General features: G+C 39.5%; 6 protein-coding genes and 1 long non-coding RNA gene across 16 annotated transcripts; 3 read left to right on the top strand and 4 right to left on the bottom strand.

Annotated features, from left to right (window-relative positions):
• Window positions 1–27,529: 27,529 nt before the first annotated feature.
• dnajc19 (DnaJ (Hsp40) homolog, subfamily C, member 19) lies at window positions 27,530–30,486 on the top strand. The gene is made up of 6 exons (XM_042483698.1): window positions 27,530–27,640; window positions 28,033–28,084; window positions 28,784–28,857; window positions 28,994–29,073; window positions 29,979–30,049; window positions 30,281–30,486. The coding sequence occupies exons 1-6, from the start codon at window positions 27,638–27,640 to the stop codon at window positions 30,355–30,357; spliced, it is 357 nt and encodes a 118-aa protein (XP_042339632.1). The 5' UTR covers window positions 27,530–27,637; the 3' UTR covers window positions 30,358–30,486.
• Window positions 30,487–31,718: 1,232 nt separating this feature from the next.
• fxr1 (fragile X mental retardation, autosomal homolog 1) lies at window positions 31,719–43,895 on the bottom strand. 7 transcript variants are annotated; one of them, XM_042514149.1, is made up of 19 exons: window positions 43,790–43,895; window positions 41,933–41,985; window positions 41,717–41,810; window positions 41,555–41,626; window positions 41,093–41,241; window positions 40,742–40,835; window positions 40,409–40,525; window positions 39,496–39,666; window positions 39,152–39,230; window positions 38,861–38,970; window positions 38,618–38,713; window positions 37,587–37,718; window positions 37,210–37,426; window positions 36,427–36,523; window positions 36,168–36,289; window positions 35,846–36,055; window positions 35,496–35,573; window positions 34,634–34,719; window positions 31,719–33,617 (listed from the first exon to the last, which is right to left on the bottom strand). In XM_042514149.1, the coding sequence occupies exons 1-19, from the start codon at window positions 43,838–43,840 to the stop codon at window positions 33,453–33,455; spliced, it is 2,193 nt and encodes a 730-aa protein (XP_042370083.1). In that variant the 5' UTR covers window positions 43,841–43,895; the 3' UTR covers window positions 31,719–33,452. The 7 variants fall into 7 exon arrangements, with proteins under 7 accessions (XP_042370083.1, XP_042370090.1, XP_042370099.1 ...); XM_042514156.1 differs by having other exon boundaries at window positions 38,618–38,710; XM_042514165.1 differs by having other exon boundaries at window positions 38,618–38,704.
• A 23,618-nt stretch (window positions 43,896–67,513) lies between these two features.
• ttc14 (tetratricopeptide repeat domain 14) lies at window positions 67,514–81,589 on the bottom strand. Of its 2 annotated transcripts, none has more exons than XM_042514128.1 (12): window positions 80,987–81,589; window positions 80,468–80,595; window positions 78,990–79,189; window positions 78,482–78,566; window positions 77,847–77,976; window positions 76,618–76,773; window positions 76,046–76,117; window positions 75,735–75,854; window positions 74,219–74,341; window positions 72,448–72,565; window positions 69,409–69,515; window positions 67,514–69,285 (listed from the first exon to the last, which is right to left on the bottom strand). In XM_042514128.1, the coding sequence occupies exons 1-12, from the start codon at window positions 81,118–81,120 to the stop codon at window positions 68,250–68,252; spliced, it is 2,409 nt and encodes an 802-aa protein (XP_042370062.1). In that variant the 5' UTR covers window positions 81,121–81,589; the 3' UTR covers window positions 67,514–68,249. The 2 variants fall into 2 exon arrangements, with proteins under 2 accessions (XP_042370062.1, XP_042370068.1); XM_042514134.1 differs by having other exon boundaries at window positions 80,468–80,592.
• Window positions 81,590–94,649: 13,060 nt separating this feature from the next.
• On the top strand, window positions 94,650–101,772 carry LOC121963021 (integumentary mucin C.1-like; the record flags this gene model as incomplete). Its single annotated transcript, XM_042513386.1, has 7 exons — window positions 94,650–94,742; window positions 96,955–97,541; window positions 97,630–98,151; window positions 98,821–99,152; window positions 99,733–100,048; window positions 101,303–101,344; window positions 101,725–101,772. Coding segments are annotated over exons 1-7 (1,905 nt in total), but the record flags the coding sequence as incomplete, so codon positions are not given.
• A 905-nt stretch (window positions 101,773–102,677) lies between these two features.
• LOC121941256 lies at window positions 102,678–104,669 on the top strand. The gene is made up of 3 exons (XR_006105734.1): window positions 102,678–102,792; window positions 103,234–103,319; window positions 103,467–104,669. It is a non-coding gene; the product is annotated as an uncharacterized LOC121941256 (long non-coding RNA).
• Window positions 104,670–105,109: 440 nt separating this feature from the next.
• On the bottom strand, window positions 105,110–117,631 carry LOC121963864 (G2/M phase-specific E3 ubiquitin-protein ligase-like). Its single transcript, XM_042514107.1, has 15 exons — window positions 117,204–117,631; window positions 115,990–116,160; window positions 115,622–115,696; window positions 114,782–114,900; window positions 113,370–113,544; window positions 112,740–112,865; window positions 112,118–112,161; window positions 110,293–110,386; window positions 109,924–110,138; window positions 109,015–109,195; window positions 108,560–108,643; window positions 107,794–107,939; window positions 106,982–107,223; window positions 106,726–106,835; window positions 105,110–105,451 (listed from the first exon to the last, which is right to left on the bottom strand). The coding sequence occupies exons 1-15, from the start codon at window positions 117,333–117,335 to the stop codon at window positions 105,254–105,256; spliced, it is 2,112 nt and encodes a 703-aa protein (XP_042370041.1). The 5' UTR covers window positions 117,336–117,631; the 3' UTR covers window positions 105,110–105,253.
• Window positions 117,632–118,323: 692 nt separating this feature from the next.
• hps3 (HPS3 biogenesis of lysosomal organelles complex 2 subunit 1) lies at window positions 118,324–136,642 on the bottom strand. Of its 3 annotated transcripts, none has more exons than XM_042514084.1 (25): window positions 136,558–136,642; window positions 135,639–135,839; window positions 135,451–135,522; window positions 134,662–134,755; window positions 134,411–134,484; window positions 133,881–134,093; window positions 133,343–133,412; window positions 133,063–133,145; window positions 132,464–132,584; window positions 132,180–132,336; window positions 132,013–132,095; window positions 130,777–130,951; window positions 130,589–130,670; window positions 130,336–130,493; window positions 130,022–130,123; window positions 127,019–127,127; window positions 126,490–126,752; window positions 125,494–125,671; window positions 124,874–125,107; window positions 124,129–124,326; window positions 123,014–123,217; window positions 122,765–122,869; window positions 121,195–121,401; window positions 120,976–121,063; window positions 118,324–120,229 (listed from the first exon to the last, which is right to left on the bottom strand). In XM_042514084.1, exons 2-25 carry the CDS (start codon window positions 135,687–135,689, stop codon window positions 120,102–120,104), a joined length of 3,249 nt encoding a protein of 1,082 aa, XP_042370018.1. In that variant the 5' UTR covers window positions 135,690–135,839; window positions 136,558–136,642; the 3' UTR covers window positions 118,324–120,101. The 3 variants fall into 3 exon arrangements, with proteins under 3 accessions (XP_042370018.1, XP_042370026.1, XP_042370032.1); XM_042514092.1 differs by having other exon boundaries at window positions 132,180–132,333; XM_042514098.1 differs by lacking the exon at window positions 130,022–130,123.
• Window positions 136,643–144,179: the final 7,537 nt, after the last annotated feature.

Here is a 144,179-nt window from a genome sequence, read left to right as displayed (position 1 = left end):
ATAAGAGTTCACAGGTTAAGTACAGAAGCTGTCCAAATCAGTAGGTCAGCTGGCAGACAGAGGAAATGACAGGCTTAATGACTGGCTGCTGCTGCTGCTAATGACTGGCTATGCACAGCTAGAAGAGGAGCCTGACTGACAGATGCACACACACACACACACACACAGGTGCAGTCTCACACACGCTTACAGATGAAATCAGCCCTCGGCCTCTCCTGTTCGATGAGCTGTAATTGGTGGTGAGACTCGACCATGTAGTCCTGAGAGGCAGGGGCCCGCTCACTACTTTAACGGCCCATTAGGGGTTATTAGAGGGTCCTCAGGGAGCTGTGCGGGTCACAACACATTGTTAAACTAGCAGAGATTAATAACCCGCGAGATTTAATAGAGAGGATGTCACTGCGGTCAGATTTAAAATATTATGTGACAGTTAAGAGGGTGAGAGTATGACAAGAAGCATCTGGAATTTAATATTAAATATTTATTTTGCTTCCAGTCATACTTGATGTTAAGTTGTGCCATCACTGCATTGATGTCTGTCTGTCTTTGATATCTGTGCTGTTAAGGTATTCATGTTGCACTTTTTACTCAAGACATGTATTGCAAATTGTCTCTGATGTATAAGGATAAATGGTCTGTTGATGTTTGGTACCGGATGTTAACCTCTAGCAAAATGTTTCCCCATTACAACAATATTTGCGGTGGCTTATTGTAAATCTGTGCGGGCTTGTGGGAACTTGTGTGCAATACATAACTATCGAAAAGTACATCAAACTAATGTTTTTTCACAGACCAAGTTCATGTTCTGATTCAATAAATTACCTAAATGCAAGCACAGTGTGTTGGAATTTTGCTTCTTATTTTATAGAGTACAGGCAAAATAGTGCAATGCCAATACATGTACTTATATATATATATATACTGATACTTTATACTTTTATTCATATGTATTAGCATAATCTAAGTATTATTTTTGTTTCTTTTTATTTTACCTATTTTATTTATGTTTTACTTAATTTATTTCCTTTTATTTGAGGTCTTATTGCGTTTGTTGTTTTTGGGCTATTTGTTCGTATTATTTTATATTGACATTTTGTATCCTGCATCTTGCCTTTTTTGTCCTCTTGTTTTAATGTTAGCCTAACACTACCCTAGTTTCATCCTGCTTGTGTTTATGGCTTTCTGTTGCTCCATGTAATCCCATTTCTTCTTTTGCTTTGTTTGTCAAAGCACTTTGTAAACAATTTTTTTTTAAAGTTCTACATAAATAAAGTTAGTATTATTAATAGCAGTATTATATAACGTTGGATTAAATTAGAATGCAGTAGTTTTAATTGAAGAGATATAAGACTAGAGATTTTCATTTGATGATGTGTAAACTGTCCTTTAATTTTGCTTAACTAAAACTACAAGATTTTTGGTAAAATATTAAACAGTTAAAATACTATGAGGTCTGAAATACGATGGCATGTGATTGCAATTTGAAGAAACAAGAAAGTGAAAAGTCAGTGTATTCCTATCTTCACCCCTCTCCCACACACATGCACACACGCACGCGCGCGCACACACACACACACACACACACACACACACACACACACACACACACACACACACACTGGCTATGCACAGCTAGAACACGCACGCACGCACGCACGCACACACGCACACACACACACACACACACACACACACACACACACACACACACACCTGGGCTGGGGAGCGAGGGGTTGAGCAGTTTGTTGGTAACAATCAAAGCAGCGAAGCATGCCGTGTGACTAAGTGACTGTTACCCTCCAGGCGGACTGGGACTCTGCCTGTCAGTGTGTGGCAACACCAAGATAGCTCATTAGCCATTCTGTTCCAATTGAATTTTAACCAGCGTATTTGTTTCAGTGCAAATTCTGACATTTCAATATGCCAACAGAGAAATCAGCTTATTTCAGTGTGCCGTGTTTGTTTATTGTTCCCTGAAGAACAAACGCGGGGGAAGGAGGAAAAGTGTGAAACTTTACTGACAGGGTAACTGAGTCGCGTCGGGCAAAGCAAGATCGACTTTAACACGGTTTCTGCAGTGTTCACCAAATTAAATTAAAAACTTTAAAAGACCCTTTTACACACTACATAGAATCACATTTAGCACTGTTTTCACATAGTGGTCAAAGACAGCAAACCCTAAAATTATATAAGAAGGACGTGATTTTGACATTAATGATACATTTATGTTAGAACTTCCCAGCTGTATATTACAATAATTCATACTACTAGAAACAATGAGATCACACCAGACACTCTACAACAATCTGCGACTTAAAACAAATGAGTACCAGGGGCATAAAGTGCGGTGGCAACAGCCCCTTCAAAACTTAAACCCAACTTCAGGCCCCCTTGCTTGGATTATACCCAGTCTTAAACTCAGCCTTTGTTTTGATCTTAACTACACAGCTATGATGTTTCATGACTGCATCTTGCACAGCTGTGCTGCAATCATATAAACACCCAGGAAATTATTCATAACCGCTTCTGTCATAGTTTCTACTGCAGTAGGTGTCACCAGGACCACATTTTTGCCATGAGGAAACACACACAAATACACACACTAATGACAAAGTGAAAACCATACCAGCCGTCACAACGTTGTGGCTGGTAAACATAACTAATCATTTAATACAACATGGACGCAAAAAAATGGCAGAAGTTTGGTGAATGCATCAACAAATTAAAAAATAATTTCAGGTCTTGCCAAAATTGAAATTATGGGTAGTTAAAGCATTAGCTACAGGTTAAATGGCACTATCAGTACTTGATACTTTTATCTCTTATCTCTTATTCTCCCACATTCTTACCTGCATCTTGTTTGATCTGTATATCTTTGATTTTTTTCTGGTATATCTTTGATTTTTGTATTTAAAACCTGTACATTTTTTCTTCTTCTTTGATACATGCCTATTTGTGCACTTTTGTATATTTTATATTTTGTATATATTGATATTTTATATATTTTTTCTGTACACACGGCTGCTGTGACAAGTTAATTTCCCACAAGTGGGACAAATAAACGTGTCTAAGTCTAAGTCTAAGTCTAAAACCTGAGCAAATTGGTTTGGCTTTTTTCAAAAACATGGGTAGAAAGTAGAGAGCAACTCACAAAACAAGGCCCAAAAATTAGCAGGAAATTAGTTTGTTTTTGTTTGTTTGTTTGTTTTTTTAAAGTAAAAGGAAAATTGCCTGAAAAATAAGCAAAAATACAAAGTAAATAAAAAAACAAACAAAAAACAAACATGAAAATTAACCAAAAATAATCTTAAAGTGAGAAAAAAAAGTTAAGTTTTTTTCTGTAACATAATTTTAAATATATGGTGATAATAATTATACATATAGTTTTCCCTAAAAATTTTACAAATTTTCCTCTTTCTTTTAAACTTATTTTCAGGTCATTTTTTGTCACCTTTTACTAATTTGTGTCCCAACACAACAAGAAAACTGATGGTGATCAAGGTTTCAAGGGGATAAGGGGTAAAAAGGGGGAAAAAAAATATTTGTATTGTTCTGTTCACAGCCAATTACAGCAAGTGTTCTTTGATTTAATACAACATGTGATGGCCTACTACCCTAGCAACTGCAGTCTGTGGTGTGCTGAAGTTGAGCACGAGTTGACAGTTTAGCATGCTGGGATGCTGCCCAAACTTTCAAAAGTATGGGGGCAGTTAACACAACTGAATGCTTCCATTCATGTGATGAGTATGGAATAAAGTAGGGAAAAAAATGGTATAAAAATAAGTACTTCATTGGTAGGGGTATCACTTAAGCAGTTGTTTTAAGTCACCTGAAGTTAAGTTGAAGTTCAGTTACTTTAAGTAATTGTGTAGCATTAAGATGAAGATCTGTTGCCATGGTTACCCACTGTATAATACTGTATATCTTGCACACTGATGTAATGTGGTTGAACTGTTCACCAGTACTGTGTCCATCACTCTTCCTTGTCCACACATTCAGTACTCCTCATATTACACACACTCCTTAGTTTACTCTATAGTGTGCAAGACGTGACTAATTTTTGGAGCAATCAAAAGCGTTGCACTGCGTTGCAGGACTGTAAGCTAAAACATAGCGTCCATGCCACAGATGCCCATTGTGCATCCCACTTACAATTTGTACAGCTCACATCTCACCTTGTGCACTGGAACCAGCTAAACAACACAGAAGAATACTGTAGTGATTACATCACCTAAAGAGAAATCCTGAATGTCCTCCATATGTACATAATGGAATAAAAGGCTTGAAAAGTAAGCAGTAGTGCTACTCAGTACCCAGATCTTTAAGTTATGCCAAAGTAGCCACTAGGGCTGATCAAACATAAAGAAACAATAATCAAACATTATTCATTTTACATCATCTTTGATTGTTCTTATTCTAAGCAAAAGAAACTTAAAATTAAAATAAACTTGGCAATATCTTTTTGACTCCTACTTGGTCTCATCTAACATCTGTTAGCAGCAGTCCAGCACAACTGACCACATTTGATACACTAGCAAGATTTTGAAAAAAATAGACTGGCATCTGGAACAGTTTTAAAGTTTGTCACATATGTTAAAGGGAACTGGCCTACATCAAAAATCTTGTTTCTGCAACCAGCATGTTTAAAAAGTGGCGAACTGTCACATTATTTTAGGCGCAACCATAGCAAATCAATGTTTCAATAAAGTCTGTTTTATGTACTCATCTTATATTGCCTAGTATTATTGCATAGTATATGCATGCAGTTACTTTTCACGTTGAAAGTTAAAGGCTGCCCATAAGAAGAATGCTAACTTAAACAACAGTTTCAAATATTGCGTTAACTCCAGTGGATGGGGAAGTCCACACCACAACTATAACAATGGCAAATGACATTGTTGGGATCCGTTTCAGAGCAATTTTATGAGTGACAGCAACTCATCAACATTCAGTTTCCTAAGCTGCTGACACAGCTGGAACAGGCAGCAAGTGCTTGGTGTCACTATTTAACATATCACTCAGTTTGGAAGCTCGTTGTTGTCACCTTATACTTGTGAAGTGGGCACATTTCCTGATAAACATCTCGAAATCTTACATTCACAATAAAATTCAATTACACATAATATCTCAAATAATAAACCCTCTATACGCCTATAGATTCATTTCACTGTTGACAGGCCTGTTCACCATCAAATCGTTCTGAAAGTTAACTTGTGTTACATATTATCTGTAACAATGATATTATTTGAGACAAAGTACAAGGATTTGAAGCAGTGTCACGATAAACAATGTACTTTTGTCAACAGCAACGATAAAAAAACAAAAAACTCAGTTTTGATGGACAAAAGGTAGACACAGGAGGATTAATTTTGTGATAAAATGTTGTCATTTACTTTTTGGATGTGCCTACGTGATGTTATCTATACCTACTTAAGTTATAGATTTACTGCTGTTTTCAACAACCCCAGTAGGAAGTGCCTGCTGTATTTGAACTGGCTGCACTGAGCTACTGTGTGCTAAGATAATTGTTTGGCCATCACAGTTCACTGCAGCTTCACGGATAATGTGTCAAAGCGGTATTAAATTGTTTACGTTACGATTAAAAAAAAGACTTCAAACTAAAATTCAGCCAAGAAATAAAAAGAAAAACACTTCTATACCTGTCTAATGTATCACTGTTTATAGTCATGTAAATTCTAGACTCAATCCAAAGATACATATGAGGAGTAAGATGGTAAAACATATAGCAAGTTTTCACCTCTACTGTATAATGTTTTTTTTTCCTTCCTTCCTTACTTTGCCAATGACTTCATCCTAACAACAACATTACAGTCTGTCATGAGCTGCTTTCATCTGACAACTTTTAAGATACTTTTTTTTTATGTCACTTTGAATTGTCTAACAAATGTCAGAAAACATGCGGCAAAGTAAAACCTATACTGTAATTTCACTCCGTTTCATCACGCGTGCATATTGCACATGGAGTCACAATAAGTTTGTTTTCATCTATTTCACGACTATTTTAAAACAGAGAATATAAAAAGATATGCGATGCAATCAACACTGAAACAGCATGATGTGGCATCTTTGCCAAGTCTGAACTAAATATACTGCATTTGGTTGTTTAACTTGGGTAAAACAAGATTTCCACCTCCAGCTGTAACTATCAAATACAATCTCACAGACAATAGTTCTCCTGTTGCACCAAAATCTCTGAATTTAAGAAAAACAAAACAAGCTATATACAAAAAGACAGGTATGAAGAGGTTTTCTTGCAATGCAGAATAGGTTTTAAGTTAAACACTACCAAGCGAGAAGAGCATAATAACTATGAACTCACATACAAGACAACAAACTTAATTAATTTCAATCACACTACCAGCTATAAAAACAAGAGTGCAGGCAACAACGCAGCTTTAATTCAGGCACTTCAGATGGCACACGTGTCAAGAGACACACAATAAGTCAGGAGGAAAGAAGCAATGGCTGCGTTAGAGTTACACACAAAAACAACTGAGGAAAGGTGGAACAGACACACAGATAGTGAGAAAGAGGTAAAGATGGAGAAGAAGAACGAAGCATTATCTGTCATAGAAATTACTCACCAGCCTTTGCAGCGCAGGTAAGAGCCCATTCACTGTAAACCAGGAACTAATCTGTAGGCCAGAGACAGCGGACATTTCAGTGCCACTTTAATGACATGCAATTATGAACAATTTCATCATTTTAACTTCAAGATGGAGTTCTACTAATAACGACACTCTGCCACTTTAGCATGTAAGCAATTATGATGGCTTTGACTCCATCTCAGGTGTGCTGGGTAAATGTTTTTACAGGCGTCATGCAGCATCTGTTTAGTATGTTTTATAAGTTCAAATTAAGTTCAGTTTGCACAAATAGAGATTTACTGGTATTCCACATGGTCAGACCTGTAATAATCCACGACAGCAGCCTGCCCAGGTGTCACTCAGGTAATAATCCAGCAGATCCATGCAGGTAAAGCGTCCCTCAGCAGTCAGGTGCTCCACTCCAAGACGTCCACGCGGAGGGACGGAGGATGAAAACAGTCCGCGTCCTGCCCCCTCGTAATCCTTCAGCACAATGATCCCCCGGCAGGATGTTTCATGTCCTCCTCTGCATCTTCATCTCCCCTGCACGGAGGTGTTGCGCCACTTGAGCGTAGGGCTGGCCGGACGCACCTGCAACAGGACAACAGGTAAGAGGGGATCAGCAGCCGTCGGTGGCGGTGAGACCATTCTTTCATCCCTCTTCTCTCCTCAGCATCGACAACTCTGTCTGTTCCTCGGAGTGTCTCTGCCAAGAGTAGCCGGGCACAGCCGTCCTGTTTTGCCGCTCTTTGCCAAACACACAAACACACACACATACACAGAGGAGAGTGTTGTGGTTTTTTTTTTTTCTTTTTTTCAGCAGCCGAGCTAACCCTGAGCCGGGGCCCGGTCTGCCTTTGAGATGCTCTCTAGCCCACAAACACAAGACGGCTTTCATTATCTTGCCCGTCGCAGCGCAAGGCCTAGCTTCTAAAAGCTACTGATTTCTTTCTTCCCTTAGCCCCCTGCACAAAGGGAGGGCATTTTGTAAATTACTTGCTCGTTTCAGACCAACAAAAGGTACTTTCATTGAACCCCCCACCCCCCCTACTGCTCTCCCTCTATCCTCCCGCCATTTGATTTTGCTCAAATTTGATTACAAGGCTTGAAAAAGGAGGGGAAGAAAAGAGAAGAGGAAATAAGAAAGCCCCACAGATGGCGTGTTCATTCAGTGCTGTGAATGGCTTTATATGGGCTGCCTTTATACATGTGGCAATCCAAAGACGCTTCAGCCGCTCCGCTAAAAAAAGAACTTGACAAAATTATTGGTTTGGCGGCTTTCTTACACGAATGACATGGGGAACTCTGAGAAGAAAAAAAAAAAGCCAGCCTTCTCTTTCTCTTTCTTTCTTCCGCTCTCCTTGTCTCTGCACCTCACTCTCTCGCTGGGTCGTACACCTTAATCAAAACAAACTAAATGAGGTGTTTGACTGTGAGAGAAAGTGTGTGTTTGCCTGCACGTATGTGTGTGTTGTCATATTAATAACTACCTGCCCCGGCCCTATGCTAGGCCACATTCCCAAGAAAACAAAGTCACATATTCAGCACAACAGATGGAAAGGAACGGAATAAAATGAGACACACTGATATCCAGATTTGATGACACACACACACACAGACACAGACACACACACACACACACACATTTACACACATACGCACATCCAGCTCAAATCAAACGGCCCAGCTCAACTTGAAAACATAAGCCAACACAAAGCGCAGAGCGTTCTGTTCTCTCACAGGCTATAATCCTGTTTCCACAATGGACCACTCACTCTGCACTTGTTTTGCTCAGGAGGATAATTATAGGTCTGTAGTCACACACACACACACACACACACACACACACACACACACACACAGCTTTAGAGCTCTCTCGCTTTCTCACTAACACACACTCACACACATTTGGAGCAGAGGCGTAGCCAGTGCAGAGTGAACTATGACTTGTTATCCCATTACCAGATCATCACACTCTACAGAATGTAGGATGAAGTGATGGTCTGATGGTCAGGGACCTTGCAGGGTCACTTGGGGTCAGGGAGACTAATAGACGGGAGTCAGTTAATACCTGGGTCCACCGACCCGCCAACAGAGTCCAGGTTGCAGGCTGTGTCATTCCATCAGCGTGATGATAACACCTCAGTATCCATCACTGAGGTCAAGCGTCCAAAATGTCTTTTATAGGTAGAAGCCCTTAAAAATTGTACTGAAGGCTTCTCTTTGTTTTTCCTTCTTTTTGATATTAAAGATGATTCACATCTACATAACTGATCTATGACTCTGGAATAAACAGCTGGGACTATACAAACAAGCCACTGTTAAAGAACTGGATTTTAAAGGTGAATGTGTAGTATTTTGTGGGATTCGATGGTGTCTTGCAGTAAATTGCAACCATCTAAGACTTCTCTTGGTCAGAATTCTGTCAGTTTTAATTATTCGGGAGGTTTTAATCGAGACCTGAATTATCTACAGAGGTCTCTTCTCTCTAAAACAAAAAACCAAAGTGTTTAAAAGAGCTATATACACAGAATAAAGCGGTTTCACGTTACAAATCAGTGAATCTCTAGTGCAGTTTGGCATCTCAGTGACGAGCTGCTAATCCACATTACATTCAGGACGTTTTTTAACTGTGAACAGAATTATCCGTAGAGGTCTCTGTCTTTCCAAAACAAACAGACCCGGAGATTAAAACCGCTCAAAAAACTAATAAAGCAGTTTCACCTTAAAAATTCCTGTAATTCCAATGCAGTTTGGCATGTTATTGCAAGCAGCTAGCTAGTCCAACACATGGTATGTGAAGTCACCTTTTTCCTCCCATAACTTTAACAAACAGACATTCAGGACGTTTTCTCCAGAAGCCGGATTATCCACAAAGGTTGCTTTTCTCTCCAAAACAAACATATGTGGTGACTGATGCTAGAGACACTGAATACAGCACTTTGATGTGAAAAAAAGAAAAGAAAAAAAACAGTGCCAATATGTTTTTAACTGAAACACAGCCACAAATCTTCAATCTATTCAATGTATGACTGGATTTTTAAAATAATTATCTGTATAATTATATTGTGATGAACATGTTTTTTGAAATAAGCACAATCTCGGAAAGTCTACAGTATCAGCCGCCAAGACGCTCCACTTCTGAAACGCCCAAGATGCTCCCAGTGGAATATAGAGCTGTGTGAAGAATGGAGCAAAACAGTGTCACAGACGTAATGTCATCGACACGCTGCTGGTGGAATCAAGGGGAAAGTTATAGGATCCATTCCCTGGGTGCCATTAATGTCCGTACAAAATTTGGTCTAAATAAATCCAGTAGTTGTCCAAAGAATTTAGTCTGGACCAAAGGGGTGGACACAAAACAGACAGACCAACCAAGATTGCCAACATAGGACCAAAGCATGGCTAAAAATTTAAAGTATGTTGTAAAAATGCAAAGTGGTCCCAAGGTGCAAACTGCACTCAGATTGTGTCACAACAGAGTGGAATATCTCCAACAACTTTCAGACTTGGGTGAGCAGTTTTCAGTTGTCCCTTATTTTGAAAAAACTGCAGTTAGAAGCAATGCCTGAAATCACATGGGGTCATGGTGAAGTATTTAAGCACGTCATTTAAAAGCATCCAAAACTGACAGCAGAGACAGGAAACTAAAAGGAAGTGCAGAGGTCCATCACTGTTCTTCTACTTGAGCTTAAAGGATAATACTGACAGCACTCCAGCACTATCACAAAGTTGGGGATGTCATGAAAGACAGTTTAAAGAAAAAGTGGCCCAACTGAAGCAGCAACAACATATTCAACACTTTTATTATGCAGCTTGATAGCCTTTTCCATGTTGGACAGTTACTACACGTGATTCACACGGCACACCTCCATTTTATAAGGCTCTCAATTATGTAAGCGTAATCTGTAAATTCAACCTATACACCCAAATAACATTATCAGATTTCATTTTCAAGACTTGAAGCTCTCTCAAGGTATTATGTCTCATGAGGAGTTAACTTGATGTGTAAAATCAGTGCAACCGCTCCCTGTGCAGAGACCAAAACCAACAAAAAATGTATCCCAACTTGATAACTACTGTCTGTGTAGCTACAACCTAAAATGAAGTGTGTGTATGTGTGTGTGTGTGTGCGCGCACACGCTTCAATTGATGTCCAAAAATAATTTAACCTTTTGAAAATCGGATCATCACTTTTCTCATGCTGCCTTCAGGTGCCGTCACAAGTATTTTAATTTTCAAAATCTTTGCAAATTGATGCAATTTCTCTTGAAAACACGGGGAAGTAGGAAATGAGCAACTTGGCGAGAAAGTGTTTCACAAATTGCAAGAAATTACTAGATTTTGAGATTTTTTTTTTAAAAAATTGAAAAAGCAAGAGAAGAATGTCCCCAAGACTAAGTTTGTAAGTATAACAATAATAATAATTATTATTGTTATTATTATTATTATTATTATTAAGTACTTTTTAAGTCTGTTTTTTTTTTTTTGTTTTTTTTTAATTTTAGGACATTTTCTTGTACTTTTAACTTTTTACTTTTTTGCTAAGTTTTGGGTCATTTCCTCTTAAAATGCTTATTGCCTTTTCCCTGTGTTTTTGAAAGAAATCAAGCGCATTATGTTTATTACTATGTTTCAAAGGGTTAAAAATCTTGTATTTGCTTGACAAAGAATCGTATTACAGTGACCATATGACAGAGCATAATGCATCATTCAATTGACAAGACTTAGTCAGGGCATCTGGTATTCTTGCTCTTAAAAGTATTCATCCCCATTAAAGTTTACCAACATAATTTGATGCAAGAAAATTCATTCAGCATATATTCCTCTGATAACTTTGACCAAAATCTCCAGAAATGGCTCTCTTTCAGTCCAAATGTACTGACAATACCCCCCCCCCCCCCTTCTTTTTCTACAAACCCCTTCAAAATAAAATAAATAAATAAACACATGTGAAATTGTTTCTATATATTTCACACCGGAAATGTCCAAAAATCGCATGTGCCAACCAAGTAAGTTTTTAGTATGAAACTTCTATGGAAGGGTGTAATTTAAGAGTGAGGGATTCAGATAACTCACAATTATATATTTCAAAAACAGAAACACCTGAAGTTACTGTACTTATTGAAATTTAACCCTTTAACACCTGGATCAACATCAGTTTTCTTGTGCTGCACTCTGACTCCTTTCACAAGCATTTAAACCCTTTGAAACTTAAGCATGTTGGCTTGATTTTTTTCAAAAACATGGGAAGAAGGCAAAGAGCAATAAAAAAAAAAAGAAACTGACCAAAAATATTAAGTAAATTTTTTTTTTTTTTTTTTTTTTTTTTTTAAGGAAATAGCTCAGGGATCACCTGAACTCCTCTTGGGGTAAAAACAGTTTGGAGAATTGAAATAATCCAGTAGGGAATATTGTTTTAATACAACGAAACCATAGACTGCACATACACCAACCTAACCCCCCCCCCCCCCCCCCCCACACACACACACACACACACACACACACACACACACACACACACACACACACACACACACACACACACACACACACACACACACACACACACACACACACACACACACACACACACACACACACACACACAGCGCTTCAGAGGGCAGAGATATAAAGCTGTAAAACGCTGACAGGACAGAACAGCAGCTCTCACAGCTTCCATATCTACCACTTTAGAGATATTAGCACAACCAGCCGTCGTCACCGGTCGACCCACATTACATTTCCCCTCCAACCTGCCTGACGGAGGCTCACCACAGCAGTGCGGACACATTCTCCCCGAGATGCTGTTTTTTTTTTTTTTTAATAAAATGAGGACAGTTTGATTCAGTTATTACTGATGAGGTCAGAGATTCCCTCAGTGGTCAGAGAACATTCATAATCAGCAGTTAGGTCTCCATCCGCAAACCTGAAGTAATTATTGTCTCAAGATAAAAACGGAAAGCAGGGGTGATTTTTTTTTAAAGGAGAAAATAAACTAGAGATAGAAATGACCTTAATATTATTTCTCTCTCTGGATATTTCCAATAAGAGTATTCCATCGGAGGGTTTGATAAAAGGATTATGCTGCAAGCTTTATGCGGCTGAAGTCAAATCTGGATATGGAAGGAGAGCTGTTTGATTGAATAATTCTTGTTTCCTTTCTGCCAGGCCAGCAGTCCTCTTTGGGAAAAGTAAAAAATCAGCATTATGCCAGATTTATACATGTGCTCTGACTGTAGAAGTCAGTCTGCCTCTGCTGCACGTCTCCCTGTCTGTCTGCATGTTTGACTGTCTGCATGCCTGTCTGGGAGGGTGTAAAAACCCACTCTTGTGCCAAACTGAATAAACATATTCATTCTGTGTTTTCTGGTTGCTGCCAACATTTTTAACAAGCTTTGTTACATAATATCACACTGAACAGTGCCCAAAATGTTGAGATCCTCACATTGTTGGAAAACGACTGCGGTCTTCATTCTCACCACCGGCATGTAAGTTTAAGAGAGCATGCATCTGAGAGCCCAAAATGATACATTATTGCTTTAACTCTTTGAAACCTGAGCAACTTGGCTTGATTTCTCTCAAAAAAACATGGAAAGCAAGCAATGAGCAACTTAACAAGAAATGACCCAAAAATCTGCAAGAAAATCACCTGAAAAAGTGCTAAAATAACAATAATAATAATAATAATAATAATAAATAATAAATAATATTTAATGTAACAAAATATAAAATATATAATAATTATTTAGTCATATAGTTTTCTTGATATTTCTTCTGACTTGTTTGCCATTTTTTTAATGATTCTTTCTCTCTCTTAGCTAATTTTCAAGTCATTTTCTTGTCACCTTTTACCAATTTCTTTCATTTTTTTGACAAGTTGCTGATTGCCTTTTTATCCCATGTGTTTACAAATTTAAAAAAAAAAAAAACCAATTTGCTTGTGTTTCAGACTTTTTAAATGCTTGTGAAAGACGTCTGGACACAGGACAAGAAAACTACAATGCCTATCCAGGTTTTAAAGGGTTAACTTATAACATACAGAGTCTTTTATCTTATAGGCACAAGATTTTTTTAAAAAAAGTAATGATTTCCCACTGAAACCAGAATGGCAGAGAAAACTGCAACGTTGATATGAAACACAGATCTTGAGCAATAAAAATGAGTCTCGGCTTCTAGAATGTTTATTTGAGCTGTTTACTTCACCCAGATGTCACTCTACAGTCAGCAGAACTTTAAGAATATTCCAAACTTTATGTAAGCTTTCACTTACACGAGGGCGTTGAGTTTCAAACTTTATCCAAGTTGTTTTAATTCAATCCAAATCGATCTCTCTCAAAATGACCTGCTTGAAAGCCTGTGTGACTGTAAAGTTATAATAACCTTGAACAGTTTCCTGCAAAATGTGGCACTTGAAGTAGCATTTGATGAGGTTGCTGTATGGGCATCATTCTTGCGTTTTTTCGGGTTGGATCTACATGATTGAATGCACTCATTGTAAGTCGCTTTGGATGAAAGTATCAGCGAAATAAATGGCATGTCATGTAAAGAAATAAATGCAAAAAAACTGCCAAGAATCTGAGCTTTCACTTAAGTTCTATTTGTAAATGCAGAGAAACAGGTGAAAGTACTTTGTAGCTTTTATCTTCTTGTTTTTTTCTCACTAATTTTGGGCCTAATTATAATTTGTAAGCATGTAACATGTTACTCTTTATACTAAACAATATATGCATTAAAACATACACATAATTATTGTTTTGAAATATTATTTTTGGTAGAAGTAAAATATAAAATGTATAAATATATATTAAAACCACTACCACTACAAGTTAACTCTTTAAAATGTGAGCAAAATGGCTTGATTTCAGTCAAAACCATGAAAAAAGGTGACGAGAAACTGAATGAACAAGAGATTATTAAAAAATGACAAGGAAAAAAACTGAAAATAAGAAAAAAAAAAGTATAAAACAAACAAAAAGAAGAAAACAAGAAAATGACCCCAAGAAAGTGCTAAAAAAAAATCTAAATGCATTTTTTTGTTGTTTTTTGTGTAAAATACATTTTAACTATATATTAAGAGAATTGTGAAAATAGTTTCCTGAAGATTTTGATTTTTCTTTTATGTAATAATAGCTAATTTCAAGAGCATTTTTTTCTGGCCAAATTGGTCATTATGTTTTATTCACATATTTTTAAAACCACTTTTTCAGGTTTCAGGGGTTTAAATGTTAGTAAAAAGAGTCTGAATGCAGCACAAGAGAACTGATGTCGAACTAAAAATCAACCGAACGTCTTCAAATTAATTGCAAGATGAAGGCGAAATAACCCTAAAAAATTCCTATTTTTGGTCAGTCATTTTGGCTTGGTGTCTGGTATGGAAAACTGAGCAAAAATCTAGTTCCATTAATGGATGAATTTTGATTTAATGTGTTTAAATAACAAAGCAATGTTCATCTGCTGTTATCAGGCAGCATCAGCAGGCAGAGCACGCTGCCGTTTAGGCGTTTGACCTCAGAGTTTAGTTATCATAACAGGGTGGTGACCTCACGACCTGCAGTCATTACTGCTGCCTCCTCCAATCAGCCCTCCACAGCTCTGATAAAGCCCTCTGGGAAAAAACAGGCAGCGGGAATAGAGGTGACATTAGATTTATGTATGCACGCGTGTGTGTGTGTGTGTGTGTGTGTGTGTGTGTGTGTGTGTGTGTGTGTGTGTGTGGATGTGTGTGTGTGTGTGTGTGTGTGTGTTCTGTCATGTTTCTATACTTATGAAGACCAAGACATTGCCACAGTGATAGAAAAAAATGAGGAAAAAAACACTAAAGTGAGGCTATGTTGATGCCGCTCACCTCTTGAAGGGCTTAGTTTAGGATTAGCACTTTGCTTTAGGGTTGAGATTAGAATTAAGATGAAGCACAGGTGGAGAATTGAGTCAAAAATCAACATAGTTCAGTGTCTGAACTTGGGTTTAGGTTAAACGGTTGCTGGAGTAGCTGACAGACAGGCGTGTAAGGGTTTGGGATTGACAGTTTGGGGGTTAAAGCAGTACACATCTTTATATTCTAATGGATTTAATGTCAAAACAAGATATATTCTCTTTGTCACTCTAACAGGCTCAAAATGTCACTGAAATAAATTTCAATGAATCTCAAGGCACGACATAAATCAGTTAGGAATTTAAATAAGCTACTTTTGGGGCTTTTTTTTGCCTTTAATGGAAAATATCTGGTAGTGTTGACAGAAAAGGAGGGGAGGGTGCATGGGGGGGCGACATGAAACAAACGTTCTTCTCTGGTTTCAAAGGGATTTTGACTATAATATGCATCTAACATTCAAGGGGGTGGAGTTTTTTATGCAGTATAAATATGTGTAGAGATAGGTATGTTGCATAACTCAGTGCCATTCAACATAGCATTCAGAGCTAACTTGCAAGATCCTTTAAAAGACATGAAACTCAGCAAAAGATAACCAAGAAACTGCAAAAAATAACAACAACACACTACTCAACTAAAAATATGTACAATAAATACCTACAAATCTGGACCACATGGCCATATTGTTGTATTATTGGTCTTTCCAAAATGGGATTTGATGATTTGACTATCTAAATCCTATGCAGACCAAAGAAACTTGAACAATTCGTGTCAGGATTTTGTGGTTATTTATATTATGCAAATCTCAGCTGAAAGACAAGATACCAAATGGTGAATGACATGAAGTTTTCCATTTTTAGTTTTTTTTTTTTTGTTAGTTCCAAAAACAAAAAATATCAAATTATTGAGGGCTACTTTAAAAAAAAACACACAAATAGTATAATTGTTTTGTATACAGTCAAGGAAAAAGGCATTATATCACTATTTTTGTCCAGCTTCTTCAGTGTTCATTTTTTTTTTTTATTTCCTTTCATTTTAAATGGGTCAGATTCACACATTTTGCCAAAAACCTCCCTCACAGTGTCCAACTTGCAAAAGAAATGCATCTTCACACACATTCATACATAACTAATAACTGAAGTGGCTCTTTTAAAGGGAGATGAGTGTTCAGGACACATTGTCATGTCTGTGTGAGAACAGAGCACCTCTCCTCTATCAGCACACACAGGTGTAAGATCAAACACCACTTGAACTAGAAACTGCTTCAAGCTCTGTTTTCTTTAATTTTTTAAGTAACAGTAATATTTTAAGGATGGGGCTCTAACATTTGGCTGAATCAAATAAAGTCAAGAGAGAGAGAGTGAGTACTGACAGGGCTTGATTACATTCAGCTCAAATAAGACAATAGTTGTGCAACGCTATCCCTGACTGTAGCTTTAACTAAAGGACTCCAGTTCCCTCAGGCTGTAATCTTAAAGAAACTCTGACGTACTTAAATACAAATTAGACGTTCTTGTTCTTTACTGGAGTGTTTCTGTTTTATGGGGGACTACTTTACTTTCTACTCCACAGCAATTCAGAGGCTACCCCTGTATTTTTTACTCCTGTACAGTTATTTTACACCTTTGGTTACTAGTTAATTTGCAGATTAAGATTTTACATGCAAAGCATATTAAGATCTTAAAAATATAAATGGGATGCACTGTTGCAGATTAAACTACCCAACAGTACATAAAATTAATACTACCACTGATGTCAATACAATCATGTAATACAAAATCATATATACATACATATATATATATATATTATATATATAATATTGAGCTCATTATGTTTGCTCTTACCACTTTCTGCAAAAAATATGTACATATAAAAAAAAAAATTAATAAAAAATATTTTCAATGCAGCAGATGTACTTCTAATGCAGTATTTTTAAAGTGTTGTATTGTTACTTTTACACAAGTAAAGGATCTAAATATTTCCATATTTCATTTTAAAGTCAATATCTCCTGATACTGATGACATACCGATATTATCGTACATCCCTTTTGTAATTAAAATGCCAATATGACCTGGTCCCAGTCTGATCTGGTGTGTTTAATTCTACAGCATGTTCTGAAGTAATATTTAGGCTCTGGCAAAAATGAATGTGCAGTGGAACTATGAATTGCAGTATTTACTTCTTGTTCAAAACTGTTGCACTCAAAGAAAATGAGGGAAGAATACCTCTCAATAAAACTCAGCACCAAGGCGAAAGAAGAAAAAAAATGTCTTTTTGAGACCCTGATGGTGAAAACAGAATAAGTGGCAGAGTTTAAATGAAGTAAAGCTGAAGGGTAACCAGCAAACACTTGTTTGAATGACAGATTGAAAAATAACGTGCTGATTTAATTCATTTAACTATGAATGACATGTATATTTCCCTCCTTTTTATCATTTTTTTGTATTGCAGGTTCAATAATACTTTACTTTTTCAGAAAAAGGTTCTAACACATATTTACCAATACATTTTCAAAACATTTCTCTAATATTTTACCCCATTTAAGTGACTTTAAGTAATTTAAAATAGGCTGCCAGGACAGCTCTCTGACAACAAGCAATTTGAAGAGTGTGGAGAGGTATAGACACCATCTCCTTCAAATACATTTGGACACTATTCCACTGCATGTGCACCAAAACATTGGACATTTTGGTGCAGAGTCTCCAAACAATGTAGGCAATCACATGATTAGAGCTGTACCCAACACAGAATTATTCCAGTCAAATCAGATTCTGCCACTGAATACGAATATTTGACAATTAAGTTTTGGACATTCAATGTGACAGCGCCATTCATGTAATATAGTCAACAAGTTAACGATGCTAATGAGGCGATTGGCAGTGCACAAAAACATTTTTTGCAGACACCAGATAGTCTATCAAACAAAACCCACAGACTGTGTCATACTGAGTTGCTGTGAGCTGTAAATTCACCACTTCTAAGCCGAAGAGAGAAGATCATATTCGATCAGAGTGTTACAATGCATAGTCTCTCCCTCTATGCAGCTACATCGCGTCTATGTGGCCTCTACCAAAGAGTAGCGTGACACCCAAGAGCACTCACTCCGCAGCAAAGTCGGAGAACCAAAATGTCACCAGAACTACACTTCACAGCACACTGCCATGCAAAAAAACACAAACACTTCCACCACCACCAACACCACCAACAACAACAACGACAACAGAGACTGCTTGACCTATAGCAATCTCCATGAACTGAAGGGTCTCCGACTGATGATTCAAATCCCTGACTTTCAAGGAGCAGCCCTATATGTGATGACAACAACCTTTCAGCAATCACGTGGTGCAAAACTAGATTCTAAATGAGTAATACAAGCAATGTATTTTGTGTGAAATTTGACATATTCTAGGATTATTATGAACATATTTTAGAAAGTATATTAGAAACTTTTCCAAAACATTCCAGTAATTCCAAACAATTTCCAGGCCTGGAAAACAGTTTTTGTAATTCCATAGCTTTTCCAGGAATTCCATGACCGTCCGAAACCCCGTTTGAGGACCATCATTAATCCAGATATCAAGACAGACTGAATAATGGCAAGTGAAGTGATTGATTTTCTTAAAGGGCCTGTTGGACCCATCATGGGTACAACATAAAATGAAAAGATGCATCCATAGATGATATTGCACTTCACAGATATACTGCATGCTTTCAAATAAAAAAAAAAAAAAAACCTATAACAGCTAAACTTGAAATAAGAAATCCCAATCAGATTTGTAAAATTTTTGTGAGGGTTATTAAAATGAAACTACAATCGTATGAATTTATAGTTAAGTATTCTGTGTGAGGTGTAAGCAGGCAATGATGCAGATGCTTTCCTTTTGTTTTGTTGCATTACATTTTTAACCCTTTGAAACCTGAGCAGATTGGCTTGATGATGTGTCGGTCTTGTCTACATTGTCAAATGCAAAGTCTAAAGATGAGTAACTTGCACATATACAAGAGGAACAGATTTGAATAAGGTGACTGACATTGGTGTCAGCAATTTTGAGGAGGCTGGGAAAACAAACAAAAGAAAGAATTTTGAATTGTTTATCCTTTTGCATTTCTGTAAAGGGGTAAAAGACAATTTCAGTTCTTACTAATAATAATGCTTTTCACCTTTTACCTTTAATTTCCACCTTTTTAGGAAATCTGAACAATTAGTGTCCAATTTTCGGGACTTATTCTTAAAATACCACGAATGGCTCGCCAGTCAGTGATCTCTTGTATATGAATGCGTCTGAACATTGCTTGAACATGTTAGATACTGCATATCAAAGTACACTGCATTTGTTACAAATTGTAAAGTTCGCACTCATCACTATACACTTTATTCCAGGGCTGGATGGCCATCTTTGAACTTTCGAAGGCTTAGTCAACTGGTATTTGTTCATTTACAAAGCTTCATTGGGTAAACTCCCCTCTGACATTTGCAACTTGATTGAACAGAGATCAGACTGTAGTTATAGTCTCAGATCTCAAGAGTTAGTCTTGTTGTGCGTTCCTTGTGCACAGACTGAGCTGGAAACAAAAGCTTTTATTGCTTTCTGTTCCCCTCACTTTAACCAGCATCCAAAAGGATTTGAAACTAAGAGACTGCTTTTTCTGACTGATTTTAAAGCTCTCATAACAACAAGGGTGAATGAATCTGTTGGTACTTGTCATTGTTCGTAGGTGATTTTAATATTTCTACATGTCACTGTATATCTTTTATGTTTTCAGTGTGGTTAGCGTTTGTAACTTTTTCTTCTGCTGCTGTCTTGGCCAGGTCTCCCTTGAAGACGATTGTTTATCTCAATGGGATATGGTTAAATATGGGTTGAATAAAATAAATAAAAATATAAATCAACCTTTCCAAATTTTAGAAAAAGTGTGTCATTTTAGCCAAACTGACAGCAGCCAAGAAAATGATTGCAACTAGCTAGAAACCGCGTCATTCTCATGCTATCAGAGCTTGGACCCTTTCCGTTTTGGATGTCATGTACATTAAGCTCTCATCAGCTTGAATTAATGGTGCTAAAACATATAATGTGTGGTGCAGTACTGCTGAGTCTTTTGAAGACGTGTTATAAGGTTAATTTATTGCCTTTAGCTCCACTGACTTAGTGTCCTCTTTTGTCTGGTTTCCTCTGTCTTTTCTATGTGTCTGATGTACACACGAATGTGTTTTTGTGTTACACATGTATGCATTTTTATAATAAACCATTTGTTTTTTCATTGATGTTGATGTTCTTGGTCTATGTCAAGTTCTTAGGTTTTAACTGGGCCCAGTGCAGGTATGCTTATTATAACAATACTATCTCTGTATATGTAACTTTACAACAAAGTCATGGCATAACTATACTAAAACATATACTAAAACATATGATTGCAAAAAAATAAAAACGTAAAACTGTTTCCTGTGATAATTATTAATATAAAAAGGTACTGAGAGTTTTGTCTGAAAACTCATCCTTACTGATTTTGAAATGTATCAAAATACTACTTGATGAAACCTAGTCTTTAATAGGTCAACATAAATTGTTAGACATTTTGAACGAGAGACTTAAATGCTAGACTTATGTCACCACATCTATGAACATCTTGAGGATCCAGATCATTTTAAACAAGCAAAAATGTTGTTATTGATGAAAATGTGACTTATTAAATCATGAAAAAAACAGCATAAACAGGTTCCAGTATGAAAGTAATCCTCTGGTTAATATGTTGAAGGCGGTACATATAGTATGTGTCACACATGTTTGAACGTATCGTGTCAAAAAGCCAGCAGGAGCACCATGCCTATTGGCAGAAATGACTTGTTCTCATGAAGTCACTCCAGACAATGATTGGTCAGGAAAACAAGGTCACAGCATCAGCCATCAAAAACCTGATGGGAGCAAACTGGCACCCAGTTCAAACTAAACCAGCAGGAAAGAGTAAAAGGCTTTGTTCACTTGTTTTCTTTGATTAAAGGGTTATTAAGAGAGAGCGTTGAAAATGAGCGTCACCAAACTGCACACATCGACCATCTCTAAAACTTCTCATCGACTAATGACAAAACTTTTCACATAAATGTTCCCATAAGGGATAAAGACAAAGGTGCAAAGCTCACTGTCATATCAAAGCATGCAGGTCACCTCGGTCCATTTCAGTCTCCTCGGCGCAAGAATGCAAAGTCCAACTGCAACTCACAAAACACAATCAAATGCAGCCCTGCATGCATCAAAACTTCATATCATCCCTCTTCATCTCCTCCAGGCAGCCTCAGTCTACCTCCCGAGTGGAGACAAGAAAAAAACCCTTTCTGTCCCTAAAGTATCTTATTGTCATTCCTAATCACTCCTCAGAATCACAAACAATCTCACAACTTTTTCCTCTTATTCAAGCCGCTCTCTGTTTATGCAGTTCCCAGAAGGCATTGCCTTTTAGACTCTCCCACTCCGGCGGCAGAGATGTCAGGAAAACAAATAACGGCGGGGAAACAAAACAAAACAAAGTCTCCTGAAATACCTTGCGGATGCCCAGAGGAAGGCGCTGGACAGACAGATGAGCAGATAGGTTTCCTCTGTCCTCCTCTCTCAGGCTGCCTCCTCTCTCGGCGTGCTGTGGAGAGTGACTGCTCACAGCCCGCCTGGCATATCTAATTAGAGCCAGGCTGTTGCCACTATCGGGCAGAGGATCTACCTCTCCAATCTCTCCTGACTCAATCTTCCCCATCTCTGATTTTCTTTTATATTTATGCTGGAATATTTAATTGTAGACAAAAGGTTACTCTGGGCTCTATTCATCGCACACAGGCAGAATAATCTCCTTTAAAAGGCTTGACATTTCAGGCTTTTCAAAGGGGGCTGAAAAAATTATATCCCCGCTTTTGTTAATCAATGAAGTAGAACTCCCCCGAACAAAAGAATTAAATTGCTTGGTTGGGTTAATAAAACACACAGAAATAGCTGCTTCCTGTGGGCTTTTGTGCTTGCCACTGGCTCCCCCCATATGCAACCAGCACTGTAATTCCATATGATTTGGGGGGCAAAACTCTCATTTCTCCACACAGTTGGCTTTTTAAATCCTATTGAATGAGCAGTCTGTGAGGCTGGCTGATTGGGACCTCTTGCCTGAGCCTGGCTGCCTGGCTAGCAGAACAGGCTCTCTCCATTCAAATATGACTTCCACTAAGGAGAGACAGCGGGTCCACTACAATTTACAATTTCTATACTGCCCCTGCCTCAGAAAAACATTGTAATTATGCAAATGATAGGGGTAATAATTAGGCCCTTCACTGTCCCATTGTGTTAGCTGCTGTCGTGTTTCAGTCCAATGGTACGAGAGACGCAGCAGGGCACGTTCGGGCTTAAATTGCTCCTTACAGACAGCCTGCAGATGTTCACAGCATCTTCTGTCCTATAACTAGCCATCACCCCGAGCCAGGGAAGCCTCCATATATATACACGACACAGAAGCAGCAGACTCTGGTTTAGCTATGGAGGAGCTGCCTGTGAGCTGGATGTCACCACAGCATACAGCCGTTGTCTTATCTAGAGGCCTGCTGGTGCTGATTACGCCACTGTAATCTTAAAACTGTTTTACCTGCTACCTGTAGGCTTTATAATGACTACTACGTAAGCAGCTCAATTTGCCAGACTGTGCTGGAGGTGTTGTATTGTAAATGTAAAGAGGAAGCAAATTTGCTTTTTCAGTCATTCATCGGGCAAAAAAATTCAAACATTCAATGGTTCAAGCTTCTCAAAACAGCACGGTTTGCTGTTTTTCTCTGTTTGACATCACTACATGCCTGGCTTCGATTTTTGGTTAGAGAAACAAGCCACCTTAAAGAGACAGTTCACCCCAAATTTAACCCTTTGAATCTTAGACTGACATCAGTTTATTTGTGCTGCATTCAAACTCATTTCACAAGCTATTTGACCCTTTTGAAACCTAAGCAAAGTGTTTTGATTTCTGTAAAAAAAAACGGAGGAAAAAAAGCATCGACCAACTGGGCAAGAAATGTCACACAAATTGTGAGGAGGGAGGATTATTAAAAATAAAATGAAAAAAAAAAGTCCAGAAAATGATATTCATAATTACTATAATTATATATTTAAATTATGTTATATGTTATAGAACAAAAAAGTATACATATATATTTTTGTTAAATTTTCACCACTTTTTTCAGTACCTGAATCTTAAATGATTTTTTTCAGGTTATTGTCTCTCTACTTTTTTATTTTCAGGGAACTTTCTTGTAACTTTTTACTAATTTCTTGCTTATTTTTGAGCCATGTCCTGTTAAGTTGCTCATTGTCCTTTCCTTGTGTTTTTGAGAGAAATCAAACTTATTTGCTCAGGTTCCAAAGAGTTAAAAACACATATTTATCGTCATTACTATTGCGCTATTTATCAGTCTAAAAGGTTTTGGTGTGAGTGGCAGGCTGTGCTGTAACCATAGGTGGTGCCTAGTCATTCCAATAGAGTTGCTCACCTGGTGCACGCAGCAAAAACGTTTTCTAGCTTCTGGGATTCGTCTCGTGGGACGACGCCCGCTGAATATGCGCAGTAGTGTTCTCTTGCTGACCTCGCCCACGAGTTCCTGCTCGCCTCATAAACTTTACTTTGTGATGATGTCACATGTTTTCTTTTCTCCACGTTTTGCAGATATAACACCTCAATGGCTTAAAAAACGCAGAATGGAAAGATTCATAATTGACCTTGTTTGCAGTTCGAGGCATACTGTTAATAGTTTTACAGACGTCTCTTTTACATTGGTGGCCTACAGAGTGCCCCAAGGATGATGTTTTTCTGTATTTATTCATTGTAAATCTGCATCCTTTATTATGTTTTTATATTTTATTGCTCTGTGAAGCACTTTGAATTGCCCTGTTGTATGAAAGGTGCTATGCAAATAAAACTGCCTTGTCATGCCTAGACCAAGCCAGAAGTTGACATCGCCCTGGTTCCCTTGTCAAAAAGCCAATGGGATTTTTTGCAGAAAACAAGCTCTGTGGTAAACAAACATTTCTGATAGTGATATGTGTTTTTCAAAAAGACAATCTTCGCAAAGAAATTCCACTTTCAGGTTTTCGAAGTCTAGATGTATTCAACAGAAGTAAACAGCTATTGTTAAGCTTAAACAAACTACACTACAGTCGCATCGTCATCACTACATTGCTGTAAAGTCGTGTTCAGCGCAGTTTGATGTGATGACATTCTATAGACTCATTAAGCCACTTGTTAGCAATGGCCTTTATGAGACACATAAAAAAGCATCAAAGTTTGCCAGTGGGGTACTTACAGACATGTTTTATGTTGCAGAACAAAATGTGAAGGTCTCTTCAGCTTGTGTCAACCACAGACCTTATTTCAGGCCTGTAACCAAAAACCTGTGAAAAAAAACAAAACAAAAAAAAAACACATTGACCATGAGACAAGGGATCAGGAGGTGCTGAAATACCAATTCATTTCAAGGTTTTAGGACTCATTACTGGGGTTCTCTATGGGGAACATGCTCTCTGGAATTTTTTTTTTCTTCAAAACCGCAAGTGGCCACGGAGAAGAATTTGCTGCAAGGCTGAGTGGCTCTCCTGGCTGCGAAATCAACTTAATATCCCTGGCTTTGACTTTAGGAAAAGAAAAACAAGCCAACATAAAGGCTCTGTGCAGCCAAAAATCAAAAACACATATTTGCCCCCTCAACTGTAGTGCTATTTACCATTCTACATTGTTTTGGTGTGAGTTGCAGAGCATTGGAGATGTCGGCTATAAACATGTATGCCTTCTCTCCAATTTAACGAAACTAGGAATGTGGTGCTCAAAGAAAAAATACATTTGAAAAACTCAATAATGTTTCTTTCCAGAAATCATGACCTGGTTTCTCAAAATAATCCACAGACCCTGTTGTGAGTAGTTTCATGTACAAACTATTTTCTTTTGACTGAACATTACATGCCAACTGTGTCACTGTGCAGAAGGAAGCATGCTTTTACTGCTGGCTCACCTAAACACCACTGAGCTAGTTAATGTTACAACTCAGCCGAGGAGGGCGCCATTAATGTTACATCTCGCGCTTTTACATGCACGAGCCTTTCATAGATGCATGTTCCATACATGAAGCATATGAGTGGGATTATATAGATCATCAGTGCCTGAAAAAACACAGGCTAGCATTTGCTAAATCAAAAAAAACTGAATCTAATCTGGCTAAAAAGCAGTCCCAAGCTTTATATATAGTAAGCAGACAAACACTGACTCCTGTTCAAAAACTCATCGGACCTACCCGAATCTCAAATGATCTATTTCGAATTCAAACCTGTGACTGACGTTTGCACCCCTTAATATAGGACAGGTAACTTCCAAGGAGGTTAATTTTCCCTGAACTGCTGATTAAACAGATGCTAGACAATGTGGGAATTTGACTTGTCCAGCCGCAGAGATCACTGACAAGAATTAACATCATGCTGCAGCTGACACACTTTCAGAGTTAATTATATCACCATTATAAAAAAGAAAATTAAGAAAGTCAAGAAAATTATCTTGTAATAAAAAAGAGACAAACATAAAAAAAACAAGGAAATTACCTGGGAAAAGTGCTTAAACATGTATCATAATTCTGTCACATAATTTCAGATATGTAATTATAATTATTTTGAATATACTTTTCCCCCAGCTTTCTCCCTTCACCATTTTCCCCTTGATATTTTCCCCTAACTTTTTGAAAATAATTTTCTAAATCTACTAATTTCTGGCATTTGTGGAAACTACAAGGTAATACGATAATACGAGGTAATTTAGGACATTTTATGTTAGATAACCAAGAAAACCACCAAAAACTCTACCAACTATTTTGCGTGTTACTCTTGTAAGTTGTTATGGTTCCCTGCTATATTTATATGAAGAAATTATGATGTTACGTAAAACATACTTTGGAAGCTTTGGACCTTCAAACATGTCGAGAACCCCTACCTCACTCCAAAAGCATGTGCAGGTAAGCAGCAGGTAAGGTAAAATGAGACAATTATGTTTTGTTTGTTTGTTTATTTGTTTGTTTGTTTTGTTGTTTTTTCAGTGGTTAGGCTTGAATCCATGTATCAGTTTAGTCATTAATTCTTTAAATCTTAGTGTAGCCTAACCTGTGGCTATTCATTAAAAACGTATGTAGTGCATTCCCTGTTCTCTCGCTGCCTGTGTCCTTAGTGTTACTTTTTCTACACAGGACATGCATGTGTTTGTAACAGTTATGGGTAATTCTGGACTATTGTTGCTGACATGAACTCACATATTCATATTTAAGTAGCAAAAATACTTAAAATGTCTGAAATGTGACAGGGTGGCAGACGAACAGCATAACTGATTTTATGGCACCTGGTAGTCTAAAAACATGCTGTTGTCAATGCAGAGAAATGTCAAATTTTACCTCAATGCATGACAGACTCACTGAAAACCCTTTTCCATAAAAATAAAGTGTAGTATGAAAAAAAGTTTAATTTGGAGTAAAACAACTATTTTTGTTGTTATACCTTTATTGTTTTAGCTGCAGGACTCGTGATAACAAAATGAGAAAACCAACATGCTACATGGCTTTCCTGGCTTTCCTTGATCTGTCCATACTGAGTATCAGACCAATAAAAATGATTGTTTCATGTAAAATATATTTGTAGCAACAACTCAAGGACATATTTGGTGACTGGCTGCTAATGTTAAGAAAGCACATGAAGCAAAACCTTGCTTGTACCACTTTATGTGATGTCCCATTTTACCTGATGTCCCACTTTACCTGAATTCAGCCTGTTTGCACAGATTAGCTTTGAGCGTTTAGTTTAGTGAACAGTCTTTCAGGGCAAACACGTTGAAACATTGGAATTAAAAACCGTTTTAATTACCGTAAAAAGTGAATATCAGCGTCAAACTTCGACTAGCATCCACGAGGAGGAGGTTCAAACCGCGAGACAACAGGTGTAGGGGTTAAATCGTCTCGTAGGGGGTGTGTGCGCAGAGAGGGAACAGCGGATGTTACCGCTTTACGACAACTCTCCGCCATTTCCGGCATAAACACATGCATGGTCCAAGCTACGAAAACATGAGAGGTCAAAAGTTATGATCCCAATCTACAGCAGAACCGGAACGTAACACACAAACATGGTAAGTCCGACTTGTTATTTACTGACTGTCATAACAATGTGACAAAGGCTGCATGGTCAGCAGTCCGCCGAAAAGTCCTCCCAAACGTACATTTTAAACGGCTAAGCTAATGTTAGCTTTATGACCCAACACGACGTGCCAGACGGAGCTAATGTTTGATTTACCGCTTTGATTAGCCAGTTTACCAAAGTTAGCATGTCAATAGATCATTAATATTGATTTAAATTACGTAGCTAACGTTAGATTTCGCAGTATGTCATAGCTTGGTCAAGCATCAGTTGTTTTCATTGCAGCTATTGGAGGATAGCTTGTTAGCAGGAGTTAGAGACTTTGTGTGTGTCCTCACAGTGACTGTCTGATGTGTCTCTGTCTTTGTTTGTGTCTGGCTCCAGGCCAGTTCCATGGTGGCAGTGGGACTGGCTCTGGCTGCAGCTGGATTTGCAGGTGAGGAACTGAAAGCTGAGGAGCTGGCACACTGATAAATAAGTTACTAAGCCTGAGAGTCAATGTGGAAAAGTAAGACAGAACATCAAGCACTTTGACACGACTACTATTTTAAATTTGAGTCTCCTGTAGACAGAAAATTTCTGAATTCTTCATGGAGAAAATAAGTTCTAAAACAAGTAAAACGGTAACGGTTAATCGTAACAAGTATTATATACAAAAGAGAAACAATAAAAGCGTGAAATGCAAAAAGTAGAAGAAGTACCAGAGATGCAGTTTTGCATGATAACTGGCACTCTTTTTTTTCACCTTTACTTCACCTCTCAGAGACGTTTTTTCATACAATACCTGCAGCAATTTTTTGAAACTGTTAAAAAAAGACATGGCAGTGAGTCAGTATTATCATGTAGGCTATTAATATCTGTAGAATAGTATTGTTATAATCATATTATCATCATTACACATTTCTTATGTTGAAAATAAATTGTAATTCAAAACAAAGAAAATGTAGCATCAGTTGAACTATTTTTTGCATACATTAGCCATATCATGATATTGATATGGGAAAAATAAACATCTCTCCCAACCTCATAACTAAAAATACAGTAAGTATCAGTGTCTCAATTTTTTTTTAAAAAAAAGGTAGAGAAGTTCTAAAATTATGCTGCATGTTTGCTCCCCCTCTTCTTTGTCTCCCAGGTCGATATGCCATGCAGGCTATTAAGCAGATGGAGCCTCAGATGAAACAGGCCCTTCAGAGCTTCCCCTCAACGGTAAGAAAGAAAACATGCACACTGGATCCATCTTGATCTCTCATATTACTTGTAAGAAGTTGTTTTTCTTAACAGCAATGATCATTTAGAAGGGACGGCATGGTGAACTGTTCACTGACTGTATATGTTGTTGCAGGCTTTCGGGGGAGGGTACTATAAAGGTGGATTTGATCCAAAGATGTCCAAGAGAGAAGCTTCCCTGGTTTTAGGTGTCAGGTATGTGGACACTCTTTCCATCACCCAGCACTGGGCCTCAGTTGGAGGATAACTTTGGACCCAATTTTTCCACGTGTTTTCATGTCAAAATGACAAATTGAAACAACTATTTTTCTGCAGCGGGCAGCAGCAAAGTAGGCGGTAATGTAACCTGTGTAGGCAGGCATTAATGATTCTCAAATAAAGTCCACTAAAAGTGCTTGTTTTTGCCACTGACAGGCTCAAATTATTATCCTGACAAAATTATGGGAAGGATCCCTACAGAGATAGACCTTTTTTTAAAGAATAAGATTCTTTTTGTTTAACCAGGAACAGCCCCTAAATCGGTATCACAAAACCCACCAGACTCCATATAAATAAACAGTAATCTTATCATCATAAAACACACTTCATTTAAAGACAACAGAAACAAAATAAAACTCTTATTCTATCACTATTACACCAATCACTGGCTCATAGCGAGCTCAGGGCTTTTTTCTGGTTACACAAAAAGAATCTTATTCTTCGACAAAAAGGCCCTTCTCTGTATGAATCCTTTCTGAAATGTTTTCAGACACTAAGAATGACAAATGAGCCTGTCTGTGGCAAAAACAAGCACTTTTAGTGGTCGTGCATTAAGGGTGCAGTCTGTTTCGCTGCTGTCAGCTGCAGCCCTCAAATTTAAAAGATATCTCTTTCCATTAATCACACAAAAACATGGGGAAACAGAGGCCAGGGTGAAACATACAGAGATTAACTTAAAGGCCACCAGTTACATGTTGCTGTACATTCAAGTCACACATTAAGGGATTAAGTCTGTGCTGCGTGTTAACCTGTCTCTCTCTGTCAATTTGCTAATCACCACTTCTCACACTGATTATTATCACATTAATAACAGACTTTTGTGCTGCTGTTCTGTCCTTCAGTCCCACAGCCAACAGGAATAAGATCAGGGAGGCACATAGAAAACTGATGATTCTCAACCATCCTGACAGAGGTACGTGGTGCTGTGAAACTTCACCATAAGATTTCTGGTAGACACACAAACTAACTAATAAACATTATATCAACAGTACTGCTTAAATCAACTTTGAATCTGTTCTAAAGGGGAAAGTGATGCATGCAGCATGATTGCAAAGATGATAAGATTTTAAATTCAATTTTTTTTTTTGAGTTCAGCAAAAAATAATCCTGAAATGTAACCATGAACATTGTGTGTTTGTCACAGGTGGATCTCCCTACTTAGCAGCGAAGATAAACGAAGCAAAGGATTTACTGGAAGGCCAGACAAAGAAACAAATGTGAAGGTGCAGGGGATGACCCAGACTTGATTTCACACTGCTCCTCTCCATGCTGTTGCACTGCACTTGACTTGAGCCATTACCAGACTTTTCTAATTGTTCTCAAATAAAATCACGCTGTATAACTTGTTAACGGAATTCTCCCTCCTTATTTTGTTTTAGAATGATATTCACATTTTTTTAGTCTTTCCTAAAATGTTACACTTAATCTCATATGCGCATTGAAATAGTTTTTGTTTGCATTTAATATTTTCAGACTGGACAATTACAGCAAACAAAACTTAATACACACATCACATATAGTAGATGGAGAAATAATTCTCTGGCAGTGAAGCAGCAGCGTTTGCAGCTTTGTCACTGGGTAAAAGAGCAAACCGTAAAGAGCTATGCCGATATCAATATGATTAAATTGTACTGGATTACACGCATGCATTGTATTCCTGTGAATCTCTCATGTATAGGTATGACACACGACAACCAATAAAAACATACAGAGCAATAACCAATGTTTTTACACTGATTGGTTATTACAGAAAAAAGCCACAGCATACCAAAAGTAGGATCTGATCTACTTAAAATCCTCAGTAAATGACCATTGGAGGTCCATGAAGCTATGTAATCCTTTTAGCGGCAATCACTGATGTCATGCCAATCCTTTCATTAATTTTTAGCTCAATGATCTGATGTGTAAACTGGAAAATGACTGTAATGTGTACAGAGACTGAAAATGCTCCTTTTTACTAACATGACATCACTGTGACCTGTTTGTCACCAACATGAAATGTGCTCCATTGTGATTGCACACACTTAGTGCAATTAGACCAAAGATGACATGCTTCGAAACCCCAAAAGTTTTTATGTGAAACAAAATAGCAGGTTTTCCTTGACCTTGAGTGCAGCAGGCGTGTCATATGCTAACGGTTGGAAAGAGGATGGAAAAGGCAAAAATTGAGACAATACGTGAAGAAACAAAAGGGGAAAAAAGAGCATGCAGTTATCATATACACAGTCCATGATTGCCTTTGAATAGAACATCTGTTAAAAAAGTTTGCAAGAAATTAATGCAAATGCCATCTTGCAAGTCCAACATCCTCCACTGACGACGCGCACCTAAATACAATGGTTCTGCTCAAAAAGCATGGCTATGCTGCTGCTTCGCTAGATAGCACCAAGGTTCCAAGAGTCCTAAGCAGAAGCGGGTTGAGAACCAGAGCTAATTTGATGAAAAAGGAGTATCTAAGAATTCAATTTGGAGAACCCACACTCTCAGGTGTAAAAAAAAAAAAAAGCAATAGAGCACCACCTTGCATCGTATATGAACCACTTCAGTCGCATTATGTTTCGTAAGAGAGTCAGACAGGTGAGTTTTAGATCTACATGGAAGATCAAGTTTATTTAAGAACTAACTGCATACAAAACATATTGCACATCAACCAACCAGAATGATCCTTAAAAAAAAAAAAAAAAAAAACATACTGTAGTTGACCCAACAAAAACACTTGGGATGTCACAACTCTCAGTAGTCCAAATTGTCATTTGTCTCGAAAGGAAACTCTAGGTTACACATGTTTTTAGTGTCAAGAAAAAGAAGAGCTTCTCTTGTTTTTGCTTTTTTTTTTTTTTTTTTTTTAAATACTGTACATTTTTTAAATAAATAAACCAAATAAATCTCCTTCCTCAGTGGAACAGTCATGACCAGTTTCCAGCCAGCCAGTCTGTGGAAGAACCATGAAAATGACATCATTGTCACCTGGGCTTGGTTTTCCAGAAACATCTTCAACACCAGGGTACTTAAAACAGGACTTTTGCTTTAGTGGGCACGTAGAAGTGGATATTAACGTCCAAGATACCGCAAACTGGCTTTTTGATTTGGATTTTGGGAGAAAACAACACTCATCTGTCTTGTCATACATTTGCAGAAAGTACCCGATGTTTGGCAATGTTTCCAGGAAACCCAGCGCTGATGGCTACATCTCTGTCCAGCACTTAACAGTAAACAGGCCAGTTTCCAGACTTAACTACAATCAACTTTTTAACAGAAAAAAGGTTATGTTTCAGTGCAAAGAAAACCTCTATTGTTTGTTTCTTTTCCAGACGATGCTGTAATAACATTTCTTGTATGACCAAAGTGGTTGCATATTGAAAAACAGAAAGCAGCTAATGTCAAACTCCTCAACAGATATATATATATATATATATAAATGATAACTGGACTCATTTCCCCACAAACATTAAGAATAGACACACCTGATTTTAAAAAGAGATGCCTCTGAAATCCTTTCAGGGTCTTTCAGTGTTTGCCTCCGTCTGCCTACAGTGCCATAAGGGTACATATAGCACAAGAAGACAACTCATGTGGTTCGACTGTGGCAGGCGAGGGTGACCGAGTAACAGAGACGAGTGAAAAGATTTCAGATGGTGTGCAGAGCCAGGCAACAACATGTTGAATCTACTCTCAAGGCACAACAGATGATCACGTGTATGTCAAACATACTTGGGTTTCCAACAAACCTATCTGCACTGTGGTACTGCTCATGCAGAATATTTAATTTACAAACTACAGATGCACAGAACATCCTGAAATATGTCGTGGAAGCATCTTTCGGAGTCGGACGTGTTGCTTTTCTAAAATCCTGCTTTGATATTATTTTGACTGATAAAAAAAGGAATTGCTGCATTGATACCATAGTATGGGTTTGAGTGGAATCCCTGTCTGCATTTTATAAATACTGCATCAGTCCGACCTCTCCCTGAGCTTCCGACGAAGAGTGGACTGAAAAGTACAGTTTAAGTACATCTGTAAGTGTGTGTTTGACTATCTTTGGCAAGCTCATACAGGAAGAACTATTGTAAAAAAAAACTGTTTTAAAATGAATAAGTGGACAGAACGTGTATGTAAAGGGGAGGCTGAGGTTCAGAACTCTAAACTTGCACCGTGGAACAGGTTTCAAATACTTGTCAGGTAAAAAAAAAAACCAAAACAACAGTGCTTGTGTTTGAATGTTTCATTTTAAAGGCTGCCCCAAAGACTCAGAGATTAAATTATGTGCAGCCAAAGAATTTCAAATATTTGAAACCATTTCCTTTGCTCAAGTCCGACTAAGAGAGTCCGTTTACCACTGGTTGCGGGTTAGAGTCCCCCTGGTAGGAGACTTTGGCGACATCTCCGGTGGCGTTGCTGCCCTCACTGGCAGCATCTTTAGAACCATTGGTGGTTGCCGGGGCAGACGGTGGGCTGTCCTCTGCAATGGCATCCACCTGACCCTGAACACAAAGGTTTGGCAGACAAATAATGCACCTCTAATGAATTCAAACAAATTCACCATGAAGAAGCCAATGAAAAAATCATAAAGCTGTATCTACATTCAGAAAAAAAAAACGTTCAAGAGATTTTATGAAAGATGTTCGAATGACAGAAAAAGAAGTTCTGGGATGAGAAAATTCACATGAATGCCCCCAGAGGTCACAACAAAAACTCAAAGTCTGCAAATTTTTTTTTCACAAATTGCCATACTATGCAGAAACATGGCTCATGAAAGTAAATGTGGGGTTGATGTTAAGAAACTTTTTATCAATTTACTGGTTGCATATCAATGTTCAGTAATTTGTAATATTGTATTAGGGTGTTAAGATTAGATGCTGTCCAAGTAGAGTGACCTAGACTAGTAAGAATAGTTATTTATGGCATTAAGCCTTATAACAAATCAGGTAAAGCCATACTATAGTGGTTTTTGGGAATTAGGGTTCCCACAGCTTAAGTCAGGTTAGATATACGACTTTAAGATGTTTTAATGCCACTTGCAATAAAATTCTAATCATATAACCAAAATTTGGGGAAAAAGACTTTTAAAATGCAATGTCAGAAAAAAATTATCATAAAATCCAACTTCCCATGTCTTAGCATTTTTATGAGTTTTGAAAGATTTAGACATTTTAATACCAACCAGGGCCTTATGTTTAGATTCGTGAATTAAATGCATTTTAAGACTTTTTAAGGATCAACAGGGTCCCTGGGAATGTAGCAGCACGTCTGGAACAAAATCATTAATAGAAAGCTTCAAATTATCAAATTATTATCAATCTTCATTATACTTGGATATAAACATGATTCTGCACTGAGTCGCTAGTTACAGCCAACCTATCACCCAGACGCTTCCACACTACGACTTAAAGCCCACGAACACACCAAAGTCAGAATAATGAATTCCCAACATGGGAAATGGGACCATCTGAGGAGTACTTTAAAGCACCACTACTACTAGTGTCATTTCAGTACTAACCACATCCTTGTTTTTCTTGTTGTCCTTGGTGGCGGTCATCTGTCTGCTCTGAGATTCAGCCCGGGATATGTAGTCAGCCACCGTCACTGCACGTGGAAAACAACAGAGAAAAGAAATGTCATGACACCGTCTATTTATAGAAGCCAAAATGCTCTCTTAGTGCTGAGAAGCACAGCGTATCTGTTCCAAACATTCAGAACTTATCCACAATATTGATTTCACACTTCACATCCACTGTAGTTTGCTAATAAACATGGACAGTGGCAGGAGTTGCAAATGAGGAAATGTGGAGAAAATCCTTTTTCACATTCGCCTCATTGTTGGTCAACTGCCGTGGAGAGCAAGCATGTTGGACAGTTTCGACATCATTACAGTAGATCCCGTCTGGCAGTCTGAAAGGAGCTTTTTAGCACTCTTAGACTCTCCAAAAAGCACTTCTTCTTGTAGAATACACTAGCTTTACTGGAGGCCACATATACACATCACAGAAAAGGAAGTAAGAGGTCAGCTATGACACACCACACAAACCAAAAGTGCTGCTGATAGCCTGACAACATGTAAAAGCAAACACGCTGTAGCCTGGCTGTTAGTGGACAAGTGAAAAAAGTAGATGCATACTTTCAATTTGCACAACAAACCAGTGTGGACAGTGAGTAAGCCAATCATGTCATCATTTAGCAAAAAGCAAGCAAAAACTCAGTTACCATGTGATCAAAATGATAGATCAATTTAATTAACTTTCGGGTTTAGTTTTTTGTTGGTGTCACATAAAAAAAAAGGCCTTGTGCGCAACCTTTTTAGTCAAGCAATTAGGAGCTCTTTACAGGATGGGGGGGTGGATACTCGCAGTTGCCATGGTTACCTGGCTGCCTCTCCTCAGGCAGGCGGACACGGCGACGCCGACTACGGTTACGGCGCTGAGGTTTAGCTTCTGAGTCATCTAAGGGTGTTAAGTCATCACAAAGAGAGGGATTTGGGCTTAAAATGCCTTTAAACCAGAGGCCTGTCTTTGAACTGCACAGCTCCGACAGCTAAAAACACCAGTTAGCTGAAAAAATGTATGACTGGCTTTTTTTTTTTTTAACAATATATTCTGCAAAAACTCTGACTGCTTTGTGACTATTGTACTCGGACAACATTTTACGTGTATGTGTTGTTTGTTCAGGGAGAAGTCTTGTAAAATGATCTTTCTAATTATAGTGACTTTCCTACCTATTCCATTTTCACTCATTGAAGCGTTGTCTGACTCGCTCATGCCATCCATCAGTGTGGTGTCCTCGTCTGTCCTGCGCCGCCGAGATCTTCTGCGGCGGTTTGCAGGCAAGTTGGACTCGCTGGCATCTGTATCAGCTGTCTGGTCAGTCTCAGTGTTTGTCTCTGCGGCTCCGTAGCCATGATTATCCTCATGGTACTGATGCCCTGCTGCAGAGTCAGATTCAAAGAAAACAGGTCGCACCTTGAGTCAAACCACCAAATGACAAAGTTTTGTAATTGTGTGTGTCCCACTCTAATATCCTCTTAGAGGGAATTTTACCAGAGCTGTTGCTGTATCCTCCTCTTCCTCCTCTCCCACGTCCTCCAGGCCCTCCTCTGCCTCGACCAGGTCCAGGCCTCCTACGGCCATCTCTTTGTGGTCTGGAGCCTCTCTCCCTCTCCCTGCAAATCAATATCAGTATTGACTGTCAGTCAACAATTCAATCAGTGACTAATATGTGCATCTTCCACTAAAGACAGCTTGAAATTTTGTGCGTCTTTAGGTTTGATTTTTATCTGTTTTATTTTCTTTAACTCACCTGTTGTCCTGGTCCTCTGCAGCAAGAGACCAGTCACTGAGCTCATCCCTGCGCTCTGAATCAGTCTCAGAGGCGTTGGACTGCTCTGAGTTGGTGCCTGAAAAATCAAGCACACACCAGGGTTCCCACACATATTCATGGAAGAAAATCTCAAACCTTTGCCATGACTTTTCAAGGACCCATAATATTTTGATTTTACTGCCCTCGCTTGGTCTTTTTCAAACATATCTGGGTCCAACTTTATTTAACACAATTTCAGCTTGCTGGCATAAGAAGAGGTACAATGTCGGGAGAAACTGTCTGTGATGGTTAGCAAGACATTGCCACACATCAACGCATATTAGAGCTATGTTACATCAGTAACTACAGACAAAAAAATGTGCATTATGCTGCATTACATGTAAAGTAGCCATGGAAGATTACTGGGATAATTTCATACACACAACAAAATTCTATAACTTTTCCAAAACTTCTACTATTAAAATGTGATAATGACATTGCATGGCTTTTTCAGATTATCCATGACCATGGGAACCCAGAAACACACAAGTGACAGGCCCGGACACAGATGGGCTAGGACAGATGTTAAAATGCTGGGACAGAGTTAAATTGTTTGTTTTTTTGTTTGTTTGTATGTTTGTTTGTTTTGGGTTTTTTTTTGGTCCAGACATTTTAAATTCAGCACCGTTATCTTTCCAATTTCTTGCAAAAATGGCACATTCTTTCACAATTTGTAACACCACTTTATCTTGCGGCGAATGAGTGGATTTGCTGGATTCTTACCATATCCAGTGCTGTAGCCGTGGCCTCTGCGCCCACGCCCTCGACCGTTGTAGGAGCGACTGCCGTGTAAAGAAGACGAGGAAGCATTGGCACTGCCATCTGCATTATACCCTCCTCCTCTTTCCCCTCTCTCTCTGTCACCCGGGCGGTGGCCCTGGGTGATCTGACGTAACTGCTCATCAATCTGCATCCTCTCCAGACGAAGCTGCTCAACCTCCTAGAGAAAACCAAATGGAAAATAGCAAGAAAAAATGATGAAAATAAGACAAAGAAAAGCAAGAAACAGATGTTTCTGATTGCAATTTTTTTTGTGACTTTGAATTGTATTTCTGAAGACAGATCATCACTGGATACAAAAGCACAATCATCATACACACATCTCCATCACAGCCAGTGTGCTTTGTGTTGCATATTCTGAATCTTGCTAGGCTGCTTCCCTGTGTATAATCCACAATCTGCCTCAGCTCTTCCTCTAGCTGCTGGCCCTCTGCAAGAAGCTCCACCATGTCCTACACACACACACACACCGTGCAAAACAAACACACACACACACACAGCACCAACACAAACCGAAACATGCACAAAACGAGACACACATATACACACGTACAAAGTGCAAAACATACACACGGTGAAATTCACACAGCAAAACAAAGTGATGATCTGTGAAGATTATCATACATCTGTATGGCATTTACTATTAACACTTTAGACTGAAAATGTCAAAATAATAATAATAATCAGCCAGCAAATTGTTTAGAGGGTTAGATTTGTCCTGCTGGTCAATATTTAAATATCTTGAGTAAATGTCCAGCTGATTGTTATCAAACTTCAAACTAACTTGAGCTCCTTGCACTCCTCTGCTTGTGCAGTCAGTTTTTTTCCCTGTTAAGCTGTTATCCTCAAAGTAAAATAAACTCAAAAAGATTTGTTTTCCTGATGCTGCAACACACTTCTTTGATTTATTTTCCACAAAACCTACAATGTGATCAATTAATCACTGTCAGCTGGTGAGCTGACGTTGACAAATCCTGATGCTCTTCATCTTGTGTTTAATCTAGTGACAGCTGAAAAAAAGTAACCGCCCATAAAATATATGGCTTCTATATATTAAACTATATATAGTTTAATATTTTATATCATGAAAAGTGTGTAAAATCTTTATGATGTTAGCAAAGGCAGTTTTGTATGGAAATGATTCCAACATGTGTCCATTGAGCCACTTCGTGCTGCCAATAGAATGAAACACTGGTTGGCCAGGAGAGGCAGCCCGAAATTGCTGAAAAATTGTAGCTGAGGCAGTGACTGAAAGCAAAGAAAATTGGCAAAAACAGACACAAACATGCATCAAAACAAGCCTTTTCCATATTCAGCACACATAAACACACAGGTACATAGAAATCCTTACATTGAGGTAAGAGATGTGGTACTCCAGCAACACCTGAACATTGCCAATACTCTCCTTAGTACCGACAAAGGTAAATGGGACCATTCCCTGTGTCAACAAAACAAAAAAACACAACACACATGTTAGTATGGGACTGAGTGAGTGAAGAAGAAAGAGCGTGTCCACATTATTTGTATAGATAACACAAAATGATGCTCTACAAGCAGTTTCATCAGTAGCGGTAAAGACGAGTAGCAGGCTTACTTCCTGTCGGGGCTGCTTGTTGTCATTGTCTCCTTCTATCCTGACCCTCACCACACCAGACTTGTCCACAATCTCCTGGATGACCTTACCATTCTTACCAATCACTTTGCCTGGGGACACAGAGACACACACAAAGATACTGTAATGATTAGATGACTGTTGTACAATGTTTAACACATAATTGTCTGTAATGTGGCACCACTATCACGACCAATTTATAGATGCATGATTTCCCCTAGTAAAGTTTTGGGGATTTCCAGACTCCTGCAGTATTTGTGTGTGTCTACATACCAACAAGGTTCCTGGGCACCTGGACAGAGTCCTCCAGAAACTCCAGGTAGTTCCTGGCCTTCTTCACTGCCTCTGCTGTCTGATAGACAACACAGGTTTATTTCATCTGTTATAAATTCAACTAACACACAAGCACAGTCAACAGCAAGCATCTATAAATTCTACATACCAAATGTAGTAACTTAATCATGACAAGAGATGAAAATATCTACAACTACAGTAAAATAATTAATGCATCAAGTAGACTCTCCCACATACGTATGTAGACGTATGTATATTTAGTCCTTTTCCCTATTTTTGAAACACTGATGTCTCCATCAGCACTAAGGCACACAACACCCTACCTCTCCATAAATCCTGAAAGTGCCAGTCTCCTCATCCAGGTCAATGGCAGAGACACCTGGAACTTTCCGTGCTTGCTGGATGTTGCTGCCATGACTGCCGATGGCCAGGCCCATCAGATCCGTTCTCACAGTGAACTCCTCCTGGAAGGACGACACCAGCTGCCTGGAGCTCTGCAAACACAAACACACACACACACACACACACACACACACACACACACACACACACAAAAGGGCAAAGTTCGATTGGTTACTGGTTCATCTTTTAAAGTCAGTTTTTTGTTTTTAATGAATTCATAATCATTGAACCTAACCGTTATAGCCAAAACTGACAAAACAAAAGTCATCAAAAACTTTTCTCTAACAAATTTTGAAAATGCTATTCATCTCAAACAGATAAACAGAATTTTCTGACAAGATGAAGAGTAACATATCGCACATTGTTTCTTTTCCATTTAACTCTTTATTATCAAAACTATTAGCTGTTTCTGTGAAACTGGCCAAAACAAAGTCAATTTAGCCAATTTAGATACTCTGTACAACTAACTCTATTACCAATACTGTTTTCTCCCTTAATCTGAGGTCTGAGCATTAAACAATATAACTTCAGGGAGTATTTTGGGGATAACATGAATTCAAAATATTAAAATTTATTGGTACTCCAAAACATTTTGACTATCACAGGCTACTTCTAAGCAAAATCACAAATGCTCCTATAAAAAGTAAAAAAAAAAAAAAAAAAACTTCAAAACTCCATATGTTATGGTCATATTTTTAACTGTCCTTTATGTCACCATGGTGACTTACTGACTTTCAAATCAGGAGGTTAAGGTTGCCAATAATACCCCATCTTCGAAGAGTACTAAGCTGCTTGTGTGATGTTCAGATCACCACAGTGAATAACCCCACTGACCTCCAGGTGTTTTGTGGCCTCATGGTTGCGTGACATTAAGAGCAGCTTGGTCCTGATGCTGCGCAGGTGCATGTCACTCAGCAAGGACACACGCTTCACTGTCGACTCATTGGTGGACTACATGCACACACATACACACACACACACACACACAAACACAGAGGAAACACATGAAAGACTTAACATACGCTGAACTGTTCTCTTATCGATGACAACTAGAAAGACATCATCCAATATACAAACATCAGCAGGACAAAGTTGAAAAATATCATGTAGATGCTGTTTTCATATATATTTCAAAATATCCCCACAAGATTATAGCAAAGCAGTTACCACAATCAGTAGTTGGCTGGTCTCAGGGCAGTATGAGATGCGACAGGCTCCAACAGCTTTCTTAAAGTCCTTATGGGCATTCTCATTCTGGCACCTGAAATGTGACAAAAATGTAATACTTAAAATTTTCCAATTTCTGATGTAACAACCCCTACATCTGACCTAGAGCTGACGGGGGATTGGGATCAGAGAAATATTGAGAGAAATGCAAAGTACAGACAATATATAACACCTACAACAAAAGATATCTACTGTATAAATGCATGCTCTCATTAATTTTGAAGAGAAAAAGTGTGTGAATTTAATATTTGTCCCTCCCTTCAGTTGTTACTGTAAAGCGGCGGTACATACGCTTCTTGTAGATCCTGAGGAACAGGGACAGTGCACTTGTGAAAGGAGTTCTTGGTGATGGCCTTGTTAGGGTTGACAGGACGCAGACGCTCAAAGGTCACTATCTCATTGTAGGTAGCGTCGCAGGCTGCATACTCTATCACATAGAACTGAAAAGATAGACAGGCTCAGTGTGTAAAATAAAACCTACAGACGCCAGCATGACTGAGTTTGGTTGATTTATATTGTTACAATAATAAAGAGCCTATTTTAAACCACAAAAGCACTATTTAAGCTAGGTTAGCATTGTCCACTCAACATTCTGCTAGTTACAGGGTATTTGATGGCTGCAATATTGGTTTAATGAATTATCATACTACTACAAAAGAAAATTAGTTAGCGCTTAATACTGCTGGATTTTATTTTAATGTAAACAATGAGTGTTCCGTATGAAAACACATCTTCATAAGGAACAATACTCACAGATCCCTTCATCATGCGGACTTTAGCCAGCCACCAACCACAAGGCTCCTGCTCATTAGCTCTGGAGAGGATCTGACAGGAGATTAACACCAAAACACAGTGAGGGATAAGGAGGGAAACAAGGAAAGGAAAAAAAAAAGAATATATGCGTGCCTTCCTCACCTCCACCTCATCGCCCTCTCCCATCTCCTTCTTGGCGTCAGCGGGCGGTGGCAACCTGACATCACTAAAGGGCACCTGGCGCTCTGGCTGCCAACTGTAAAATTCAAGATAATTTCTTAGCGTGTAAAAACATAGTAGTGCACTTTGTTTCTCTTAAAATTTAACCCCAAAATGTTTTATGAAAACAGCTGGAATATGGGGTAATGATAAACTCACTTGTTCTCAAAGGCAATGGTGAGAGAGTCATCGTGGATATCTTTGACAAAGCCCTGCAGAACAGACACAAACAGGGACAAGAGAATATAACAACCGACTGAAATAAAGTGCCACCTATTTAACTTCCACTGACAGAACAGGATGCAGAAAGAGTTCAATTTTAATTCTTCAAGGAGCCTTTTCTTTGTGATACATATAAAGATATTAAGAGGCGTGCAGTATGTGGTTAAATTTACAGTACTGCTATATAAAGGGCACAAAAATACGTACATTTAGTCGGTAATCTAACTTGTTTAACAAAGCGCCTTAAAAACCTATAGTGGTCTTGGCCCTGGACAACAGTTCCCATCTACAACTTTTCCAAGCAAGTTCTGCTGAATATAGTAACAGAGACATGCTTTAGTCAAGTTTTCATGTCATCTTTCAAAGCTTTTGGATATCGAAAACAAAACTCCATTCAAACCAATTGTTCTTGGTTGTCAGCATGAGTCTTAGCAGCTTGAAATCTGCGCAAACAAAACTGAGGGGCTGAAATTATTTGTTACTATTTTGGTATTCAGTTCAGTAAAACACAAGCTGGAATGATTTAAGAATTTGGAATGCTGATATTATTCTAAATCATCACTGATAGATACATCCCTAGTTGAATATGTGTTTTTTTTTCCACTGTGTTTTGCATGTCTCAATATAGCTCAAGACCAGCTGTAAGGAAGCTTATTGACCAGCCATAAACAAACACAGAACTGAATATGTCCCAAGTATTCAGGAGCTTAAAATTGTGAAATGTAAGCCACCTTCTCGTCCTGTTTGATTGTGGGGTGTCAGTTACATTGTATTTTAATAGAAACATAGAATCATAGCCATAACACTCAAAAGATTTCAGCCTTGGCAAATGACAAGCGAGCAAGTGGACAAAATGAGTCATGAAACCAGGGTTGGGTCGCTGGGTACACAGGGCAAAATATTGAGGACAGTATCAAATAGTAGCACAGGAGTCATGTGAGAAGCTGAGTCGAGGCCAGGGAGGAAAATGAAAGAAGGAAAGAAGTCCATGTAGCAGAGGAGACGAGGGGAGGAGAGAGGAAACACACCGAGGAGGAGATGGGAGGAAAAGAGACGGGACTGTTGCAGACAGCAGGTCTAGAAATAGCTTTTAAGTCTACGGTATCAGTGACCCTCTCCTGGCATGCCAGCTGGTCAGGATTGACAAGGAACAGCTGGCTCACACATACAAAAAATAGCTTCGGCGTGATGAGGTATCAAATAATAGACAGCCGCTTAGTAAATGCAGTTAAACAGAGCTCAAAATCACTGTAATAACTAGCCAAGACATCACACACGTTAATAAGATGTATAATTATCGACTATAATAACTAATAAAGTCTGTAGTATCCGAATAAATCATACACGGTCACATTTGGCAGCACATATTTTACAGCGCAGCGTCTCAACGGAATTTAACATTACTCAAGCCACATCTTTTGACGTCAACAGTTAGGCAACTAGCAAGTTGGCTAACTTTTAGCTCAAAGAAGCTGCAGCAAAACGCCAAGCACTATTAATAAAAGCATTTCTCGGTTATTCGTTCACATAATCGGAGATAACATCTCGTTTCGTCCATTCTGAGTGTAAAGAAAGGTCGCTTAAAAAAGTGACAGTAGGCGAAGACGAGCGAGCGATGCTAAAGCTTAGCCGGCTAATTTCGGCTAGCGTTGCTAGTGGAGGCTAATGGCAGGCAGCTAGTGGCGTCAGAGCACGTCGGAAATAGTTGCTCTGTTCCGTAAGATTTTAGCTCAAATATTGCATCGTGTATGGTGGCTAGCGGGTTTGACGCTGAGCTGATAAGCAGGTATTTACCTTATAATAAGCCCCGTTGGAGCCACGGACCTCCACCGCCAGTTCTTCCATATTGGAAACGCAAAGGATGTTGGGACGACAGGTGCTCCTTGAAGCATCGGGGGAGAAGTTTGAAGGCTGCAGAGGTAGCTGCTCTGTGGCTGTGCTATGTTTAGTGTTTGCTGTTGTATAAATATAACTCACCGAAAAAGCTCGATTGCGTCTCTTTACGCCAATAATCCAACAAATTAAAGCCTCATTTGCGATCTGCCTGCTCTATTTTGGTTGTCGTGGCCCTTTAAGAGAGTGTAATGAAGTCAGTGATGGAAAGTAACCAAGTATATTTACTCGAGTACTGTGCATAAGATAATATACAGTTTGAGGTAGGCTACTTGTACTTTACTTGAGTATTTCCATTTCATGCTACTTCAATCAATCAATCAATCAGACTTCATTTGTATATTGTATTTCATATGTTAAAAAAAACATGAATCCCTCAGTGTTTAAGAAATGATTTTACAAAAATTGCACAGAGAGGTGCATCAGTGTTTCTGTTACACATTATGAGCATAGAACTGTGTTATTGTGCATTACAAACAAATAGCAGATAGAACTGGAGTTATGGGCATGGATTTAGTTTGAGGTTCATGGTAACATTATTATACACAATAAATGTCAGTGTCAGCAGTTGAACAAAGCTGCACAGACGGTTTGCCACTGGGAAGAAAAATCTCCTGTGGAAAGGTGATATCACGTTGCTTCTGGGGGGAGGTTAGGAGGTACAATTGTCCATAAAATACTGTAAACATGTAAATGTATCTTAGGGGAAATGATAGCAACATTATAATATACCTGGGGTCATTTTGGGTCATTTTTGTGTATGATGTTTGAAGTAAAAAAAATGCTCATAATAATACTGTTATGGTTTAGTTCAGTGAAAGAATGAATGAGTATTTTTACTATATATATATATATATATATATATATATATATATATATATATATATATATATATATATATATATGGTCATAATAGCAGAATTATTATTTTTGCTATAACAACAGTTGTTTTGAACTCCTTTAAATCAAATGTAGCTGCCTCACATCCACACATCCCCAATACCCATACTTTAAAAATGTCATTCTTTCATTTTTTTCCCCTTAATTTTAAAGCACATTTGTCCCAATACAACCTTAGGTTTTCCATATGTATTACTTATTTGATATAAATAATTTGCTGTATATTTTTGGATCACGTTCAGACTTGTCTGTGGTCTATCCCCAGTCTAAAAACGTACTATTACATTCTAAAATGACACTTTGCAGGTACTACAGTAAAAAAAAATAGTGAGCAGTAGAGAAAAGTTAGAGAATAGTTTGAGGAATCATCCCTTATCCTAAGTAAATTTCCCATTGTGCTTGCATCAAGATGGAAAGAAGATAGACACAGCACCTGAGACCTTATTTCACAACTAAAGAGTTATGAGTATGATTATAGTTACTTTATTTTACAGGTGTGGATTAGATCCAGTGAATCTCTGCTATGTTAAAACCAGAAACATCCACAGCTCTTTCTGAAAGTTTCACACTTAGAGCAACAAGAGTCTAAGTTTAACTATTTTTTTTTTCATTTAGTTATGCAGAAGAATTACCAACAATTTTAGCTGATCCTCAGTGTAAATGCAGTTGTAATGTAATTTGCTGCATTGCTGTTCTGTGATGAGCCAGTTGAGCCTTTTTACTGTCAAATTTCTGAAGTCAGAGTTATCATAATCATTTTAGAAGATACTCATACAGAGGAAGTGATGCAATACTATGTAAAAGTTGTGGAATAAAAAGCATCTATCTTCAAGGCTCAAATATGCCAAAAAAAAAAAAACGTTTTTTTTTTAAGTTATATTTACTCTTGCTGATGTGATTTGAACATCTGAGACTTTATTCATTCAGCTCATATATAGTTGGAGATAATTGGAGGGTTTTGTTTTTTTGTTTTTTTTGGCTGGATATATGTTTTATTCACATTCACAGATTCTTGGACAGGGCTGACAAACACACATTAGACTGTACACTGACTGTAGCAGTTAGTCAAACAGAGAGAAGACAGTCTTTTTGAAACAACCACTGTGACACCTAGTGGCCAATAGATAACCTCCTCTGGACTGTTACTCCTCTACATCAGATATTAATTCTGTTTTGGCACCAGCATGACACTGCACCAGAGATACACTGCAAAGCTCAGTGGTGAAATAAACTGCAATGACAGTCAAATCAAGTCAAACGGAAACAATACATGTTATTAGAAATGTATTTAAGGAAATAAATTGAGACATATTGGTCAGTGTTGGGCTCACAAAACAATCAAGTTGTGTTAGGTGATCAATTTTAAGATGTCAGCATGTTGGAAAAATCACTGCTGCATTGTCACAAAATTAAAATGATCACTCACAACAAAATGCTGGACATGATCCTAAAATAAATTCAGCTGAGAGAAGGTAAAAAAAAAAAAGTGGTCACCAACACCAAAATTCAAGAAGCAGCTACCACAAATACACATATAAATGCAGGACGATGAAAAAATCTGCCATAATATATGTTTGCTGATGCTATGAAAGGTTTTTGCAAATCAGAATATGCCTTTATTTTCTGTTATGATCAAAAAAAAAACACACAGGCTTACTTATTTTTCATCTATAGTCAAAATCTCTCCAGTAATATATATGGCCAAAAACTACAAAGAAGTTTTATAATTTACTGACCGTGCTACATTCAACAGGTTCATTTGTAGATAAGGTTGTTTTTTTTGTCTCGTACTTCAGTTCTTTTTGTTAATGATGACCAAAATAATAATTTTTTTAAAGGGGAGGCACATGACAACCCCAATGGAAAATATTTAAATAATTTTTTATTTTATCATTTACAACATAAAGACCAAAAATTTACAAAAAAAACCCTGATCTTATAATACTAATACTAGACTTGTCTTTATCCCACAATGACCCCATGAGGAGCTACACAGACATACAATAGTCGAATATGTAGAAAAACAAAAGAAACTGATACAAAGAAAGTCAACATTAACGACTTATCGCCTATAAGTGAAATCAAACTGGGCAAATGTAATCAAATAAAGAAAAATAAATCTAAAAACACTGTTAATTAAATAAAGACAGATGCACATGAGCAAATAAAAGCTTCCTAAAAGTAACTGTTATGAACACATAATGCAATATGTATAGTTATACCAAAAGCATATGACAAAATAGCTTTAAATGACACTGTGTAGCATCAAATCATGGAGATGATCAGATGCAGTGTGATTTAAGTTTGAGAGGAAACTGCTGATATGTAATCACATGTAAAAAAAAAAATGTTTGATTTATTGCAGTGGCTACAGATCACTCTTTATCATTTAAGAACAAGACATAGTGATTACTCTTTATTAAGTATTAATGCATGCAAAAGGCTAAAAACAAGCAGAGAAAACTGTTCAATGAAAAAAAAAGATGAAAAAATAAAATGAAAATAAATAAATAAACATCTTTAGATGTGTTTCAAGGTATCTTTCGATGCATTCTGACCACGTGATGAGGCAGAGATGAAGACAGTGTGTTCCCGTGGTGTTTGGGTGTAATGCAGTGTGTATGCGCGGCTCTGTGGTAAAAATATTCTGCTCGGTCTGAAGACATTACCACAGACCCTCACAGTCTGCCTGATAGGCTGTTCTCACGTTCTGATTTAAACCAGTTTACCAATTCCATTATGCTAAGCCCGAACACTGGTTGGAAAATGATGAACGATTATGTGAAACACATAATCTCCCTGCTGCACCATCATTGCAATATGACAGCCAAATTTCATTCATCCTATCCAATTTCTTCCTTATTTAAGGAAAGAAAATTACTGGTCCCAGTAATCAGATATGTAGTGAGGCTGTGTGCAAGAGTTAAGCCCACTCCCATTAGGCTTTCTGCCTTGCTGCTGCTGTAGTCAAATACACACACACACACACACACACACACAGGAAGACAGATACACATGTTCCACATGTCTGACCCTCCTCAGTTCTCACATCCCCTTTCACCCGTTTCAAGGACTATTATTTGGCCTTGATATATTCTCTACAACATCATCCGTTAGTGATGCCAGTTTGAAACACAGTGTCCCTTAAGTGGTTTAGAGAGCTGCAGACAGGCGCTTCTCCCACACACACACACTTGAAACTCTCTCCTCCTTGTCTCGCATTTCGGAAAAAAAAAAAAAAAAAGCAAACAATGTTCCTTTTCCAAACAAAAACATCATTTTTTAGAGGGGAATTAGGGCTAAATTAGATAAGAATGCAATTTTGTCTTTTTTGGCTTTGATTATCCTCTGACAAAAATCAAACGTAATGAGGCGGCATTATTTGGCACCAATATTCATTCCCCTTCTCTATGGCCGTGGAGTAAAATCACCAGCGAATGCTATATTAAACACCATGTAATTTATTGCTAATACACTACGGATATCATAGGCTCTTAGGAAGCTCGCAAACAGAGAGGGTGTATTGAGCCTATGGCTGTTTGTTCTCCACACATGTCCAATTTCTCTTTCCAATCGGGAATGCATTATAGGTGTAATTGAAAATTAGTAGTACATCTTTTCTGTGTTTTTTTTTTTTTTTTTTCTGTGGGGTAATTTATCAGGCTTCATTGTTCCTGTGTGACACCTCCAGGGCCTGTTTCTAACAAGGAGCCTGGAGCACCGAGAGGCTTTCTGCTTGCCCAGGCCCCACAGCGCTTTCTCTGCTTTGTCACTAATTGTGGCCTCCTCTCCACTGAATTGTGATTCGGTTAAAAGAGCTTGTTGGCTCGATGCAATGAAGCTGCCGGTGACGCTCTCACCATTATCAAAGATACTCTTGATCTTTTCAAAAGCAGGAAATAGATTTTTTTCCCAAGCCCCTGTTCAATCACACAGGGGGAGGTGGAGGGGGGGGAGGAAAAAAGTAATTTGCAATGCGTCCATTAGTTCTTCATTAAAGCAAGATTAAATTGCACCTCAAATCACATCTGCCTTTTCTAGAGTAAAGGGTGACAGTTTTAGGGCCAAAACTAATTACTAGTGCCAATGAATGAGAGAGGAAAACAGGGCTGTTTTTACATGAGATAGTGTGGCCTGTCATTATATTCAGACTAATTCCACTCTGCCTGCTCTCTTAATGAGACCAGAACGTCCTCACATCTCTCTCTCTCTCTGTATCTGTATCTGCGCTCGCTCCAAATGTATAATTTTGATAGCACTTGGAGTTTGCATTAATTAATTTTTCTGCGAGACCTACTACAAGTGCCAAATCTGTGATGTTCTGAATTATCATTTAGAGAGAAAGAAAAAGACAGACAGACAGAGACAGACACTAGGACAGACAGACGGGCAGAGATAGACAGACAGTTGTTGAAACAGTGACAGAGGAGAATAAAACTGGGAGAAACTGTAAATGTTAACTTTAATTCAAGTTTAGTTCTTCTTTTTCCGCTGGTTATGAGACATTGTGTCACTGTGAATCCCTTAAACTAAAAAGTGAGTCAATTATTTAACATTTAATGTCTGAAACTTTGTGGCTGACACAGAAAACAAAAAGTAAATGGAGGAAATTAAGTGCACATGCACTTATCATTTTACCATATGACTGTAGTTTACTGTGGCATAAAGTCAAACTCTAGCCTCTAATATACTTACTGAACAAAATTAAAATGATTATTTCTCGACATCTTTTGCACACTAGAGGTAGTGACAGCAAACTTCGGAGTGTATCATTTTGTGCTGAGAATTTTGCAACTCTGTCACGAAAAAACGAAGCCAAAGCGATCATAAAATACTGTCATATAGATAGGGGGAAAACAACGAGTCAATTAATCAATTTGTCAAATTACGTTACGTTACGTTACATAACGTTACGTTACGTTACGTTACGTTACGTAGGGTTAGGGTTAGGTAAACTTAACCTAGGTAAACTTAACCTAAGTTTACCTAGGTAAACTTAACCTAAGTTTACCTAACCCTAACCATCATGATTTCCCAGCATGTTGGCTGCACACTCACTCTGGAGCAACTTTTCTGTGTTGCTGCAGTCTATCTAGTCAATTATCTGCAAGACACACCTGAGTTACCATCTAGTACTGAAAACTCTCATCAATTTACTCCAGCTCCATGAACATTTGACATTCCTGTTCACAGTTTGCCCCATGTCACAAAGAGACAGCATTATTTCAAATTTTACCAAATCACAATCTGCCTCCGAGGGCTTTACAACTATAAGCATCCCTCTGACCTTGGATCCTCACAGCAGATAAGGTAAAACTCCACCCAAAAATCTCCATTAACCACACCTCAATACCAATACAAATTTACATCTGCTTCTTGCATGCTGCTGTCAGATCAGATGCTGAGGCGCAAACTACCTTTGCACTTTTCAGTTGAAAACTACCCTGTTTTCTTAACCTGATTGGCATAATGTAGAGTAACGTATACGGCCCAGCGCCCTGGATCCTTTCTTGCACTCCTCTCCCCTCTCAGCTCGGATCGACAGACGCTCTTCTCCGGTGCTCGAGGTTGAGGGTGGTTAGATTAGAGCTAAGAGCTGAGAGCAGTCGAGTCTCACAAACAGGATTTATCATGTTGTCTCACAGTGGCAGCCCTGCCTGGGATCACATGGTACTGATGAGCCCTGGGGCATAACATGCTTATGGCAGATACACTGCGATTTAGAGAGACAGGAGAAGTGCAGAGTACACCAACTTAACATGTGTGCATTTGTTAACAGTGCACAAAGTTGAGATGTTGGCATCTTTAAATGAGTCAACAATGTTGCGAGGCTTTACCTCTGCGCTGTGTATAAATCTCTTAATGCACATTACAGGCTTTTCAGAGTTGCCAGCTGATTAGCCCTCTCAAGACGATTTTTGCCATCCTTAAATTTTTTTTTTTTTTTTTTACATACAGAGCATTTTTCTCCTTGCAAGGTACCAAACCTCCTTTCCTTGCAAAAAAATATATATGCACTAGCACTAATTTTTTAAGCAGAGGAATCACCCCACTGGTTTCTGCTGAAGTGAGATTTGGCTGCAGAGACTGCGCTGGTTCCAGAAATTCAAACCTCATACCATTCCAGGCTGGGCTTATCCTAAGCTTGTTAGTATGTGTGATGCCGGGACCGATAGGGACCTCTACATTACCATAACGCTGCTGAATTAACTATGATCTTCCACTGCACCGGGAGAAAAACTGGCCCACAGAAGTTTTGCAATATGCTGTGCAGGATATTATGATAACATGCTATAATAAATGTTTATAATCTACTTAGTGGAGGAGCAGGGTTCAAATATGTTTCTATATTAGGCTTATTAATGCTCCCACAGATTTTCCTGTTCCACCGACACAGTGGGCGAGTGAAATATGCACACTTAACCAGAAATGGAAAAATAAAAGGTCTCAGAGTGATGATTAATTGAAGTGGAGATTGTGCAGTGATACATCAGCCGACAGAGAAGCACTGCTGTTAAAATGTGTACCAAACACAACGACTGAGGACACTAAGGATATATCCTCTGTAGTGTGTCTGAGAATGAGGGTACTTAAACTACCTGAAGAGTTTATATTCTACTATTTTACAAAAATTAAACATGATGATTTTCCATAGCTTGTATTTGGAGTCAGTATTTATACTTGCATTTTTTTAGGTAAAAAAATAAATAAAATTGAAGTATTTTTTTTTTTTTACATATTTCTGCACCATGATTTGCCTATATCCTGGCACTGTGAAGAGAGCTTAAAAAAGCACTGGACCATTATGTCGAATGATCAAATTTACTGAAAATAGAATTTAAAATTTAAATAAAGAATACACAGTACTTTTAAGTAGCTTTTCAAAAATGTTGTGAATTTCTGGCTGCACCATTACACCAAACGGTAATATTCTAGCTGATTTGAGCTTCATTTTATACACATTCCCCCAAAATTCAGCCTGACACTTTTGATATTTCTGGAAAGTTTGGGATCTCTTCAAGAATATAAAATAAAGTTTTGCATGTTGGCTGCACAGAATGAGTTTTTGAAGGTCAATCCATCAGTGGGTCAGTGAGTTTTACAGGAATTGTTGTGTATTTGCTTTCTCATTGAGAGTTAGATGAAAAGAATGATACCACAGTCGGGACACCAAATTTGCTATCTTAAGGTTCTGTATGCGACATTAAGAGCATTAATATTGCATTAATATCAATATTGCAGCAAACCACTATTTGCTATATAAAGATATAGTGGGGTGATGGCGTCCTGAGCAGAGACTGAAGTTACTGTGTGTTGTAATCTGACTTTTCTGTGGTTTGTTGTGGTAAGATGGTCTGGCCACGCATATGTGTATCCACTAATTTGCTCATTGCCACTGCTTTGCATTGTGCTCATATAAGCGGTTACTGATGATATTGGGAACATGCCCTTAAGAAGTGCACCAGACGTTGAAGCTAATTTCACATAGTGGCCAAAATGTGTAATTACAACTTCTGGATCAACACGTGATGTCCTTGAGCCCACACATCTTCCCATAGACTTATACATTTGTATATCTGTAAATCTAAGGATAGGTCTACATTTTTTCAGTGTCACAACCCACACAAAATGACTTGTTTCACTATTGGGTTTCGAAAGTCTAGAAGAGCTGCAAGATTACATCACTGTATCCCTATTCAAGTTAGCGGAGGGTTAACATGGAGGTAGCTGACTTGGCTGGCGGATGTTAGCCAAGTAACCAGTGCACTTGCTCTATGGGCCCAATGATGCAAAAGATCTGTGTAATTTTACACCCTAGAGGGTTAACTGTTTTGGCTTCTTGCACCACTGAGCAACTTTCAAGGGAATGAGTAGTGCTCTGCCTCAAACACTATATTCGGTTTTCTTTGTAGCCTACATCCATGATTGAGATGGTGTCATCGCAGAAACCTAGCACCCATTCCCACAGTTACCTCCCAGTTATCTCCCTGTTAACACCAACTATGTCAGCACCATTGGTATTGTTTATCACTATTTATGGAGTTAGCACCATTAGCTGCTAACCACAGGCTCAGCCACCTCCATGTTGAGAACCGTGTCCAAACTGCTCATACACTCTAGATTTTGCAGAGTCCCCTTTAGAATGGTAATTCTGTTTTGTTTAATCCATACTAAAATCGGAAAATGATATCTATAGGTTATTTGAGGGTTTCTTGGCTAGAGAGAGGTCTTCAGATAGGGCCAGGCCAGCTGTTTACTCCTGTTTCCACTCACCCCAGCTAGCAGGGAACGTGTCCACAACACTGGCTAACATTACCTACAAAGTGCAATCACGTTTTTAAGAAATCATTTTAATCTGATGTTTAAAGAACATTTTGAGGATGTTTATCATTTCAAATAATGTCTCTATGAGCTGAAATGCTGACTAAAACGTAATGTTTTAACTGCAACATTTTGAGGATGTTTTGTTGATAAGAGGCGACAGATCATAGAATGTTCTTTTATAAAACGTTCCCACAATGTTACATGAGAGCAAAGGAGGAACATTTTCAAAGCTACATTCAGAACATGTTTTGAGGCCTGAGATTACAGTTGATTTTTTTTTTTTTTTTAAATGAAATTGTAATGTAATGTGATATAGTAACAAAAAACAAACAGTGTTTTTTGATGTTTATAGAAAATGTTACCCTAACTTAAAGAGGAATGTTCTGGGAACTAAAGGAAAAAAATTGCAGCTGAAAACGTTACTTAAACATTGCATTAGTTGCATTGTACCATTCTCAGAATGTTCTTGGGATTATGCTAAAATCAGCGGCTTATCACTGTAGCTCCATATTCACTGTATGAACATTAGCCAGATATCAGTCTTCTCATCTAACACTCAGCAAGAAAGCAAAAATTTACCAAAATGTCAAATATATTAAGAATTTTTTTTTTTTTACCTCATTTTAATGATGCGATACATATTTTATTGCAAAAGACTATACCAGAGCTTACTGCTCTGGCAGTATATAAATTCATAATCAATCGTTGCAACAGCCTAAAGTCCTCCTCTGACCTGTTCTGTTAATCTGACTGCTGGGTAAATGTTGGCATAGAAATACCATAAGGCCTCTACACATTCAAGACGCATTAGGCGACACACTCCTAAAGTATCCTTATTATACTGCTCGTCTTATTTTGATAAACAGTAATTTGGTGTCATGGAGGACAGTGCGGAGTGAATGGGACTTGTCTGTCTATCTGCCTCTCTGCCATTCACACCATTTGTCTGCTGGGTTAAGACTCCCCTCTCTCTCCCTCTCTCCTCTCTTTTTCTGTGTTGACACATATACATATCACACACCAGGATTAGCATGACGGTGACTGTAACAAACCTCTCTTTTGAAAAAAAAAAAAGAAAGGGGGGAAAAAGCACCCTATTCTATAGTGGAGGTGCCCAGCCAGAAAATAGCATACTTAGACAACAATGGCGTGGTAAGTACCTTAGCAAGGATCAGCGCTGGCAGAGTGAAACACATTACAAAACAATGGCTGACTGCCTGCCTGCTTGGCTGCTTGGATGGCTGTCAGGAGCCGTGGGGCTGCCATGAGCTGCCATGCTGTTATTTGTCAGGGGAGAGAAAAGGAGACAGAGACACACATCATCATCTCACTCCTCATCGCCCGTAACGGCGAGTTTAATCCCGCCTGCAGACGGATCTCCCATGATCCCCCTCTGCAAGTGTGGCGTGTGATGTTGTTCCACTACATGACAACAACACAGACGTGGATGCAGAGATGACAGTGAGGGATATAAAAATGTCAGTTCGATGTGGTTTGATCTTTGCATTTAGTTTAAGGGTGGTTTGAATAAAAAAAAAAAGATTAAAAAAATTAGATAACATTCACAAAAAAACAAGAAAAATAGATAAAAAATATTAGCATTGCCCTAATATAATGAAGTAAAAAAAAAGTTTACACTTCACTTAGTGTCCAGGTTGCCTTGTAATTTTAAACTGACTGATATTGAGAAGACATTTTGACGGAATTTTGTTATGATTCAGCTTGATTTCTCAAATTTTGTCAACCTAAAATTTTTCACAAAGCTAGTTCCAGCTTCTGAAAAGTGATGATTTGCCGCTTTTCTTTGTTGTGAATAACTTCAAACTAAATATTTTTGGGTTTTGGACTCTAGGTCAGACAAAACAAGACATTTAAAAACAACACCTTGCTCTGGAATCATGTCATGGACATTTTTTCACTATTATCTAACATTTTAGAGAACAAAAAAACAAATCAGTCAGTTAGTGAATTAGCAAGATATAAAGTTACTGAGTACTGAGTATATATATATATATATATATATATATATATATATATATATATATATATAAAATGACAGCAACAGTAAGACTAACAACATATTTTAGGAGGTTTTGAAGACAGAATTGGATAAACGAGGAACAGCTCAAAAAAAAAAAAAAAGATTAGCAATCCAAAACAAATTAAAAAGCACAATCCTAATTTTAAAAAATGCCAAATAATCCTGCCACTGAATTATGCTAAAATAACACAAAGGGATACCCGGCAATTATTAACCTTCATATCATGCGTTCAAAATTACACATTTACATTCCAATATTTTGATAGGATCTAAATCAGGAAGTCAAATATATTCCAGTTTTATTATTGGGCCAATAATGAGCAGAGATTGTTTAATGCCAGTTAAAAGAGGAAAAGGGCTTCTGTAAGTAGGGGGGGGGGGGGGGGGGGGGGGTGGGGGGGGGGGGGGGGGGGGGGGGGGGGGGGGGGGGGGGGGGGGGGGGGGGGGGGGGGGGGGGGGGGGGGGGGGGGGGGGGGGGGGGGGCGTTACTAATGATATAAGAGCGAATGTTGGAGCATCTCCTGGAAATCTGGCAGAAATCCTAATGTCGCTCCTGTCCCCCCTTTTAATGCAAACCAAATGAGCCTGCACTGTAATAAGAAGCTTCCCAGAATTAGTTTCCGTTTGCAGAAAATTGCGAGAAAAAAACCTTAGTACTTTTATCTATGAATTTCACTCCAGCATAAGCAAAAAAAAAAAAAAAAAAAAAGGCAGACCCTCCTCCGACATTATTTGGATGACGTTCCATCAGTAGCAGCAGCAAGAAATAACATTGTGCAAATTCTATGCATGTTAATGATAAATAGGAATCCACCTGCTCACAGATAAAATGAGTTTAATTTCCCCCCACCCACGCCCATGTGCCTGCCTGGCCTTTTAGAAATTACTTATGCACAGCTATTATTAAAATAGGGCCAGAGCAAATGAGAAAGAAGCGCTATCTCTGGAGAAAGTGGCTGGGTTTAGACTGCTGCTGCTGCTGCTGCTGCCAGGACTCTCTGCTTCACACAGTCAGCGTTTCTTCCTCACACACACAGACACACACACACACACACATACACGCACACACACACACACACACAGACTGAAGCTTGTGCACACACACCTCACCTCCTCTCAGCTCTTGTGGCAGCTCTGACCCTGTGTTTACTAAATTAACCCAAATCCTTTTTTGGTGGATGAATTTTTGAAGTGTAATGGAATTTGCAAGCTTTGTGAGAACATCTATTTGTGTGTGTGTGTGTGTGTCTATCTCGCGTGTATGCTAATGTGTACCACTGGGAGTACGCATGTGTGTGCTCCTTCCGGCGGACATTTGTATACTTGAGCGTGCGCGCTTGTTTTGTATCCGAGTGTAATTTTGTTTGTTGGGAGGAAATTTCCTTTGGGTGTACAATATGCTTGTCCCTGCATCTTCAGGGGAGCTGGGGATGTAACAATTAAATGCTGAAGGCTTGGAAAATATCAGTCATAAGTGGTGACTGGAATATATATCTATGCATGGACAGAAAGGGAGGGAAAAAAGCAGAATCAGGAGAGGAGGGGAGAGAAGGTAGGCCAGGTGTAAAAAGGGTAAAAAAGAAAAAAAAAAGAGGTCAGGGCAGGAGTGTTTTTGTACACAGGGTGCTGTATATTCTCCGCCACCTCTGCTCCATTAGCAAATCAACAGATTCCTCTCATCTCTCACTTTGGCCTTGAACACTTCCAGAACATTCATCTTTTTTATCCACGCAAGCTGAAGGATGTTCTGATGGCTGGCTTCCCTCTCCAACCTGAACTCCTGCCTCTTCACCGCTCTGATTCAACAATGAGCAGTGGAAAAAAAAAAAGAAAAACCATCCAAACTGGAACTCATTAGGTGAAAAAAAAAAATCTAAATTGGAACTGAATTGAACACTCGAAGGTGACATCCTGACATTGTGCGAAATTAAAAACTGCCTGGCTGCTAGCAAAGACAGAAGAGAGTGTTCACCTGCTGACAATGGTGCTGTCAAAACTGTACGGCGAAAAACAATGTTTTAAGCTTTGCGCATTTCATATTAAAAACACAGTCAGGATGGTTCATACATAGTAAAGAATGTTGCCTCTGAATGGAGGAAATAAAACATTATGCCATTAGGGCTGTGAGGAATAACTCAGAGAGTACACAGAACAATGACATGCAGACTTGTTTGCATTTTGTCTTGGGGACTTCCTGCTGTGTGTGTGCTTTCGAATGACTGCTCGCTGGGAGGAAAGCGGCCTCTGGGGGATGTTAAGACTCTAATAAATGAGGTTCACTCTCCACTTCGTGCACTCTCGGGGCAGCAATTATGTCAAAACAGTGTTTATAGTTGTAACAGTAAAGAATATTTCTCTCCTGTGCTTGACAGGTTTTCTTTAAGCGTGATGGCTGAAGTTGAAATTACTATGGCCATTTGCGATGATGTCACTGCAAAATGTTTCTAAATGATATACTGCAGTTTACAAATACTATGGTTGTTGTTATTATAGAGCACGAGGACTGAACAAAAAACGTGGAGACATGTAATTGTGTTGACACCCTTCACCATTTTGACGCCTGCAGCGTATAGTTTAAGAAGGAATGTAAATATACATATATTTTGTAAGTAAACTGGTAGGATCAGTATTTGACTATGTGGCAACCTACATTTCATTTTATGCAAGAGCTTCTGCCAAATGCCAAATAGTATATTTTACATTGGTGTTTTATCTAAAAAACAAACAAACAGATTTATAGTTACTATAAAAGCAGACTATGAAGTCAAAGTATGTAGACCAAAAAAAGGGGAGGGGGGGTAATTACATGAGCATAGCCAGGATTTTACAATGTCATGTCATGTTTTTAAAAAAAAAAAAATAAAAAAAAATAATAATAATAATCAAAGGCTTTCCCTCAATGTGAGGAACACAATTTTAGTGGACAAATAAAAATAAATAAATAAATAAAATACTTTTTTTTTTTTCAAAATTTCAATTGATGTTTTCAGCCTAAAAACAATCACATTTAATAAGACAGACTAAATGTATATTAATCTGTTTTGAAGACCCACTATGAGTAATTATTCAAATTTGTGAAAAAGTGAAAAAAAAAAAAATTCTACAAGAAACCTCACATATAAAGACACGAGTGTCAAATAATCAGACAATTCAGAACAAAGTCAATTACAAATACAAGTAAATTCCATGTCAGGTTATTGCAAACTTCAAATGTACTTTTCTCTTATTTTACAACAACCTATAAGTGCGGCTATATGAAGGTATAGCAAATACTCAACTGAATATAAATCTATAATGTAGACTAGAAGAGCAAAAAGCATCATAAATAAATGAGTGAGCACAGTGTGAGTTTAAGCTTGTGAATATGTAGCCTTATCTGGATTTGTTAAAGTTGAACAGAGTTGACCATACATATTTATATTCACTAAGCAGTAGTCAAGATGGTTGATTTGATAACTTGATGCTGTGCTTTGCAATTAATCAAACTATTTGACACAAACTGTATCGGCTTTATTATAGGCTGACCCTGATAATAAGACTTTCAGAAGATCTTGAAACACTTTCAGACTAGTCCTGTCGATTAAGATTCCCCAGGACACTATATCTACATAGAAACGTAAAAGTCCTCATCCTTGAAGCATTTTCTCTTGTTAAATAAATTCCTCAGCAGAACATAAATCTCGTGTAGCTTCTTTTTAAAAAAAAAAAATATATATTATTGGTCACATACTCAGAGTCTTCAGCTCTCACAATGATTTTCTCTTGCATTTTTTTTGCATCTTTTTTTCCAGACTGTCTTTTTTTGTTGTATTTTGTCTTTCTGAGCTCCTGTGACACCGGTAATTTTTGGCATCTTGGCAAAAGATTCGGCCTCGGGCCAAAACAGGTGACACAAGCCATCAAAAATTCCAATAGGGTAGGTACACTTGGCTAATTAACTCCAACAAAACAACAAACTTAAAAAAAACAAACTTAGAAGAATACTTCACCCAAAAAAACATTGTTTGGATATTACTCACTCATATGTTAAATTGAATTCATAAAGAAAATTTTGTTTTTCTTGTATGCCTCCACAGTGAACGAAGAATCCAAAACTTCTTAATAAATTGGAGTAAACGAGGGCAGCTTTTAACAACAGCAAAACTGCTTTACAAACTCTCATTCAACTGTTGCATGCTCAGTACTTCCCAAACACATGCATTTTCGCTAAAACCGTTATATTTAAAACATTTCTGCATAAACAGTTTCACACATGGATGAGTAGCACACCTGGGCAAGTGCATATGTTTGACGCTGCTCAATGGATTATTAGGGGAAGAAATTAAACATACATTTCTGCCCAGGCAAGAGACTGTAAAGAATGGACACAGCCACTGCAATGTCACTCACTGGTTTGTGGACTAACATAACGAAACCTTGAGTTTGGCATTTCGATCGTCACAATCTAGGTTTTTAGAGCCAGAAGTGACCATATTTGAGCAAGAGGCTGCGATGTAGAGGAGGGTAGATCTGACTGAGAAGCCAAGAAAACTACTGGCAGACAGCATGTCAATCAAGTGGCCCCGCCCTTAAATAAATGTAACTTTGGGCCATATTAAAATGTAAATCAGTGAGTTATTAAAAAAATGCTCTACCATAGAGTTGTCATGAATGTTGAGGTGAAATTAGCTATGGTGACCAAATTCTTGTTTTGTACCATGAAAACATGTATATCTCTGCTGTAAAGTTGGGCCTTTTAATGTGGGTGTCTACGGGGATTTACTTTGTTTTGGAGACAGCCCCAGGAGGCAATTCTGTGAACTGCAGGTTTTGCCACTTTTGCATTGGTTTCATTTTTCAGCCTCAGAGGTTGCAGCTTGGCAAAGCTGCACTACGTAAAAAGACGTTTTGATATAGTCTTGCTGTTGATAAACGCGGCCCTCTTCACTTGAATTCATCAAGAATTTGCCCCATTTTTGGATTCTTCGTTCACCATGGAGGCACTCAAGAAAAAACAAGGTTCTGTTCATTAATTTAAAGTAACACAGGGTGAGTAACTGATATACAAATAATCATTTGTGGGTGAAGTATTCCTTTAAACGTTTCAATTTTAAAATCACAATTAATCACAGAATTTCAATGGTTAATTGCAATGAATCGCATTTTTTAAAAATCATCAGTTTTTTACAGTCATATTTTCAATTCCATTATTTTGCATTACAAAACAGTTTTGTCGATATTAGCAAAGTCTATATTAACAAGGTAAAGCAATTCTTACCAGAATATTTTGATAAGGAATCAGATGACAGCAAAAAACTGCACAGGAGCATAAAGTGGGCGGGTCTGTAAAGGGGAGACCCATGGGTACTCATAGAACCCATTTTCATTCAGATACCTTGAGATCAGAGGTCAATTGGCCACTGTGAAATGACCATGTACTTTTTTTCCTATGCCAAAATGTAGCCTAACTTTGGAGCGTTAATCAGCCCTGTTACTGAGAAGCTAACATAACATGCTTGATACCACTTGCTTCCTGTACTGTAGCTTGGAATGGGAATGTCCACTGGCGATTGATGCGATTAAAAGAAAACAACTAAAAAAAACATTGCGATTAACGCTGACAGCCCTAAACTTCTAAAATTTGCTAGCCTTGCAACATTAATGCGGAAAACACTTTTTCCAGAAACTTGTCTGTTATTTTGGCCAATATGCTATTTAATATGTAGTCTCTGGTGGCTCTTGATGGTCCGGAGTCCAACCTGGGCCTAGTTGGGAATCGGACCCTGGTTTCCACACTGTACAAGCCAAACCTGCCTGGATACTGGTCAAGTTAGCAGGATATTAAAAGGGTTCATTTTGCTTGATTAGCTCCTGCCCAAACCCCCTTAAGCCCAGTTCTGGTTGACTACAGAAATTATTTAAAAAAAGAAGTTTAAGTCTCTGTGCAGTATTGTGACAGCGCTGAGACGAGGGCCAGTGACAGTGACGGGGTGAGAGTCTGATTGAATGGCAGCAGAGGACCGTACATCTTTAAATTCCTCATTATCCACTAACACACAGACACCACGTCTGCTCCTATTCCATTACTTACTCCTCCGTATTGTCATGCTCCGGGAATTCAATGTAGTACCTTTTATTGTAGGAAATGAAAAATGTCATTTTCCCCTTCTCTCTCTCTCTCCCCCTCTCCTAACACTAATTTAAAATGTCTCGTCTCCTTCTGCGTGTTCAACAGTCTGATTGCCTCAGTGCTGAAGAAAGAGGCCTAAGAGGAGGAATCCCCTCTCTTTGTGAAAAGGAGTCCAGGTGGGAGCAGAGCAGGAGGAGGAGGAGAATAGAGCAGGATGATTCATGAAGGCGAGAATCTGCAGCTTCATCAGAGTCGGTCAAGCAGGACAGCTGCTGCTGCTGCTGACCTCCCGAACTAGCGGAGAGACCCACACCTTCAAGGACTAAAGGTCTTCCTATTCTTTTCCCTCCAGCAGTCAAATCGCCCTCCCTCTGTCATTCTTTCTTTTATTTCTCTACCACTTTTTCACTCTCAGCTTATTGCAACAGAGCAGGGTCAAGACTTAACCCCTGCAGAAATAAAGTCCTTCAGGTCTGCAGAAAAGGACAATAATGAGATGTCTCTGTGCCTGAAATACAGCGTAAACATGCGTTATTTACAGGATGAGTGATGGCGCGCTAATTACAAAAATAAGTATGTCCTGCCTTAGGAGGTGGAAAAAAAATGCATCTAAAAATTGTTTGATCTGCCTTCAGAAAAGCATTATTTTGCCTTTTCTGAGAATGCAAAACCCTCATAAATTACTGTTATACAAGATACAAATTTGCCATTTACTCATGTCTTAAAGGTGCATGAAGCAACTACACGTACCATGAGATTTAAAAAAAAAAAAAAATCACAGTTCTGTTTTGCGTTTTTTACCATTTGATTCTAATACAATATTATAAAATGTCACTACAAAAATATTTAAATGTTTTTTTTTAAGTATTTGTTTAAGCAATACCCCAAACACCTTCTGAGTCTAGGCTCTGAAATGAGACAATTTTATTCTTTTCTTTGTCTTATATGACTGTAAACTGAAAGCTCTGGCTCTCGGACATTGTGCTGGGCATTTTTCACAAAACTTTTATTGACACAATTCATCGACTATCAATATATAAATAAATAGATAAATGAAAAAAATTATCAATTGCAGCCTTAGTTGATTTTTTTTCAGTCTTTCTTTCTGTCCCTCTCATAATGTTCCTCCCTAATTTTTTCAGAACATTTTTTGCAGTAAACATGCTTTTATTTTTTTTTTCCATTTTTAATCTCTTATCCTTCATTTAAAATGATATTCTTGTTAATATAGATCATTTTTTAAAATTAAATGATTTGCTGTGATGTTTGCACAGTTTTGAAAAAAGTTTATTTCAGAATTAAAAAGTTCTTGTTATTTTTTTTGGTTACCAGATTACAATGACAAACACTATTTCCCTTGATTTTCCCGCTTTTGTTGCACTAAAGAGTTATCGAAACAAATCTAATGAGCAGCTGTGTCGTGTTGAAACGAGATACAAAAACGTTGCATGAATATGGGGGCCCAGTAATATATCAAAGGTTATAGATATACTATTGAAAGATATTAAATTTGTGCTTTGGGTTCCCAAGTGAATTTGTTTCAGGGACCCAGAATTTCTAGCAGCACCCCTGTTCATAACAACCACAAAGGCTGCTTCTTTCTCAAAATCACTATAATGAGCCAGATTGTCTGTTTCAGATTAACTCATAAACCAACTGAAACATAAATTCATGTAAAATGCACTTTTTTACTTAAACAAAGGCGAGCAGTTCCATCTGTATGGATGAGGGGAGGAAGGATGCAATATGCTGCTTTGCCCAAAAACCCTGTGCTAGTGTCCACAGTGCACCACTGCCCTCCAGTGGAGAGCTGCAGAACTGCAGATATGATACATCTATACAGCAATGAGGAATTTGCTTCTTACGCCACTTGGTATCTGAGAAACATTTAAGTGTTCAACCTGATTTTTTTTCCCAGGAGCAGGTGAGTCTTTGTCTCTCTCAAGGACATGTACACTGTGGACACAGAGCTCAGATTCTAACGTTAATATAAATCTCTGTTGGTGCATTGTCCAAGAACCTCTAATGGATACAGCATGTTAAAACTAATTTAAAAGTTTTTTTTGAATAAATACATCTGAATACAGAATTTATATATATATATATCTATATATATATATATATATATATATATATATGAGAGAGAGAGAAAAATAAGCCTCTCTGTTTGGTAATGTGATGATAGGGAATCAACAATATTTTTGTTAGGGTTGTGATATAGTTATGAAAGCTACAAGGGTCAGCAACTGAGCTGCAAAAAAAAAAAAAAAATGCTAACACAACATATAACAATTTGTAGAGAAATATGAAGCTGAATATGGGGTAATGAAACATATAGAGTGTATTTTTTTCTTGGTCTAGGTATGAGTTGCTACATTTAATTGGTCAAGATTTGTGGTTGGAAGGAGGAGATAACTAATTGTAATTGATGTACGAAAACATTTGGATAACAAAATATTATTGCCACCACGAGACGACATCAGCTTTCACTGTATGTGCACTTTTTGTGTTCCCTATTTTTGTGTTTGACAACTATAATTGAAAGTGCAGCACAAACTCAGACTGCAATCCTTCTAGCAGTCCTTTTTAGGATGCATAATGGCATCAGAATAATCCATGTGCTCAGTGATGCGTCTTGCTCAGGACCCAAAAACTCCTCTGGTGCCTCTTTAAAGGACTAATGATGACCCACAGAGTGAACACTCGGCGAGGCCAGAGGCACGACTGCAGGATCTCCTGCAGTCAGTATTTATAAAGATTAAGATGTCAGGCGTGTGAGACAGAAAGCACAGGATCAGGAGTCTGTGTGTACAGTATTAGATGAAGAGGCTTCTTTGCTGCCTGTATATTAGTGGTTAATCTGCCCTAACAAGATAGACTGTAGCCTCTCTGCTGCATCACTGATGATGGAAGCAGTAATGATGGAGGAGGAAAGCGAGAGGTTGGCAGCTAAGCCTGAAGTAAGCTACTTTGGCACGGGCCGACGCACGGCTGGTCGCACAGTCACTGGTGTGTGTGTGTGTCCGGTTATTTAATCAAATGTGTGACACCAAGTAGCTTAAAGCACTAATAGGACATAATGCCACTTTGGGTTTAATTTGCTTAGTTGAAGGAGAGACAACCACATGTGTTTAGGCCATTGCATATTAGTGCAATATTGCCTGAACGAGAGTAACACGATGATTTATACACAATGGAAACATACAGCCAGCCACAAAAACTACACTGTCAACTCATGTTTTGCCATTCAGCAAACAACAACAACGACGACAAAATGCCACTAGCTCATCCCGCCCACGCTCAAAACAGAGCACTTCAAATGCTTTCTTCCATCAGCATGTACAACAGTGGAGACTACAAACTGTCCTATTCACTCCGACCAACCAGCCAAATATCAAAAATATCACATATATTCACACACACACACACACACACACACTCACACACATACACACACACACACACACACACACACACACACACACACACACAGTTCCCACAGTGTCTGGCACACTCCATGCTCTTCCTCTACATTGTCTTTGTTGGACAAATATTTTACACCAAATACACAGAACATATAGTATAAATCATATTTTATTATATATCAAAATAGACTTACTGTTAGTAGTAGTACTTTTATTATACATTTTTTCATATTCTTTGCTATATTGATGTACTGTACTGTATATTTTATCAGTACATTTTCACCTTATACTATATTTTTACTTATATTCTATACAGCAGTGATACTCTTACACTTACACTTATGGCCAGTGGGATAAATGTGGTCCCCGCCCAATAGGGTGCAGAGTGCCCCCCCAACCATGTCTAATTCACAAAAAAAATACAGTGACACTTGGAACTGATTTTATACTTTTAGTATACATAAGGTGCCAAAGGGCATAAAACAGCATCAACATAGAGCTTGCTTATCAAAAAAAGTACAAGTGGAGGATACCCCACTAACCCCGACAGAGACCCTAGCTAAATGTCCTGAAATCCCAGAAACGTTCTAAAATCCGAGAAGTGTCCTGAAATGCAAGAAATGTTCTGAAATCCTAGAAACATCCTGACATCTTAGAAATGTCCTAAAATCGTAGAAATGTCCTAGAATTGTCTGAAAATCCTAGAAACATCCTACAATCCTAGAAATGTCCTAACATTCTAGAAACATCCTAAAATGCTAGAAACATCCTTAGGTCCTATGAACATGGGCTACTGTGAATGGGCCCCAGACTCCTGCCATCTTGCATCGGCCCCCCAAGCAGAGCAAGCTGAGCAACCCTGCTATATAGTATAGCACTGTATTATATACTATTCTACTGTACACTGTTATAGTACATATTGTATACTTTACTGCTATTAAGTACATCACTATTACTTTGCCTAAGAAGGTAGTGCAGTCATTGTTCAAGTACAGTTCTTGGGTACATTTACTGCTTGCAATGTAATTTTGAGTCTAATTGCTCTTATTTTTTATTCCCTTTTTATTTTTATTTCATATACTTCCAATTATTTTGTTTTTTTTCTATGTATCTGTACTTGTACTCATACTTCCTCAACACCCCAATTTCCCCTCCGGGACCATTAAAAGGCTAAACTTTTAAAACGTGATGATGAAAAGATTTTGTTAGAAAGGTGTATTTATTTACAACATGTCACATTCCTCATTGGCATCTACAGTTTGCCTTAATCATATCAGCAACACTATTCCAGCTCTTCTTAAAGGGTTAGTTCACCCAAATCTCTAAAAAAGACCTAAACAATTTCCTCACTTGTGCTGCAGCTTTGCTAAAACTGCTCAAAAAATGGATATTGAACAACTTTCTGCCACTAAATACTTCATAAAAACAATATTATAAAGGTGTAAAAACAAAAAAAAAAAAAGGGGGGGGGGGGGGGGGGGGGGGGGGGTCATATCTTTAACAAGGGTAAATAAAATAAAACCGAAACTATCTGCATGGCTGGACACAAGAGCAACATGTGACAATAGATAGATTTTGTCATTTGGGTGAAGCAATCCTTTAACAGTATCCCAGATAAATGTCTTGTGATTTTCCCATTTCCCCTTTTCACTTTTGGACTTTTCCCAATTTTTTTTCCTCAGTAAACTTTAGGTCTGGTGACTGTGAAGCCAGCAGTGCTTGCTCTTCCTTGGACTTCAAACACTCCTGGTACACAGTAGCTTCCATGCATGTTTAGGATCAATATCCTGCTGGAAAATGAATCCTCCTCCACGCGTATTACTGAGCCGGAAGGGGTAGCATGCCTCTGCAAAATAAAGTGGTATTTCTCTCTCTGGCAGGTGTGTAGCTGATCCAGTGCAAGTCACTTGAAACAGCCCCACAGCTGAATATTTCCAGCAGAAAGTTTGACTGGAGGTTTCCTGCACTGTTGCATTTGCATCATCACGGACTGTGGCCTTGAAAATGCACCCTCTTTGTAACTGTCACGTTAAAACTTCGACTCTTTCAACCAGAGAATGACCATTTGACCTTGAATGCTGTTCTCCATCAGAGATGTTGATTTAACTCTTTATGTCTTTTGGTCTTGATTTGGAAGAAAATAACTGAAACTTGTGAAAACACTTTGAAATGTCAAAATTTTTTATCACTGCAGCCTCCAGCACTCAGTTCTTAAAACAACGACATAAAGGGTTGTACTAATTTAGTCTATAGTATTAGTTGTTTAAAAACAATATACACAATATTAGAGGCATATGAGATATATTTGAAAAGAATGTTGAAGAGAATTTGAAATGTAAAGTGACAATAAGCTGAGAACACCTTCAGAAATGTTGTGTAAACAAGAGGTTCAGATGGCAATTTCTCTTCCTTATATGGTTTTCTGAATAATACACTGTTCAATAAGTAAATTATAAGACAAATATTGCATTCACTTCAGATTAAACGTTTTTTTTTTCTCTTGGGTTCAGCTTTTATGAGCTTTATTGTTCTGACCAAAGAGGCAATGAAATGTTGATATTGTTGATGCTTTATACTTTATTATATTGCCTGTATCTGATATATAGTTATAACTGAGATAAAGGAGCTTCATTCCTGTTACATTGATTAGAGAAATATTTACGGTGTATTAGCATTAGGAAGACGAATAACAAACTTCAATGCAACGGTAGCGCTTTATCGCTCAAACTCAAAAAAGATCACAAACAAAATGACAAAAGCTTTGGGAAAAGCAACAGAATTGGAAAAACTCAACCAAACCATAATGACTTAGATGACAGCATGTGTAGTTTTGACATTTTAAATGCTTTATTGATTCAGTGAGTTTGTTCTATTCCAGGAGAATGTGTGTTAGGGATACAACTGGAACATTAGCAATGTGTAAAGCTTGAAAATGTCCTGCAGTACTAACAGTCATGTTGTTTGGGATTTAACAAGCCACAAAAAATGCACAAAATGGCACAAGGCAGTAAACATAAGGCAGTATCACCTTAAACAGATAAAACTTAAGATTAAAAGAAGAGATATTAAAACCTGTAGCAACTGATGTGATGTCAGATGTGCTGTGTAATGTAAAAACCTGTCAAAATGGACACAAACATTTCCCTCTAAATGCGGACATTAACACAGATATTTTTGATTCTGTCATATTTATCCAAGCTATTCTCCAACAAGTGGAAGATGTTCCTCTCGTAATCGTTTTTTTTGGATTAAGTATTAATTTAAATTTTAGTTTCAACATATTCAAATAGACATTTTAATGCATCTGGACCACAACAGTTGCTCACAGGCCTTAAATCCACCACAGGGACGAAGACATTTCAAAGCAAAATGACTCAGACGTTTTCTCTAACACTTAAGGTAACCGACAACAACTGGAGACATTTAATCAACAACACATTTGGCTATTTCTTCAGCAGTGTTTGCTTGATGACCACTCCAGAATGAATGAATTCATGGTACAGGCATCTATTTCACAGTCTTGTTTCACGGGTATCGGGCATATTCTGGACTTCTGGTTTATCATTTTGGCCGGACTCCTTTTTCCTTCTCAAACTGGGCAATCTGATTGAAAATATCCAACAGGTTAGAAGGGAGGTCTTTTTTAGGCCGTGCTCCGGGCACTGGGGTCAGACTACTCTGTTTGTTATTATTTCCAACTCCGTCTGATCTTCTACCGTTTCCCCCATCTGACCTCTCGTCCTCTTCTTTCCCCTTTCTACCGTCCCTCTCTCTCTTAGCCTCTTCTACCTCCCGGATTTCCTCCCACCCTCTGCTCTCAACCCTACCACCATCCAAGGAGTTCCTCTTGGCCGAGTCATGTCTCATCCTACTCTCCACGTGTTTGGACGCAGAACTGGGGTTCCCGAAATATTCAGACTTGAAACTGGACTTCCATGAATACTCAGACTCGGCAGATGAGCAGGACACTTTTCGCTGTCTGCTCTCATCAAAGCTGCTTCTCCTCTTGGAGTCACTGTCTCTCCTGTCTTTCCTGTTATCCTCCCTCCCTCTCTCCCTGCTCTTATCCCTCCCTTCTCTACTCCTGCTCCCCCTCTCCTCTCTTTCTGGGCTTCTGCTCAGACTATTTTTCATTCTCCTCGTCCTGCTCTCCTCTCCCTCGTCCCTTCTCTTCCTTTCTCTGCGCGAGGAGTTGGACTCTTCGTCCTCTGAAGCGCCTGACAAAGAATACAGTTGACAGATTCGTCTATCTTCAGAATCCTTTTCCACTACCTCCTCCTCATCCCTCATTCCAAACCCCGGGCCTCCTTTCTGGTTGAGAAAGGTGGCGGAGGTGTTGGGAGGAGCGGGATACCACTCCACCTCATCCTCCTCTTTCTCCTTCCTGTCTCTCTCGCTCTTACCCTCCTCACTCCTCCTGCTCTCCCTTGAGGAGATCCTGCGGTGGCGCTTACTACCCCTCTCAGACCTCCTCCTCTTCTTTTTCTTCTTTTTGGACCTCCTGCGAGAGGAGGACGACGATGAAGAAGAAGAACTCTTAGAGGAAGTGGAGGATGACGAAGAGGAAGAGGCTGATCTCTTCCGTTTTTTCTTCATCCTGTGAAAAAAAAAGACATCCACTGAAAAAACAGCTGACGCTTTGAAGTTATGAAATGACTTCCATGCCTTCATCTGCAGTATATTTACCTGCTACACTTTTAAAAGATCAGAGCCAACTCACCTCTTCTCCTCTTTTAAGATCTTACGCAATTTCTCAGCGCTGGTCTGGCTGCTTGTAGCTTTCTCTTGCTCCTTAGCCAGCGCTTCTTCTCGCAAGCGAATCGATTTCTTTACGGTCGCCACGCGAGGCAAGGCAAGACATGACAATGGCAGGCAAGAGTCCACAAGCACGCCATGACCCAAGACATGCAACAGAGACCCCGAAATCGATCGGCATTCATTTATTCAGTCATTTGTGTCGGAGTAAAAAGTATGTAGAGGAAGAGGGAAGTCAAAGGTTTGAGAAGGACAGCAGAATGTTATAATCGCACGCCACAGATGACAGAATGATCGAGAAATAAACGAAAGGTCACATATTTACCACGGAAAAAGTGGCGAGATCCAAGATAGCGGCAGTTTGCAGAGAAGCAGATGGAGAGACAGAGGTAGAAGCAGAGGTGTGCAGAGAAAACAAACAGCATTTGTTCCCCATTGAGACAAAAGAAGGTTTCAACGTTACCGTATTTGGACCGGGGACACGGCGCACACAAGTGTCCAGTGGAGGAGTGGTTGTCATTGTGCAGTTTGTTTTATTTTCACCCCCGCAAGGCAGGTGGCAAGGCCGTGGCAGTTGAAGGGTCAAAGGGCAGAGTCCCAGGGTCGCGGACACACACACACACCAAAACACTTCATCAGTATTACAAACCAACATTGTCAGGAAAGTGCATGTGTTCTAGCACAAAATTCAGAGTGTACCAGGAGAGCAGAATAGCAGACCACACTTTGACTAACTAGAAAATCTGTCCTGATATACATGTGTATGGAAGGATAAATGTATATTTACGTAAACCTGAGCCCTCTTTTCCAGTGTGTTTGTGTCTAACTGACTGATGTGAATAATTATTGCTGTTGCCCCCTTGCTCAAACAGCAACTTGAAACACATGCCCCTGTGAGCGCTCGCAGGATTCATTAAGCACCATGGACAGCACCATAGCGCTATGGATCAGATAGTGTATATATTCCTATTCGTTTGTGTAGATAACTCAGTTTATGCAATTAGTATGTAGTTTGGGACTGGCACACAGCTGTTTCTTATTAATTTGTGTGCAGTTTGGTGAGCTCTCTAAATGCCAATATAGTTACACTCCGCTTTGGTTTTAATCTTTTAATCATTTTCCTCTGTTTTTCTTTTTGACATCGGAACTTAAATTGTATTTACATAGTAATTTTTTTTCTTTTTCTGTTTTGCTCTTTTATCCCTACTCCTGATGGGTCACACTTAATTACTTGTAGATGAAGTAGAAGTAGAAGTATAATATTGAATAATAAAGCACATGGGTGAATATTAAAATGAATACAGGGTTCCTGTAGCTTAAAAATGGGTAGATTTGAGACTTTTTAAGACTTTTTATAAATGTCCCTCAGAATTAGGTTTAAGACAAATTTTCTAATAACCAAAATTGAAGGACAATTTAATTTGACATAAACATGACTTTTTTTGTCCAGTGAAAGATTTAACTTATCTATATCAAATATTTTTTTCTTTATTATATTTTTTTTTTCTGGCAGAACAGAAAAGAAGTATGACAGTGTGGTTATCGTTATAAAGGTTGCTGTATCGAAATAATAATAGCTGGTTACAGAAGTAAACAGAAGCCACTGTATTGTTGTAGTTTTAATTATATGTACAAAAACAAATAGGATCATTTACAAGCCGAGATTCTTTTTTTGTATAAAATAAAACTGATTTACATTTTTCAGGGGAGTGAATGATTCTAACCGGTTTATAGCTGTGTGATATTGATTAATATTAATATTTCACTAACATTGAGCTGGTAAACCATTATCAGACGCACTGAATTTTTAGTCCTTCCTGTTTGACACAATGACATATTTTCCTATGATTAGTTAATGGTCAGAGAGTGTAGCGTTTTGTTAACTGGTCCTCTGATCTTAGAAAACTGTCAAACTATTTTCAGAAAAAGTTACAGCAGCTTTTCCTTAGCTGTGTAAACTTACAGGTTTGTTCAGGTTAAAGAGGCACAGGTGTGATGCTAAGCAAACATAAAAGACACTGCTACTTTATTGACTTAATGACATCTTATAATTAAAACACTAAAGTTAGGAGTATGCTAACTGTAAGATTCATACATGCCTCTGTCGTATTTAAGTTCAAACCTGCTCCAACTTATTTTTCGGCCACTTGGGGGCAACAGAAACAAGCTATGAACACTAGACTGAAATACTGTCATCTTTAGGTTCATGAACTTGTTAGTAAACAGTTGCCTTTTTATACATCCAGTAGATACAGAACCAATATTCACTCTCCTAACAACTTAGTTCTTTGTCTCCACCAACTCCTCTCTCTTCAGCTGCTAATTAAGTCACCATGTTCACCAGTTAGTAGGGGTGGGATATCACACGCACGCACGCACACGCGCACACACACACACACACACACACACACGGACATATAACAGACACTCTACCATAGAGTTTGCCAGTTTGTCAAATTTTCTATTAATATAATAGATTAAATTATATAATATAACAAATTGCTTATACTGCGATAATATTGTTATTGTGAATTATTTTGGCCATGATACTTTCACTGTTGTGAAAGTCATTTTTAGCTGAGCAGGTAATGTAAACCAAGGACTTTTTTTCACTTCCTCCTGCTGCTGATAAAAGCAGTGAGACTGAGCGAAAACAGATTCGTTGAGGGCCAAAAACCACAAACATTAGGTTGTAAGATGTTAATTATTATTTTAAAAATACTAACTATGGTCACTTCATGAAAGAATACCTGGATCACACATTATTGAAACAAAGAAACAAAAAGATTCTGGGCTATCTCTATTCATTTGCTTTACCTGTTTTGTTTTTCATATGCACCACATACAAATGCAGGCTTAACAAAGCTTTGATGTGCCCATTATTGTTGCTGTAAAGTTTAATACTTAAGTCCATAATGCACACGGTGCATACCAGCCAACTTCCCCTCATTTGTGTGTGTGTGTGTGTGTGTGTGTGTGTGTGTGTGTGTGGTGACCCGCTCACCTGTATAGTGTCTGTGATCTTGCGCAGGGCCTCCTGCGCCTCAGGGTTTGAGTCATCTAGCGACAGAGCTCTCCTATACAGTCCTTCCGCTGTTACTAGCTTCTCCTGTTCTTCAAGCCTAGACATAAACACAAACAATTGACTTCCGAGTTAGTAAGGACAAAGAAATAACTCAATAAACATTCATAAAAATTACATAACATATTCCTGTTACCACTCCCATTTCTACATTGACTTCGTTTTAATTACGGGAACAAACCAGACCAGTTCATGTTCACTCGGCTTTTCAAGTGTTGACTGAGCATAGAAATATTCAAACCTTTTGAGGATTGTGCTGTCTCCTCTGTAAAAATAACTTTAATCGTACAATGGTAAAAGAAGTTAAAAAGGGGAAGAAAATCGACATGAAAAATACAGCAGAGATGTTTCTAAAGTGCTGTGCAACTGTGATGCCTCTTCTACCTCACACGAAGGCTGAGCAGCATGATACTGATTATTTTGGGATACATGTCCATTTATAGACACACAGCAAACAACACATGTTAACCGGACTTAGGTGCAATTAATAAGTAGAAAAACAAGCAGGTCTCAGGCAAGCTCTTGTTTCCGTCTGCAAACTTTCCTCTTTCCCCAAGATGGACTTGAACCACGGCCCTTACACTGAGCTTGACCTTCAATAACCTCTCAGTAACAAGAAAAGTGCACTCAAACTGCTGCCAGGTAAGCAAGCAGCTGCCAAGACTGATCATGGCCACTCTTGACAGTTCTTGCAGTTCTTCTTCTTCTTCTTCAATTCTTGCAGACATGGTGCAGCGCGATTCAAAAGCGTCCCAGAAATACAAGCTTTATCTATTTTTGATAGAGTTCCAGCGTGTTTCCCTAACATGTACTCGATAAAATATATACATAGATACAATATAATGATGAAAAAATAATGCATTTTGAAAGCTAAAACATAGCCACACATCTTTGATCCATGTCATTCATAACTGGACTACAGCATACGAAAGTAGGAAATAAAATCTAACTTATGCATGGTGGAGAAAATAATGCATATAACTGATGGTGCTTGGTGCAAGGGATTAAACCCTGCCTGAAAAACTCTTAGATGACTGTTTGCATTGCTGTTTGACTGGAAGATGCTGTTTGATTAAGACCACTTCTGCTAACATCATGAACAATGAATATGCTACTAGAAATTAAAAGAAAACCTTAGAGAACTTGCAACTTTAAAGCAACTTGCTGCAAACGGTTTGGAGACAAGTCCTTGCATTTCCAATGCATTTTTATTATACACTACATTTCAATAGGTATCTGTTGGCTCTAACTTTGACCCACAACAATTACTTGATTAATAAATTGGTTGTCACCAATCAAATTCATCACCTACTAATTTGATCATAATTTGGAGTCATTTTTTCAAAAAGAAAAATAAGTCTAAACTCGCTGATTCCAGCTTCTTAAATGTGAATATTTTCATGATTCTTCACTCCTCTACAACATCAAACTTAATATCTTTTGAGTTATTGTTATCTTGGGCTTTGGGAAACACTGATTGACATTCTTTCACCATTTTCTTACATTTTATAGACCAAACAACTAACCTATTAATTGAGAAAATAATCATCAGGTTAATCAAAAGTGATGTTAGCATGACAAAAAAAGTAATGAGATGGCAAGAGCACAAACACACACCCCATTCTAGATACTTCGCCTACATCTCCATCTTACACCTCTGCACTATTATCAAAGCAAAGGGAGCGCTGCTTACTGTTTTCCTCTCTCCACCAGCGTCTGGCAGAGGTATTTCTTGGCATTGCGGTGATCTGGACAACTCTCCAGGGCCAATTCAAAGTCTGTTACAGCCTTCATGATGCTGCCTTTGTTAGCATAGCTGTGAAGAACCAGTGAAGGAAGCACATATTAAGAACATTTTTTTTTTTTTTTTAAAAAAAGGGGAATTAAGTCATTTTTGTTTGCAGGACGTAGCACAACTGAGAAACAGTAACATTCTGAGAAGGATTTATTTTCATTTTGTCCGCTGTCATTTAACCTGCTCTTGACTTTTAAACAGATTTCGTGTACCTGCAGAGGGAGAAGTCTAACATAGTCTAACATTGTCAGCACATTCAAGAAAGTTTTAATATAAACAATAACACCTGTTATGTCATTCATAGAAGAATCCCCTGTTATGTCATCAGGTATACTGACTGAGTGAGCACTGAGCCAAAAACAGCTTTGCATTGCATCACATACAATAAAATAATGACAGGGACAGGTGTGGTATCTCAACTACTGTTCCTCATATTGTCTCTCAGGATTTCCACCAGCGTATTGCAAGCCAGGCAGCTCGAACATCCTAACATCATCAGTTTACATTACCGGTTAGTTAACTTCAGACTGTTTGATGTTGACGGTAATGCTACAGTTAACGCTAATAATTCAGGAGCCAAAGTCTGCATTCACAGTAGCTGACGATAGTGACAGTAATTAACTTTATGTTAACAGCTTAAATCACGTTACTAAACATTTACCACTGAATTCCTCCTGTTCATCATCAGTAGGACTTAAGGAGAATGACATTTCTCCATTGCATTTTGTCCTTGGTAACATACTGCGCTTCTCCCAACGACAGGTGAATGTTTTCCAGCAGACACACAGCAGCTAGCCAGGCTGTATCTAGCTTTTTAGGGGCTATATGCAAAACTTTTTTTTGCCCTTCTATTTCAGTCACTCAGAAAACGCCCAAATCTGTATCACGCACAATGCGCATATGTGACCAAATGCTCCTTATTTTTATACATAAAACTTATTGTAATTTAATTTAGCTGCATTGTTAACTGCATTATTTTAATTTAACTTAGCTGCATTAATCAAAATCAAAACAAAGTCTGTCACTGGCTGCCGTCAAAAAAGAAACATGGGTACTGGCCTGCATCAGGCTCCTGCCAGCCCCCATCAAAACATGCTCGCCACCTGACCTGAAAACTTTTCAACAGTCTTCCAAATGAAAGGATGCATACTTTTGGTCTATAGCATTCTTTGTTTTCTTTTAACCACCTCAGTTTTTCATATGGTTAAAAAAATGAATGTTAATCACTTATCATTAAAAACAACTGCTAAACGTTGGCCAAAAGAGAAAAAAAATACACAATCACACATAAATTATGATTATTATTATTAAGACAAAACTATCCAGGGGGAAGACTCTCCTGGTAATTACTGGAATACAGTATAAGAGCATCCAAAGTATGTTGTATGACTACAAAAAAAAGAAATCGACTCACAGAGCTCCACGTGCCACCAGTGCTTCCACATTATTAGTGTCGATATCCAAAGCTTTATTGTATTCATTCATGGCTTCCACATGACGACCATGTTTAAAATGGTCCACACCTGCACGGACACTGAGGGAACAAAGACAGAAACATGGAAAATGGGTTTAAACAGACACCAAGTCAGAAGAAGCCAGACAAGGAAAGACCACATGAAAGGATAAGTTGCTCACTTTGCACAGTGATTAATATAAGAGACCAATGAAACACAATAAAGGCAAGCTACAGATCTCCTGTGGTCAAAGTTAAAAGTTTAGCATTACCACTTCAAGGCCCACGATGCAGACTGTTTCTTCCTGATCACAGAAGCAAAATCATCTTCTTGGAAAATTTTACTGTGGAGAAAGAGAGATATATGGTCACAATCCCGCGACCGTTGAAGCAGTCGTCTCTCAATGTCTTCCTCTTCATAAGAGTATCATCTGCCTGTCCTTAACTTGGAAAGAAAAGTCCCCTGACACGTAAAAACCCAGAGACACAGAGACATTCTTGATGATAGAGAGTTCCATTTAATGTGAATTGGCATATAAACCAGAGACACTGATTAACACGGATAAAAGTGTTGACAGTTTTTCTTGCAGTTTTCTTGGTCTTACGTATACTTACAATTACAATTACTCAGATACAACTGCACAATGCCTGAGTCATTTGGATATTAGAGAAAAGTATCACAAGTAACACCAATCAGTTCTCATTCTCAAGCAAGTGAATCTGAGAGACTGACTACCTGAAAACAAGCAGGCTGCTGCTAAAGAAACAATCCTTCAAACTCCACAAAATACGGTGTTACTTGAATAACTTAGAAAACAAAAAGTCAGCCGGCCGACATGTTTACCTTTGTAGTCCTCTCATCATTGATGGTGGGTGGGTGTCACTCACTCCCACCTTTTCCAGCAAATATTCCACTACAGAGGGGTTGTGGTAACCATGGCAACTCTTCAGTATACACTCGTACGTCTCACTGGAGTCAGCGGCTGCACGGACGCTACGGCTAAAAGCAGAGGGGAGGATGATATCCATGTCTGTCCAGACTTTGATAATATCTAATGTGAGGAATTTGAAGGAATTCAATAAAAGCTATTAACATTTTTGGGTAAATGTTGATGTTTTATATACACGTTCAACCCGGCACCACAGAAGATTTATACAACCAGCACAGCTTTAAGGTGGACACCATTGATTAGTGTCACCAATTCAGTATCTGACCACATGTTTCCGCTTCTGTTCCTGAATTATGACGTTAAGTAATAGCTAAAAAAGTATTTTTGCAGAACATTATGATGTCACAGTGAAGTTGACTTTTACACATTTGGATGCAAAATGTCATCACATTATCATATTATACTACCAGACATTTGTGTGAAATTTTGTCATAATTAGCATATGAATTCTTGAGTTATGTCCAAAACCATGTTGAGTGAGGTCTGGGTGACCTTGACCTCTGACGACCAAATTCTTATCAGTTTGCAATTAAGTCCAAGTGGACATTTGTGCCAAATTTGAAGAAATTCACTTTAAATTCCTAAAATACCACATTCATCAGAATGGGACGGACGGATGCATGGAGTGCACAAAATGCCTCTGGCCTCTGCTGCCACTGGCACAGAAGCATAAAAACACTTTACACAGATTAAACCAGTTATAGCAATTCATGCCACAATTGGAAGCACTTTAAGAATTCATTTATCTTATCTGGTGATCAAAAAATGATTACAAAGGTCACAAAAGAAATGTTTACATGACCCATTAGTCCTGACTGCAGCTAATCTATATTAAATAATAAAGAGCAGCTGGAGTCATCTGAAGTACAGCATGACAGGGTGAAATGCTTGTTACCATCAACAGACAAATTAGGTGAATGCTTAATAAAAGTTACTTGATTGATATCACATTCTTGTTAATTAAACAGCGTCCCACATTCCTGAATCCTGACATTTTATTTTACTGTTTTAATTGATATGAAAAATACTAGTTAGATGTTTTTCTCTAAAGTAGCTCTCAAACTACAACCGTTTTATTCTGTGTATTTTGTTGTGTTTTGTCCTGTCATGTTGTGTTGGTTACCTATAGTGTACTGGCAGCTCTTCTCGAGGTAAGACACCCAGTTTAATGTGCTCTAAGCTGGGGGAGAGGGAGGCCGGGTGGAGGGAAACTGTGATTTTCTCCTGGTAGCGGTCAATATCTTTCACTGCAGCTACAGAACAGAGAATGTGCATTAATTAGGTGAAGATTTGACAGATTTTTCTTTTAGACATGAAAAACAGCAAAAACTCACAGAGACAGAAAACACTTTAATGGCTTTAACTTATGAACGGATCTCTCATGAGCAATTTGACTGATAAATGTCTGGGGGTTATGAACATACATACACTGTAGAGCTTCAATGACTAGTCCATTGACAGAAAATTACTCAATAACCATTTTCATACTTGATTAATAATTTAAGTACTTTTCAAGCAAAAAATGTCAAACACTGTGCTGTTTCTTAACATGGAGATCTATGTCTGCTTTTCTTTTTCTCATATCACAGTGAAATACATAACTTTGGGTTTTAGACTTTTGGTCAAATAAAACTAAGTATCATTTGGAGATTTTACCTTGGACTGTTTTTTTTTCATAGTTTTCTCATATTTATGCACTGAACGATTAATTGGGAAATAAAAGTCAGCTTGATGACGATCAGAGTCTAAGACACTTACCTCTGATGAAGTCCCCTATCTGATAGTAGGACAGAGGGTCATCATGGCTGCCAGTGGAAGGAATTTCTCTGATGTGACACAGAGCCTGACGGGAAAGAAAAAACAGAATAGTTTAGATACTTTTTGTGATTGCACCCAGGTGTGTGGTAAGACAGGAAGTTATGTCAGATCTGTGAATTCCTGGACGACTGCCAGTCATGTTACTCCCTCTGAGCTTTTAAGGGAGGAAATTCCCAGAAGACAAAAATGGGTTTTCATAGCTTAGATGCACTAATTGAAAACATGTCAAGAACACGACTTACGATGTCAACCTGCATGGTGCACTTAGAGACACATTGCCCTCTGGCAGTCCTTCAAGAATTCACAGTGCCAGAGCTGTACCCATACAGCTAGCCAATTTGCAATCCAATCCATCTGCATTTGCAGAGGTTGACCTACTGGTTTTGATCTGTAACAGGGTTTATCACAGGGCTTCAGTGCATTTAGTTGATTAAGCTTGTTGACATACCGACAACTCTAAGTCTTCTATGTCTCTCTTCAGTCCTCCTGCTGTGCAGAGCAGAGTAAGAAAGAAGCCGTAATCTCTTATGTTGTTGATCCTCCCCACCACAATGTCTCCTCTTTCCAAGTCCCTGTACAGCATGGCTCTTCTTTCCTCATAAGACACCTCCATGAATAACTCCACTGGTGGCATGATGGCATAGGGCTCTGGGAGGGCAGAGGCAGAAAGCTAAATCAAACATGTCACATATACAGATGCATTTGTATGTATACACTGAGAGTACATCCACACTAGACACTTTATTTTAAAATCATCCTGTGTAGACACGAATGGAGGGCTGAAGCTGCTGCTGCTCTGCTAATGTGCTGCTCACACTACGAATCCTTTATTGACACAGTGGCTTCATTTACATGCACGCTAATATTCCACTGTTATTCCAAATATGAAAAAATTATGAATTTGATGCAAATCGTGTAAACAGTTTGTTCTGTTTAGATATTCTGAATCCAGCCTTTTTCTGAAATGAACATTTTCCAATAAAGATATGCGATATGTCAGTATTATTCAGGTTTTAATAGCATTCTTTGGGTATATGTACAGCACATTCAGAATGTTTCAGCTGGGGTTTTAATCGCAGTTTGTGACACGCAACCTTTTGTCTGTTTGCAGTCAGCTCAGTCACCATGGAAAAATTGTACACAAACCAACTAGGCAACAGTTTGCAGGGCTAGGGTAGAGATGCATGCCCAAAAGAAAAGTCCACACTTATTGACTAGAGAAACACCTACTTTTAAACAACCAACAAAACTTGGTAATCAGCAGGTTTTTGGATAAGGATATACTGAAAAAAAATCCTATCATGTTGCCAAGAAGCAAAATGACAATCCAGATTTTAACATGATAAATGACATGAATGGCTGCACTGAAATGTGAATATTAGTGGAATATTAATTTTCATAAGGCATGTAAACAGCTTCATAGGAATATTGTGTTTTGCGAGATGAGGGGGAAAACCTGAATATTTTTGTGCACATAAATGTAGTGAGTGCAGACTTCTCAAAAAATATGTATCAGAGGAGATTTCAGAAATTTGGTCCAAAGTATGCTGAAGCACATGGACTTAACAATGACTTAAGGTCACTAAATCCCTAATTAAGATCTCATCCCACACAGGCCAAGGAAATAATGAGCTGCATATAGATATGCAAAAAAAATATGTACACGAGCACATGTAATTTGAATTTTGCTATATTAAAACATGATACAGAGGATCACAGAGCGCAAAAGAGGATTGAACAAGCAAACAAATTGAAAGCTTAACAAAGTTTTAGTGTTTGCAAACTGAAAAGAGGACAAAAACAACATGATTTAGCTGTTTTGCCAGGTTCACGTCTTTTCGTGTGGACTGACACACTTTACAAAACAAACAACATTAAAAAGATAGTGTGAACAAGTTTCACATATGTAGTAAAACCAACACACACCTGTAGCGTCCTGCTCCTCGTGCTCCTCTTCTTGATGAGTGACAGTCTTCCATGCTGGAGAGAACAGGATGTCAGCCTTCCTGGCAATGAACTGCTCCACAAGGGCGCTGTCCTGCCCATCACTCCTGCTGCACAAAAAACACAGCAAAGGCTCTTTAGTGAATAACCTTTTGGAAGTGTTGTGTGAAGCACGCCTGTTAGACAGGTGCATTGGAAGAAAAAAAATAAAATAAAATTGGGCAAAATTAACAGCTAAAATCTGGCATGCTATCAGCACTGAGCTTATAAAAGATTTAACTTTTCGGTCATGGACCATCATCAGAATCCAAATTTACCATATAAACGATCAACATCTGTACTGTAGAGCCACAGGCTGCGATAAACATTTAAAAAGAGGCATCAAACCAATAGGTCAAAGGTTCATCAAAGGTTCACATGCAAACTGGAAATACTTAATAACCTTAAAAGTACAACAAATAATACCAAAACAAAATAAACAAAGGTGACTTGCTGAAATACCTTTCACAAGTGGCCTTGCACAGGTCAGACACCACAGCCTGGAAGTCAGGGTTTTCTGTTTGTTCACATTTAAGTTTGTTGAACAATGACTCTCCATGATATGTAAGACACTGCCTCAACAAGTCTCTGTCCATTCTGCTTTTACACTCCCGCAGTCACATTACTGTACACTACACACAGCTGTCACACTACATACAGCAGCCGTTAGCTATGGCTAAAACGATTTAGCGGGTAGCAAAACTCAGAAAATGAGATATTTGTCTCGTCGAGGAAGTCGCGGAGACATTTTTTAAACACTAGACACTCGAATTAAACACAGTTGAGGACCTCGCGGAATGCTGATTATTTGGGGCACAGGCTGAAAAATACAGCTCAGTGTAGTACGTTAGCTGGATAACGTCACTCTCTGGCTAGCTAACGGTAGCATAACAAAGGACACACTGGCACGACAACATTTATCTTCGTAAAAAATCACACTATTCCGTTATTTTTACATTTGCAAAATTCCGCCGTCTTCTATAACTCAAAAACAACTATCGTATTTATTCCACAAAGTTGAGTTGGGAGGACTGAGAACTCGAGTCTGTCCACAATCCACGTCTGTCTCGGTGAACACATGCACTACTGAGCATGCGCATAGTGTGTTACACCGAAAGCGTCGGGAGAAACAAACTCCATGTAGGAACCATAGTGCACGAATGAAAACACAATCATTTTTTAAAGAAGTTTGAAATCCAAATAAAGTCAAAGTCAACTGGAAAACCCGTGAGCCACAGTACATTATAGTAACTTATATTATAGAAATTATAAATAAAATATCCTACCACATTTAGTCTGACAAACAGCCATAATTAGCCAATTATGCTTTCAGGGTCACAAGAATACAACCTCTAATTCTCAGGAAAGTTGGAAAAACTCAGCAACAACACACACCGTTTTCTAGAAGTAGCTAGCACAAAAAAGGGCTTCCGTTAGTTTTCGTTAAAGCAGTTGAGCTTATTTTTCACAATATGTGTATATAATTAACATTAAGACAAGACAAGATAAAACAAAAAGCACTACAGGTAAAGCAGCCTGTCAAAGTACTACTAAACTGACTGTTAACAGTAAAACACAAGGAAAGCATATTGGATATTAAAATTTCAATCAAAGAAGAGAGAGAGCAAATCAAGAGAGGACTTGTATTAAGTAAATAAGAAACCTGTTTGACAACTTTGATAAGGGTTTCCAGTAATGCTTTGGCAAGAGCCTGTTGAGGTCAATGGCATTTTAACAATGAAATGGTGGTGATGTACTTTCCTCTCTGTACGTAATAAAAGCTTAAGCAGTTCTAAAACAAGAAGCCCTTCAGTGGAGTATCAGGCCCCTATGCACCAGTTATGTTGATAGAAAAGTTCTTGTTTTGAAATATTTCCTTACATGTTTCCCCTGGATTAGCTACTTCATTAAGACAAAGAGAATGTCCATGTTTTTATTTAGGTGTTAGCAAATGTATTCCACTTAATAACTACTGTCACTGTCATGCAATTAGAAAAAAACCTACAAATAAATATCCCTTATAATCCAGCACGTTCATACAGGAGTTGAGATTAATGTTGTAGTGCCTGAGTGTTATTTGTACCACATCCTGCCCTAAAACCACTTTTGATTCAGCTTAAAATGTTTATTTCCACCCTTTCATCCTAATTACCACTTATTCTCATAACCCATGGATTGTGATAGTATGAGTTTTCTGTCATGACTTCTGAAGGATGGAGACACCTGTTGAAGCTCCAATCACCACACGTTTAATATGAGTAAAAGTATGAGTATACAATTAAAATTACAATTACAAACATGAGTACAATAAACGAGCACAACATAAATGAAGATGAGTACAAAGATGAACTAAACAAAGACTACAAATGAGGACAAGTACAACAAAGATGAGCACTCGGGTCAGCCCAGACAGAGACAAGACTAAACGCAGACTAACTAACATAGAACATAGAAAGCTGGCGAACACCGATCACATAGAAAGGCTGTCGTATTTATAAAATGAAGTGACGTAGATGGTAGGTATTACTAACATGTCAGGTACTAGACTTCTTTTGAAGAATGAGGGATTTATTTGTGTTGCTTAATTTACTGGCACTGGTCCAGCTCAGGTATCCATGGTCAAGCATAAATTGCAGGCGCTAAGACTTTACCATATATAGGTAGGTATTTCCTTGAGGTAGACATAGAGTCTCGAACTAACTATGGAGGATGCATAATCATAAAAATACATACTAACAGATTGTCAGCCTAATTGTGCATGTTGTGAGGTACACTACACATTTACTAGTGTCCTTTATTTTGTAAACATATATGTCTGAGACTCACCTGGTTTTTCAGGTTATATGAAAGTAGCCTCTGTCACCCATGCTCTGTCTGAGGTATCTAAGGGAGGAGTAATTCACACTAAGAACTAAGAACAATGTGCATTTACAGACAAAATACTTGTGTGCTCCTGAATTAGTGAGTAGTAACACCAGTCATCATGGAAAGAAAAATCCTTTCTTGGATATTTTTGCTTGGATATTTACATGCATCCTCTGGACAAGGTAATTATTTATTATAAATATCTCAGTAAATGGTACTTTCATGGCTTTGATTGTTTGTATTTTATTTCAGAAAACTAGAATTAGCCCCACATGGTTGTTTGCCTTGGCACTCTTGTCAAGTTGCAGTTTACATCTATATCTGTAAAAACCTGGATGCTTCACAAACATCTCCCCCCTGGCAACACAGATCTATACAAAAGGTCACATAGACCATGACTTTTGATTAACTAAGATCTATTCAGTTCATTCTTGACTCCAAGTGTATATTTGTGCCAAATTTGAAGAAATTGCCTTAAGGTGTTAGTCAGATATCATGTTCGCAAAAATTAGATGGTTGAAAGGTTATATTGATCTTGAGCTTTGACCTATGACCACCAAATTGAAATCAGTTCATCATCAAATCTAAGTGGATGCTTGTGCCAAATTTGAATGAATCCCCTCAAGACATTCTTGAGATATCACATTTGCAAGAATTTGGACAGTCAAACTGAAAACAATGCCTCTGGCCACGGCTATCGCTGACATGGAGACATAATAATAACCATAAATTCTGCAATATACTTCAACGGGCTTCATCGTTGTCATTTTTTCATAATTTCAACCGCACAAAATGAAATTAAACTAATTCCAGCGATGCAATACAATACAAAGCATATTCACTCTAAACGCTTGTATAGGATATCTGCTGATGTAGAGGTAAAAGTGTTGGTCACCTCTGTCTTCTGCATTCGGCCACAAGTTCTCATTGACATCACACCCTATTTCCTTTCTTAAAATACACCAAGAATCTTTTTGCAAACCTGAAACATCCCCGCTGATCTTTGGTAGATACTGTACGTCCATCAGTCATTGCACGATGTGGCTGGTAGTGGTCTTCACGTCTGAGGAATAAAGAGGCGAAAGAATTGACAACATACTAATATGGGCTTTAAACCACTTTTGGACTAGAAGAGAACAGTCAAATAGCACCTGACAAAAGTCTTTTAATATAGCTAGATGAAGCAGAATGTAACTAATCTCAGTTTAATTTACACTCATTTGTATTATGTTGAATGCATGCTTTTGAATGTGGAGTGTAGTGCTATACACAGAGTTTTGGTAGTGGCTGAGTTTGAGTGACAAAACAATATTGAGAGATGTGGCTGTTAAATGCATTTTTATGAAAGCGATTAAAATGTGATCCACTGTTTAGTCAACACTGACTTCTGATGTGCTGACTGTGTGATATGTTTTGTAATAAAAAAAAAAAACACACAACACTGTAATATTCAAATCCAAAAAACATTTACACTTTGAACGTTCATATAAAACAACAAATCCCTTGAAGAAAGTTGTAACACTAATCAACAGCAAGAATAAGTGAAAGGTGCAGAATGAGCTCTAAAATACATGCCTGATTATAACTGTAGATTCTAAAAAATATGCAATAAGATAATAAAAATGTATAAAACCATGCAATAGAATCAATAAATCATTAAAATCACCCTGGAAACAAAGAGCCATGCACAGCAAACCAAAGTACAGACAGGAAACGCTCATTCATTTTCTGCCCGTCAGTTTTGTACTAACATTCCTGAGGGTAGCGTGGCCTGATGATCATTACTAGGGATCCTCTTTTTGACAGCATGGATATTCAAAAGAAAATTCATGCCAATGTAGAACGTAGTTGTTGAGATGTTTGGTCACAGCCAAACTGATATCCAAAAAAAACCACTTAAACATTCATAACAACAGAGGAGGATACAAGAAAAGACAATTGGCACCTCCCACCAAAAAGCTCCCACTAAGTTATAAAATCCACCACACAGACTGCCAAAATGCAACTAAAAGTAGTGTCAGTTGACATGAGAATTAGTTTAAGAAATTCAATTGGACAGTATAACCATGAGCTGTAATTGTAGGGAGGTGAAATGCACTTGTTTGGTTCAAAACTTTCAAATACATAAGTGCAAAATCTTCCAAATGTATTAAATCAAGCACACTATTCTGCTTATACACAGACAGATATCTATCAAGGTAAGAAATGCTATAAAATGTACTTTAGACTCTGATCTATGACATTGAAAATCTAGTTACACCCCAATAGTCATAAAAAAGTGAATCTTGATGAATTGCACTTGACTGAAGACAACATTAATTCTGAATTCTTCTGAAATTTAATTTACAATTACCTGTCCCAAGTCTAGTTTTAATCAAATTATCCAAACGAGATGGGCGATGATTCCCATAATTTAGATTTAAAGCCTTGTTCAAAATCATTTTTTTACTGCCTTTAACATATATAAATTTACTGCAATACTAGTATATCTAAGGGGATGTTGCATTTTCCACAAATTCTTTTAACATTAAGACTGTTTATTTTATTTAGTCTATTTTCCATGTTTGTTTCCATGTAAAGTTTTTTTTTTTTTTTCAATCCTTACAGGGTTGGAATCACTGGTACATATACAGATGAAATTAAGTTCCCTTGGAGGTGTGAGCAATGAAAACATCACTGAACTTGTTAAACAGGTAAGTAAAATGTATAATTTTACTATTTTGTAAAAAATCTTCTTTTGACGATATCAATAATAACACATATACATAATATAAAGGGTAGGGTAAAAGAAAGTAGATATATATAAGAATGATTGTTCTCTATGTTTTCTCTCCATTCAGCTGTTTAGGGAACAACTCCTGAATGGAACAGCCCACACAGTCACAGTGACAAAAATACAAAGGGTTGGAGTTGCACCCACAACTTCAACTACTACAATCCGAAGCCCCACATCAACATTCAGAACATCAACGATGTCTAATTTTCCTTACACTACATTTACACCTCAGATAACCACAGCTATTACAGAAACCACCACACCTAGCACCATGACAACAGCCCAAACCAACACTACTGTACTCCAAACAACCACACTAACAAGCACCACAACAACTGTAGCCCCAACAACACCTGCTCCGACAACTGCAGCCGCCACAACACCGGCTCCAACAATTGCAGCCCCCACAACACCAGCTCCAACAACTGCAAACTCCACAACACCTGCTTCAACAACTGTAGCCCCAACAACACCTGCTCCAACAACTGCAGCCCCTACCACTGCAGCCCACACAACACCTGCTCCAACAACTCCAGCCCCCATTACACCTGCTCCGACGTCATCTCCTACAACACGTGCTCCAACAACACCATTCCCCAAAACACTCGCTTCAACCACTGCAGCCCCCACAACACCTGTTCTGTCAACTGTAGCCCCAACAACACCTGCTCCCACAACTTCAGCCCTTACAAATGCAGCCTCCACAACTCTAAACCCCACAACACCTGCTCCAACAACTCCAGCCCCCACAACAGCCACTCCTACAACTCCAGCATCTCCAACACCCGCTCTGACAACTGCAGTCCCCGCAACCACTGCTCCAACAACTGTAGCCCCAACAACACCTGCTCCCACAACTGCAGTCCTTACAACTGCAGCCTTGACAACTCTAAACCCCACAACACCTGCTCCTACAACTCCAGCCCCCACAACAGCCGCTCCTACAACTGCAGCCCCTACCACTGCAGCCCCAACAACACCTGCTCCCACAATTGCAACCCCTACCACTGCAGCCCCCACAACACCTGCTCCAATAACTCCAGCTCCCACATTACCTGCTCTGACAACTTCAGCCCCCACAACACCTGCTCCAACAACTGCACAGCCCCCACAACACCTGCTCCAACAACTGCAGCCCCCACAACACCTTCTCCAACAACTCCAGCACCCACATTACCTGCTCCGACAACTGCAGCCCCCCCACAACACCTGCTCGACAATATCATCCCCTGCAACACATGCTGCCAACAATAACATTCCCCACAACACCCACTTCAACAACTGCAGCCACCCACAACACCTGCTCCGACAACTCCACCCCTACAACACCTGCCCCAACAACTCAAGCCCCCACAACATTTGCTCCAACAACTGCAGCCCCCACAACACCTGCTCCAATAACTCCAGCCCCCACAACACCTGCTCCAACAACTGCAGGCTCCACAACACCTTCTCCAACAACTAAAGCCCCAAAAACTCCAGCCTCCATGACACCTGCAACCCCGACAACTCCAGCTCCCACATTACCTGCTAACTGACAACTGCAGCCCCCACCACACCGCTCCGACAACTGCAGCCCCCACAACTCTCGCTCCGACAACTGCAGCCCCAACAACTCCAGCCCCCACAACACCCACGCTCCAACAACTCCAGCACCCACATTACCTGCTCCGTCAACTGCAGCCCCCACAACACCTGCTCTGACAATGTCATCCCCTGCAACACGTGCTCCAACAATACCATTCCCCACAACACCCACTCTAACAACTCCAGCCCCCATGACACCTGCTCCAACAACTCCAGCCCCTACAACACCTGCTCCAATAACTGTAACCCCAACAACACATGCTCCCACAACTGCAGCCCCCTACCACTGCAGCCCCCACAACACCTTCTCCAACAACTCCAGCACCCACAACACCCACTCAGACAACTGCCCCCTCAACAACTCCAGCCCCCACACACCTGCTCCAACAACTCCAGCCCCTACAACAGCCACTCCCACAACTGCAGCTCCCACAACACCAGCTCCAACAATTGTAGCTCAACAACAACTGCAGCCCCCACAACACCCACTCTGATAACTGCAGGCCCAACATCACCTGCTCCCACAATTGCCCCCTACCACTGCAGCCCCCACAACACCCGCTCTGACAAATGCAGCCCCCGCAAACCACTGCTCTGACAACTGCAGCCCCCACAAGACCTTCTCCAACAACTCCAGCTCCAGCCCCCACAACACCTGCTCTGACAACTGCATCCCCCCACAACACCCGCTCCAACAACTGCAGTCCCCCACAACACCAGCTCCAACAACTGTAGTCCCAACAACACCTGCTCCCACAACTGCAGCCCCCCCTACCACTGCAGCCCCCACAACACCTGCTCCAACAACTCCAGCACCCACATTACCTGCTCCGACAACTGCAGCCCCCACAACACCTGCTCCGACAATGTCATCCCCTGCAACACATGCTCCAACAATACCATTCCCCACACAACACCCATTTCAACAACTGCAGCCACCATAACACCTGCTCCGACAACTCCAGCCCCTACAACACCTGCCCCAACAACTCCAGCCCCCACAACATTTGCTCCAACAACTGCAGCCCCCACAACACCTTCTCCAACAAATGCAGCCCCCACAACACCTGCTCCAACAACTGCAGCCCCAACAACTCCAGCTCCCACAATTGCAACCCCTACCACTGCAGCCCCCACAACACCTGCTCCAATAACTCCAGCCCCCCACATTACCTGCTCTGACAACTTCAGCCCCACAACACCTGCTCCAACAACTGCAGGCCCCACAACACCTTCTCCAACAACTAAAAGCCCCAAAAACTCCAGCCCCCCCACGACACCTGCTCCGACAACTCCAGCTCCCACATTACCTGCTAACACAACTGCAGCCCCCACCACACCTGCTCCGACAACTGCAGCCCCCACAACTCTCGCTCCGACAACTGCATCCCCAACAACTCCAGCCCCCACAACACCGGCACCAACAACTCCAGCACCCACATTACCTGCTCCGTCAACTGCAGCCCCCAACACCTGCTCTGACAATGTCATCCCCTGCAACACGTGCTCCAACAATACCATTCCCCACAACACCCACTCTAACAACTCCAGCCCCCACGACACCTGCTCCCAACAACTCCAGCCCCCACAAGACCTGCTCCAACAGCTCCAGCCCCCACAACACCTGCTCCAATAACTGTAACGCCAACAACACTTGCTCCCACAACTGCAGCCCCTACCACTGCAGCCCCCACAACACCTTTCTCCAAACAACTCCAGCACCCACAACACCCATTCTGACAACTGCAGCCTCAACAACTCCAGCCCCCCACGACACCTGCTCCACCAACTCCAGCCCCCACAACACCCGCTCCAGTAACTCCAGCCCCCACAACAGCCACTCCCACAACTGCAGCCCCCACAACACCAGCTCCAACAACTGTAGCTCCAACAACTACTGCAGCCCCCACAAGACCTTCTCCAACCACTCCAGCCCCCACAACACCTGCTCCAACAACTGCAGCCCCCACAACATCTGCTCCAACAACTGCAGCCCCCCCACAACACCTGCTCCAATAACTGTAACCCCAACAACACCTGCTCCCACAACTGTAGCCCCCAGCACTGCAGCCCCCACAACACCTTCTCCAACAACTCCAGCCACCACAACACCCGCTCTGACAACTGCAGCCCCCCAGCAACTCCAGCCCCCACAACAGCTGCTCAGACAACTGCAGCCCCACCACAACACCAGCTCCAACAACTGTAGCCCCAACAACACCTGTTCCCACAACTGCAGCCCCGAACACTGTAGCCCCCACAACACCTGCTCCAACAACTGCAGCCCCAACCACTCCAGCCCCCACAACACCTGCTCCAACAACTCAGTCCCCACAACACCAATTCCGACAACTGCAGCCTCCACAACACTTCCTCCAACAACTGTAGCCCAAACAACACCTGCTCCCACAACTGCAGCCCCTGCGACTGCAGCCCCCACAACTCCTGCTCAAACAACTCCAGCCCCCACAAGACCTGCTGCAACGACTACAACCCCGACAACACCTGCTGCAACAACTCCAGCCCCCACAACACCTGCTGCAACCAACTACAGGCCCCACAACACCTCCCCCAAGAACTGTACCGCCAACAACACCGGCTCCAACAACCCCAACGCCCACAAGACCTGCTCCAACAACTCCAGCCCCCACCACACCTGCTCCGACAACTCCAGTCCCCACAACAACAGCTCTGACAACTGCCGCCTCAACAACACCCGCTCCGACAACTGCAGCCCCCACAACACCCACTCCGATAACTGCAGCCCCCCCCAACACCTGCTCCAAGAACTCCAGTCCCCACAACACTAGCTCCGACAAATGCAGCCCCTAACACTGCAGGCCTCCCGAGACCTTCTCCTCCAACAACTCCAGCACCCACAACACCTGCTCCAACAACTCCAGCCCCCACAACACCTGCTCCAACAGCTTCAGTCCCCCCAACAACTGCAGCCCCCACAACACCTGCTCCAACAACTCCAGTCCCCACAACACCAATTCCAACTGCAGCCTCCACAACACTTCCTCCAACAACTGTAGCCCAAACAACACCTGCCCACAACTGCAGCCCCTGCGACTGCAGCCCCCACAACTCCTGCTCAAACAACTTCAGCCCCCCAACAACACCTGCTGCGACAACTGCAACAGCTGCCCCCCAACACCTGCTGCAACTACTGCAGGCCCCACAACACCTGCCCCAAGAACTGTACCGCCAACAACCCCAACGCCCACAACACCTGCTCCAACAACTCCAGCCCCCACAACACCTGCTCCGACAACTCCAGCCCCCACAACACTAGCTCCGACAAATGCAGCCCCTAACACTGCAGGCCTCCCGAGACCTTCTCCAACAACTCCAGCACCCACAACACCTGCTCCAACAACTCCAGCCCCCACAACACCTGCTCCAACAGCTTCAGCCCCAACAACTGCAGCCCCCACAACACCTGCTCCAACAACTCCAGTCCCCACAACACCAATTCCGACAACTGCAGCCTCCACAACACTTCCTCCAACAACTGTAGCCCAAACAACACCTGCTCCCCACAACTGCAGCCCCTGCGACTGCAGCCCCCACAACTCCTGCTCAAACAACTTCAGCCCCCACAACACCTGCTGCGACAACTGCAGCCCCCACAACACCTGCTGCAACTACTGCAGGCCCCACAACACCTGCCCCAAGAACTGTACCGCCAACAACCCCAACGCCCACAACACACCTGCTCCAACAACTCCAGCCCCCACAACACCTGCTCCGACAACTCCAGTCCCCACAACAACAGCTCTGACAACTGCAGCCTCCACAACACCAGCTTCGACAACTGCCGCCTCCACAACACCGCTCCGACAACTGCTCCCCCACACACCCCACTCTGATACCTGCAGCCCCCCCAACACCTTCTCCAACAACTCCAGCACCCACAACACCCGCTCTGACAACTGCAGCCCCCCAACAACTCCAGCCCCCACGACACCTGCTCCAACAACTCCAGCCCCCAACAACAACCGCTCCAACACCTGCAGCTCCAAAACAACTGCAACTGCCCCCCCACAAGACCTGCTCCAACAACTCCAGCCCCCACAACACCTGCTCCCAACAACAACTCCAGTCCCCACAACACCTCCTCCAACAACTGCAGCCCCCACAACATCTGCTCCAACAACTACAGCCCCCATAACACCTGCTCCAATAACTGTAACCCCAACAACACCTGCTCCGACAACTGTGGCCCCCACCACTGCAGCCCCCCAACACCTTCTCCAACAACTCCAGCACCCACAACACCCGCTCTGACAACTGCAGCCCCAACAACTCCAGGCCCCACGACACCTGCTCCAACAACTCCAGCCCCCACAACACCCGCTCCAACACCTGCAGCTCCAACAACAACTGCAGCCCCCACAAGACCTGCTCCAACAACTCCAGCCCCCACAACACCTGCTCCAACAACTCCAGTCCCCACAACACCTCCTCCAACAACTGCAGCCGGCACAACATCTGCTCCAACAACTACAGCCCCCACAACACCGGCTCCAATAACTGTAACCCCAACAACACCTGCTCCCACAACTGTGGCCCCCACCACTGCAGCCCCCACAACACCTTCTCCAACAACTCCAGCCGCCAAAACACCCGCTCTGACAACTGCAGCCCCAGCAACTCCAGCTTCGACAACTGCCGCCTCCACAACACCTGCTCCGACAACTGCAGCCCCCACAACACCTGCTCCGATAACTGCAGCCCCCAACAACACCTGCTCCAAGAACTCCAGTTCCCACAACACCCGCTCCGATAACTGCAGCCTCCACAACACCTGCTCCGACAACTGCAGCCCCCACAACACCCCTCCCAATAACTGCAGCCCCCCCAACACCTGCTCCAAGAACTCCAGTCCCCACAACACTAGCTCTGACAACTGCAACCTCCACAACACCAGCTCCGACCACTGCACCCTCCACAACACCCGCTCCAACAACTCTTGCCCCCTCAACACCTGCTCCAACAACTCCAGCCCCCACAACAGCTGGTCCGACAACTGCAGCCCCAACAAACCTGCTCCGACAACTGCAGCCCCAACAACTGCGCCAGCAACTGTTTCCCCATCAACCATGTCTCCAACAAGTGCTGCCCCAACAACCTCGGCAGTTACGCCTGATGGGACAACTCCATCCCCCACAACTGCATCCCTCACAACTACATCTCCATGAAACACTTAATCTTGATGACCCTGATGAAGCCCTCAAACCAAAATGTGTTGTGTTTTTAATACCTCACGGATTTCTGGAATTTCAACACCTATGTTACGGCGCAACATTAGTCAATGCTTTCTTACTTGTTCACCATTTGTCATGCTTGACTTCTTGGATTGTGCATTCATTAATTTAATTCTATGTACTGCTTAAATGATATTAAGATAAAGGGCAGCCACTCTGTTCAATTATTTTTCAGGCATTATACCCATAGTACTAAATCCATAAGACAGATAACAATAAAGCTTGAATAATGGCTGTAAAACAACAACCAAAAGAACAAAACAACAAACAAACAAAAAAAAGGTGACGGCACTTTAATATCTTGTCCAGTATAATTACCAAATAGCATGTAAAAATGATGGAGGGATGATATACTTTTCTCTTTACAGCATGTTAAAGAAACTTCATTAAACTAAAAAGAACCGCAATGAAAGAACACTTTAAAAGAGGGGGACAATTTTACAAGTTAGATATTCTTGATTTCTGACTATGAAATTTACCTAACAGGATCAAGAGGTTTGTTGCAGAGTTCAATAAGTACAGTGGCTTTCAGAACTAACAAACAATAACACCTTTGATATTGAATTTCATAGGGTGACCAGTATTCCTGAAAATATACATATTTCCATATTTGACAAAAGAGTCAGAAGAGTGACCAGAAAAAAGAAGTGAAAGAAAGAAGAACATATTTGAAGTTAAGGAAAAGGCATGTGGGAGATTCCCCAAACATATGGAAGGAGGTACTATGGCTAGATGATGAGCAAAAATGTAACTTTCCGGCCACTCTTCTGTAAAGCTCGGCCTGATGGAGTGTATGGATAAAAGTGGTCCTATAGACAGATACCCCAGTATCTGCTGTAATATATTCAAGCTCTTTCTGGGTTATTTTTTGTTTTTCTTGGTCGTCTCTGTGATTAATGCCCCTTCTTTCCTGTTTCAAGTTTTGGTGACTGGCCCTCTCTTGGTAGGTTTGTTGTAGTGCCATAGTTTTTACATTTTGTAGAAATGGATTTAATGATGCTCACTGGGATGTTCATAATTTCATACATTTTTTAGAACCCTAGTCTGTTACTAATTCATCTTAGTGTTAGCCAGAATACCACCCAAGGCCCAAACAAAGAGCAGAGAAGTTGATATGCTGTTTACCACTTCCCTTTGCAGTAGGTTTCCCAGTAGTCATGCAAAAACAGCAATGTCTGTCATCCACACACAGACTGATTGTAATGAAAGTTATTGCACTGTGCTATCAAAGTCCATTAATTTACAAACTCACAGAGCACCTTCCTTTATCTGCATGACACATCAACAGCCACCTGCAAGTAGGTTGCCAAGTATGTTTGCTCCCCCAACATAATAACCAACACTGAGTAAAGAAATCCTTTACAGTAGGCCTACCCTAGATGCACCATATGTGCAACAGCACTTGAAAAAACAAACTTGTAACTTTAATTGCAGTTTTAATTGTATGCTGTGTTTTAAGATTTACTAATGTTTTAAAAACTTGTTTGTCGATGACTCACCCGGTTTTTCAGGTTATATGAAAAAAGTCTCTGTCACCAATGCCTTGTCACCCTCTCCATAGCTGAGGGAGGAGTAAGTCACTAAAAAAAACTGCAGCGTGCAATCACAGACAACAACACTTGTCTGTACCAGGAGTGGTGATAAGTAACAACTATCATTATGGAAAGAAAAATCCTTTGTTGGATTTATTTAATTGGATATGCCCTCATTGGACAAGGTAATTATTCAAGTACTTTTTTTAGGGCTTTGATTGTTTGCATTTAACTTTTAATATTAATAATATTATATATTATATTAGAGTGAACTTTACAGAAATAGTGTTAAAAAGGTTTTCAGTAGCCCACAACACTGTGTTGGATTTTACATTCTACACTGCTTGTTGCCTACTTTTATGCATTCATTGTAATCAACTACATTTACTAGTTTTTTAAAAAGGTTTTCAGTAGCCCACAACACTGTGTTGAATTTTACATTCTACACTGCATATTGCCTACTTTTGATCTCTCCTTTAAAAAACTAGTAAATGTAGTTGATTACAATGAATGCATATGCAAGTGTATATAAAAAATTTAAAAATTGACTAAAATTTGTTGTTAGAAATATACTTTTTTAAATATGTTCAACAGTTAACCTGAATTGTCTTCAAGTTAACAATTAAAACGTAATTATCAGATCTGATTCATTTGATTGTGTAAGTTTTCAAGATGATGTTAACTGCCTGAATGGTCCTTTGTTAATGACGGTAGGGAATAATAAACAAGAGCATGAAAATAAATCTGGGCTGGCAGACATCTTCAAAGGGGTATTCCACCAAAGTGAATAAAGGAAAAACCTGGCTTATTTTGATGAGTTTCACTTGACAAATCCATTCCATGAAAGTGGTGTATGTGAGTCCCAGCTCAGTAGACATGGTAACTTGTACTGCTGAACTAGTCTGCTCCACGGCAGGATAACTGTCGAGCTTAGTGTAGCTGCATGTCAATGAATTCCAAAAGACAGGTCTGAATAGTAGCTTACCATTTTCAAAGGCATCACTTTTTTTCCTGTATTTCAGACATTTTTCTCACAATGTGCATATGCATGAATGAGTGAATGAATGAATCAGTTAATGCCCATTTTGTTCACGAATACCTTTGTTTTAAAGTTTTAAGACTGCAAAATTGTAGTTGCAAAATTGTACACCATTAGTGAATTGGCTCAGTGTTCTATTCTGTTAGTATCCCAATGGATTTAAACTGAAGTCTATGATTAATTACATTGTATATTTTTAATAGCTGTAATGGTTTATTTTTGTAGCTCAAGTAGGGATATTTCAACATACATTTCACATTTCATGATCGACTCCTACCACTGATTTTTCTACACTTAATTTTCACTTGTAAATACATTCTTTTCTGATTGTTGGGATGGTTCCTGTTGAGATGTAACTAAAGTATGCCAATGGGTTAGGTCCAGTGTTGCCAGATGTACGATAATTAGTGGATTTGTATGAAAATATTGCCCACTGTACGATGAACAATCAATAATTTCAAAATTGCCATATTGCAAATTAATTTGGCCACTGTGACACTTACTATAAGCTCTTTTCTCTCTCATTTTCATCCTCATTTCCTGGCTTCTACATGTGTTAATGCGTCACTTCTCACATGACCTTGTTTGATGTAGGCCCCATTCGGATCACATTTGTCCAGCACACAGTGTTGTCGTTTATTTTCGTAAACACTCAGCTGCTGTCAGCATGCTGAAAAAAAAAAAAAAACATCAGCTGTGGGCTGAGCAGTTTAGACTGAGAAATAGCTTCTCACTGAGGCAGTGGGTGTTGTGGATCTGTCAAAAAAGTTGTTTAAATACTTGTTAATTAAAGTTAGAATAAAGTTTTAATATTACATTTTTGTAATTGTGACTGGTGTTCGATATTTTTTCTCAAAATCCGATCATTTTGAGTCTCAGGTACATTTGTTTAACATCTCCAATCTGGCAACACTGGTTAGCTCTGACAGGCTTCACACACCTCATCATATAAGTCTAATTACAGCAAATGCCCTGTATATATGTCAGTTCTCCAAAATAAGCCTACAAACAATCAATTAAAATTGTTTCAATTGAATGTCATCAACCTCTGTCAGAGATATAATCATCTCAGTGTTAGACATTAGCTTAAGTAAAGGAGGTAGGTTGATAGAAATCACAAGGATCTTCATTTTAAGGGCTATGGATGGTCGCACAAAAATGTGATGTCATGAACAGCACAGCTGTTGAGATGTTTCATGAGATTTATACAAATTTGCAGTCTGACCGAAAATGGACCGTATGATGTCTATTATACCTGCTCATATGATGAGAATGACAACACATTTGGAAATATTATGTGTTTGTGTTCCTGACATTCTATGGTTCTAATAACACTAAATGCCTGACCACAACTGCAGCCACCACAACTTTGGCCCAAACTACTACAACTGCAGCCACCATAACTTTGGCCACTACTACAACTGCAGCCACCACACCGGAGCCAACTACTACTACATCAGAGCCAACCACCACTACACCAGAACCGACTACTACTACACCAGAGGCAACCACCACTACACCAGAACCGACTACTACTACACCAGAGGCAACCACCACTACACCAGAACCGACTACAACTACACCAGAGCAACCACCACTACACAAGAGCCAACTACTACTACATCAGAGCCAACCACCACTACACCAGAGCCCGACTACTACTACACCAGAGGCAACCACCACTACACCAGAACCGACTACTACTACACCAGAGCCCCACCACTACACCAGAGCCAACTACTACTACATCAGAGCCAACCACTACTACACCAGAACCGACGACTACTACATCAGAGCCCACCACCACTACTACACCAGAGCAAACTACTACTACACCAGAACCAACCACTACTACACCAGAGCCAACTACAACTACACCAGAGCCAACCACCACTACACCAGAACCAACCACCACTACACCACAGCCCACTACTACTACACCAGAGCCAACCACCACTACATCAGAGCCAACCACCACCACTACACCAGAACCGACTACTACTACACCAGAGCCAACCACCACTACACCACAGCCCACTACTACTACACCAGAGCCAACCACTACTACACCAGAGCCAACCACTACTACACCAGAGCCAACCACCACAACACCAGAACCAACTACCACTTCACCAGAACCGACTACAACTACACCGGAGCCAACCACCACCACACCAGAACCGACTACTACTACACCAGAGCCGACAACCACCACTACACCAGAGCCAACCACCACTACACCAGAACCGACTACCACTACATCAGAGCCCACAAGCACTACACGGAGCCAACCACCACACCACACCAGAACCAACTACCACTTCACCAGAACCGACTACAACTACACCGGAGCCAACCACCACTACACCAGAGCCAACCACCACTACACCAGAACCAACTACTACTACACCAGAACCAACCACTACTACACCAGAGCAAACCACCACTACACCAGAACCGACTACTACTACATCAGAGCCAACCACTACTACACCAGAGCCAACCACCACTACACCACAGCCCACTACTACTACACCAGAGCCAACCACTACTACACCAGAGCCAACCACCACTACACCAGAAACTGACTACTACTACACCAGAGCCAACAACCACTACACCAGAACCGACTACTACTACACCAGAGCCAACCACTACTACACCAGAGCCAACCACCACTACACAAGAGCCAACTACTACTACACCAGAACCAACCACTACTACACCAGAGCCAACCACCACTACACCAGAACCGACTACTACTACATCAGAGCCAACCACTACTACACCAGCCAACCAACCACCACTACACCACAGCCAACTACTACTACACCACAGCCAACTACTACAACTACACCAGAGCCAACCACTACTACAGCAGAGCCAACCACCACTACACCAGAACCAACCACTACACTACTACACCAGAGCCAACCACCACTACACCACAGCCAACTACTACTACACCAGAGCCAACCACTACTACACCAGAGCCAACCACCACTACACCAGAGCCAACACACCACTACACCAGAGCCAACTACCACACACATCAGCCAACCACCACTACACCAGAGCCAACCACCACTACACCAGAACCAACTACAACTACACCAGAGCAAACTACCACTACACCAGAACCGACTACTACTACACCAGAGCCAACCACCACTACACCAGAACCGACTACTACTACACCAGAGCCGACTACCACTACACCAGAGCAAACCACCACTACACCAGAACCGACTACTACTACATCAGAGCCCCACAAGCACTACACCGGAGCCAACCACCACAACACCAGAACCAACTACTACTACACCAGAATCAACCACTACTACACCAGAGCCAACCACCACTACACCAGAACCGACTACTACTACATCAGAGCCAACCACTACTACACCAGAGCCAACCACCACTACACCACAGCCCACTACTACTACACCAGAGCCAACCACTACTACACCAGAGCCAACCACTACTACACAGAGCCAACTACTACTACACCAGAGCCAACCACCACTACACCAGAGCCAACCACTACACCACAGCAGAACCAACTACAACTACACCAGAGCCAACCACCACTACACCAGAACCGACTACAACTACACCAGAACCAACACACTACTACACCAGAGCCAACTACCACTACACCAGAGCCAACCACTACTACACCACAGCCAACCACCACTACATCAGAGCCAACCACCACTACACCAGAACCGACTACTACACCAGAGCCAACCACCACTACACCAGAGCCAACCACCACCACACCAGAACCAACTACAACTACACCAGAGCCAACCACCACTACACCAGAACCGACTACTACTACTACACCAGAACCAACCACTACTACACCAGAGCCAACTACCACTACACCACAGCCAACCACTACTACACCACAGCCAACCACCACTACATCAGAGCCAACCACCACTACACCAGAACCAACTACTACTACACCAGAGCCAACCACCACTACACACCAGAACCAAACTACAACTACACCAGAGCCAACCACCACTACACTAGAACCGACTACTACTACACCAGAGCCAACCACCACTACACCAGAACCGACTACTACTACTACACCAGAGCCAACTACCACTACACCACAGCCAACCAACTACTACTACACCACAGCCAACCACCACTACATCAGAGCCAACCACCACTACACCAGAACCAACTACTACTACACCAGAGCCAACCACCACTACACCAGAACCAACTACAACTACACCAGAGCCAACCACCACTACACTAGAACCGACTACTACTACACCAGAGCCAACCACCACTACACCAGAACCGACTACTACTACTACACCAGAGCCAACTACAACTACACCAGAGCCAACCACCACTACACCAGGACCAACCACCACTACACCAGAACCAACGACAACTACACCAGAGCCAACCACCACTACACCAGAACCGAACTACTACTACACCAGAGCCAACCACCACTACACCAGAACCGACTACTACTACTACACACCAGAGCCGACTACAACTACACCAGAGCCAACCACCACTACACCAGGACCAACCACCACTACACCAGAACCAACCACCACTACACCAGAACCGACTACAACTACACCAGAGCCCACACACTACACCAGAACCAACCACTACTACACCAGAGCCAACCACCACTACACCAGAACCGACTACTACTACATCAGAGCCAACCACTACTACACCAGAGCCAACCACCACTACACCACAGCCCCACTACTACTACACCAGAGCCAACCACTACTACACCAGAGCCAACCACTACTACACCAGAGCCAACTACTACTACACCAGAGCCACCACCACTACACCAGAGCCAACCACCACCACAGCAGAACCAACTACAACTACACCAGAGCCAACCACCACTACACCAGAACCGACTACAACTACACCAGAACCAACCACTACTACACCAGAGCCAAAGCCAACTACCACTACACCAGAGCCAACCACTACTACACCAGAGCCAACCACCACTACATCAGAGCAACCACCACTACTACACCAGAACCGACTACTACTACACCAGAGCCAACCACCACTACACCACAGCCCACTACTACTACACCAGAGCCAACCACTACTACACCAGAGCCAACCACTACTACACCAGAGCCAACTACTACTACACCAGAGCCAACACCACTACACCAGAGCCAACCACCACCACAGCAGAACCAACTACAACTACACCAGAGCCAACCACCACTACACCAGAACCGACTACAACTACACCAGAACCAACCACTACTACACCAGAGCCAACTACCACTACACCAGAGCCAACCACTACTACACCAGAGCCAACCACCACTACACCAGAGCCAACCACCACCACAGCAGAACCAACTACAACTACACCAGAGCCAACCACCACTACACCAGAACCGACTACTACTACACCAGAGCCAACCACCACTACACCAGAGCCAACCACCACCACAGCAGAACCAACTACAACTACACCAGAGCCAACCACCACTACACCAGAACCCGACTACTACTACACCAGAACCAACCACTACTACACCAGAGCCAACTACCACTACACCAGAGCAACCACACTACTACTAACCACAGCCAACCACCACTACATCAGAGCCAACCACCACTACACCAGAACCGACTACTACTACACCAGAGCCAACCACCACTACACCAGAGCCAACCACCACTACACCAGAACCAACTACAACTACACCAGAGCCAACCACCACTACACCAGAACCGACTACTACTACACCAGAGCCAACCACCACTACACCAGAACCGACTACTACTACTACACCACCAGAGCCAACTACAACTACACCAGAGCCAACCACCACTACACCAGGACCAACCACCACTACACCAGAACCAACTACAACTACACCAGAGCAAACCACCACTACACCAGAACCGACTACTACTACACCAGAGCCAACCACCACCACTACACCAGAACCGACTACTACTACTACACCAGAGCCGACTACAACTACACCAGAGCCAACCACCACTACACCAGGACCAACCACCACTACACCAGAACAACCACCACTACACCAGAACCGACTACAACTACACCAGAGCCCACCACTACACCAGAACCAACCACTACTACACCAGAGCCAACCACCACTACACCAGAACCAACCACCACTACACCAGAACCGACTACAACTACACCAGAGCCAATCACCACTACACCAGAGCCAACCACTACTACACCAGAACCAACCACCACTACACCAGAGCCAACCACCACTACACCAGAGCCAACCACCACTACACCAGAACCGACTACAACTACACCAGAGCCAACCACCACTACACCAGAGCCAACCACCACTACACCAGAGCCAACCACCACTACACCAGAACCGACTACAACTACACCAGAGCCAACCACCACTACACCAGAACCAACCACCACTACACCAGAGCCAACCACCACTACACCAGAGCCAACCACCACTACACCAGAACTAATCACCACTACACCAGAGCCAACCACTACTACACCAGAACCAACCACCACTACACCAGAGCCAACCACCACTACACCAGAGCCAACCACCACTACACCAGAACCGACTACAACTACACCAGAGCCAACCACCACTACACCAGAGCCAACCACCACTACACCAGAGCCAACCACCACTACACCAGAGCCAACTACCACTACACCAGAGCCAACCACTACTACACCACAGCCAACCACCACTACATCAGAGCCAACCACCACTACACCAGAACCGACTACTACTACTACACCAGAACCGACTACAACTACACCAGAGCCAACCACCACTACACCAGAACTGACCACCACTACACCAGAACCGACTACAACTACACCAGAGCCAACCACCACTACACCACAGCCAACCACCACTACACTAGAGCCAACTACTACTACACCAGAACCACTACAACTACACCAGAGCCAACCACTACTACACCAGAGCCAACCACCACTACACCACAGCCAACTACTACTACACCAGAGCCAACCACTACTACACCAGAGCCAACCACTACTACACCAGAACCAACTACTACTACACCAGAGCCAACCACCACTACACCACAGCCAACTACCACAACACCAGAGCCTACGACCACGACTCCACCTCCAACCACCACTATGGCTGAAAGCAGTAAGTAAACCATTTGATATTAACAAATCAATCAGTAAATCAATCAAACTTTATTTATATAGCACTTTTCATACAAAAAACATTAGCACAAATTGCTTCACAAACAGACAGATTAACCTCAGATAAATGAAAAAACAACCCACCTGATAAATAAGAAGGTGCAAAACCATAAACTTTAAAACCAATAAAAGAATCTAAAATCAGTTCTAAAAGATACTGGTAGCCAATGCAGAGATTTTAAAACTGGTGTAATGTGAGCTCTCTTTCTGGTCTTTGTCAGCAACATTTCTCAGCTGCAGCTGAATTTTGGATCAGCTGCAGCTGAGAAATGTTCTTTTTACGAAGACTAGAAAATGCCACCCCCCATACCCCCTTTTTTTTAAAAAATAAATAAATGTATAATTTGGGTTTTTTGGGGGGTTTTGTTTTTCATTCCTGCAGGCTTGAATTCAGTGGCACATCTGCAAATGAAGATACAGTCCTTTGGAGAAGTCAGTAATGGCACAATCATTAATCTTGTTAAACAGGTATGTAAAACAAAATATGTAAAATAATTGTTCTGTGAAACTCTTAAGCTCACAATTTCAGTGATAATACACACAAGTTATGGGATGGGATGACGGAAGTGAGATCAATCCTCTGACGTATATTCCCTGTGTTTTCTCTCCATTTAGTTTTTTAATGAACAGCTGAATGGAACTCCCCACACAGTGAATGTGAAAATCATTCAGAGGATTAGAGTTAGCCCATAGAAGCTTTGTGTGGACATAAAATCAAACAAAAATTAATGTATAAAAATAGTAAATCAGAGCTTTGCTGGTGGTATTGTTTTAACCCAATATGAAGGAGCAGTTTACCTCAACTCTTTCACCATTTCTCAAAAGAGTCCATTTTCACAGTAAGTGCAACACATCAAATGCCATAGTACTCCACTTTATTGTGGTAATCTACAACCAGAATCTTACAATCAGAAGAAGTACCTGGAGTGCTTCAAGGTGCAAGAAAAGAGGCTAGATTTTGGATTATGTCCCATCTTCTACTTCTCTTTATCATCATTTAAAAAAAAACCAAAACAAAACACTGAACTGGTGAACAAAGAACTATTTTCACTCTATAATCCTACAACAATATTCACCAAGAATGTGAATGGTGGAGATGGGCATTTGGTTCAAGTGTCAAATTATTTGCACAATACAATGGTAAGCTCACACCACACAATCTGATTTTTCAAAGAGGTTTTTCGAGTTGTCAAAAATTCCCATTCTCTGTAACTGGAGGAGCAGCTATCATGCTGAGAAGCCTGGTTACAAGGAAACACTCCCTTCCTTTCATCATAAATGAATGAGGAAACGTTTCACACAAAACACTGGCAATGATAACCTTGGCAAGTGCCAGGTGTATGATGATGGTTCCCCGAATCTGGGGAATTAAAAGCCTGTGAAGTATTACTGACAATATGCAGTCACTTGAATGTAAAATCAAGCATGGATTTATTTAGCGCACCTTTCCGATTCTTTGGAAAACCTGAGTACTTCTTGGTGGTGGCACGGGGGTTGCTGTGCTTTAAAAAAACACCTTAAAATATTGTAGTACAGGGAGGGAAAACATTCTGTGTGCAAATTAATTCTTTAAAAATGAGCTTGAGGCACACATTAATGATTAAGTATGCATGCTTGAAGATTAGTTTGGTGTGGTTTTGGCTCCTTGCCCTCTGTTTTAGCCTCTTGTCCATTTGGTAAACTGGTATTGAGTTCACTAGGTTTTGAATATATAGAAATGTCTAAAAGCATGACTTTATTTAAGCAGGATAAACCATGTGTTGTCCTACACCTAAGCCAGTATTAGTCATTTTTTATTGTTGTAAAGCTATACATCAAAATGTTTTTTTTAAGTTTAGTTTAAGTTTTTGCACTAAAATTGTTATTCATTGTTCTGATGTGTTTTACTCTAAAGCAATGTCCATGGGATCTTTTTTTGCATTCATTCTCACTTAAGGCTTAATAACTACTATGGACTTTGATGTACATTTACAGTAAAAGATTGACAGTTATGTTATTTTATGTTGTGATTATGATTTTTGTTGGAAGGATAAATAAAAAGATGAATCTATTTAAAGTACCCATTTGATGTTTTTTTATTATTTAATACAGCCTTTAAAAAGAAATTTACATTTGATTTACATTTGATTTGAAAGAAAATATAATCATATATATACATTACTTGTTAAAATCTGCCTTGACACATTATGGAAAAACACCAAAAAACTTTAATATCAAGTTAAAATAATTTATGGTAATTGTGTAAAACATTTGCTCTATATATCAAATCCTAAATATCAGCTGAGACACAATGTAGGAAGTATTCAAACAAGTTATTCTGTTAAGGTGTCAAGAAGATGATCATATACTGTGGAAAACTTTAAGCCCCAAAAAGTCAAGCTTCAGCAGAATCTTTATAAACTTCATATATTTATCACTGCATTGATGCAGCTGTCCTCTCCATCTCCCTGTGACTGGTAACGTGTAAAGCCGAGGGCCTCGTGCACGGATCTGCTCAGCAGTGCTGACAGGTCTGTGGCCCCCGCCGCTCCCCTTGGCAGAAAGAGCTCCAGAGTGCAGGTGGAGGCGTGAGGAAGACGCACACATGAGGTGCTCGTGTCCTGGAAATTTAATCAACAAGAGAGTTATGTTACCGAAGATACAAAGACTCAGCTTAAGAAGAAGAAGAACATACAGCAGCAGAGAAAGGATTTTAATCTTTCAAAAACTGAAAAGCTAATTGTAAACTTCAAATACTAAAAAATGTTAATGTTTGATATTAAATATCACTGACTATATAGCATTAAGAATAGTTAACAATAATTTATATAGCACAGGGTGGATTTAAACAGGAGATTAGAGGCAGAAAGATGTTAGAAAAATACAATAACGTAATTAAGGAAGTAAACACAGAACAATAATATAATAATTATAATATTAAGCAGGATCAAGACAGAATAAAAAACAAATGACACATAAAAGCAAGTCTATACAAATGGTTTTTAAGCAGAGATTTAAAAGTCACTGATTCTTCAAGCCTTATCTCACTTAAAAAAAAACATCTATCTGAATTATTGTGGTTTAAAGTTGCCTCTTTGAAATTTCAGTTTCAGGTCTTGGAATTTCAAAAATCTGTTTTTTGGGAGTCAAGTATACATCTCAGATATTTTAGATCCAGGCTCTCCTGGAACTCCTTGGTACATCTCTCACTTAAATCATTGACTGTTAAGCATAACATGATAGCACAAAGGTCTGATTCTGTCATGTCTGACTGCTTAAATTAAAGTTTGAATTTTCATCTTGAATTTCGGTGTTTAAATTTAACCATTGGATTTAAACAATTTCATGTTTCTGAATAAGCAACTTGAATACAGAATTATTTAATACTTAAGGCTTGAATTTTGTATCTGAGATATTAAACACAAAACCTGAAACTACATAACCTGAGAGGTTTTCAATAAATCCTGATGCTGCACTTCATTGGTTTTTAAATTTAATCATTAAATTTTGAGCAATGATTAAACGTCACGATTAGCTATTCACTTCACTCTCCTTGCTTTCATAAATAGAGCCACCAGTGTGAAACAGAGCCCAGTAATAGTTAATACTGGACCATTAGGACATTAGGACATTTTGCAGCATGTAATAATTTAACACTGAGCAAGTTGTGTGATAGCTGGCCAAAAATATAACAAGATGTCCCTTGATAAAGGTCAAACAACAGATTTGTAATAAAGTAATTTCCCCACAAGTGAATAGTTGTGACCCTTAAAAAGCCACGACACCTCCCAGAATCTCATTAACAGTGTGGTTTCAGCTGAGATTTCTGCTTGACATAAAGTGGACACTATTTTCGGGTCCACCTGGATTCTGTGGTGATCTGATAGATACCAACCTGGGAGTAAAAACACAAGGAGATGGATGTGGTGAAGCCAAGGGGAGGCAGATGATCAGCTCCAGTGATGAAGGCGAGGAGGTCTTCAAAGGAGAAATCTGTCTGACCATCTGATTGTTCACAAGGACAGATTTTAGATCAAATCATCTCACAGTAATAAGAAATGTTACTTTGAATCCTTGTCAGAGCTTGATACAAGCACCACAAGAGTCTTAATATTCTTCATCCTATCCTTCATCCATTCTTCCCTTCTTACCGCTGACCAAGGTGAGGACTGTTTCCCAGTGTCCAGCTGTTGCTGCCTCCGCTGCCCGCAGCTGGCTGTCTTGTTGACTGTAGCAGACTGTGAAAAGCTGTTTGAACTGTTCCAGGGTCAAAGGCTGCTGCTGTGCGCTCGTCATCACTGGCATAAACTCTCTCCAGTGAGACAATACTGTATCCCACAATCCACCACAACTGTTCAGCCCCTCTGTGAACTGGGAGATCATACTGGCCACCCTGAAGGGAAGCAGAGGGACTGAGTGATTGTTTCATATCACATCAGATGCTATTTGGTCTGTTTATTTATGTGTTAAAAAATGGCTGAAGAGTGAGAAATCACTGATTTTTTCTACTGTTTTGATGGGTCACTTCACTGGCTGCAGCCATTAAAGGAATAATTTATTCACACTTTGACCATTTATGAATCAATGAGTCATGCTGTGTTACCACAAATTTGTGAGGAAAACATTGTTTCTCTCGCATGCCTCCGCGATAAATGGCAAACATATTAATTTTGATTGATTAATTGGTTACCACATCTAAACATCTGTTTACAAGCTACAACACAACTCTACAGTTTAATTCATGACTCACTTATCCAACTGTATGCTTACTTCTTTTCACAAAAAAAACTAAACTTTTCACTAAAAAAACAAAACAAAAAAACTTTGACGACTGTTACATTTTAGCAAGAGAGATGTCAGAGGGCAATGAGTCATAAAATGACAAAGTTAACACTAAACAGATGAGTGTTTCGGACGTAAACTACAAGTGAATGCATGTTAGGTGTGCGTGCCTCCACCCTACCTGTGGTAGATGTAATGTTTGACCAGGCGGATATAGATGGATGGTGTGTCATCAGAATGAGCTGAATAGATTCCAGGGATCCCACAGCTCGATACCCAGTCACACAGACCAGGAGATAGCAGCTTTACATCAGTGCAACTCTGCAGCTACAAGAGAAGCAGAGAGAAGCAATGTTTGTGTGTGTGTGTGTGTGTGTGTGTGTGTGTGTGTGTGTGTGTGTGTGTGTGTGTGTGTATGTGTGCGCGCATATGTCATGGTGTGTATGTGCACATTTTGGGGACAATTTTGCCCATTGGATAGCAGCTTTAGCTGAGATATGACAGAAAACAAAGGAGTGAGAAAAAGTTAAAAAGAAAATGCAACAAAATTCCTCCGCTAGAAACAAACCAGTTTGGTAAATCTATTTGTAAAATAAAAATAAACAAACACACAAAAAATGAAAATTATTGCTTATTCATACACAAAAATACACAATTCACTGTTTAAAGGAATGGACAAGAAAATTATGTTGCATATGTTCCTTAAAATTTCAGAACACACCATATTGTCAGTAATTTTATGTGGTGACAGAATGTATTGTGTTGAAAAAAAGTTTGGTTTCATAAGCCATCATTTATATTTTTGTATTAAAATCATTGAATTATCTATGATAGACAAAATAGCATCAAAGTAATAATTGCAATCAAAAGCAGATTTGACCTGTTTTGAAAAAAACAATCTTATTAGTTCAAAGTACAGGGGCGCAAATTTTCTGTGTGCACGCTACCTGTTGCAGTCGGATCTGCGCTTCAGCATCAACAATGTCCCCCCAGCTGAAGCCCTCCAAAGATGGATTCTGGCCACACATCAACTGCGATAGTAAAATACAACATGTTGACAAATAGAACACCACTGTGCAAAAAAGCAGAGTTCTAATGCTACACTTGCATTATATTGTTTTTATCCATTTTGGGGCAGTGCAACAACCTTGAAACACAACGTTGACATATTATCTCCACAGAAAGTTTGTATGGCAAATATGTTGGCAACACGCTTTATTTCATTTATTTACATTTATTTATTTATTTATTTATTCCTTATATGGGAAGTGCAGTGTGGACACACTACAAAAATGAGCACTTAGCATTAGCAAGTTGCAATCAAAGTAACAACCGTGAGAATCTCAGAGAAAACAGCATTTTAGGAAACTTTCAATCTACATAAGAAGTACATGTACACAACCTGGTAGAGCGCAGGGTGTAGACAACGTGGTCCAGGTCCACCCTGAGCAAGAGACCAGCCAATAAGAACACCTGCTTTGTAATACTTCCTGTCCTCAAGAGCTGCAAGGTCATAGGTCAAGAACAGACGCCCCGGGGGACCCTCAAAAATAGAACTCTGCTGCAGCTCCAGCAAAGTCAATCTGTGTAAGCAGAAGTTAACAGTATTTTTTTGTCACTGATTTATGTGTGTATTCTAAGATTACAGTATGTAGAGTTTAGTATTGTGAAGACTGAACATGTAAATCCAACAACATTGATACAGACAGTCATTGGATCAATCAATTTGTCAATCAACAGAATAATTTATGCAATTATTTTGTCATTTATCACAGTAAAACAGTAACAATTTGCTGATCTCCTTTGATTTATATCATTGTAAATCATAATAATCAATATTCTGGATTTTGCAGTGGTGGTCAAACAAGCTTCTGAATACAACACCTTGGGCTCTGGGAAAGTGTAATTTTCCGCAATTTTATTTCATTTCATAGGCATTGTTATTCTAAAATTAAATCAAGCAGATGAACTGATGAGGAAATCTTTGTTTTTCATTATTTGTTACAGCCCAGAATTTTTGTGACGATAATCATTTTGCAAGCAATTTTTCTCTCAGATTGTGTAAATGTCTATGTGAAAAACATTTACTCATATTTGATCTAAGGCTTCAACTAATCAGAAGATAATATCATACAAGTATTATTCAGTTTTTTTTTCTTTAAAAACTGCATTAATTCTGAAAGAAATGCTGCAGAAATGTAGAACAAACAGATCTGTTTATATTTCATAGTCTAGTTCACATTCATGATTGAAATCTTCTATAAAAATACAACACAAAGGCTTTAAATAAAATGAGGTGAATAATCATAACCTGAAGAACTCCCGGAGAGGTCCGTCATGGCCGTCAGTCTCCTCTCCACTGAAGGAAACGATGGGTGTCGTCCTGAAACAGAAATCCGGTCTCCTAACCACCTTCAGGGCGCTGCGGAGCAGGTCTCTCCTCCTCACCTGGATGTGGGTCTCCACGTCTCGATCCATATTCTCTTGTCTGAAAAGTCTCAGGATGGAGTCCAGGTCGAGAGGGAACTGCACACCACAGAGACAGGTTTTTAACAGGTTCAAAGGGAGACATGGAGAAAATGGTGTCCTCTCTGTCTTCTGACAATCATAAATTTTGCAAAGATTAGGATTTGGTCTAAATGTATTTGTACCTTTTCCTGTCTGCGTGAAATAAACTCACCTCCTCTGTGGTGCTGGGAACACAAGTCTGTCTTCCTTGCTGATTGTCTTCGTCCGGGCAGCTCTCTGTACTGGCCTCTAGACAAAACTCCCTCCTTATAAGATACGACGCACATATATTCAGATAATTCAGTTATATGATTCACCACTTATCATTATTTGACATATCCATGCAAAATGTGTTGTCTTAGGTTTCTGTATACACAACTTGTCCTAAGGGTCAAAAATAACCTGCCTTCACTAAACCCCTAAAATCGAGCAGCTTGATTGAATTTTAAACCCAAATCTATTTTGCATGAAGAAACAACCTGTCATTCATCACAAGCATGAATATCTAGGTTTTCCCTCACAGTGCAGAAAGATTGTATTTAATCAGTTTAATCCACTTGTTTTTATTTCAACGCACCTTTCATTATTGTTTTCTTTACTAAAGCAGTGTTTTTCTTATTATTATTATTGCTAAAGGTTTTTTTAACATGGTATATCACTTGTGTAGCCTAAGAAAGAAGAAGAAATGTGCAAAAAGTAATTTTGAATGCATTTTATCATAGGGAAACAAAAATAGTCTTTAGCAACATAGTATACTTCTCTGTACAATGAGGACTGTATGCAAGATGTATTTCTGTGTGTGTGTGTTATTTCAAGTTATTGACTGTGAAGTCCATCTTTCTGTCAACACTACAATGGCTTACCAAGTGACACAAAATGACTTATTTCTGCATTATTTCTGAAAAAACAACAGAGCCCAAAAAACCATGGAACTCTTAAATGAGGACGAGTTCTGGTTTATCATGAAAGATAAGACCATTCATGCTCATCTCAAGGCAGAAGCCCACAAGGTGACTGACCTGATTGCTGACAGTCAGAAGAAACCCAAGTCCAAAGTAGACCAGTGGACTTGTGAAAACCTCGATAAGAACAGCTTCTGGGCTCTCGTGGAAAATGAGACCTTTCATGAAGAAAAAGGCGGTCGGAAGACTCCAGAATCCAAGCTCAGCCAGATGACTTGTGAAAACCTTGATAAGGACAGCCTCTGGTCCCATCATGAAAAAATGAGGATATGTATGTTTATCTCAAGGAGGAAGCCCTAAAGGTGGCTAACATAATTGCCAGAGATTGGGGCAGTCAGGAAAAGCCAAAGTCTAAGTTGGATCAACAGACTTGTAAAAACCTTGATGAGGACAGCTTCTGGTCTATCATGGAAGATGAGGATATTTATGTTCATCTCAAGGGGGAAGCCTACAAGGTGGCTGATAGCCAGGGACTCAGGTAATCAGATGACCTCTAATAACTTCCAGAGGACCATGGATTACATGTTTGAGGACACAGGTTGCACCCTGATACTGAAAGTGTCTAATTCCAACATCTTCATCCAGCAGAAGGCAAATCTGGCCTTGGATGCCATGGTTCAAAACTGCAGCTCCAGCCGTGGCATCAATGCACTGCTGAATGCAGGACTCATTCACCGCAACGCTGCAGTTAGAGCAAGTGCAGTTCAGCACCTCAGCAAGTTATACAACAACATTGGAGCCACACAGACCTGAACTGGGGGCAAGAACATCACTTTCACTTTCACTTTCACTGTATGTGTGGTTGCTATTGTTGTCTGGCTTTTATGGGAGCATATGGGAAAGCACTCAACTCCCATGGTATGAAAATGATTTTTTAACTGCCGGGTCACTTTTTCTCATGTTGGGGTAATTTATAGGAAAAGCCATTGAATGTCAAGTTGAAAAAAGATCATTAAGGTGGTTTTCTATGCTGTTAAACATATTGGCAGGTCATTTTTGACCCCTAAAATGATGTAAGGTTTAATGTTTTCTTACCTGTTCACCACATGTGTCTCGCTTGCTGACTTCTCAGATTCTGCCTGTTGAGACAGCAGTATTTTAACTTTATATACTGTGGAAGAAATATGTAAAATTGAACTTAATGAGTTTAACTGAATTGGGGGGAAAAAGTTTTTAGGTTTTCAGCACCTACAGCATGAAATGATTTGCAGAACAATCTCAAGCTTCAACACATGGAGACACTGAATAAGTGGTGAAATCCACTGTGTCCAGGCTATCTGTGTGCAACTGTTTAATCTGACTGTTCAGTGTTACTCAAATCTAAGTGCTTTAATGTACATTTGATTTGTTGTTGGATCTCTGTGTTGCTGCTATTCTTAGCCAGCTCTCCCTTGTAAAGGGGATCTTTGATATCAGTGAGACATCTATTGTTAAATAAAGGCTAAATTATATATGTAAATAATTTCAGAGGCAAGCCCCATGCATAATCTTTTATGCAATATACCATAGTAGTAGGTCCATATCCATCAGAGGACTCACACTAAATCAGTAATTAGAAATTACTTTAAGTAGTCATAACTGCTGACAAGCTTCCAACACTAACATGACAACTATGAAATCAAGCTTAAAAGAGAGACCAAGAGGAGCTGCAGTCTACCTGTGGATAGTCCTGGTGGCTGAGGATGTACAAGGCACCATGTCCAGAGGTCCCGAGTACCTGCTCTCCAGTCCAGCCTTCTGCAGGGGCTTCAGGGACAAACAGCACCCTAGAGCCCGGCACACACTGGGGACCACACTTATAATTAGATATAAATATTTAAAATTGTGGAAGGATTGAAGGGAAACTTGTCATAATCACTGTCAGATATCTGATTTACTTTGTGGAAAGATAAAATTAATCCTTAGTCTTACTCTGTTGCCTAGATTGTAATTCTTAGACCTCAGTAAGAAATAGTGAAGCAGTAAATTTATAGAGTCACAAGGTAGAAACTGCAGGGCTGAACTTAGTCTATATGCAGATGACATTATTCTTTAGTTAACTGAAACTGAAACCACCTTCCCAGGACTTATAAAAGCTATTAATGAATATATCTATGTATCAGGGTATAGACTAAATATGCAGAAATATGAGGTTAAAAAATGGACGGACTATACAAGAAAAACTATATCAAATTTTTAAAAAAGCTCAATATTTCTCAAGTAAATATGGAACGGCAAAGATTCAAAACAAAAACACTCATATTTGCTGAAAGGAGTCCTTACAAGGATAGAAATTCACTACACGCACCTGTAGATATGTGAAGGAGAACCTCTGCCCTGCCCGTTTTGCAAACCTCCCCCGGAAGAGTGCCGCCAGCCGACTCTCCATCTGATTGGCCGACCACCCATAATCAATGGTAATACGAGCAGTCATTCCCATGGCCGCTAGAGCTGCTCGCTCTTTGCCTCGTGGAACAGTGTGTCTGTGAGAACAGGACACAATACTCGGATCATTGATGTAGTTTTAATGGATAATAGAATATCTATACACCTCAGCAAGTTAGGATTATGTCACCACAGGGTGGATGATAACAAACTGAATTGTGTAAATTTGTTGCTGGTGTCATTACTTTAGTATCACACAAGCAGCTTTACCCTTTAAGACCTGGAGACACATCCGATTTTGTGCTGCATTCAGACGCCTTCACTGGTATATAAACCTCTGAAACCTCAAAAAATTGACTTGATTTCTTTCAAAAACACAGGAAAAAACATCAGAAGCAAATTGACAAGAAATGTCCCGAAAACGGCAAAAAAAAGAGAAAAAAAGTGACAAGGACATAATCTAAAAAAAAAAGTAGCTGGTGGGGATTATTAGATTTAATCAAAAAAACGGAGAAAAATATCCAGAAAACTATATTTATAATCCTCTTAACTATGTATCTTAAAATATGTTACAGAGAAAAAGAGGGAAAAAAACAAAACAAAAAACAGCACTTTTTTGAGGGTGTTTCCCCATCTTTCTTCTTTTATTCTGCTTATTTTCACAGTGATTTTCATATAACTTTTTATCAATAACTTATTAATAACTTCTTGTTATTTTGCTGGTCACCCTCTTCTGAAATATCAAGCCACATTGTTGAAGTTTCAAATGGTTAAACAAACAACATTTTGGTCCCCAGATCTTCATCAGGTCACATGAGCACATTAGAATGTTTAAAGAAATGTTAAAAGATTGTGTCAAATGGAGAGGGTTTATCCTCCGAGAAGCATGAATTTAGTCAGTAAGTTTCATTTCATTCTGACCACTAGATGTCGATGGTGATAGAGTAAGACTGGATCATTCGCACAACTGTGGCTCTATAGAGGAAAGGTCAGGGGTCACTGCAAATATTAGGACACATCCTCTAAGGAACAAGAATATTGTGACAAGAATAATATTAACAAAAAAGCTACGGGTGAAACTGACATTAAGCTTCTAGTAAACTTAAAGTTCTGACTTATAGTTGTGCTAGAGGAAAAGTTATAAGGGTCACAAAAATATTAAGAATCATCAAAAAGAGACCATTAATGTCCATACCAGATGTTATATCAAAATTGCCACAGGTGAAATATTTTGAGTCCTCACATACTATTCCTAACAAGCAAAATCAATAGACATAGTACTAATTAGACAGACGGATGGAAGAAATGCTCTTACACCACAATACCACCTCTTACCTCTCCAGCTGTGCCAGGTAGTGTCCACTGGGTAGACAGACCACATCTTTGACCACCAGTCCGGTCTTCTGCGGAGTCAGTCTCTTCCATTTGAGACGGCCAGCTCCGTTTGGGGAACGCTGCAGCACACAGTGCAACATCATGCAAGTAAAAGGACAGACATGAGTAATTTTGGTAAATCACACAGACTTTGCCCTTGTATAGTTTCTCATATTGCACAGAATATTAACTGCTTTTCAATGCAAAACCATCCACCATACCACTGAAATGATTAGCTGATTGATAATTTATTGTCCACAAACTATTAATAAAGACTTTATTTAATGTCCAATTCATAAAATGAACTATTTGGGTTAAAACTGCTGCTCAGATGAAGTTACATCTCACTGAGAAGGCAACATTTTCTGACATTTTGGATAATAAACAAATAAGTTTTTTAAAAAAATCAATAAAACAAAGACAACATTGGGAGAAAAAGTAACAAACAAAAATATTGAAGTGAAACATTCACAATAAAGCATGTGAGCAAACGGGTAACATGACACTTTCAACACAGATAACAGAAAAGGCAACAGATTATTGTTAACTGAGTAAATAACATCTGTTTGAATTCAGTCTTTCCTGATGTACTCAAGGGAAATCTCGTTCATCCATTCATGTGTGTCACTAATTAGATGACCACAAAACTCTGTTATGGTCAAATTACATAACTGAGATAGAAGAAATCTACAGCAATCATCATTCAACCAGATGAAATAGTTTCAGGCTCCACGATGGCACACATGAATTTTATTTGAATTGGTGAACAGGAAATGATAAATAAAACCTGAGGTGACATACCAAGGTCATGATGGAAGAATGATCTGATTTTATCTCCATTAGCTCAATCTCAGACGCTCTGAGGGGATGAAACACCTGCATATATAGGGAAGAAACAGCAAAAAAAAAAAAAAAAAAAAGAAATTATAGTTTAAAAAAAGAGGAGAAAATACAAACTTGTAAAGGTGTTATCTTGAAAAAATTAAAATATCCCATGCTAAACAGGCCAACTCCTAGAGATCCTCAGCAGGTGTTCAGCAGAGTTTGTATTTCATTCATAAGCTGATATTTCCATTTCTTTGTCCTATCACAGTAAGGTGGGATAAGATTCTCTTTTGACATATGCATTTGACATTTTATATTCACTTACATTCCTCATATTCACTCACCTCCATTTCTATCTCTATATCCTCCATGAACTCCAGGACAGGAGGGCAGTGCTCGGCCTCTACCTTGGCTGGAGACTGTGTTTTGGGCTTTGGCAGCTGCCTGGGTGGGGTCTGAAGCTGCGGCTCTGCTTCATCCTCAGAGTCAGGGACAAGAGGATGCTCCAGGTGTCTCTGGGTTCAAAAAAAGGTAGGGAAAGATGTTAACTGTGCATACAAACCTTCAAATAATCCCAAAACATACTTAGTGATGCTCCATATGGAGCAGCACGCTGGGAGAATGGTGTTGTATTTTAGACAGTTAAACAACATTTTTAATGATTGCAAAAAACCATAAAGTTTCTATGAATGTGAACTATGTTATATATGACAGGGTGTGACTACCTTTGTTCATTCAGTCCCTTTTCCATACTTTGTAATTCTTAACTTAAAAATGTTATGGTAAATTGTTTTAATGTGGAATCCTTAAAGTTTAAAAGGACCACTTCACCCCAAAAAACATATGCAAAAAACATTGTCCTATTTCTAATTAGAGCCTTTAAAAGCTCTTTATATAAAAGGCATGTCTATTTTTAGAAGCACTATTACTTTCAGGTGTTGTTTTCCTATGCTCTTAATCATCTCCTAACCTCTCGTGTGTCTCGGAAATCCCATGCTGGGATCCAATGCCCTGATTTGATTGTGTTAGCAGGTAAGACTCTGCTGCCACCCCAGAAAACTGAGGTGAAAACCTCAAACTTTCTTACCAGAAACAACGGCCATTTGCACTTTTGTGCCGGTTGTCGCCGGTTCCACAACAGACAACACGCTTTTTATTTCCATTGTGTTTTGGTAGTGGTTTCTCAAAATCTGGGCATAGAAAAAGCATCTGTGTGGCTAGATACTGGGATAAGTGACAAAATATGTTTTCTATTTGGGTGAACTGATCCTTTAATTTGACTGCAACACTTGTTTTAAAAGAGACATTGATGCAAGTTTTTAGATACTATCACTCTGATATGTCATGTTGACCTGTCACATGAACATCACAGATCCGTTTGTAACGAAGTCAGCAGTATCTAATCTCTCTGAATTCAATTTTCAGTTACCACAGTTTTAACTATATTGATTTGTCATATGCTAAAACATATAACTATAAATGACAAAACATTATGTATGTTAAGTGACATGTTAAAATGTCAGCTGCATGCACAGATGCAGTGTTAGCGCACACACACCTGGTCAAAGCTGTCCTCCTCCTCCTCCTCCTGTGTTAATGTCACCATGCAGGCCTCCTCTGAAGCAAACAGCTCCATCTCAATGTTTTCTGTGATGACCAGCAGTGCCGCCTTCCTTTTGCTCAGCCTCATCCTCTCTAAGACAACTTCAAACTTTTTTTTTCTCAACTTTGTTGCTCCACTTTTTGTGTCTTGACCTAGATTCTTGTCCTCTCCTTTGCTCTTACTCTTTATTTTGTCTTATTTCCTTGTATCTCGTTGATCTCTCGTCCCTCTTAATCGTTCTTTTGCCTCGCACTGCTTTCTGTTTTCCTCTCTAGTGTCAGCTGAAGCTCCTAATATTTCTCAGGTGATGGTGGCCTTCCAAACATCTCAACAGCTGAGCTCTCATTACCTCAAGCTGTGATCTATCAGAGTCTAAAGGTCTGATTGGCTCACAGTTGCGCTCCAGCGATGTGATTGGCTCTGTGGACAGTTCTGAGGCTCTCATTGGTTGAGAGGTTTGTTAAATAGCTCTGGTTGGTTCTGACATCTTTAGGAGTTTAAATGTGTTGCCTTGTTGTTGTTATTGTTGTTGGGGGGCTTTTAAATTGCTGATTCCTTCTTTATGAATTCAAGTGTTTAAAAGAGCCTCTGATGGCTGGTGGAGGTCACCATTTACAGCGGGTCAATAAACAAAGCTGAAAAGACAAATTCACAAGTGATGTCATTAATCAGCCCCTCTTCACTCATCCTCTGTGTCCTGTTTCATCATTAACCTCATGATTGAGTCACTTTGGATTGATCTTGTAACACTGTTCAAGGTACAAAATCTTATTAATTACACATTTTATTAAGAAATCAGCCTCTGTGACCTCTGAAATGATCTACTTTAGTGTCAAGTAAATGAGGATATTTCTTGAGCTTTGTACAAACACAAAACAACAGACTTAATAGTTGCTAAATGAGTCAAGTTTGCAGACTTCAGCAGTGATCTACTATCTAATCATGTTTTTTCCCTGGGTCAAACTGAAGAGCCTTTGTTTGAAGGCACACCTTATTTCTCTGGCGACTTAACAAAACCACACACTCAAATTATCTGTAATCAATATGTCAAGTAAACTGAGGCAGCAGCACCAGGAACCTTTGACTTCATGCAGTCAAGCTCAAACTGCAAGAAACTTTATATCCCTTCTTCACTAACTTACATGAGCGCCATGTAAACTAGGCAGGGTTTGAAAGGCTGGAGTCAACAGTTCTCAGATTTTATCTCACAGGGAGGAACACTTTGAATAAAAAACATAAAAAGTTATACGAAGCAGGAAGTTGTGAGTGATATACGGTAACAACAAAATATTTTTGATTGACTAGCTGATTAGAAAAACAGTATCTTTTGGAAAAATACAAAGGACTTGCTACTTGAGTGACAAACAAGTTCAGATTACAAATATATAAGGTTTTCACCCGGCTGGCAGCAATATCAGTGAAACAGCAACGCTGACTGCTATCAGACATTTGCTGCATAATTTATGTAGTTTACCCTGCTGCTCTTCAGTGCTTTAAACAGACTTCCTGGTTTTAGGGATAACAGCACTAATTTTAGGACTATAAACTGTAATAAATAGAAATAAACCCTCATTGTAGCTAAACATTAAAGTCTGTATCACCATGTACAGTATGGACATCATTTAGATACAAACTTATCTTCAAAATGTCACAAAAATGACAGCACATTACAACAAATTCAGATATGCAAAGTAATATCCACATGCAAACAAATAACTAAAAATCTGAGAAAAAAGAATATTGGAATACAGGACTGGACTTTGAAGCTCGCAGGCAGAGATGGGCACTATTTCAATTAAATGTATACAAAAACAACAAAACAAAGTACTGTCAGAGCTTGTGTATGAGAACAGATTGAGCTGTTCTTGTTTTGTTCTTGTTTTGTTTTTAATGTTTTATTTGATTCATAGTTTTCATGGTGAAAACTAGGGCAGAAAATGTAAATATTCATGTTTAATGTATTTTTTAAATTCATTTAATAAGGAGTAGGATTCCATAAGTATTCACTTCCTTCATCTCCTTTTAGACATGGAAAATACTGATGTTGTTTACTGAATATGTTTGCTGAGTGTTCTGGTGTTGTTTCCTTACTAATATATTTTATTTTTATTGATTTTATTTTATTTTGCATGTTCATGTGTGTTTTATATAATTTGAACACATATATTTGAAAACATTATTCTCCAATAAGACAGCATGCAGCCCCAAATTCACTGATTGCCAATTTAAATGTATGATGTGGAAATCACCATAAATCATATTTTCAATAGGGGGTTAAGGTCAGACCCATACTGATGCTCCTAAATGTGTAAATTGTGATATTACTGATTTGTACAAAATGTATTTTTTTTATTTGAAATCAATCAAATTACTTGTATCAACAACATTTTCTCACACCTGCATTTTGTATCTCATTTTGATATATTTGATGAGTATCTATAATTCATATACAAGATATTTTTTGATTTACTTGTGCCCATCTCTAAACCTGCACTTGCAGGGGAACTAAAACCACTTTTTATGATTCATAGCTACTCTGGCATCACCAGGGGACACATCACCAGCATGACTCAGTGGATAATTATACTTGTTGGTTGAGTATTTGTGACATCATAAACATGCAAAAATATGTACATGATTGTCTGGGGACAAACAAGGTACAGGTCACAGCATAGAAATATTTTCAGTGTTTCAAGTTAAATCATCCTCAGAAGCTACTGTTGAAGGTCTTTTGAGCAATCACTGCTCCTATGCAGCAGTATATTTGACAGTTGTTCCTGTCATCAGTTTGGATCAGAGTGACACATTTGTCCTTGGCTACTGAAGTCTATTGTGTGTGTGTGTGTGTGTGCCTCAGGTTAGCAGGTGTCTCTGGCTACATGTCAAAAGGTGGGGCAGGAAGTATGAGGCTGTGCCATCGTCAGGTATAAGTTCCAGGAACTCTGTGGGACTCGTCTCCATGGCAACCACCACCAGCGTCTCTGTTGGCAAGGAAACTGGCCTCATTAAAACCCAGGCGTTAAAACATTAAAACCAGAGCTTACCTCAAATTCCACACAATTCACTTGCAATTCTATTTTCTATTAGAAATATCGTTGTTCTTATCCCAGATATTCTTCTTCCTAGCTGATGCCTACATTACCCACAATGCAACCCAACTCTATTCACTCAAATGCACAGACCTCTAAAAAGTAATAATTAAAAGTGTTTATTGCTCATTTGAGCTGTGTTGATTTGCATTCCTACATTTAATGAATAGATTGTGTCATAGAATGTATCATATTTTATGTATTCAACTAATAATTTATATTTTCCGTACAAACAATTTACCCTAGCAAAGGTCTAAACACTTTAAAAACCCACTCTGTACGTCAAGGAAAAAACTTAAAGAAAGAAAATAGTAAATCCTTTATCTCTATCGGTTTGTTGGCTTAAAAAGCAGCCATATTTAAACATATAAAACCTACAATTTTTAGCTTAACAAGTCATTTACCACAGTGTCTTTTTGAAGTGGCCTCGATTTAGTTCCCTGACCTTTTTATGATGTCCAGATTGTTGTCAAACCTCCTTTATATTTTCGTCAGCAAATATCAAAGGAGTCAAACTGACACTCAGTGTCAAGTCAAAAATGACTCTGTGTAAATTTGAGAAAAAACTCGAGTGGCTTTAAACAGGAAGTACTGGTTTACTTCTGGATGGCTGATGGTATTCTGGGAGAAGTTTCTACCTTTGAGAGCAGCTAATAGGATGCTGTTGTCTCCGGCAGCTCTCGTCCTGTTACACAGCTCTGGAAGCAGCTTCTGCCACCACAACACCTGCAGAGACGAGACAAGAAAATAATTCTGATGACCAAAAATATACTAAAAAATGCAGGCATCAGAAAAAAGTGAGGGCAGAGCAAAAAAGGCTACATAGTAAACAATTTAGGCCTTTGCTAGGTACAGACCATATGTTTGTCTTGTAACTGGTGGTTGGCGTAGGCGATGATGGCCTGAGGACAGCGATCCAGCAGCTTCTCAATGCTGCTATCATACTGCCCCCTTCTGGTGGCACAGAGGAGGTGCAGGCTGAAGCCCCATAAGGTTTCCTCAGACAGACGCTCCATCAGAGGCACGACGGAAACCACAGACAGGGACGGACCACACAGGAGAGACTGGAGACAGGCGCATACAGAAATAAAATCACAGTAGAAAAAAAGGCAGATGGGACAGAGACAATGTAACTTTTAACAGATGAAATAACACTATCTGTATCTTACAATTTAAAAAGTTGAATTTATAGGCAACAAAAATACACCCTTGCTTTATTCAATATACTCAGCGGGGCTTCTATCACAGCCTCAATTGGGCTTGTTTGAGTAGCTTACGGTGGCTTAAGATAGGAAATTTTAGACCGATGTATTTGCGTTTATGTATTTTTTCATGTGTGTCTTATCAACATTCCATTTTTCATTTGGTAGAAAATAAAAATAAAAATAAAATAAAAACAGCTTTACTTTTCCGACTTTCTCTACAGATGGTCTGATTTGTTTCTTTATTTTTCTTGGCCTATTTTGAAGACACTCAAATTTAGAAACACAGAGTCTAATATATGTTGATAGAAATATTGATGTTACTGTTGCATGTTTTACCATTCACCATCTTGCTGTAATGGCCACTTGTCGTGTCCACAGAGACTTCTGTTATGCAAAGGTTGTGTGTGGCACTGCAATCATACTGTTTTCATTTGCCACTCATCCTGGATTCCCCTCTCCACAAAGGTATTTTATTAAGTAAAGTGTATATACAAACACACTGCATATAGCTGCATTATCTTCTACAGCCTTATTGTTGTATGTAAGTTGTATTTTAAGTCCCCAAAGTACCGCATAGGGTCTAGTCCTGCAATACTATTAAAATCATATGTTTTTAATGATTCTTTAAGTTCCTTTTCAAGTCTCATAAGTGAATTCCAGTCAGTTTAAAGCATTTTAGGTGCACAACGCCAAATGTAAACAAAAACCATGGCTGACCGTGACAAACTGATTCTTTGGTAAGTGTACACAAAATTAAACTCTCAGCCCAAGTGAACTCTCGGTGTAGCCTTCTTGCATTTAGAAACGAAACACAAGAGGAAAACATGAGCTTAGAGATTTTAAGAGATTTTTTAATGGTGCTTCACTTGGGAAACCCAATACAAATACTGTCTACAAACACAACATCCCCGAATGATAGAAATGTGCGCTTCCATGGATGCTGCCAGTGTTGTGAGACGTCAGACAACTTCTTCTTTATGAAGTCGGTAGGTGGATTTGTCCCAAGTTCATAAGTAGGAACTCTGATTTTGAGTGGCATTCCATTATACTTTTTCTACAGGAAAATGTTGTCTGGAACGCAGCATTATTTTACAACTGATAACACGGTGAAGGAGTCTGTCACCTCTGTCAATGTCACCTCATTTTAGATACTTACTGAGAAAACTTAATTTGTTGTATATATACAGTAGAAGCAGAGTTATTTTGTTCAAAGACACATTACCTGCAGTTTGTACAGCGCCTCCTGGTGTTGGCAGCTCGTAGTGTGAGCAGGATTAAGAACAGTGAGCCAAGGATACAGAGCGCCATAATGGGAGCACGAGTTTATCTGAAACAAACGCAAACATGCAGGCTTTTTAGTGCATGAGAGTGATGTTCAAAAGAATTGATTTCTGAACATCACACAGAATTTGAATTTTAAGCAGCTCCTTGAAACAAGAATAACTGCAGTCATTTTTTTTAGTTACTGTACCAGATCATCAGCGCTCTTCAGCGACCTGCGTCTTGAAGGTATGTGTGATTCGCTGGGGTGTGTATCCGAGTTTGTGTTGGTCAGTCGGTCGATGTAGACAGACGCCAGTCGAAAGAGAAGTTCCTGGATGACAGCTTCCTGTGAGGAGGCCATGAGCATGGCCTCCCAGAAATCCACCTGTAAGCAATTCCCACAGCCCAGCTCCTAGGACGGACACACACACACACACACCTTGTGAACTTGTAACCAATGTCATTTCTAGTCTCCTTGCTGTCATGTAGAGCTGCAACAATTATTTGATTAATCAATTAATTGTCAACCTGAAATTAAATGAATCGCCAACTAATGTGATCATCAATTAATCAGTTTGAGTGGTTTTTAAGACAAACAAGAGACAATTCTCTCATTCCTGCTTCTTAACCCTTTATAACCTGAGCAAAGTGGCTGGATTTCTTTCAGAAACTTAGGAAGATGGCAATGAGCAACTCAACAAGAAACAGCCTAAAATCATCAAATAATGCATTAACAGTTACAAGAAAATTACCTAAAAATATATATATATATTTTTAAATCAAAATTACCTGAGGATAGAGCTAAAAAATACAAATATATTTTTTATTTGTATTTTTTTTCAGTAACATATTTTTAACTATATAATTTGGTTTTCTAGACACTTTTCTGTTTTTTGATAATATATAATATCCACCAAAGCGAATTTCAGGTCCCCTTTTACTTTTTTCCAGTTTCTGGGACATTTCTTGCCAAGCTGCTTTTCTCCACATCTTCAAAAGAAATCAAACCAATTTTCTCAGGTGTAAATAGATGTGAAAGGTGTCCGAACGCAGCGCAAGAAAAATGTTGTCAATGCAGGTTTCAGAGAGTTAAATGATAAATGGAAACTCACTATCTTTGTGTTATGAACCTAACAAGGCATTTGAGGACATCATCTTGGGCTCTGAGAAACACTTACCAACATTATCCACATTTTTGGACATTTTATAGACCAAAAAACTATTCAACTGATCGAGAAAATAATCAACGGATTAATTAAGACATTAAAAATAATCTTTAGTTGCAGCCCCGCTGTCAGTTGGCAGTGACACAAACACACACACCTTAAATATGTGATCTGCCTGTTCCAGCTGAACTTTGTTGTTTTCATGTAAAGCCACCATGGCAGCCACCAGCAGTCCTGGTTGGGACTTTGCCAACTGGCGTGTCAGCACTGTGGGACGGACGGGTGTCTGCTGACCTCCACCTCCGCCATGCAGCAACAGCCTTGGCTCCTCGATGAACCCGTACACCAGCAGCATCTGAACGAACACACACACACACACACACACACACACACACACACACACACACACACACACACACACACACACACACACACACACACTTTTTAACTTAACTGCACAATCCTTGGAACGTTTTTTGGCGTTTTTTAACTTCTTAAATGCAAATATTAAAGTTTAGGTATTTTTACAAACATGCAAAACAAAATCAAACTCTAAAAATAGCACCACACAGGTGTGACCTTAAGAAAATATTCATTTTGCTTTAAAGAAAAGTAAGTAATTATCTGTAAACATAATTTATTGATTAAGACTATAAATGTTTCTAGGAAAGCTATACAGTGGTTCATCTAAGCTACTGAATGTTAAGATGCTTTGATAGCATTTATGCATTATTACTGATTGCTAAAATAGACTAAGATTTACTTGTGGATACTACATACATTAACAAACTGGTAAAGATAAATAGTACTTAAGTACTTAATTAAGTTTATTTTCCACAAGGTAGCAACTAAACATTCACACAAACACAGACAACATAAACACATCCCCTGTGTCCTCTAACCTCCGCATGTCTTTCCATCAGCTGTGTGTACTGTGGCAGGTCGTCCAAACTCAGCATCATGGTTGCCATGGTGACTGTCAGGGGAACCGACACGCCAGCAGAGTCCTCCAGACGTTGCAGAATTCGCAGCGTCCGTGCGGGACTGATGTTTGTCATGGATGGGCTGGCACACACACTGACAAGCTGCGAGGGCTCTGATTGGCTGAAAATGTCTATGACCTCATCTGCTGCTTTCTGCAGAGAGACAATATTTAATTCTTTTTTTTTTTTTATAGTTTTGTTGTATATTATTTTTCTCATTTTGGAGAACTGGTGATATAATGTTGAGTGTAACACAAACAAAACAGCTGATAAACTGATGAAAATAAAAATGATACACAATTTTTAGGTTGTAGTCCAGCTTTCTCGTAGTCAGTTTTAGTTCACTTTTAAGGTGTCCCAGCTTACACTTCATGTAAGCTGGGACACCTTAGATGCTTCAGTGCACAGACGCAGAAAGACAGTTTTCGTGCCATGTTGTTTATTCTAATGCTGTAAAATAAATGTAATACTGACTTATTCCGTATAGCACCTTCAAAATAGATCTCCATACTTGGTGGTGAAAGTCTGCTTATGTGTACCTGACTGAGAATCTGCTCGGTTTCTTCCAACAGGAAATGCTTCAGGTAGAACAAGAAGCCAGAGCCATAAGAGTGTGGGGTGCTGGGAAATGGGCGGTTCCTGGCTATGATCTCTGTGACTGACAGGCCAGACATCCTGTAGTACGGCAAAGCCAGGTGGCAGTCCGTCTGACTGCCCCTGACAGAACAGAGGAGACACAATATTAGTTAATTAACCAAAAAATTGATCAACCAACAACAAACAATTTATAAAACAAAACATTCCCGAAACCCAGAAGAAATCCATTTTACATGGATTTCTTCTAGGTTTTGGGCTGCTGGCTGAAAAAACAAGTCATCTGAAGACGTCACCTTGAGCTCTAGGAATGTGATGGGCATTTTCACCTTTTTCTGACATTTTAAAGACTATAAATCAAACAATAATAAGAATAAGATTAAGAATAAGAATTTGCAAATTATAAATGACCAAAAATGATCATTAATTGCAGTTTTAAACAGAAGAGAATAGGCTCAACACACTGTAACAATAGCCTATACAGCTGTGTCAACAAAAACCCTTTACTGCAAATGTTATAAACAAACAAATAAGAATTTAAAATATATATATAAATTAAGAATAAAGTATACTGAAGTCATTTTAAAGTATTACACAACTGAATTTAACTAAGTAGCTCAAATGGCTAAATGTGGCTACATATGCTCTTCACTTTTATTTATTTTTTTTACTTTTCACAATAAAGGGGTTAAACCACATAGTTATTTAACAATAAAGACAAGATTTCAGGGAATGGCAAGTTATTCTTTAAGGTATTTAAGTGGTCCATAAACTTGCATATTTGAAACTGCTGAGTCAACTTGTGATACAAGTTCATATCAAGGGGTGTGCTTGCAGATTGAAAGATAATAATGGTATTTCTATAGCTGTTTTAGGGAAGGTTTGTCCTTTAGTGCGTGTGTGTGTGTGTGTGTGTGTGTGTGTGTGTGTGTGTGTATTACCTGCTGAAACAGTCTCCCAGCAGTGCACAGTTCTCCCTGAGTGCCTCCTCCAGCTCTTGCCTGTCTGTCTGTGCAGTTGTCTGTTTCTCAGCCAGTCTGTCTGCATTTGTCTGCAGAGACACTGCAGGGTCACCCTCCATGTTTGGTCGCTGCTCCGATGTTTGGAGTAAGGAGGCACGGAGGAGGAGGTGAGCCTCGCTGAGAAGGTGCTGAAGGCTTTGGCCCTGTGGGTTGGTCTCTGCATACCGCTGGCTGTATTCAACCTGACACACACACACATGCACGCACGCACGCACGCACGCACGCACGCACGCACGCACACACACACACACACATACACACACACACACACACACACACACACAGGTGAGTAAACAGACTCACAAAATAACAGTAACATTCAAAAAGCTTCATGTATTTGGAGTGCAAAATGTGTATTTCCATGCTTCCCTTTTTTCTTTATTGTCTGTATTTAAATAGTTTTTATGTCTCCAGTTTGTCATGTTTAGATTGAGTATGTCTGTGTTACCATCTCTTGGTAAAGAGTGAGGGGGGAGACGGTGTCCACCACATAGAGGTTCCACCCGTGTCCTGCTGTGCTGGTTTCTCTGGGAGAAGAGATTGTCCACTTCCTGCTCCTGAGGTCAAAGGTTACACACAGACAGGTAACAAAACGTAGAACCAAACAGAGATGAGCCAAAGCCCAATGTGATATCTCACCGTGGCAATGTTTAGCTAATCTAAAAAATCTGCAGACTTTTCAAGCAAATTTCCCATGATTCATGCAATCCCTGATGTCAATAATAACTCTAATAATACACTGAGGACACGCACAAACAGTACACTAAACATTGCAATAAAAGGTGTTTCATGAACCAAATAAAGTAATGCTTCCGACGTAGTTTTCATGATGTTGCACATGCATTAAAGAAAAACTGAATCAGAAATGGTTTCATACTAATGTCTGCATCGCCATGTTCACAGCAAAGAGCAACCTTTGGTACAGTTGCTATGTAATACACTACATCAACTGCCCAATGCTGGGTTCACACTAGACGCGAAAACGCCCTGATATGTTAACTGTCATGCAGGGCGTCAGCAGTCGCCTGGCCATTCACATCAGGAGCACATTTTTCAGCACCAGTCAGAAGCGATTCTTCTTCTCTGCTCCTTTAAAAGAGAGATCTGTCCCTGTCTCTATCTCCCTCCTTACCTGTCTGTCTTTGGCTGTGTGTCTGTGTCTCTGTGTGTGTGTATCTCTGTGTGTGCATCCCTGTGTGTTTATCTGTCTCTGTGTGCCTGCTTTTCATGCTCTCTCTCTGTTTAGACACAACTAACAAGCATTGTCAAAAGCACTGGACGCATATTTTATCAGATCATGTATATCATACCTAATATATCTCTTATATCGGTCACAATAGAGTATTTAGTGTGTTTTCCTTCCAGATTTGCTTGCAGCTTGCAGAAAAAATAGACCAGACGCCACAACTATTGCTACAATTGTAAACCTGCCATGGAGCTTGGGGCCGCAGTGTATCCACTGTGAACTGTCTGATTGCTCATCATGGGCGCCAATGGCAAGTGGCCAGCGCTCCGGAGAAAGTTGGTGCGTTTCTCTGCCATTTCTTGTCAAGTGTAAACCCAGCGTAATACTAAAACCTATTACTGCATTAAACATGAACAAACATTAGTGAACTGTTAGTGAACAGGTTAACATGACGAAAAGGTAACCTGGGGCTCCTGTCAGTCATGCTATCTATGGCAGCTGGTCGCATTTTTAGAACTGCTAGTGTTAAAGTGTGAAACAGAGATGATGGTTGAAAGACTTGTGTTTAGCCGCCAGTTTTAAGGTTGATTTCAAACAAGCCCTTAGTATCTCATTAAGTTTAGAATCAGACTCTGGAACATCCAAGGGGCAGACTGGCACCAGATATACGGACCATCTGGAGTTCCTACATTACCTGTCAAAGACACTTTTATCACAAGTCTTACTTAATTCAAATACTGTTTTGAACCTGCAATTATTGGTAGTGGCCACATTTGGAGAAGGTGCCACTTTCTAAATCCCCAAATGCAATTTTAAATGTATGCATTGGTAATTTTCAATTTATCAAGAATATTAAGTATTTTAAAATGGTTTACACGGAACCAGGAACCCGTACCGTTAAACTGGATTATTAGATTAGCTGTCTAAAATTGTAGTATTTCAGACCAAATTAATTAGTTTGTGAGCAAAACGTAACACACACTGGGGACAGTTAGGTAGGTTATAGTTGGAACTAAAACAGGAAGTATTGTCACTTTAAGACCAAGCTGCAAAGTCACGCAGAAATTCAAATCATCAATTAACCTCAGGCTGAAATCACTTAAAGTTTTAGGGTTTTAGTACATCAACATCTGGAGAAATTTGATACAATAAGCCAAAAAACATTCCAAGGATTGTGCAGACTATAGATACTTTTATTTGTTACTCTAATGCAAAAAATGGCTGCTGTCAAATGTAATCAAAAAGTATAGATTTGTCTTAGTTTCTTTTGGGTTTTCAATATCTATGTCAAATTTTTAAGAATTATTTTTAATCAAATTTTTAATATTCTTCATATACTTCACATCAAAATCATGTGCTGTGTTATTACTGACTTAGTGGCAACACTGTAAATCCTCGATTAACTACATCATTACAGATTTTCTTATTTGATATGATTTAATGAATGCAGTGTATGATTCATGTTGGCAGCTCACAGGAGCAAGTACTTCAACTCATCAAGAATTTCCTACATGTTTGGATTTTTCATTCACCATGGAAGCATGTGAGGAAAAAACACATTTTTTGCATAAATTCAATGTAACATTTGAATTTTTAAACATATGTCTCCAAACTCTAACACAATTTGTGCAGTAGAATTTAAGTCTCATTATCCAGTCATAATCTCAATACTTGCCAAACACATGCATTTCCGGTAAGACCTTACTGAGACTCATGAATGAGTAGCACACCTGAGCAACTCAATGAAATGCACAAGCAGCGTTCAAACGCATGCTCTTGCCCATGCACACTACTCATATATAAAAGTGTTTTAAATAGTAAGGTTTCCACAAAAATGCATGTGTTCAGGGAGTACTGAGCATAACTAGACAAATGGAGCTTGGATTTTACTGCTTTGTAAATAGATGTTTTGACAGAGCTTTGCTTTTAAACGCGGCCTACATTTACCCCTATTCATCAAGAATTTTCTCAATATTTAGATTCTTCGTTCACCCTGGGGCATACAAGAACACCAAAGTTCTCTTTGCAGATTCCATGTAACACAGGGTGAGTGAGTGATATACAAATTATCATTTTGTGGGTTAAGTTTTCCTTTCAAGGGTGAAATAAGTACCAAACCATCAAAACAAAACATACAATGATTCGGTTAACAATCATCTGCTAAGTTGAGTGTTTGGAGGGTTTCCTGGCGTTGCAGCTCGGCCTATGAGTGACAACTAAGTCTGTCGTGGGTGGGGGGGGGGGTTTAGGGCGGGTTTGTCTTACAGGAAGGGGCGTGATAGAAGGCTCTCCAGAGCCGGTGTGGTTGCGGGATCGATTCCCACCGCCAGGAAAATACCAGTCAGCAAGTTGTGATCTTTCAAATCGCTAAAATAACAACATACACACAGTGAACAGTATGTAAATACATGTATGCCTGCACACACACCTGCAAAACGCGCACACGCGCGCGCGCACACACACACACAAGTGCTGATTAATCTGTCTTTAGAGTATTCTGGTACCCACAGCAAGGTACATATCCCACTAAGCCAATAAACTAAAGGGTGTGTGGGTGTGTGGGTGTGTGTGCGACTTACAGGCCTCTGTGTTGTGAGGTGCGTTCGGGTTCGTCTGGTGTCTCTGCGTCAGCAGTGGAGAGCAGGATAACATGGCGGCCGTAGACACACACTGAGCGCAGACCAATGAACAGCTGCATCCTGAGCGCACACACCTCTAGGCTGCAGGGGGGACAGGCCTTGAAACACACACAGAGCGGATAGTGGGGAGACTGATACATACAATTAATCAATGGACAGGCAACAAAGCAAGACTTTCAGTTTAAGCTCATACCTTCATGGTGGTATCGATGTAGGGGTCTTCTATCCTGGCTGCTACTGTGGCACAGCGCACTGTGAAACACTGCAATGCACTCCTACCAGGAACACACAGATATGATCTTACTCATTTGCCAAACTGTAATCTTCAGACTACAGTGATAATGTTGATAATTCCTTTGTGTAATCAGACTGCAGCCATACTTTGTTATGACGTGCAGAAGGTGGTCTGTTAGCACCGCCTTCAGGACCTTCTCTGGATACTGATAGGCTGAGAGAAGCTCAACTCCACCCTTCAGACTGTATAGGTAGCCGGCGGTGGGGAGAGAGAAGAAGCAGAACACACATGCTGGTTCTTCTAGAGACACTGACTGGTTACCTGCAGAGAGAAAAAGACAGACACAGAAACAATGTTTGGCTTTTTTTTTTTTTTTTTTTTTTTTTTAATTTTATTGTAATTCAACAGCCATTTAAACTCTTTTTCCAGAGCTTTTCAAAAACATGACAGAGTTATAAAAATAATGTTGTAGCAACCAGTTAATGTTACTTTGTCTGTTACAGAGTCCTAAAACCTTGAAATTATGTTTAAAAAATAAAAGAATGTGACATTATTTCACCCAGTTTCTATACTGACCAACAATCTCTTTAAGAGAAGAAACTCAACTGTACTTCTTGGGGCTTAGCCACCCATAAAGTATAATTCATAAATCAAGCCATATCTTTCATGGATGTCCTAGAATCAGGTGTGGTGTTACTTACAGCAGTGCAGCAATAAGCCTCATTCTGTCTTGTTTGAAGATGCTGATGATTAAGAAGTATCAACTCCACTCTTTTATTTGTGAGGCTTCATCTAGCAGGACACCTCTTATTAAATTTTTTTTTAAAAAATTAAAAAGTTTTCAAAGCATTCTTTTATTTAGTCCAATTCAGTCTTGTATCAGGAGATAGAGTTGTACTCAATCAGTTTATAGATGGTTTTACTTTTATGTGACCAGGTTTCAAGATGTTGACAATTATGTTTTGAAATCTTTGACAAAAAATAAAAACTTGGTGAACTTGCAGAATTCTTCAGAGAAAGAGATTTTGAGTATGACATTTTACTTGTTTTTTTTGGGGGGGGGGGGGGTTTTTTATGATGGCCTGCATTGTCCTGACAGGCGCCAATAAACAAAATGAATTATTATGATTGTAGTGATGGTTGTGCAGGGCTCTGTTGTAACACTGCACAGTGATAAATTAAAGTTCAATTGAATATCTAATAAGATTGATTGAAAGTTTTTCTGTTTGCTTCTTTATCAATCATTTTCTGATGTACAAATAAGAAGCTAAGTAGAAGTCCTAACATGTCAGTGGGCTCCTGTTACAACATATGCTGCCCCTATGCTGACAAACTCTCTTTCTATGTCCGTCTACATGTGTGTGAGTGTTTGCTGTACTGACTGGTGAACAGCGGGTAGAGCTGTAGGGAGTGGAGCTGAGTCTCCTCCACACTGCAGCCCTGGAAGAAGTCTGGAGTAAAACGCCTGCAAGACAGAAGTGACACAAAATCAATATACCTTGCATAGCAAAATGCACTCACTGTAACAAACTGAAGTACATGCGCATACCTGAAGAGAACATATGACAGTGTGTACTGTCCTCTGTCCTCCAGCCCAGTCTTTTCAATGCTGACAGGGATGTCACAGTCTTTAGCTCGGTCACCGAGCAGCTCCTGGTGTCTGGGAAGGACCAGGAAGTCCGCCTGGTCTTCTAGATGATCTGCTGCTGCAAACACATATACACAGACACACTCACACCACAAAATGATTCTTTCACGTGATCTGCCCCACTTAAAGCAGACCAAACAATAACCGAAACATGAATAAGTGGAATCATTAGGAGGGCAACAAACCCAGACTTTTCTTTGTTTCCGATGATTCTTCCAGAGTGTTTGGTTCAGAAGATGCATCCAGTTTCAGAACGAGCACCTCCAGCTCCGCCTGCACTGCTACATACGCTCCACACAGCGCAACCTAGAGGGCAGAAGAGATGCTAGAGTAACCAGGGCAACAGACTGTCAATTTTAGTTTGAACTTTACGTGAACAAAAGCACATGACGCCTATGCTGTATTTTCTCTCTTTTCTTCAATTGTTACAGCCAAAATTCATAAGATTTATTATGGCCGATCACTAAGTTATTTAAATTGTTTAAAGAATAAAAAAAAGATGTAAAAATAATGATGTGGATTGCTTGATAGGACTGATATGTTTACATGCATTCATATAACAATATCTGATTTTTAAAACATCTGATGAAAAATGTTGTGTATTGCAACTCAACAAAACAGTTATAGTTATTGTGGATTACACCCACATTAGGGATTGCTACTCAACAACAGAAAGCAGACCAGTTTGGCATGCTTTTATTCACTTGTTTGACTGTCTATAAGATAAATGTATACAACAAACAGAAATAAAGAAATCAAGAAAAGATATTGCGTTTGAAAGTACCTGTTTAGGCTTGATTTTTGGAAGATGCAGGATAACCGAGCGTTCAAAATCCAGGAAATTCTGGTTTGAATTTGAGGTCTGACCTAAAAGCACGACAGATGAGTTGGAGCAGAAAACCACAGAAGAGTCCAAAAAGAGGACCTTTTGTCTTTCAGCACAACCCTTTGCTTTTTCTTTCGTCTCTCAGGGAGCAGTAACTGGAATACTCTACTTCACATGCATTTTGGACTATATGCAAGTTTTGGGAAAAACAACTGATGAGTTACTTTGCTTGAGTTACCTTGAGTCTGACTGGAGCTGTGCTGAGAGTTCGGCCAGGCGCTCTGAAGGATCTGCTGACTCTGAGCCTGCTGTTTTTAGAAACATTATGCCACTGGAATATTAAGTATATCAATAAGAGTCCACCTATAATAAGTAGCCATGTAAAGATGTTTCGTCTAATATAAAAGATTACATATTTTAAGACTTTATGAAGGTCTAAAGACAAAATAAAACATTAAAACACTAATGTTCTGCCAGTTGCTGGAAAAGGCAGATCTTAATTGGTGAACTCATCCTGCACTGGTAAGTGTGATCACATAATTTAGCCAATATAACCATCACAGAACTTTAAAATAATACCAGCCTCCTGCCACTTCATAAAATCAAATAGCTTTTGTCTCTTAACCATTATACTGATTTATATTTTAGCATGATCCCTGGCTGTGTTTTGTCCCACTGCAAGAAGTTATTCAATATGATTTCAGTCTTTACATCAAGGTAATCTAAATCAGGTCCACAGAGGCAGTAAACTCCCAGAACAGCAGGTGGACTCTCACCAGATTCTGCTGGTTCTGTCTCCTCAAAGCAAACAGAACCAGAGTGTTCTCGCAGCCGACCAGAAGGTCTCCTGTTACCGAGCAGCACGCCACAGAGACGGGACGCTCTGACAGAGGGATCTCAATGATCTCCATCTGCACTCCGCCCCGCACAGACGCCCCACGCAGCAGGTGACCCAACAAACGCACCCCGACACGGGCCTTCCCCTCTGCCTACAGAGAAAACAAGAGTAAAGAGGTAAATATTGTGTTACATATATTGATGACAAACTTCAGATTCAGACACATTCATTGATGACCTATCAGACGTCTCAGACTGGACTGCTGAGAGATAAAAGGTCTATTTAAAGCTCAATTGTTTTTGACACACACATCAGTGGACTCAAACCAGGTTCAATATCTTTTCGTATAGATAACCCTGTTTTAATTAAGGTGACAGATGAAAAACTGAAAAAAAAAGAATGTGGTGTCCTTAGATTTCATCGCACCATAATATAAAATACTGTTGAGAAAGCTGAGCTGCTGTGTACCTGGTGGCGCCAGTTGGTGTAGGCTCTCAAGTAGGTGGCGCTGTTCTTTTCCTCAATAGTCACCAGGTAATCTCCTGGATGAGAGGTGAGAGGTAGAAAGGAAAGCAAGGATGTTCAATTTTTTTTCTGTTCAGCTCCCACTTTAACCCCTACAGCTGTCTTTCTCACATGTAAAAAAAAAAAAACAAACAAACTGCTACAGGTGAGTATTGATACAGACGCTGATAAGGGAAGAGAGGTAATGTTTGTACCCATCTTGCTGTGCTGGATGCTCTTCACAGTGCCCATGGTGGCGAAGCGACAGATGAAAGGGCAGCCCTCCTCCTCCACACTGTACGCCTCCACCTGGGTTCAGTTCGACGCATCATACAACACAGTCAGTGCCTGCAGAAATCTTTCATCTCCAAAAGCTTATCTCTTACAATTTAAGATAAACCGAATACTGCAGACATTTTGATGACGCTACACTACATAGATTCTACCAGTGACTGTATAGTTTTATTTTTAATTAGGGGTCGACTGATATTGGTTTTTCAGGGCCGATACCGATTCAGATTAATACTAGTTAATCAGGCTGAAAACCAATATTTGGAACCGGTATGCATTTACAATAAAAATGAAAATATTTCACTCAATATTTAGAATTAAGAACATAACAAACTCCAACGCAAAACTTTAAATGTGTTTAGGAAATGTTTAATCAAAACTGAGATGTTCAACACCATATACAGCAAGTTCCCCGCAACTTTTTTTTTTATAAGGTCAAGTGAAAATTTAAATATGAAAATAATAAATTAAAATATTTCCCCAAGGTTTTACAAAGTAAAAGTTCCTCTCATGCTGACACTTTTTTTTGCACTTCTTAATTATTTAATGTTATCAGCTATCATTAAAATAAAATGCCACTACAAAACAATCAGCAAAATCCAAATAATTGTTCGGGCCAATAATCTGTCGACCCCTAATTTTAATTTGCGCGCGAATTAATTTGAAACAGGACAATTATAATGAAAAATTTATATGCTAATTTTAAAAATAACCTTGCATCCTCCAGTAGCGACCACAAACAGAGCTCCACCTCCACAGCAGACCAGTCCAGGCTCCTGCTCCACCTGTGCCACAAAGAGGGGAGAGAGATTAAATAGCAAGTGATGCACATACAAAATTGTGATAATTATTAAAAAAAACAAAAACATCACAGCAACAGCATCAGCCAGGCTCCACGTACCTGTACGATCTGCTGTGAGGCGAAAGGATGGCAGTTGTAGACGTGCACCATGTTTGGTCCACCTCCTGGACAGGGTACTCCCTACAGGATATTAAACTAATTGTTTTCTGCTGCCGTCTCTTCTTTTGATGCTCCAGGAAAGTTTCAACTCCACTCCCTTATTTGTGTTTCTTGGAGGTTTCATCTAGCAGCACACCAAGCCTAAAAATAGGTTTAAAAGCATTTATTCCAATTCAATATATATATTTATCATGTTTCTGGAACAGCATTTCACATGTGAAAAGAAAACTCCAAAACATTCAATCTCATCATTTTCTGACATTTTACTTGAAATAGGCAATATCCTCCATAATATGACGCTGTTCATTGGATAGGTATGACGAGAACAACAGCATCTATTATGTAGGGCTGCATTAAAATACTTTCCCCCTTTTTATTAAGTAAAACTTCCCTGTTTTGCTCGTCATATGCACCGAACACCACCAATCAAACATTACTAGCGTTTAGTTTAATTTAATCTCTTCTGAAATCAACAGTCAACTCTAAATCAGCACATTGTCGACATTGATGTACTCAGTCAAACAGGCTAATTCAAGTTTTGAAACTTTAAAATCAATCTATCAAAGTGAAAGTAAGTAAATAAAATGAGGAACCCATGCAACGCGACCAACCACTGACTCAAATGTTGAACTCGGCTTTGCCTGCATCTCTGTCTGTCCATCAGCAGCTGAAACGGCAAACAGGGCTGCTGTGTGTTTCTCTAATCGATATCACATGCTGCAGTCTTGTGAGCAGCAGAGGGTGTACCCCTTCACCTCAGTTTCACTCATTTCCCTCCCGGTTTACTCTAACTTTAGGTACAAACATGCTAAAGCTCAACAATCTTTACAGAGAAAGGATTAGCATATTCATAAAGTACCTTCTTTTGCTGCTCCGTCCTCGGATGCTCCTTTTTTTTCCTACTTGTGCGCTCACTGCTGCAGTTTATTGGTTTCACGCTGTAATGCCGGAAGTGAACCGTCAACCACAACATAAAGACGCCCGCCCACTCTCAATTTTCATTGGCTCACATTCCTGCTTGTTATGCGTTTGACGTTCTGATTGGCAACCGAGCTGTCATGAATAGAAGACATGTCTTTTATGATTTCTATTTTTTCTGTTTATATAGACATTTGATTAACTCAATTTTTCTGCATTTTCCAATGACTGTATGTCTATGGAATTTTCTGGGGTTTTTTGGCTATGTAAAAACTCGGGTGCAGTACTTTTTTCAGTTTTAAAATATCTTTTTTTTTTTTTTTTTATCAAAGATTCCAACTGATTCAAATATCACTCCATTGATCACATTTTCATCTTTCAAGTTAGCATTTGTCACAAATTAGCTTAGAGTAATATATATATATACATATATACATATATAAACTATATATGTGTATATGTGTGTGTGTGTGTGTGTGTGTGTGTATATATATATTTATACAATCAGTCTGAAATGAGAGGAGCATTTTAGCAGTTCACACAGGGTCCAGTAGGTGTTTGTATGCACTGAAAAGGGGAGAAGGAGCTTTTCTATAACCTGCAATGTATTTGTAGTTCCCATTTTCACCAGAAAGGCACAATTTTACATCCTCATGACGCAGTAATAAAAAATACCACATGGGGGCAGTAGTTTACAAAAAGAAAAGGGAGTCATAAATGCGCATGCAGATGTTTTGCTGTTTGTGTTGACACAAGAACACGGGCTGTTCTTCAGCAGCACAATGAAAGATATCTGAAAACACATTTGCATGCATATTCACATTGAAATTTTCAAAATAATATATTGGTTTATATGTATTATTTTAATATTTTGGTTTGTGGTCCCTTTTTGTAGCTGACGGAGAGGGCACACGTGTTTTAGTTTGAAAGGAACATGGCCAGTTGTGAAAATTTCTGTTTTGTCTGAAATTGCATCATCAACTAAAGCTGGTGCTAATTTAGCCTTAGTAAACTCGATTATTGTCTTCATTCTCCACCTGTACCCTTTGGCTTTGTGTTATTGAAGCTGTATTCTGTATGTTTTTTTGTGTGTTTTATGTTAACTGTATTTGACTTTGTCTTAAAAACAAACAAAGTTTAAAATTAACAGTTTAAAGTACCGATTTGAAGGGTTAATAGATTTTCAGTTGAAAATGTAACTAGTTGATTGCAATTATTTTAATGCAATTGCGTTTATTAGGGCGGGGGCCCTTCTGTGCGGAGTTTGCATGTTCTCCCCGTGTCTGTGTGGGTTCTCTCCGGGGTCTCCGGCTTCCTCCCACGGTCCAAAGACATGCAGCTCAGGTTGACTGGTGACTCTAAATTGCCCTTAGGTGTGAATGTGAGCGTGTATGGTTGTCTGTCTATATGTGTCGGCCCTGCGATAGTCTGGCGACCTGTCCAGGGTGTACAGCTGATGACAGCTGGGATTGGCTCCAGCCCCCCCGCGAACAAGCGGTTACAGAAAATGACTGACTGACTGATTGCGTTAATTAGCAGAGCAATGTAATGCAATCACGAAATTCATAACTACTTTGTAAACCTCACAAACACACACACACACACACACACACACACACACACACACACACATTGCTTTCCTACTAGGTTTTGCTACACGAGGCTTCACTTAACTTTCCTTCTGCGTAGACAATCAGGCAGTTGCGACCCATACAGACCCCACATTTTAAAATGATCATCTATTATTATCTTCTGTTATCATCCCTCAAAATATTACTGTCAGTCAGCATTAGCATTTGGATTTAGTCTTCATCCTGGATATATTATTCTATGTAAATTCTAATGTGAACGTTTACCTCTGTGCGTAAAGAGGCGGCAGCATCTCTCCCCCCTCCCCCTCTCTCTCTCTTTCTCTTAGTGCTGACAGGTACCTCAAGTCAGATTGTGGCTTTCTGCAGCCCTCAACTGAGGCAAGTCGATGTCATCCGTCGACTGAAACTTTGCAGTAACCAGCAGGCTACAGCGTGCCAACACCAGGCTACTACAGTCGGCGCACAAACCAGGGCTCCTACATTAACTCTTCTATTGATCCTAAGCAAGTGTGCAGACCACATGCAGCAGTCCTCTGTGTCTGTGTCGCAACTCTCGCAAGGTAAGACGAATTTGTTACTTAAATGATTGACACCTTATTATTTATGAACATTTGTTGGAGAAAGAAATGCAGCAATGCTACACAACATTGTAGATGAAGGCTGCTCATCATCGCTGCCTTTCACCTTGCAGGATGCATGTTTGTAAGATGCACTTTACTTGCAACTAATGTGGTGTTCAGTTGAAATCAGAAATATTAAAAAAATAATAATAATAAACGAGACAGAGAAACTGGGCTGAATTAAACCAATTTTGCACTGACATCTTTTAATCAATTTTTTGTGGAAGTTTGAGTTGATTCCAAAATCGTTTTGTTTCAAGGACTTTCATATAGATGCTATTTTTAGACCACCAAATCCTGCTTGTCAGTTATGGTTCAGCATCAGTAACATGAAACAGACAAATACTGTGCAGTGAATCCCCCAAGATGATTAGGGTGTTTCTTGCTTTGTAACTTGTAAGATAGAAATGAGCTAAGGGTATTCCTCTTCTCTGGGGGACCCCCTTTACCATTTTGGACTTTCTCCACAGCTCTTTCAGAATAACCAATGCCACTAAGCTGTTTGTAAGTCCCACAGTATAAGACAAGGCTGGCAGCTCCCTGAATGAATGCCCTTACTCAGAGCTGAGTCATGCAAATTATACCTCCCCTCTCTTTGTCCCATCACCTTATTTTTTAGCTGTTATCACCAGGCCACAGTCATTAAATCTTAAATACAAGTTACACTTCATAAAACGTTTTTTTTAACCTATGTTTTTGTCTGGAGTGAAATAAGCTGTTGTTTTTAAACTGGAAATTAGAAAATAACAAAACTTCGCTAAAATTTTCATTTCAATTGCCAAGATAAGACTGCATTGCAAATAGTTTTTTTAAAGACAAATAAAATGGTAAGATTCCATTCAAGTGATGACTAGTTGTGCATTCTCTGCATATCAAACATATTTTATAGGGCAGCAAACACTGATGCAGGAACATGTTGGCTCATAGCTCCTGGAAATATTTTGGAAATCCAGGCAGAGATGTGTTCAAAAAACACTGAAGCAGTTTTTAGGATTAGGATTAGTTAGGATGAAAGAAATCTTCATGATATTGATACACTGATTCAAATATACTAATTAGCATCAGACTAGTGATTGAGTAATATGAGAGTATGTTGCAGGTGATGAACTTTGACGGGAAAATGTATCATTTTCTGGGGTTAAATTACATCGCCAAAATATTTCCCTGTTTCCCTCAGGGCTTGTAAAAGAAATACAGACACTTGCATTTAAATAGCCAATAATGCAAGGAAAATGAGCTCCTAAGAGAACATTTGAATAAGTTTGGGATCAGAGAAAAACTTCAAATGAAATACAAACCCCCTGCAGACAAGAATCCAAACCAAATGAAAACTGCTGATATTGTGGTGCAGTGAGATAATAGCCCCTCTGCCTGCAGTACAGACACAGTGAAAGTCATCTAGTATTTCACACAAATAAGATGTTTGCTGCTGTGCGGCTACTTAGCTACAAGCCCAGCCATGCTTGATATGCACCTGTGTTGTAGAGAGAGATAAGTCAATGAAGTTGTCAATTTCACAAACCCCTCTGGCAGTGGGTAGTTTCAGCTCACGCATGTACACTTGCACCAAATACAGGCAGCTGTGAAGTGGCTTTAACTCTGTACTAAACTCTTAGAGAAGACATTGTAGAGTAAGTGGATAGATGTACAAGGGGAAGATGATAAGAATAAGAATAAGAATAAGAAAAGGAATAAGAATAAGAATAAGAATAAGAAGAAGAATAATTAAAGCTGTAAACAGCGATGAACAGACCCTTACACTTCCACGTATGTCAGGGGGTATTGATGCAGGCAAGGAGCGGAGTTAGGGGATAACTGCACATTTGGCAGTGAAATAGTGAAGCAGTAAGGAGAGAAGAAGATTGGCAACCATAAGAGAAAAGAGGGGGAAAAAAATTAGAAAAAAGAAAATTTGCAAGGAAACATAAGAAAAAGAAGGAAGACACATTTGGAGGATTAGAAGAAAGAAAAATAACCAAAGGGGAGATGTTTTTAATCAGTCTTCTAACAAGGATAACTGGCTCCTTGTTGTAAAAACAGCAGTTAATCAGTGTCTAACCTGATCCTCTGATATGCTCCTCATGTCATATTCCAGGTGCTTCTACAGTTACTGTAACCTTCAGGTAAACACATTTACACAGTTTCAGACATGTTCTCTTGAGGCAAGCAAACAACCACAGGGAAAAAATGGTGACATTTCACCTCTGTCAAATGTTTATATTCACACCGCAGACATAGTTCAAGGGAGGTCATGGAGCATCCTATGATCAGCACATTAAAGAACACTGAATACAAATCAACAGAAGTCTGTATTGTTGAATTTCACATAGAGTTAGGGATGATATTATGCTTTGTGTTTGATGAGTTTTGCAAGGCTAAATTAGCTGAATTATCCCAAAACAAACATTTGTTTTTTTTAAAGCATTAAAAGTTTTGATAATGAGTTTCCTGTAAATTGATTATATTACATTTTGAAGATCAATATCCTGATCTGAAAAAAAAGTCATATGAACTTTGATTAGATCAGAGAGAGAAATACAATTGGCAATATTCTTGAGTGGAACCTATCATAAGATTGAGCTCAAAACATATCAGCCAGCCTCAGTGGCTACTTTGTGCAATTTGTGGTTGAAGCATTTACCAACAAGCGACAGTTTCTGCTTTACTTGTTTAATGGTGTTTGTATAGCAGGTATTGAAAATGCACTGACTTTGGTTGTATTCCAGCTAGGATGAGTTTGCTCATATTGTTTTGTGCCCTTGTTAGTCACGTAGGACAACACAACATCCTTACCTGCTACCTGGATATTACATCACAGTTGCCTGCAGACTGCGTGGCGTCTTTCATTTAAAATAATAAAGCATGGTGCTGCCTGGCTCAGTAACAGAAGCTGGAATTGCCCTGGTAGTGATGCTGATGTTATTTTTGCAGCCTAATTCAATTGGTTGGATTGTGTCAGTCTAATGTGATTGGCAAAACGGATGCCCTTGGACCATAGAAGGCAGCCAATACAGACATTAGAGAGTGAGTGAGTAAATGGAAAATTGTCCTCTAATGCTACCGAGGCTGCTCTGGACTTTGATTTTGATGTTTGCCGTAGTTGCTTTGGTATTTGGTGATTGTCTGTCAAATAAGCCTGTTGAGATCATTCAGTAAAAGGGATGCTGGGATAGGTCAATTTATATAGTATAACTGACCCATATAATTTATATTTTATATAAAATGGGCACTGTGACAGTACTTCAGAGAAATGTGGTCATGGGAAAACACTTAGGTCCAACCCACAGGGAGAGGAGAGGAGAGGAAGCTTGGATTGGATCAGACAGGAAGAAGAAACCTCTAGGGGCATGGAGTTCGGGTTCAGTTTTCTGGATGCAAGTGAACTTGTTCAGTGGTTCTCCTGGGAATACTTTTCCATAGTGCTCTCTTCTTTTCTGCGCATCAATGCTGACCTATTCTCTGCTCTCTCTCAGCCTGTCAGCACTATTGTAGATGTGTACAAGTATGTCCTTTCATTGTAAACAAAAAGAAAAAAACACCAGTGCTGTAAAAATGACATCCACAGGAGTTCCACGTGATGAAACCTTTTACTTTGGCATTCCTGCTGAGTTGCCCCTTTTTTATGAGGACAACCAGTGTTTGCTTTAACTCAGAAAAGAAAGTATGACCTCTCCGAAGATAATGCAACAAATGCATCGTTTCCCTTTTTTCCTAGCAAATAGCTTTTAGCTCCTATAAACGGCTTCCCTTCCACCAAGTCTTTAAATTCATTTATTTTTTGATCTTTCAGGAGTTTTCAACCAGCCATGTGGAGCCTTTTGGAAGTTTTATGAGATAAACCGCTCACAATATCAAGGAAAAGACTCAACACTTTAAAATGACATACAGCTGCTCGGTAGACTGTAACAGGCTGCTCAGTTGGATCATCTGGCTGAAAGATGCAGTATTAAGTTCTGATATCTGTGCGCAGTAGACAGGGACAGAGCCGAAGACAGACAGGGTGTGGCCAGCACAGGTTTCATTGCCATCGTCTTGCTGCAGAAGGTTCTCAGTTAACCTCAGTTGTTCAGACTTTAAGACTTAATGGCACATTTTTATGGTAATCATATGGAGAGCACTGTTACTTAGAGCCTTTTTCCTCTGCGATATCCCTTTTAAATGTGTGAAAGTGAAACCAGGCAATTTGGCAGCAGTTAGAGGTGTATAAAGTCTAGTAAACTTGACACAGAGCACTCAGATTGACGGGTTTTTAAAGTTTTAAATTAAGGGGTAAAAGAGGCACAAAAGGCTGATGATGTGACCATGATTTCCATGAATTGAATTAAAATGACCTCCAGTAGGAAGATGATTTAAGTTGATGTATGAACTGGGCACTAAGAGATGAAGATGAGCTGTGTTACTGTGCATATTTGCAACATCAGCATAATGTGTATCTGGCATACCATAATGAAAGAGCCAGTAATGCCAGTGACTCTCCATGCATGCATCTGTGTAAGTGTGTTCATAAATGTGTGTGTGTGTGTGTGTGTGTGTGTGTGCTTAATTTTGCTTAACATGACATTTCTGTTTGGTCATTAGTTTCTCGATAGATTGATCTGAGAAAAAAAACTACCAGAAAATGCACAATATCAAGATATATATCAACACTGTGATACATAATTACGCATACCATAACATAAGATGTTCCTTTATCCATACCAGATGTTTCTAGTTAATGTGCAACTAAAAGTACCTTTTAAAGAAAAGCATTAATTAAACAAAACAAAATTGTATTCTATTGACTTATAGTGTAGTTTATTTTTACGCTGCTGCGCTGGGTATAACTGTGGCCGGAGGCATTATATTTTTGGGTTGTTCATCTGTCGGTCCAATTACTGTGAAAGCACTATCTCAAGAATGCTTTTTTTTCTTCAAGTTTGGCACAAACATCCACTTGGACTCAATGATGGTCTGATCAGATTTTGGTGTTTGTAGGTCAAAGGTCACTATGACCTGGTCTGCCTCATTATTGTGAATGCAATGTCTTGAGAGCATCCTGAGGATTTTCTTATCCTATTTCTTATCTTTAATTTGGCTAAAAACTCATCAGAATTTAGTGGTGACTGCGTAAAATGATTTTTGGCTTTAACTCAGGAATTCATATCCTACTTATGACAAAATTTCACACAAAAACAGAGATCATGGTGAACAATTGGTAAACATATAACACTGGCATCATGTTAGAGTCCAGGCAGAGTAAGAGGGTAAAGAGTGTTCCTTTTGATGCTTGGCACTGTATATGTACTGTGTGTAAGCTCATTGCCGTTGGGACTTAGAGGTCATTCATTTTCCTGAACAACCTCCATCTATCC

Source organism: Plectropomus leopardus, chromosome 3 (assembly GCF_008729295.1).
Source record: "Plectropomus leopardus isolate mb chromosome 3, YSFRI_Pleo_2.0, whole genome shotgun sequence".
Classification (NCBI taxonomy): Eukaryota; Metazoa; Chordata; class Actinopteri; order Perciformes; family Serranidae; genus Plectropomus; species Plectropomus leopardus.
This window is presented reverse-complemented; position numbering and strand designations above follow the sequence as displayed.

What these genes read in the sequence shown, in the direction of transcription:
- dnajc19 (XM_042483698.1), top strand. An exon ending in GGCTGCAGCTGGATTTGCAG is followed by an intron (nt 28,085 to 28,783) that starts GTGAGGAACTGA and finishes TTTGTCTCCCAG; the next exon opens with GTCGATATGCCATGCAGGCT. An exon ending in TTCAGAGCTTCCCCTCAACG is followed by an intron (nt 28,858 to 28,993) that starts GTAAGAAAGAAA and finishes ATGTTGTTGCAG; the next exon opens with GCTTTCGGGGGAGGGTACTA.
- fxr1 (XM_042514142.1), bottom strand. Translation starts at nt 43,840, where the DNA reads ATGGAAGAACTGGCGGTGGAGGTCCGTGGCTCCAACGGGGCTTATTAT. An exon ending in GAGAGGGCGATGAGGTGGAG is followed by an intron (nt 41,627 to 41,716) that starts GTGAGGAAGGCA and finishes ATCTCCTGTCAG; the next exon opens with ATCCTCTCCAGAGCTAATGA. An exon ending in TCCGCATGATGAAGGGATCT is followed by an intron (nt 41,242 to 41,554) that starts GTGAGTATTGTT and finishes CTATCTTTTCAG; the next exon opens with TTCTATGTGATAGAGTATGC.
- ttc14 (XM_042514128.1), bottom strand. Translation starts at nt 81,120, where the DNA reads ATGGACAGAGACTTGTTGAGGCAGTGTCTTACATATCATGGAGAGTCA. An exon ending in CTGGTGGAGAGAGGAAAACA is followed by an intron (nt 72,566 to 74,218) that starts GTAAGCAGCGCT and finishes GTTTATGTCTAG; the next exon opens with GCTTGAAGAACAGGAGAAGC. An exon ending in ATCTTAAAAGAGGAGAAGAG is followed by an intron (nt 69,286 to 69,408) that starts GTGAGTTGGCTC and finishes TTTTTTTCACAG; the next exon opens with GATGAAGAAAAAACGGAAGA.
- LOC121963864 (XM_042514107.1), bottom strand. Translation starts at nt 117,335, where the DNA reads ATGAGGCTGAGCAAAAGGAAGGCGGCACTGCTGGTCATCACAGAAAAC. An exon ending in AGGAGGACAGCTTTGACCAG is followed by an intron (nt 116,161 to 117,203) that starts GTGTGTGTGCGC and finishes TTTTGAACCCAG; the next exon opens with AGACACCTGGAGCATCCTCT. An exon ending in TTCCCAGCACCACAGAGGAG is followed by an intron (nt 110,139 to 110,292) that starts GTGAGTTTATTT and finishes TGTGGTGTGCAG; the next exon opens with TTCCCTCTCGACCTGGACTC.
- hps3 (XM_042514084.1), bottom strand. Translation starts at nt 135,689, where the DNA reads ATGGTGCACGTCTACAACTGCCATCCTTTCGCCTCACAGCAGATCGTA. An exon ending in GACAGAACCAGCAGAATCTG is followed by an intron (nt 133,413 to 133,880) that starts GTGAGAGTCCAC and finishes TTCTAAAAACAG; the next exon opens with CAGGCTCAGAGTCAGCAGAT. An exon ending in TGATGGAAAGACATGCGGAG is followed by an intron (nt 124,327 to 124,873) that starts GTTAGAGGACAC and finishes GTGTTCGTTCAG; the next exon opens with ATGCTGCTGGTGTACGGGTT.